This window comes from Panthera pardus, unplaced genomic scaffold, assembly GCF_024362965.1.
Source record: "Panthera pardus isolate Hobbes unplaced genomic scaffold, ASM2436296v1 HiC_scaffold_26, whole genome shotgun sequence".
Taxonomy (NCBI): domain Eukaryota; kingdom Metazoa; phylum Chordata; class Mammalia; order Carnivora; family Felidae; genus Panthera; species Panthera pardus.
Window position 1 is genome coordinate 21,071,389 of NW_026526832.1, and position 140,610 is coordinate 21,211,998.

General features: G+C 53.2%; 1 protein-coding gene and 1 long non-coding RNA gene across 4 annotated transcripts; one reads left to right on the forward strand and one right to left on the reverse strand.

The window, feature by feature from the left end:
- Positions 1–1,448: 1,448 nt before the first annotated feature.
- On the forward strand, positions 1,449–101,200 carry DNMT3A (DNA methyltransferase 3 alpha). Its single transcript, XM_053891084.1, has 23 exons — positions 1,449–1,570; positions 27,831–28,066; positions 40,295–40,399; positions 56,177–56,447; positions 62,585–62,628; positions 63,083–63,229; positions 86,985–87,200; positions 87,465–87,623; positions 87,994–88,101; positions 88,351–88,507; positions 88,838–88,987; positions 89,095–89,139; positions 89,881–89,960; positions 90,474–90,586; positions 90,725–90,908; positions 91,125–91,209; positions 93,432–93,577; positions 94,343–94,433; positions 94,623–94,771; positions 95,795–95,880; positions 97,687–97,756; positions 98,588–98,706; positions 99,764–101,200. The coding sequence occupies exons 2-23, from the start codon at positions 28,004–28,006 to the stop codon at positions 99,903–99,905; spliced, it is 2,730 nt and encodes a 909-aa protein (XP_053747059.1). The 5' UTR covers positions 1,449–1,570; positions 27,831–28,003; the 3' UTR covers positions 99,906–101,200.
- LOC109267481 (uncharacterized) lies at positions 69,306–83,667 on the reverse strand. Of its 3 annotated transcripts, none has more exons than XR_002080126.2 (3): positions 83,593–83,667; positions 70,891–70,993; positions 69,306–69,581 (listed from the first exon to the last, which is right to left on the reverse strand). It is a non-coding gene; the product is annotated as an uncharacterized LOC109267481 (long non-coding RNA). The 3 variants fall into 3 exon arrangements; XR_002080124.2 differs by lacking the exon at positions 83,593–83,667 and adding an exon at positions 76,741–76,861; XR_002080125.2 differs by lacking the exon at positions 83,593–83,667 and adding an exon at positions 71,672–71,730.
- Positions 101,201–140,610: the final 39,410 nt, after the last annotated feature.

The window sequence follows — 140,610 nt, forward strand, 5'->3', positions numbered from 1 at the left end:
ACCTCTTGGATGAAAGTTCAGCTCTGTGTCTCAAAGAGTTAGGTAACTATCTGTTCCTGTGCCCTCCACGGGGTGAAGCTGGTGGGGGAGAAGGGAAAAGTAGGACTGGTTTCAGCAGCGAGGGCCTGAGTGCCCATTTTCAGTAGCCCCCACCCACAAGTGGGAGGGTGGGTGCCTCGGGAAGGGAGCACTCCATGTCCCGGGTGAGGGAACTCAGGGCACTGCCATGTAGCTGAAGTGCTAGGTGAAATGGGGGTGCACAGTGGAAGGGGCTGATGGAGGTACAGGCAGAAGTGGAGAGCCAGTCTGGGGGGACTGGGGGCCCGGCACCAAGCCTTAGAGGTAGCGATGAACAGAGGGTGGCTGTGCTGATGGAAGTAGACAGAGATGCCCCAAGTCAGAAACCAGGAGCGGGAGAACTCTCTGGGAAATGAGAACAACCCCCGCAGGGAAGGGGTGAGTAAGCGTGAGGGTGGAGTGTAGGTGTGCACAGAATCTTAGAGCTGGAAGGGATCTTCAATGTCATTTAGTTCAACCTCCCACCCCACGAAGTCTTTCAGTCTTCCACTGTCCAATTGAGGGCACTCAACTCTACTTGGACGCGTCAAGGTACGGGGAGCTCACTCCCTTTAAGGGGACTCATCCTATAGAGGTGCCCGAGCCTCTAGGACGGCCTGGATGGACCTGGCGCCCCGACCTTGGCCCTGTTGAGTGGGCTGGCCTCCACTCGGCGGCGGCACCTGGCGGGGGTGGCGGGTCGGGTGGGGATTGCTGTGCGGATGGGCCGGCGCTGCTGTCCCCAGCCCCAGTGCTGAGGCAGGCAGAGTGCAGTGGGCTCTGGTGGAGGTCGGGAGAACTGCAGGGTGAAGGCCGCCGGGGGCTCCACGGGCTGCTGGGGGGGAGGCACTGACACCGGCCCAGGGAGAGGAGGGGCCGCTGTCCCTGCGGCCAGTGCTGGATGCGGGGACCCAGCGCAGAGGCAGCGCCAGGTAGCGGGGCACCCCGCGGGGGGAGGGCTGCAGCAAGGCCCCCGGCGGAGTGGCCCGGAGAGCGGCGGAAGCTAGGTGCCCAGGCCCAGCGCAGGGTCGGGGCGCTGCGGGGTCTGGCCCTCCGTCTCGCAGCGTGCGGGGACTCCCGGCGGGGCCGCAGAGGCCGGGAAGTCGGGCCGAGGGCGCTAGGACCGGCCGCGCGCCCAGGCCGCTACCGCCGCGGCGCCCCGGGGCCCCCCAGTCGGCGCTGCCTCCCGGGCCGGCTCCGCAGCGCCGGGGCCGGGGCCAGCGCGGCCGCGGGGGGCGAGCAGCGGGCGGAGGCCTGGGCCCGCGGGCGGCCGGAGGGAGGGAAGGAGGAAGGCGGAGAGAAGGGGTGGGAGGGGGGGGGACCCGGCAGAGGAGGCGGAGAGAGGGAGCGCGACAGCGAGAGCGGAGGGAGGGAGCGAGCGAGGCAGGCGGGCCGGGAGGGAGGGAGGGCGCGCGGGCGGCGGCGGCGGCGGCGAGAGCAGAGGACGAGCCGGGACGCGGCGCCGCGGCACCAGGGCGCGCAGCCGGGCCGGCCCGACCCCACCGGCCACACGGTAATGAGCGCCGCTGCTGGCGGCCCGGGAGGCCGGCCCGGAGGCGGGCGGAGAGGAGGGGAGGCCGGGCGGGGGGCACGGCGGCGGGCAGTGCCCGGCTTGGGGCACGCTCCCGGACCCCTGCAACTCGGCGCCGGGCGCTCGCGGGGCCAGGGCTGCGGGAGGGGACGGCGGGCCGGGCTGGCCAGGGCGGCGCGGGGGATTTGAGGGTTTGTTTATGTCCCCGCGGGCTCGGCAGGCGCCCCCTCCCGTCCCGCCCGCTCCCGGCGCGGAGCCCCCTCCCCGCCCCCGCCCGGCTCCGGGCTCAAGTTCAAGTCTATACAATGCCGCGGGGGGCCCCCTCCACCGCCGGCCTCAGCCGCGGTGCCCGGTTCGGCGCTGCCGCAGGGGCCCCGGCCTGGCCGCCCCCGCCTTCCGGGCCCTGCCCCCGCCCCGGGGCCCCGCCTGGGGCCTGCGGCCGGGGCGCTGGAGGGCGCGGACCCCGACCCGGAATGATCGGCTCCCGCCGCGGCCCGCAGGGAGCGGGGGAGGGGGCGGGGGCCGGGCCCCGCGCAGGCTCCGCGGCGGCGGCAGAAAATGGCAGCCTGGCACGACCCGGCCCCCCGCCCCTCCCCCCGGCTCCCGGCCCTCCTCGGCCCGGCGGGGCGGGGGACCCGGGAGGCCCCCGGGGGCGGGCCGAGGGGTGATCCGGGGGCCGGGCCGAGGAGCGCTGCGCTGCGATCCTCCTCCGGCCACCTGTGGCTGGGGGTGCGGGGTGCCAGCGGATCTGGGAGGGGCGGCGGGGGTGGGGAGAGTGCCACTCGGGGGGCACACCTCCCCGCGGAGGGCCAGGCGGCGCGCGGGGGGGACGTCGTGCCTGGCTCCTCCCTGCCCCCGCCGCGGGCCGTGGGAGCCGGGGCGGCGGCGGCGGCGGCGGCGGCGGCGGCGGTGGCGGCGGCGCCGCAGTGTGGGGGCGGGGCGGGGGCGGGCGAAGATCCCGGGCCCGGGCCGCTGGGGCCGGAAAACGCGGGGATGGGAGCTGCGGGCCGGGGCCGGGAGCGGCGCGGGTGGGGGCGCCCAGGGTCGCCCCCTGCAGCAGCACCCCCAGTCGCACACACTCACACGCACGCGGGCACACTCACGCACACGCACCCCCGCTGGGCCGGTGCAGACGTGTCCTTGAAAGCTTCGCATCTGCACAGTGAAGGACGAGGCCTCGCAGAGGCTGCCGAGCGGGGTCTTCGGCCCCGCGCCCCGGGAGACCCCGAGCTTCGGAGCCGCAGGCGGCCGCGGTCCGTGTCCCGCCCTCACCCCGGCTCCCCTCCCCCAGGCCGCCCTGCCCTCCCTCCCCCTCGGCGCGGACAGAGCTGGCGTGGGTCCAGGGCCCGCCCCCGGCCTCCCCCAGCCCCCCATCGCTGGGGCCCGCGGCCCTCGGGCTGCCAAACTGCATTTCGCTTTCCTGGAACCTCCCTTCTTGGGGGCACCCACTTCCCTCACTCCCCCCTCTGTGATTTCCCACTTTTCTCTCCATCCCCAACGTCCTTCCACCTCTCTCTACTGCAAAGCCAGTTGAGTAGGTGTTGCTGCCCTGGAAGGGGGCCGGGGGGGCTCGCTCAGTCTCATTGGCTTTCTTCCCCCACCCCCCCACCCCCGGCTCATGAGGGGAGCCCCCTGTGGCTGCACCTTGACCCAAGATGGCGTCCAGCACCCAGCTGGGCAGCCCCGGCCTGAGGGCGGGGGGAGGAAGGGCCGGGCCCCAGAGCCACGCCACGCGCCCCCTCCCAAACCAGCAGGGACAGGAGCCTGGGCGAGAAGCGCCCTCTGCCCTGTGACCCAGCTTGCCCCCCTCGCAGCCTTGCCCAGAGACTGCCATCAGCATCCCCGCGGGACTGTTCAGTCTTCATGTTTCACCCTGGGCTTGCCAGCGGCTGAACCGGCCTCCGGCCTCCTGGGCGGGCGGGCTGCGAAGGGATCCTGGGATCAGGTGCTGCTCTGCTGTGCCTCCTCCCTTCCAGGCAGATGTGACAGCTGCAGCCAGGGAAGCTTTTCTCCTTAGGCGTTGCTGGAGTGTTAGGACTGGCCTGTGGGATTTGGGGAGCCCAGCTGTCAGGCGGAGGGACCCTCTTTGGGCTGTCTTCTCTGCTGGCAGGGGCTATCTTCTGGTGGTTGAGTAAACCCCCGGGGTTTGGAGACTTGGGTTGTCAGGAGGGAGTCCCTGCTAGGTTTCTGGGGTAAGGTGGTCCTGCTCTGCCTCCGGGTCCCGTTGAGCCCCCGGTTGAGCTGTTTGACAGGCAACTGTGTGAAAGCGTGAGTCTGCGTGTGTGTGTGTGTGTGTGCGCATGTGAGTGCATGCGCTGCACCCAGGCAGGGGCCCACAAACTTGTGCGGCGAGTCTGGCACCTGCCCGACTGCCTCCCTTCCCGGGCCCCACTTCTTTGGGCCCTGGCTCCCTCTCTGCACTCTTGTCCAGCTGCTTGGTGCTTGTCTTCAGCTACTCCTCAAAGCTCAGGCTGACCGAGGCTCTCCTCGTTTTCCATCCCTGGCGTGGGGTCTGCAATGAGAGGTCGGCCTTAGGAAGGTGAATTCCTAATTCCTTCTAGATTCCCTGAGTGCCGGGTGCACAGTGCAAGGACTGCCCACCCCCACCCCCCCAACCCCAGCACTGGAGAAGACGACCGGACTGTGGCCATCTGTCAGGGTGTCTGCGGACAGGATTCCTCTGTGGGGTGGGGGTTGGACTGGAGCTTGGAGGTCCATTCCAACTTTGAAATTCTATGGCTCTGATTCTAGTGGTGGAATTTCAGACCCAGGAATGGGGGCGGGGTGGTCTGTTTTCACCACATGGCGGTAATCCGGAAAGGCTTCCAAGGAGAGGAGGTCTGAGAGAGCAAGGCCTCCTGGGGGATGGGCCTTTGAAAGGAGAAGGTGGTGTGAGGGGTGGGGGCCCTGCAGGGAGACAGGTTTGTCACAGGTGACTCCACAGAGGCTGTAAAAATGCAGCCTCCAGTTAAACCTTCACACGTGTGTGATTTACGTGTAAATCTGTGTGTGTACATAATTTCTGAGGGTTTTGTTTTGCTCTGAGTCCAATTCACAGTATGCCGACTCCCTTGTGGGTATTTTCCTATCACAGTCACACACATCACTGCTGACGGTCCTCTGAAAAAGGCCACAAGGGAGACAGGACTTACAAAATACTTGCCCAGGGTGACCTGGCCCCTGGGGAACTTACACTGTCCCCCGCTCCAGCTCTCCGGGGCTGCTGCTCTGGGTGACCGTCTCTCCCGTAAGCCTGTGATCTCCACAGGACAAGGACCTTGACTCGGCTGCCTCTGGGTCCCCCATCAGACATTTAGTGGGGCCTCCATGGGTGTCTGCTGAATGGCGGGGGAGTTTGCTACACATCTGTGTTTTTGGTCCCTGTCCTCTCCCTAGCCGTGGCCAGGCAAGGCTGCGTTTGTTGGAAGCACAGAAGAGCTTCCTCAGATCAGTCTCACTGGCTCCTGAACGAACGGGTCAGTTAAGAATAGACCACCCACTCCCCATCCTTGGGCCTGAAATGTTACCATTAGAATACGAGCCTTACAGTTTAGGGTTGAAAGAGAACTTGAAGCTCTGAGAACACTTAGAGCTGAGTTGGGGGCTGTCTGCGTGTGGGGCCTGGCTGGGCTTGGAAGTGCTACCCTGAGCCTGAGGCCAGAAGAGCCAATAATGGCCTGTCACGTGCTCCTGCTCCTTTCCTTCGTCACTTCCTGCTGCCTGTAGGGGCCTGGGGACCCTGACTCGGGTGTCCGGCGCCCTTGGGGATTGTTTCCACTTCCATTTTGGTATCTAACAGTGGAGTCAGTCAGGAGTCTGCCTCCACCTGCCCTTTGAGGCTGGGCATCTCTATGGGCCTGAGTTTGGCCCCTCCTGGGGGCTTTCATGATAAACTAAGGTGCCAGATTCCGTTCCCTGCAAATCTTGAGGGCTTGTTTTTAGTCCTTTCTCTCCTTGACTGTTTTTCCCTAAAACAAAACAAAACAAAATAACAAATCTGAGGCTCATGAAGTGTCACAGGTGTGTGTGTGTGTGTGTGTGTGTGTGTGTGTGTGTGTGTGTGTGTGTGTTCAAGCCTGCTTCCACTTGGCTGAGTGTTCTGGGCAAGACAGGGTGTGGTGCACGTGTGTCTGTGTGTACTTCTGTGTACACGGTGTGCAGCCGCGTGGGGAGGGATATGACTTGCTTAGACATGAGCCTGTTTCGAGGCAGCCGAAGTGAGGCCCCCCCCCCCCCCCCCCCCCCGAGACAGCCGCTTCCCTGCTGTGAGATCTGGGGCAGCTAACTTAATTTCTCTGTGCCTCAGTTTCCTCACCTGTAACGCGGAAATGAGACGAGGCTCTCGTCAAGGTGGTGGTGAGGATTCCAGGAGAGAGAGTGCACTGCCTTAGCAGAGAGCCAGGGCTCAGTGTTAGGCAGCTGTGACTGTCTTCATCACGTGGGCAGCTTGGGTTGGACCGGCGCTGCAAAGCGCTCTGGGAAGCCTTGTCCACCCTCCTCTTTTGCCTCTTTTGCAAAATCTTGGACAAAGGAGGAACGTGCTGATTCTGATTGGATAATCTTCAGAGGTGGAGGCCCCTCTGTGCCACTTAGCTGTCTGTTCCTGAGTGTAATGGATCCCATTGTCAACAGGTTGTCTTTGTACCCACCTTCGATCCCTCACGCTGCAGTTCCAGGCTTTATTCTCAGCCTGTCTTCAGTGGCCCATGTGTGTTTGCTGAGCATTTCCCGTGGGCAAGGCCCTGGGCTAGGATTTGAGGAGACAACAGAGTGAGTTTACGATGAGCCCAACTAATTAATGACCACAGACCGAGGTCACAGGAGAGGGAGAAATAAAGTGCTCAAAGGACGGTGAAGTCACAACCATCTGAGGTCATCCGGGAAGGCTTCCTGGGGGTGGCGCCTGAGAGGGGCCTCAAAGCACTGAGGTGGGGTTTCCAGGCTGAGGGGAGGAAGCCAGGCTGCTGGGGCGGGGGGCGGCGGTTGGGGTGGCTGGAGTGTAGAAGAGCCGCTGGGATGTGGGATAGGCCTTGGCTGTGCTGGGAGCCAGACGGAGACCCCATATTGATTTGAGGAGAGCGGCCCCTGTGCTCTAACGCCTGCGTGGCCTGTGGACAATGGCTTTGAACTACCCTGCTTATAGTGGCTTTGCAAGGTGGGGTGGGGAGAAGACAGGCACAGAAGGGAGGGCAGGGAAGGGGCCAGCTGATTTCATTTGGTATAGGCTCTTAATGATTTCTTTATATTCCAGAGACTAGCACTTAAGAGCTCAGACTTGGAGGGAAACAGCATATTTAAATCACACTAACCCCAGGGGGGCTGTGGCCATTAAGGGAAACACCAGTTGGGGTAAGGATTACATGCCAGTGACAGCAACCATGGTATGAATGGGGAGGAGGGGGGGGGTCCCTTGCTTGGCCTCCCGTGGCTTCCCCTAACCCAAGCTGAGGTGCCCTGGCATCCAGAACATTCCTGCAAGGGGCTGTGAGTAGGAAGGGGATGGGGGCAGGAGAGGCTGACTCTGCCCTTCCCTCCAGTCTCCCTCCCCCACACGCAGCAGAACTGAGAGCCCAAAGCCCCCAGCTGGGGGTGAGGGTGGGCGTGAGTGGGATATGACCAAGGTGTGGCTGCAGGTGCCTGGCAGCCCCCAGCAAGGACAGCCAGTGCTCAGGGCCCTCCAGGCCACGTCTCCCTTGCTGATCACATCAAGCCAGGCCTGTCTGGAGGACAGCGACAGGGGGAGGAGGTGCAGACGTCTGGGGCTTTCCTAACTGAATCCCAGTAGGGAGTGGAATTTTTTTCAACCATAGCTCAGCATTGTCCACTCCCATCCTGCTGTGGTCCCCTCTGACCCCTAAGGCTTCCCAGCCTTATTTACTTCTATAACCAGTTTCCTATTTTCTCTTTCCTGCGGTCATGGCCCTGCTCACTGTCATCCCTATTGATCTTTCCTCTCTGTTTCCGTTTCAAATGTCAAGGTCATTTTTATTCTGAGCCAGTTGTTAGCTGCCCTGTCTGGGTGCACCGAGGGGACGGAGGACCGTCTGTCTCTGCTAGTAAGCGGAAGGTCGGAACTTGGGTGTCCTGACTCCCAGTCTAGTACTCTGCCTGCTGGGCTGTGTGGATGGATCTGGGCTTTGGTGCAGATGTTCCGGACCTAACAGATCGTCTAGATCCCTGTGTTTCAGTGGTGCTTACTTGAACAGGTGAAAGATGCTCAGAGGGGACATTATGGGACAATGGGGTCAGATCTATGGTTTACTGAGCCCTAGACTGGACGTGGGCCATGTCATGGTGACTGTTTGGGAATGCTGGGGCTTGGGGCTCTGGAAGTGTGCCCCCCCCCCCCCCAGAGGTTCCCCAGAGGACCCTGAGAGGGGCCGGGGAGGGCACCCAGGCCTGTGCCTGGCGGGTGAGATCCTCTAACACTCCAGCAAACGGTACCTGTCGGGCAGGGACTTCTTGAGGGAACGGTCCTGTGTGATTAATTTTAGAAATCCTGGAAAGGTAAATACATTTGTGGATAAAGGGGAATCTAAATAGACCTAAGTCTTTGAAATGAGTTCGTAGCATGTCTACTCTGATGTGTTAAATGTCCGTGATACGGTGCTGGGTTACCCGCAAAAGCAGGGTGCAGAGTGTGATCTTGTTTTTGTAAAATCCCTTAAAAGAAATACAAATATACGTGGACAGAAAAAGTTGCTCTGGAAGGACACACAGCAGACCTGTCAACAGAGACTTTGCCTTTTTTGCTTTATATGCTTTATACGTCTTTTGTAATCTTTGGAAAAATGTAAACACACGTGTGTTGCTTTCTTAATGACAACAACAAAAATAAATAAAAGCACACTTTTGAAAGCTTCTGGAAGAATATGAAAAAAATTGAGTCGTGCCAGGGCTGGGAGAATGGCTTTTTTTTTTTTTTTTTTTTTTTTTTTTGGTAATGGATAAGATACGGGCTTGGAGACTGACAGCAAAGGGTAGAGCCACTCAGGTACCTGTCTTTTCCGGAAAGGTTGCAGGAAGAAATATTGCAGACGCTCTAGGCAAAGGCCTGGGCTAATAGGGATTGGGTGAGAGTGGAAAATAGGCAGCTGGCTGAACTCTTGGTCCATGCCAGGGCCAGTGGACTGAGTTAGTTTTCTAGGGTGGTGACTAGAACTCTCAGTTCACCCAGGATGGCACACAAGTCATCGAAGATCTTCACAGAAGTCTTCGATCTGGTGGCTGTTGTGGCCCAAATGGTCCTCTGGGAACCAGAGGTATAACCAGGCCCTGGTCCCAGTACGGAGCTCAGGGGATCCAGCCCTGGCATAGCATGGACAGCATGGGGAGCCGCACACAGGGAGGACAAAATAGGGCTTCAGGAGACCCCCAAGAGGGATGGAGGGGGTTCTGGAGAACTCATCCAGCATGTGCCCAGCTCTGTGATCTGGAGGCCCATGAGTGGGTGGCAGTGACCCCGGTGATGGGGTGGAGAGGTGAGGAACGGCAGGTACAAATTCCTCGGCCTGTTGCTTGGCAACAGCACCCACCTTCCCCTTCCACAGCCTCCTCCTCCGGCCCTACCCCCGCACCCATGGGTGCCCTCTTGGAGTTCGCTTTCCACTCTGAGGCTGCCCCTGTTTAACGTGACTTGAGAAAGGGTATGCGGCCTTGTTTGTCTCTGCCCCCCTCCCCCCCCCGGATTAAGGCAGGAAGATAAATACGGTAACGTGTGCTGCAAGCAGGCACAGAATGTGTCCCTCTGCCGCACCCCCCGCCCCTCAGCCCCAGGCTGGTAGGGGGACGGATGTGCTGGGCAAAGCAGAGCCCTGGCAGGCAGGGGGCGGGGGCACACCTTGAGCATCTCAGCCCCGCTACCACTCACTCACCGCGGGCCCTAATGTCTCTGTGCCGCAGGCCCTGCATCTGTGAGACGCAGGGAGAATAGCCTGCCCACCTTCCCGGGGTTGCCCGCGTCGAATGAGATACTGTATGAAAACCAGCTGGCGCTGTCCCCGACACGCTGTAGGTGGTGAGGAGATGTGCGTTCCTTTGTTTTAAGTGGGGTCATGACAGGGCTGCATGAGGGTGACGGTGGGCACCGGGTGAGATGACCCCCGTGAAGGCCTTGTTGCTCTGTACGACCCTACAGATGTCTGTCGTTCTCGCTGTCGGGGTTTCAGGGCCTCCTGTGGGAAGCTAAGATTCAGCTGGGTGGTTGATCTGTGAGCCCTCTGGCCCTGGCCGCCTGATCTCTGGGCCTTTCATCTGGATGCGCTAACTTCAGTCTTGTCGGAGTCCGTGCCCGCTGGGGACCTCGAAGGGCCCCTAAGCCCTGGGCCTCTCTCTCTCCCTGCCCACTAGTCTCTTTGGGCCCAGAGCAGGCAGTGACCTCTCTGCCGGGTTCTGGCCCTGCCCCCTGGCCTGGAGGCGTGGGAGGCTCTAGACCACAGCGGGCTGGCAGCTGGGACCCAGCGCTGGTTCCTAATGGTTTCATGTCCAGCAACAATGGTGGTGCCTATTGCCATCCTCTGTCCGGGCCTGGTTCCCCCCGCCCATCTGCTGGTGGCCTGAGGGCCTGCCTAGTACTGGAGGCTCAGCTGGGAAGCCCAGTGGGGCCGGGCCGTTGCTTCTGTGTTTTTTCTGTCAACACCCTCCACACAGCCTGGACTCCGAGAGAGCCGGGGTTCAGCAGAGTGAGATGCCAGGGCCCCGCCTTGGCAGGTCTGGCAGCTCTCGAGTTTTCTGTCCAGAGGTCCTTTGCTTCAGATCCTCAAGTCACGTTCATCTATTCATTTATTAAAGACCTACTACGTGCCAGGCACTGGCCACAAAGATGAGAGAGGCTGAGCCGGTCCCTGTGGGCTGAGCCCACAGTAGGTGAATCTGACCAGGATGATGATTATTATCTGGCAGGGGAGTGGAGGAGTGGAGAGAGCTCCGGATACCACAGGGGCTCAGACGTCTCATTAGAAGGGGAGAGAAAAACAGCAAAGGCTTTTTTTTTTTTAATTTTTTAATTGAAATTTAGTTGACCTATAATATTAGATTAGTTTCAGGTGTACAACATAGCGATACGACAATGACAGACATTATGAAGTGCTCATCAGGATACTGTTCTAAAGGACGTGATGCTTGAGCTGAGTGTCAAAGGGCAGGGAGCGGTCAGCCAGGGGGTCAAGGGCATTTTCTGACGTCACGGGATGTGAGGAATGGTGGGATGCGGGGTGGAGCTGGACCACGGAAGGCTGGGGTGTTATCCTCTGGCAGATGTCGAGCTTGGAGTAACATGTCCACGTTTATACCCGAGCGGGGGGGTCCAGGGGCCTCGAGGCAGAGAGACTGGACAGAAGGAGGGGGGCAGGGAGCCTAGTCAGAAGGGGAGTGGCAGTGCGGGCATGGAGGTGGGGCTAGAGGCTGGGCAGTGTCACCTGGCCAGCTGTGTGGGGGGAGGCTACAGCCACTGAGAGGGCACCGGTGGGGGGAGCCTGGGGGAGCCCTGCGGAGGCTTCCCATGGGGGACAGGACTGGGGCTGGAGGGAGGGACAGGGCCCAGCATGATGGATTAGAAGGGCCGGCACATTTTCTTCCGTAGCTGGTAGCAACTTCTGTAGACTTTTCAGAGGGAAGTAACTGGGGGCTACTGATGTTTGAGAGCCTGAGCCGGACCTTGCTCGTCTCAGGAGCCCCCTCAGAAGATGAGCCTTAATGCCTAGGCTCTGTCCCCGGGCTCCCTGGCTGCAGGGCCCCGGGGTGAGTCCCTTCACCCTGGAAAATGGTACGCGAATTGCAGAGTTGGCGTCCACCCTTCCCTTTAAGGCAGGGCTGCCGAGATAGGTGGGGATAAGCCGGGGACAGCAGTTTGGAGAAGCAAACGAGAAACAAACAAAAACCATTTCTCTAAGATAGAAATGAATCTGCCTGTCGCAGGAAGGGCCATTTCCAAAGACCTTCCAGCAAAATGACGTGAGCTGAGTTAGCACCACTGAGACGAGAGGCAGCGTGGCATCGTGCCAGGGCCAGCAGACCCGGTGCTGGACAGACAGGGGTCTCAGCTTGGCCCTGCCACCTCCTAGCCGCGTGCTTGGGCAGATCACTCCATGCTTCTCAGTCTCGGTTTTGCCATCTGCAAAGTGGAGACAACCTCACAGGCTTGTGTTTGCTTCTTTGAAACGCTGCTTCTTGCGCTAACCCTGGATATTTGATGTCACTCGTCACACATTTTATGTCACTCGTCTTTGAAAAGAATCCTTATGCAGTTGGCCTCACAGGTGTTCGAGAATTAACATTCAGCTGCGCGTGTTCCCTTCTGGTGCTGTGGAGGCACACACGTGCGCACCCCTTCCTTCCCTCTCTCAGCGGCTGAGTTACTTCTTGCGCTTTGCCTCCAGGAGGCCCGTGTCACCTGCCCGCAGTCAGTTTTGAGGAGTTCCCTGTCCTGGGAAGGTCCACGTATCACGTTCCATTGACTCTCCTGTTTCTCGAGCCTGGGTCACCCCACTGTATTTGAAGAGCGTCTAGTGGGCTAAGTGGGAATCAGGGGAGTCGGTTCCTTTTCTCTTTAATAAAGAGGGGGCAGGACTGTCCACGGCCGTGTGGACAAGAGAGGGAGAAGCTCTGCACCGTGCGGGGCCTGGGCAGTGGCTGGCTCAGTGTGCCAGGAGGAGGGGTGTAGGGCCCTGGTGGCGTCTGCAAGGTGAGCTTGGGGTGGCCTTGTCTGGACAGCGAGGCCAACTTCCTCGTGAGTGGCCACGCCATGGTGACCATTGGCTGTATCGTGGCCCCTGTGACGTGTAGCCACGGCTGCGGGGAGACCTTGGGAGGTCAGCCTTCTGGTGGAGGCTCTGGCGGGAAGATGGCGTCTCGGCCTGGGCTCCCGTGGTGGTGATGTTGGCGGGAAGGCCTGGGCCAGAGTCAGGCTGGCTCTGGCTGGGGCAAGAGGTTGGGGTGGGGACCACGATCGACTTCAGAGTGGAAAGCAATGTTTCTCTGGTTTGTACAGACCTGTGCTTGCACCCTGTCAGAGGGATGGCCCTCTGGAAGCCGGGCGTATATGGACGGAGGGTGTGGTGGTGTAATCAAATGAAACATACAGCATAATTCATCTGGCATGCCCTTAATGGTATGCATAATTGTGCTGCATGGTAATTAGGTGTAAATGGTAAGCAGTTCACATAAATGTTTTTGTAATTGGTATTAATTTTGCAGAGGCAAACTAAGTGTATGCGGTTTTCTCTTCTTGCTCGGTTAGTTTTCTAGCACAGGCAATTCCTAGCTCTTGGAGGAATTCTATTGCAAATGTTTGTTTATCGGGCAATGTTTTGTGTTTTCTATCAGAACAATGTTATGAATGGTTATGAGGTTCCCAAGCTGGTTTCCAAATGCCTCTTTGGCCCATACAGTAGGTGAAATGTGTGATGCATGTGCAGGGGGCGCCTGGAGCGTGAGGAGAGAGAGAGAGAGAGAGAGAGAGCGAGTGTGTGTGTGTGTGTGTGTGTGTGTACATACGTGTCTGTCTATATATGTGTGTCTCTGCGTGTCAGTGTGTGTCTGTATCCGTCTGTGTGTGTGTGGAGGGGTGAGTGTCTGTGTGTGTCTGTGCACACACGCATCTGTCTGTATCTGTGTGTGCACATGCATGTGTATCTGTGTACCCGTGTCTGTGCGCACACGCATGTATATCTGTGTATGTGTGTGCATGCATCTGTCCTTGTATACATGCCCGTGTGTGCACATATGCACCTGTCTGTGTGTATCTGTGTGCACACACGTGTGTGTGTGTGTGTGTGTGTGTGTGGCCATGATGATGGCTTTGGGGCCCTGGTGAAGAGGTTGCCCATACTTGTGGCCAGGGGCCTTGGACTGGGGGATTAGGGGCAGACGAGGGCTTTAGCTGGGAGAGATGACTCTGGGTCAGGCCACCATGAGCGACAGGCACTTGTAGATGTGATCTTAAGCCAGAGTCTAGGTTTTCTAAGGACACTTCACTGGCCTTTTGCCCTGATTAATCACATAATACTTTTTAAAAGACTTAACATTTATTTAGTGCCTACTGTGTCCCAGGCGCTGTGCTAAAAGCTTGACTTGGATTCTCTCATATCCTTTGTTTGTTTGTTTGTTTGTTTGTTTGTTTATTTTTGAGACAGAGACAGAGCGTGAGCAGGGCAGGGGCAGAGAGAGAAGGAGACACAGAAACTGAAGCAGGCTCCAGGCTCTGAGCTGTCAGCACAGAGCCCGAACCAGGGCTTGAACTCACAAACTGTGAGATCGTGACCTGAGCCAAAGTCAGATGCTTGACCGACTGAGCCACCCAGGCGCCCTGGATTCTCTCATATCTTAAAATAGGGGCTCCTATTCACTCCACTGCACAGACCAGACACCGCAGCCTGTGTCCGTGACTGGCAGGGCCAGGGTTTGAGATGGAGTCTGGCTGAGCCTCCCTAGGGCTGAAGTTGGGTGGGGGGGGGAGGGCGGTGAGAGGCCCCAGGGCTGCTGCCAGGGGCTAGTGACTCCGAGAAGCACTGCCCAGAATCTGGAGCTCTACTTCCTCCCCTCGACCCCCTTCACAAAACGTTTGGTTTTGGTTGGGGCAGAGGGTGAGGAGAAAGCAAACCAGGGACAAGTGAGTAGTTCATGTAGCAACAGGTGGAGAGGAGCTGTGCCCCGATAGCAGCTCCCAGGCCCTGAAGACCTTTTCAGGGACATCTTAATTGTGGCCTGGAAGGGGGTCAGCTGGGTGATCACTTGATTTCGGAGGAGGGTGAGAAAGCGTGAGTGGAAGAAGCATGTGCGTAGATGGTGGGGAGAGAGTGGCAACAGGCCATGTGGGGACTCAGCCTCCAAGGGCCCGGAGGGGTGTGGGAGGCCATCCCCCCTTGCTTCCTGTGGTTCACTGACACCCTGACCTAGGACCCTCATGACCCCCTTCACCCTGTGCATCTGGGGGCCAGTGGGGCCTGTAGACCCCACAGCAGGTGTATGTTCTGGCCTGGGAAAGGTGGTGCAGGAAGCCAGGAGCTCCCGCAGGGGGCCTCACTGTGGGCAGAGTCCCTTGGGGGGCTCTGCTGAGCGACCCCTGGAATGGGGCTTGTGGGGGGTCACTCGGGGCACCGCAGCACTGTGCTGGGGATGTTGCAGCTGCCTGGGAGTGATTTCACACAGTCCTCTTTGCCTCAAGGGTCACCCGGAACAGGGAGGAGGGGGGAGGCAGCTGTGAGCTGTCTGGGGGGACAGCAAGGTGCAAGACATGAACACTGACCTCCTCTGTTTGGGAAAGCAGACACACGCATATACACATGAAAAGCGAAATGACCACGTGACAGACACTGATTAAAGACCACTGGATGGGTGGTCGAGGAGAAGCAGTGGGCATAGGGGGTGCTGAGGGACGGGGGGAGGGGACTCCCTCAGAGGAGAGGACGGGGTGGGTGTAGTCACAGGTGTGGGAACGGAGGGTGTGAGCTGGGGGACAGTGACCGGCCCTGGAATGATGGGGTCGGCTGGGAAGGTGGGGGGTGAGGCCACGCGGTGGTGAGCCATCCGTGTAGGTCTGGACCAGGGTTCAGATTTTACTGTGCGTGAAAATCATAGGCCCGATGGAGTTTTAAAAAAAATAACGGCTGAATTGAGATATGATTCACATACCATACAATCCACCCGTTTAACGTGTGCAATGCGATGGTTTTTAGTACATTCACAGAGTTGTGCGACCATCACCACAGGCAATCTCAGAATGTTTTCATCAGGCATCATAGGTTTTGATGGAGGAGGCCACGTGCTGTGGAAAATCTTTGCTGAGAGGCCGGGGTGGGCGGTAGATATGCGAGAGGCAGGGAGCCCCGTCGTAGAACATCCACCAAGGTCGAGACCTGTGGCACAAAGGGCCCGGAGGGCGGAGGTGGAGGATAGAGGCCCGAGGACAGGATCAGGTGCCAGGTGGACTGAGGAGGAAGGGGGACCTCGGTTCTCTTCAGGCTTTGGGACTTCGGCGGCCGAGGGGGGGTGGTGCCACTACCGCGTAGGGAGAGAAGCCAGAGGAAACATGAGGCATCTGGATCTAGAAGAGTGGGATTTTAGGTGGTTGCAAACCAGCCAGGTGGAGATGTCCAGAAAGTGAGGGTCTGTACTGACCCCGGTGCCTGAGCATCTCCGCAGAGGGGACCGCGTGCCCCACGGGGGTGCCCGCCGTGCAGTAATAGCTGCCCCCCGAGACAGCAGAGGGGCCCGAGGGGTGGGAGAGTCAAGGGCATGGAGCCAGGGGGAGGCATGGGCAGAACTGAGAGCCAGAGAGCCGACTGGCTTGGAAGCTTCCAGAAGTAGGGTGTCTTGTGGCTCAGCAGTGGCACTCAGTAAACGGTGGCCGATCGAGTGCTTGAAGCAGGGTAACGGTTAGCTGGCGAGGAGGCTGAATTGAACTGAAGGACCATGAGGATGGAAAATGGTCCTTTGAGGCTGTGCGTGACCGTATCAGAGTCCATTCAGAAGACAGAAAGCACATCGTGATCCGAACAGGTTTTACTATCAAGACGTGTTAACTACAACTGGGGTTGGGAGTAGTGAGAGACCGGCCGGTGAGACGTAGAACGAACTACAGAGAATCTAGAAATAGCACGTGTGAGACCAGCCGCTTCCCCGGGGGTCACCATGGAGCTCCCGGGGAAGAGGCCCACGCCGGGGCCGATATCCCGACCTGGATGGAGAGGGCACGGCTGTGGCTCCCTGGATGACAGGGAGCTGACTGTGGAGACACGTTGGAAGACCTTGCTGGAGACTTGCCCCTGGAACTCACTGGAAGCCATCCTCTGGGTCCCAAGGAAAGCTACGCATGGGTCACACTGCCACTAAACTACCCAAGGGGAGTGTCGGGTGGAGATGTTGGCTGCTGCCGGCTGTTAGGCACTCCCCAGACCAGGCGCTTCAGAAGCCCCCTCGCTGCAGGAGCCGGGGCCTGGGAAGTTGTGTACAGAGCTCCGGGAGAGCACCCCAGGTCTAGGAAAGAAGACTCCCTTTTCTTCAGTGTCCCTCCAGTACCCTCTGGTGGCAGAGTCTAACGCCGTGCCTACTGGCAGAGGAGAAACACTTCAAGGGCCTGGTTGCATTTTCACCGAGCAGGAAGTGAAGGATGAATAAATCGCTAACTGGCAGTCTACCTACCCCTTTGGCCGCACAACTGCATTTGCACCTTTCACACCTATTTGGGCTCCCCTACAACTACAATCGAAGCCGTGTTTCTACCTAGCAAGACACGGCAAGCAATTCTTCTCACCCTTTCCCCGAAGAGTCCCACTAAGCACTGGATCAGCCACTGTCTACGTGAATGAATAGCTTCTCAAGTTCAGCCACAGTGCCACTGACTATTCTGTTACCTAAAGACTAAAGTATAGGGGAGGCTGGCTGGCTCAGTCGGTGGAGCATGTGACTCTTGATCACAGGGTTGTGAGTTCGAGCCCCACGATGGGTGTAGCGATTACTTAAAAATAAAATCTTTTTTTTTTTTTTAAAGACTAAAGTATAAATTTAACTTCTAACAGCTTGTATATGAAATAATGGGAAGAAGGAGGAAAAAGAAGAAAAACGGTTACCATGTACAAATAAACACGTATATGTATCCAGTAAATAGAAAGTACACAAAACTACTACTGTTTTCATTTCTGTGTTTTTTTCCCAAGGCCACATTTGATGTCTGGCTCCTTTCTCCCGTTATCCACCCTAGATTTCCTCTGTGCTCTACTGGAATGTCAGCAGGCCAGGCTTCTTTTACCTGGTGCAGGGGCCCGAACCTTGATTCTCGAAGGATCCGAATCCCTCGTTGGTCTGTCTTTTATGTTGTTGTTATTGTTACTCTAGTTTTTCCATTAACCCTAACTTTGGGGCTTGGAAGTTCTAAGAGGTGACTGAGAGAATCCTCTGGATTCCGGATGTGGTCTTCCTTGTCTCTGTTACGAACCAGCAACTCAGCGGTGTGGTAACTAGGATCGATCACCCAAGCCAGTGGAGTAACTCCTTTTTGGGGGCTCTTGGTTCAGTGGCGCAGGGGTCCAAAAAATGCCAGGCTGTGGACTTGCTTTCCAGTGGAACCATGGTGGTGTCCCCTTCGGGGATTATGACATTTCGCACTCCTTGACGCTTTCAGAGACAGGAGGTAGGGGCCACAGGCAGGGGTCAACAGGGAGTAAGTGAAGAGGTCCCGGAGCTGGCAGGTGTGGACCATGGGCTACCTCCAGGGGAGGACAGGACCGGACCCACGCTCACGGCTGCTCAGACAGCAGGCCCCGCCAGGGCCCACGTGGCTGATTCTCATGTGGACCCTCAGCCTGGCCACCCTGGCTCTCTGATCCAAGGCCCGGGACGCCCATCTGACTGCTCCAGCACCCATGGCTCCCCACAAGTCAGGCATCTCCTGACCTGTCACACTCAGAATTGCATGCTCCTTAACGGAAGTCTGTACTGGTTCTTTTTAATGCCCAAGGACAACTTCGGCTCCTTACCAGCATCTATTTTGGGTATAAATCTTTTTTTTCCCTCCTTGCTTTCGGGTCTGTGTCATGGTAACCATTAGTATGAGCACAGGAGTCTGATTCAACTCATCTCTGCCGGTGTTGCCACCATCGTGGCAGCAGGTTTGGTGTGATCATAAATGCTCACACTGGTGGTGCCCTGGCCTCGAGGGGAGTGTGACAACCACAGGTCATCTTGTTGTGACTCCAGAGCCAGACAGATGGGCTTTGAAGTGGCAACAGGATGGCAGGACTGTTGGCCTGTTGCCAATGGCTTTTGGTATTCTCTGTGCAGCTGGTGGTTTGGATGGGAGGGATGTTTCTGGAAGCCAGAGGAATGGTATGATGATGTGCATCTCACTCACGCTGAGAGGGAATGAGCAGTCCAAAGGAGACCCCCCCCCCCCGCCCCCCATCCAGCTCAGTCTTGTGACCGAGAGAGGCTGTGGTAAGGGGAAAGACTTGGCAGATAGACATCTCTGTCTAGGAGGCCCTGGTCGCTCCCCTCAGCCTCCTACCGGCCCCCAGTTTACTAGGCCCGGAGCTTATCGCCACCCTGGCAGATGATTAGGTGGCGAGGGGCACACGATTACTCTCCTGCCTTTGGTCATCCACAAGGTGCATTTGTAGCTCTGCCCAAGCTCCAGTAGGAAATTCAGCTATGACGCTGTTATCTCTGGGCTGGTGCCACACCAGGGGCGTAGACAGATGAGCTGCGGCGTAGGCTCAGCACGTTCATCCGTGACCAAGTGCTGCCATGTTTGTAAGGACTCTGGAGTTAGATGGACCTGGCTTCATAATCCTGCCCTGGAACTTTCTACCTGTGCTCCCTTGGAGAGGTACTAAACCCCTCAGCCTCAGGTTTTCCTTCTATAAGACGGGAATAACAAGAGAACCATTTCATACATTTCACAGGATCGTTGCAAGGATGAAATGGGACCATACGAGTCTCTTAGCAAGTGCCGAGCACATGGTAGGTACCCAGTAAATAGCTGAATGAATGATTGACGCGTTGGGCAGAGCCCGGGCTACTATGATTAGAAAGTTGTTTACCACCACGCCGACTCCTGCCCTCCCCGCAGACAGGCCTCACCAGGAAAGGGAGGCTAACTGGAAACTTTGCTTTCAGACCAATCTGTGCCCAAAGTTAATATGTCTGCAACAGCCACATGTTAATTGTAAGAGGACATGATGAAGTGGAAAACTCTGGACTTCAGGGTGGGACTGACGTGGATGTGAATCCAGCTCCACCACTTAATAATGACCTTGGGCAGCTTTCTTAACCTTTCGATACCGCACGTTTCTCGTCTGGAAAACGGGGAGGGGGGAGGGGAGAGGCCCCACTTCAAAAGGTCGGAGTGAGGCGTGACGATGAACAAGATGTTGCGGTTGTAAAGCTCTATTCACAGGGGCTGGCACGTCGTGGGAGCTTCGTGAGTACAAGCTCCTGTTTGAGTGACGTCCGCTCACGGGCACTCGGGGGATTTCAAGAAAGGAGAGAAAACCGTGGGCTGGATTAGTCAGGGACTAACAGTTGTTTAAATGTACTGAGGATTTTCTTTGTGCCAGGCACCCTTGTAAGCATGTTCAATGAATTTCGTTTGAATTCTCACAACAACCCTGTGAAGTGGCTCCTATTATTACCCCATTTTACAGCTGAGAAAACTGAGGCCGAGGGCCATGGTTTTGCCCCAGGTCACACAGCTGATAGAGTAAGCAGGTCAGGATTTGAACCCACGCAGGAAGAAGCCCTTTAGGAGGCTGAGATTAGCATATGAGTCAGGACTGTCAGCCGCACGGCACAGACTCACTCACACCCAAGCAGGGAAAGGCTTCCATTACTGCGAGTTTCAGAGATGCCCTGCCTCCAGGTACAGCTAGATTCTCGGGGGCCTAGACAATGACCTCAGTGTGCCATCCCTCTGTCTTCAGCTCTTTGTTCTCAGGCAAGCCCTCCCCCGCAGGCAGCCGCTCCTGACTCACATCCTACCCTGTAGCCTTTCCATTGCACCACCACGGTCCCCGGAGGCGTCCGGTTGGCCCCGCCTGGTCACGTGCTCACTCTGCCTGGGGTGAGTTGTGGGGTCAGGACAAATACGCCCCAAGCCCCCTTGTGGGGAGGGGTAGATAGCTGGAAACAAGCAAAGTCCACAAGGGGAAAAGTAGACTTTAGACGGAAGGGGAGGAAGGGCCTGCTCCAGAGATGGTCTATGTTTTTCAGCTATGCAGATCGAGCACTTGAGATGGAGTGGAAGGGGCTCTTACGATGATGACATCAAGATTGTGTTGTTTTTTTAATTTTTAAAAAATTTTTGTTTATCTTTGAGAGAGAGAGCGTGAGCAGGGGAGGGGCAGAGAGAGAAGGAGACACAGAATCCAGAGCAGCTCCAGGCTCTGAGCTGTCAGCACAGAGCCCGACAGGGGGCTTGAACCCACCAACCGTGAGATCGTGACCTGAGCCGAAGTCGGAAGCTCAACCGACTGAGCCACCCAGGTGCCCCGGGATTGTTTTTGATGGAGAAAGGATTTAGGTTTGGGGCAATTCTGGTTTTGTTCCTGGAAGAGAATCGTTCTGCGCAGGCTCTTGTTGAGGTGACATAGCGGGGTGACGGTCTCAGTGCCGGTGGGCGCAAACCTGGAGGGGAGACTTGGGGTGATGAGCTGGGGAGGTGCTGATGGGGTTGGGGTTGGTGAGGAAGGTGGGGACGGTGCCGGGGGACGGTGTGGTGGCAGGCTGGAGGCGGGGGGGGGGGGGGGGCAGGTGACGTGGCAGGGATGGCTCAACTGTGGGTGTTTGGCTGAGGTGGGCTGTTGAATGAGCCGGTGTTGCGGTTAGGGACGTGGGCAGCCATGGCGAGCACAGATGCACTTTGGGAGGAATGGAAGGGACGTGCAGCACCCCGGGCAGGGGCTGTGCTTGGTGGAAGTGATGTACGGGGAGGGATTAGACACGTTCGGTGAGGGGTGGGGTGGGGGAGCAGGGAGGGAGGCACCCCTTTTATAGCTGGTGATGGAACTGTGTGTGGGCGTGAGGCACTGGTCATGGTCATGCTGTGGGAAGTGATGGTTTCACAGAGCAGCAAGGTAGAAGGGCTTAGACGCACTCGTAGAGGAGGATAGAAGCCAATGCCAACCAGTGGTTGAAGTTGGGAGGTAAGCCCTCTTGCCCTTCCCTATTGCCTCTTTAAAATAATTGTGTTAATGTTTATGTATTTTTGAGAGAGAGAGAGAGAGAGAGAGACAGACAGACAGACAGAATGCAAGTGGGGGAGGGGCAGAGAGAGAGGGAGACACAGAATCCGAAGCAGGCTCCAGGCTCCGAGCTGGCAGCGCAGAGCCCGACGCAGGGCTTGAATCCCCGAACCGTGAGATCATGACCTGAGCTGAAGCTGACGCTTAACCGCCTGGTTAACCCAGGCGCCCCATAACATTCCTGTCTTATTTCCTCACAGCAGTACATATGCATCACGTAAGACGTCAAGACCAACATCACTTCACCAAAGAGACCCTCCCACCCTCTCCTTCTCAGAGGCGACCACTTTTAGCTGTTTCTTCTAGCAATTTTGCATCTCACGTTTCTGAGGCATGTGCATATTTTTGATTCTTCCATCTTAGACATTTCCCATTGATTTCCTATTTAGTAAGTAGGCATGCAGCTCCCTTACACGGCCAGCCTTTCTGCTCCGAAATCGCTCTCGTGGTAGGGCATACTATTAACAGTGCTCTTTCAAAAATGTTTTATGCACATATGAATGTATGCGTGTGTATACGTGTCATAGGCAGGATATTGCCACGTCCCTACCCCCGCCAAGAGGGACGCATCCTAATCCCCTGAACCTGTGGATATGTTACCTTATGTAACAAAAGGGACTTTGCAGGCAGGTCTGATTAAGTTAAAGATCTTGAGATGGGGAGATCATCCTACATTCTCTGGGTGGGTCTAGGGTAATCAACAGGGTCCCTAGAAATGAAAGACAGAGGTGGGAGAGGCAGAGGAGATGTGATTCTGGAAGCGGAGTCAGAGTAATGCGATAAGAGAGAGCCTGGCCGTTGCTGGCTCTGACGATGGAAGGGACCATGAGCCAAGGAATATGAGTAGCCTGTAGGAGTCGAAAAAATCGAGGGAATGGATTCTCCCTAGAGCCTCCAGGGAGGGGAGTGCAGCCCTACCAACATCTTGATTTTCAGTCCAGTGACAAGAACCATTTTGAACTTTTGTTTCCCAGAACTGCAACATGACACATTTGTGTTGTTTTAAGTCATTAATTTTGTGGTAACTTGTAACAGCAGCAACAGGAAATGCATATATATATATATATATATATATATATACACACACACACACACACACATATATATGTGTATACATACATATACGTATATATACATATATATACACACACACATATATATGTGTATACATACATATACGTATATATACATATATATACACACACACATATATATGTGTATATATATATATACGTATATATACGTATATATATATATACGTGTGTATATATATACACGTATATATACGTATATATACACGTGTATATATATATATATATATATATACATATGTATATATACCCACATGCATTACATAGGTGTGTATACACACACACATATTTGTTAAATCAACTAATGCGTCTGTATTCACAGCTAAGCCTTATAGTCTACTGCAATCGTTTCCTTTTTTTTTTTCCACTGAAGTTAACAATGATCTGGTTTCTGCACCTGCCTTATTTTCTTTGTACTTTTTGCTAGTTGCTGTCTCACCTTCTAATAGCTGTTGGTGTGGCTTTCCATAGGGCAGTCACATCAAATATTACATGCTCCAGACCCAGTTTTCCAGTTCTCGCTGGAAAGTTCTTTCCAGTTCTAGCTGTGTGGCACGTTGTGGCTGCCATTCTGTGGCTTCCTTTTGTGGTCCTCCGTGGCATTCCCTCTGCCTTCTTTCGGGTCGAAGTTCCTGTTTCCTGGATCTCGCCTTCTTCCTCTTGTCTGGTTTACTCCCCCTTTTTGGAGCACATCGTCCAGGACAGATACCTGTCAATATCCGAATCCGTCCAGTTCCTGAGTTCAGATGGCAGAGTGGGAACAGGGAGTGACACCTGTAGTCTTGTCGGATTAAAAAGACCGTTCGATGGTCAAGGGCATGGCAATGACAGCAGTCAACAGGCCTGAGGCTTAGGTGACACTGCTTTGATCCGAACAGTGACCCTCGATGGCTTCACCTGGCCTGTTTCCACCTCAATCCCGGAGATCCCCTTCCCTTGTCTCGTGTGTCTTAGAGGACATCTTCCTGTGTTCCTGAGAAAGGAGCGTCTGGAAAATACATTCTCCTATCACACGTAAATGATGATGAGGCTGCGTAAAGAATTCTAACGGGAGAATTATTTTAAGAATTCCAAAGGTATTGGTCCTTTGTCTTCTTGCTTTCCACATTACCGTTGAGCGATCCGAAGCCATTCTGCTTCCTGGACCTTTATGTGTCACTTTTTCTCCTGGTCTGCAAGATCCTCTCTTGATGTCAGTGTTCTGAGATTTCACGGTGACGTGCCTTGTGGTGGGTCTTTTCAACCAGGTCACTCATGTCTCGGTTCTGGGAAATTCCCTTGAATTATTTCATTGGTAATTTTCTCCCGTTTTTTTGTTTTTGTTTTTGTTTTTCTGTAACGCCTGCTTTTCAGATGAAACTTCCGGACCAGTTCTCAAGCTCTCTTTCCCGTCCTCTCCTATTTCCATTTTTCTCTTTGGAGTAGCTTTGTGTTGAGTTCTGCATCTTGCTAGCATGACTTGTACCTTCGGCAAATCTGTTTTGTTCTCTGAGTGTTCTCTTCAAATCGCACCACGTTCTTGTCTCATGAACGCGGCGTCTGATCTGGGCCTGAAGTCTAGGTTTTCCAAGTTGTGGTTTGCTTTGGGTTTCTGCGTTCTCGTCTCTGTCTTCCAAGTCAGAGGCTTCCCTCTGACGTCTACTGGTCCATGATGGTCCTTTACAGGATTAAGCACGGGGGACGAACAAGCGGATTAGAAGACCTGTGCATGATGTTGGGGCTTGTTGTGCGGCAGACCCACCTGGTTGACCTAAACAAGCCATTTGGACACCGTTTGGCTTCCGGTGGCAGCATCTATGTCCGCAGGCCTATCCCCTCGGACTAATGAGATTCTCCAGAAAAGGCGAGGGTCGGGCTGCCAGGGTTCTGGGAGCCCAATGGGGAAAAGCTGGGGGCACTCGACGTCAGCGTTTAAAATAATCTTCATCTCCCGGATTTTGATATATTACCTTTGCTCTCAGCTGCACCAGTCAACTCTGTGCAGAGACCCCTCTGTTCTGTTCTCTCCAGAGAGTAAACCTTCGGACTCCATGGGGACAGGACCTAGGGCTTTTACTTCTTTCCTTCAGTCTTCTTCATTTTCCCTCACCCCTGGTCTGGGAGGTAGCTGGTGCTACTGTCTCAAGTGTCTTTTGAGGATTCTTGTCATAAAGCAGGTCTGATCTGATTTGATTTGAGGTTGATTTGAAATCAGTTTTGTCTGAAATTTGGCAATCACGAAGCGGCTTTCCAGACCCCAAAATGTCGTGGGGGGGGTGGTGTCTCCTCTCTGTTCGGCCCCAGCCCGTGACGGTACGTCTTGAGAAACAAAACAAAAAAAACTTTTTACCAACTTGGATTTAGACGGTGGTGAAATTTGGTGTGTATATTCAAAATCCCTGTCCTCTTTCCCACAGCGGGTTTGGAATTGAAGAGTGATAATGGTGACTGTGTAGGTTGTGATACCCAGATATTTTTCTGATGGGATTCCTTAAGCATTTTTTAAAGATGTTGCTATACACATTATTTACGGCCACTGTGGACATTTAGAAGTGTAAAGAAGGAAATAAAAGCTGCTTGTCCTTGGTGGTAGCGTTCCTGGCATGGATTTTTCTTTGGTGGTGGTTTTTGTGGCACAGCCCTTGGCACCGGTGAGAAGGAGGCTTCGGCGCCAGGAGCAGCAGAGAGCCGTGCTTGGCGAAGGACCGTCGTCGTGGTGGACACATGCCGCTGGGTTGGGACCGGGGGCCCAGGAGCTGGTCGCTCCTCTCAGCAGGGCTGCTTGAGAGAAGGAAGCTTCCAAGGGCAGGTGGAAAGCGCCGTGTCGAGTCCTGGAGCTTGGCCACCGCCGTGGGCCCCCTGGGCTGTGCGGTGCGTGGCCTGCCTGACCATATGCCGGATGGTTTTAGATGATGCTGGGTGATTCTGAGGAACACTTTCTGACAGATCTGTTCCATTGAGTAACACAAAGGAACCTACAGACTGACCCAGGTCAGCTGAGTTTGCGGTGAGTTTGTGCGTGCAGCTCAGATACCAGGGGGATATGTGGAGGAAGGGGAGGAGGAAAGAGGTTTCCTTTCCTTTCCTTTCTGGGGTGTCTGCCCTCAGGGTCAATGCCTTGTGATGTTCCGCTTTTCCCTCCTACTTCCTACTCTTTTCAATGGCAACCAGAGGTTCTCTGAAAGTGTTTTTTTGTTTTTGTTTTTTTTTTCTTGCAGAAGCTCCCTGGGTGTTTCTGGGCCTCAGGGCAGTGTTGAGACAAACATCTGGTGGAGGGTTATCTGCCTCTTACTTACTTTGTGCCTGGGTCTTCACCGACTCCATTCTGGGGCTCTGGGGCTCCTGAAGTTATCCCAGCCTTGTCTGCGTCTCCCCTTTGCCCTTGGAGCCTCCAGTAGCTTGGCTGGGAGGGGCGAGAAGACACCTTGTAAATAACGTAGTCTACCTCGCCTCATTTCACAGTTGAGGAAACTAAGGGTGGGAAGCCCGAGTCAGGACTAGAACCCACATCTGCTGACTCTGGGTTCAATATTCTTTCCAACCAGATAACTCCCTTATCCTTTTGAAGGTTTTAATGTGGTTGGGGGGGGGGGTGGTTGTAAGGCCATTGAGCATGTTTGTGCTAACAAACGGGGTGTGGGTTTGAGGGGGAATGACTGGCTGATAATGGAGGGAAGCTTTATGGAGCTCTGGGTTGGACCAGTTCTCTAATGGGCTCTCAAGAGTTGTTTTGTGGGGTGGTATAAGCTGGGGGACAAAGCTTCACAGACAGTCCCCCCAGAGCTTTAGTGAGAGAGATCTGGATTCAAGTTTCTGCTTTGACTCTAGAATATGGACAAATCCTAACCTTTTTGAACATTAGGTTCCACTGTAAACGTGGGATAGTAATAGTACTAGAAGCTCCCCGAAGGAAGGAAGGAAGGAAGGAAGGAAGGAAGGAAGGAAGGAAGGCCAGCGTGTCACGTGCTTAGCACCGTGTCTGACACTCAAAGCAATACTCCTCCTGCTGTCTGTGCACTCGTGCATTTGGGCAGCAAACATTCATGGAGCTCAGTACTGTGCCGAGCTTATGTGTCTGCATAGCACCTGGGGTTTCCTTCGGGTTCACCTGTGGGGGCTTGGAGCATCTACAGCCCACTGGGGTCTGAACTTACAGCCCCTCCTGTGCTGGCCCTAAGGAGGCTCCTCCCAGCCCCAGCCTGTCCCAACACACCCTGGGCAGAACCCACCTTCCAGCCGCCGCCGTCCCTGGGGGAGGGGCCGTGCCCGTGGGAGACCCAAGCCTGTGCTTTCTCCAGTGCCTGGTTTTCCAGGGAGCCTTGGCTGGAGGGGGATGGGAGAAGGAGCCCGAGAGGGAGGGGAAGCCCGGGAAGCAGAACGGGAACTGGAAGGGGAAGGGTGTGGGTGGGCCCAGATCCAGCTGCCTCCCACTTTCCTTCTCCTGCCAATCCCCTCCCCGCGGGCGGGTGCACTGGAGGCAGGGGCTTGGCCCGGGTTTCCTCCTGGGGGGTGGGGAGCCCAGAACTCAGTGTCTCCGAGCAAAGGGGGTTGAATCCGCAACACCCCCACCCCGAGCAGAGGCCTGCGGCGGGGGCTTTGTGATTTCACTGGCTTGAGGCCCGCACCTGAAGCAGGGAAGATGAAAAAGCCCCTAAAATCAAGCAGGGTGGGTGCGGAGGGCCCCCCTCAAGCCCACCAGGTTCCCCGGGCAAATGGTGCCGATCCGTGGGGCTCGAGTGGGGGTGGGGGGGAAGCAGCCTCCCGTCAGCCGTCACCGTGGCCTTGGCTTCGGCCTCTCCCCACCGGGGCGCCCTCCAGACTGCACTGCAAACCTAGGCCTTCAGCCTGGCCGCAGCCCGAGTTCAACCTCAGCTCTCTCTGGGCCCAGGCGCTGGTCCTAAAGTGAGCTGACATTCATTTCACATCCTGTGACTGCAGCTCACTTCCTCCACGTGGTGGGAGCGGTGTGGGGGCGGGGGCGTGAGGGGAGGACAGATTAGAAGGAAAATGTAGCGGGGCTGGGGACCTCTGGGATTTCCCAGGGGGTGGCTGGGTGGGAGGGAGGGTGCGGGAAGCTTTCAAAGGAGAGAACAGACGTGAATGAAGAAAAGGGAGGAGGCAGGAGGCAGTTAGAAGTCCCAGAAGTGGCGCCCACTGCGCCCCAGCAACGCGGAGGCCCCGGGGAGACTGTTGCCGCCTCGCAGGCAGGAGGTGGCCCTGGGGGAAGCCAGGCGGTACCCTGCCAGCTGAGTCGGCCTCGGTTTCCCCTACTCTCTGGGGTGCTAGTTTGGCCGGAGCTGCTGGTGAGCCTGGGAAGAGGAGTGAGGTCAGAGGAACAGGCCTCACAGGCCCCGGGGCTGAGGTGTGTGTGGGGGGGTCAGGTGGGGCTTGGGTTGGGGGTGCCCTGCCCTGCTGACCCTTCTTGTCTTTCCCCCACAGGTGGAGCCACTGGAAGTCCACACCGCAGGCAGCAGGAGTCTCCCTCAGCACCGGGATCTATGTCTAAGTTCTAACTCTTGCTTACAAAGACCACGATAATTCCTTCCCCAAAGCCCAGCAGCCCCCCAGCCCCGCGCAGCCCCAGCCTGCCTCCCACCGCCCAGCTGCCCGCCATGCCCTCCAGCGGCCCCGGGGACACCAGCAGCTCCGCTCCGGAGCGGGAGGAGGACCGCAAGGTGAGCGGCTGGCTCTGCCCAGGACCCCCTAGGACCCCAAACCCAGGGAAGGGGAGGGCCCGTCCCCAAGCAGTGACAGCTCTGGTGTGCTGAGCGCTGGACCGCGCAGCTCAGCCTTCGCGCTGGGCGGTGGAGGGGGGGGTGATGTCCCCCTTCGGGTGATGGCTGGTAGAGGTTCAGTCCTGGTGGTACGGTGGGAATTTGAACCACGTGATCAGGCTCCAGGACCCAGGCTTTTCACCTTCCTGGTATCTGAGCAGAGGCTCAAGCCCCGGGTCTGTACAGTGTTGGCAGTCGGCCTTGCAGCGTGTCCCCGAACCCAGATTCCTTTCTGGATTGGCCTCCTACCAGCCCTGTGTCCTCGGGTTGGTCACTTTACCTGTCTTAGCTGCCTCTGCTTCCCCAGGGTATTCGGTAGCTTCTGGGAGGCCAAAGACAAGTTCAGGGAGGTTGGTAGATGTGAGGCCGCGTGAGGGCTCCCCCTCCCACACAGGGTGACACCAGTCATCCTGGAGATGGTGATTTCCTGCCCCTCACCCCCCCCCCCCCCCGGGCTCTGAGTGAGTGTCACTTGTGACCATGGAGCTAATGACCTCCTTGTTTTCAGAGCCCCATGAGAGGTGACCTCATCACCCTCTGCTGAACTCCAGGATGAGCCTAAATCAGAGGAGATCCCAGCAGACCAGTAGGGATCCCTGCTGGGTCCCCACAGGCTGCCTTGGAACCTCACCAAGCCGTGTCCACCTGTAGGCAAAGCCACCCTGAACCCCCAACGTTGGGATTCTGTGTTCCCCCTCTGTCGGTGAAATGGTAAACCCCACCACCACCTTTCTGGGGAAGCTGTGCCAGCCACGGGCCTTTCTGGGGTGTCCTATCTGCCGTGCCCTGGTCCCCACAGTTTCCTCTGCCTGCTCCCCTTTTCCTGAGCAAGGAGCGAGGGGTGGTGATGCTTGGTTGGGGGTTATAGTTTGTCCTTCTGGAACTACAGTGGACACCTGGCACCGGGCATGCCCCCCCCCCCCCCCCCGCCCCGGCACTCTGAGGAGTGTCCCCTCTGCTTGGCCACCGTCAGGGGCGGCCCTGAGACCCGCTCACTGCTTACCCTCCCCCATGCGTACTCAGCTCCTTCCTGGGTTTGCTCATTCTTAGAGCCTGTTTCGGTTTTCTGAGTGGTTTCCATCCATGTGGTTCTTGGAAGCAGCCCTTGAAACAGGTGGGGCAAGGGCAGATGGCCCTAGTTTACAGGTGAGGACGCTGAGCCCAGATACTCAGTGGTGGGTCCAGATGAGAGCCTGGTGGGTCAGAACCTTTCTCGCTGCCCCGCCTGCGTCAGTCCTCGTGTGGACACACACACAGGTGTGCGCACAAAGCGCAGGCACCTGCCTTCCCAGCCTGGAATCCGGCAGAATGCCCCGGTTGGGGGTGTATACGCAGCAAACTGGGGAGAAAGTGCTTGCCGTGGCCCACTGAGCCAGGCTTTCTAGGCGCTACCGGTCCCCTTTCTCTGACCCCCACAGAAAATAACAGGTAGTCCAGGTTATCCCGTGGGCCTTCCGGGCCACTCCTATCTCGGGCGGCGGTAGACCTACACCCTGCCACCACGGAGTCAGGGCCACCTGCAGCTGGCCACCTGTGCTCTTGAGTGGAAGCTATGGGTAATTCCCTTCCCTCCACCAGCTCTGCTTTGCTCCTCTGTTGGATTAGGTGACCCTGACCTCCCGACGTGGCCTGATGCCCTGACTGGTGCTGACACAGCTCCAGTCCACACGCTGGCAGGTGGGGAAGGTGGGGGGGACAGTCAGGCCGGACTCCTCTTGTTACTGAACTGTGCCACCCTGGATAGCAGAGGCCCTGGCTCCCTCACATGGAAAGCAGCAGATCAGGCTCCCTGTGATGACAGTTCAAGATCGAGAAAGAGCACTGGACAGAGTCAGAAGTCCCCGGGCCCGGGCCTGAGTACGCCACTTCCTGGAGATGTGACTTCAGGCCATCCGGGCTTGCATTTGCTCAGCTGTGAAGTGGGGATCACGACTCTGGCTGTGCCTGTTTTACAGGGTGGTTGTGGAAGTCAGATGAGGTCACGGGCATGGAAATGCCCTGCAAACAGCAAAGTCTGGTCCAATTATGAGGGATTACGATTGCTATTATTATCTACCCATAGTAACTGTTCTGGCTCATGCGGCAACAAACACACACCCAAGCCCCAGATCCTGGTGCTGATAGAGCGGCCGATAGACGGGGGCTGGGGCATGGCGGGCGCTCCTCCCCAGCCACCCACGCCCACAGCGCGCATGCCGGCTCACCTGGCACACCTCCCTGGCACCTCTGGGCTGGCTCCCACAGCTCCAGGGAGCCACCGGGGAGGGCGGGTAGAGACACAGCCGCCCACGCTGGCCCGAGAAAGCCAGGCCTGGGGCAGAGGTGCCTTGTCTGCAGAGGGGGAAGATGGGCTTGGGCTGCGGCCCAAGGAGCCTGGCAGAGTTGCCTGGGGCACCTGGCATAAAGGAACTGTTTGGTGAGCCAGAGGGAAGTGGTGTGGCCACGCACTGGCCCCTGCTCCACTGGGCCCCACGCCCCTTCCAGCCTCCTTCCCGGCCACGCCTCCACGCACCTTCCACTTGGGTACTTCCTGGAGCTGCCAGGCGTCTGTTTCTGTGGTTTCCTCTGCCCGGTGTGCCTGCTCCCTAATCTTTACTGCTCCTCTCTGATCAAAGCCCTTGCTTCCTTCTGTCGGCCTTGAATTATAGTTTGTAGTGGACACGCGGTTCTCAAAACGTGACCCCCTAAACCGGCAGCCCCAGTGGCCCCTGGAAAGGTTAGAAATGCAAATCAGAAACTCTGGGGCAGGGGCCCAGCAATCTGTTTTAACTAGCTCTCTAGGGGCATCTAGGAAGTACTGGTGTGGATGATATCCAGGGGGAGGGGAGGGCAGGGCCTGACTAGCCTCGAGTAGATGCTCAGGAAATACATAGCGGATAGCAGAGAAAGGGAAATGAGAGGGGTAAGACCCTCCCACAGAACAGCAGCCTGGGGCTGGGTCAAGCAGGCTGGGTGCAGTGGTGGCTGAGGCAGAGTGCGTGTGGCTGAGGCAGAGTGCGTATGGCTGGGAGTGCATAGAGGGGTCTGCCCAGCACCTCTTCTCCCTGTGGCCTCCCCTACCTTGCCATCCGTATGTTAAGTGGGGAGGCTGGGACAATGCAGATTTGGGGTGGGTAGAGCTCTGGGGTTCTCTCCAGGGTGGGTCAGCTGGGTAGGTGTAGCCACATGGAGGGAGGGGGAGCTGGCCTTATGGGGGATGTGTGTGGGGCGGGGGGCACGTCCAACAGCAGGGAGGCCCGGAGCCAGGGTCCTGGCTTGCGGAGGAGCATGGAGGTGGGGTGTCAGGCCCTGCATGGAGGGGAGGGGAGGGGCAGAGGGAGCAGGAAGGGGCTGGAAAGGCCTCCTCAGTTCCCCAAATATGAATCAGCGCCTGGCCACGAGTCCAAGCCCCAGGCTGGGCCCCCGATCACGCCGCTCCCCTCTTTCTTTCCTTTGGCCTCAGAAACACAACAGCCAAGATGCACTGAGTGCTATCTGCCAGGTGCTACTTTAAGCTCTGTGCTTTGCATTATCTTATTTCATTCTGACCATTGCTCCATAAGATAGGCTGTATTCTTTTCACCCTCCATCTTATTAACGACTAAATGGGTGCTTGGAGAGGTGCGGTCACTTGCCTAAGGTTACACAGCTCGTCAGTGGCTAGCAAGTGGGCTTGGAACCCAGGCAGACTGTGCTCTTGGCTGCTGACCACCAGGCTGCCTCCTGCATGAAGAGGTAGAATGAGTGGTGCCTCCAAGTCGGGATAGCCAGGGAATGCCTTACTCCTCGCGACAGCGCTCTTGCCCCAGGGTGGGTGTTGGGGGCACTTCATCTCCAGTAAGAATTCACACACAAGTCTAGTGGGCACGATTGTGGGTATGTGCGTGCACACACACACAGACACTCCAGACACACGCTGGTCAATGAAGACAGGGCTGTGGACACCCTACTTCTTACCATGCCTCCTTCCCTGCCTGTCTGCCTCCCTCCTGCACCCATTCTCTTTCCTTCTCTTCCTCTCTTTCTTTCCAGGTACCTCTCCAGGCACCTAGCACATAGTAGGGCTCCATAAGTCTGTCAGATGAACTAAATAAACATTCCTGTAAAGGAATGGGGATAGGAAGGTACAAGCCGTGCCTACCATCCGGGGGGGAGAAGCTGGGTGGAAGAAGCAACAGCAGTGGATGCATATTTGTGCCGGGGAAGCACAGTGAGTGTGCCCGTGTGCGTGTGTGTGTGTGCGTGTGTGTCCACCGCTGTGGCCGGGGCTCTCTCCTCCAACCCAAAGGCCTGGCCCAAAGGCCTGGCAAGTGCCGACTTCCCTTGGGCACTGACTACTTCCTGCATTCTGGTACACAAACTCAAGGGCACCCTGGCTAGGCTTCCCCTAGCTCCCCTCTGCATTGTTCTTGCTGGTCCACAGGTCTGTTGCCCACTCTGGGCACACTCTGCCTTTATCACACTCAGATGCCCACACATCAATGCTTAGGGCCGGCTCTTTGCTTTATAATAGTCACTATAGGGGTTGTTTAAATAGCATCCCTCTTAATTCATGCAGACGGTAACAGAAAAGGTAGCTTTACCCTTACCTCTTCAAGAACACAGCTACGACTAAGGGCACATCCGTTTGTAGTTCAGTGGAGTCGATTAGATGCTTGGTCACGTAGAGTGGACGTGTGACGTAAACAGTCCACCCCTGAGCCGACTGGGACCCATGTTTTAGGTCCTCTAAAATTCTTTACGTTAGATATGACAGGCGTACCTTGGAGATACTGCACGTTCCTTCCCAGATCCGCAGGGCAAAGTGAATACTGCAATAAAGCAAGTCAAATGAACTTTTTGATTTCCCAGTGCCTAAAAGTTACGCTTGGGCTATACCGTAGTCTATCAAGAGTGCAATAACGTGTCTAAAAAAATGTACAGACCTTAATTTTGAAACATTGCTAAAAATGCTAACCATCATCTGAGCTTTCAGCAAGTCGTAATCACTGATCGCCATAACAAATAGAATGAAAATTTTTGAAAAATTGCAAGAGTTACTAAAACGTGGCACGAAGTGAGCGAATGCTGTCAGAAAAATGGTGCCGGCAGACGTGCTTGACACGGGGTTGCCACAAACCTTCAATTCATAAAACACGTGCTATCTGTGAGGCACCGTAAGAGGAGGTAGGCAGGTCAAGTTTAGGTAACCTGCAGTCACTACAGTCTTGAGAAGGCGTCACTCGGACTCTGGAGACAGACCTGTGTTTGCGTCTGGAATGCGCCGTGTGACTCAGCGGCATGGCCTCTGAGCGGGGAAAAGAGAGGTTTACATGGTGTGTTTTTAACACAGGGACCTGACGTGTTAAGTTAGTCTTACGACTTATTTTGGATAACTAGCGAGCTTGCTCTCTACCTACCTACCTACCTACCCACCCATGTATTTGTCTACCTGCCTGTCCGCACACTGGTGGGGTAGGTGCACTGTAGCCCCCAGGATCTCAGGAGCTTGGCGTGACAGGGTGGAAAACGCAGGCGGGGTGTGGTGTGGGTTGAAAGTCCACTGAGAACCTGGCATGGGGAAGGAAGGTTATTCCTGGGTCCTCAAAAACAGGCCTGAGGTCCCTCTTCCCTTCATGCGTTGAATAGAAGCGACACTGAGGCAAGAGACAGGGAGCCCCAACTCCTGACGGGAAGGGCTGTGGCTACCTTCAGAAGCTCAGGTGAGGTTCCCTAGGTCCCTCGTGGCTTAAATGGTCAGGCTGGGGATGGAGCTCCTCCCTGCCAAGAAGCACGTCCCACAGGGCCTGGGCGGGAACAGCCGAGCTCGGCTTTGCAGAGGAGAAGGGCAGACTGGAGTGGGTATTCCAGGACGTTCGGGAAATGGGGACGATGCCCTTCCTTTCTGGCACCTGGGCCTGGTCGTGCCCTGCAGAGAGCTGCGGGGCAATGAGGGATATTGCTTGTGATCATCCCACTTAATGTCTGCACGCTGTGGTAGGGCATGTAAAGGAGCTTCCTTGGCTTGGCAACTAACTCACTCAATCCCGCAACAACCCAGGGGGCATCTCCTCGTCACCCCCATTTTAGAAGGAATGGAGGCATAGGGAGGCTAAGAAACTTGGCAAAGGGTCACATGGCTGTGAAGTAGTTTTACCTGGATTCTCTCCCTCTATAAATCGAGAAAAATCATGCCCCACGTAGCATTCTAATGCCTCCGGAAAGGGGGTGCCTGGTGGGGTGGGGATGAGATGGAGCGCTATGTAGAGCTTGGGTGGGCTTGGGGTCCACGGAAGGGACACTCTACTGAGGTGCTTTTTTATTTATGTGTTGTCTCTCTCTAAACTGAGTGCTCTATTTGCTTATCTTTGTATCCAGCACACAATAGGTGCTGGATAAATATTTTTTGAGCACACCCATTAGCCTGGCCTCACGTTGGCCTTGAGGCCACGGAGGTTAACCTGCCGGGCTGCAGTGTGTTGGGTATGTGCTTAGTGGAGTCTCCATTCCAGAAGGCAGTGAGGCCCCATCATGGCACCCAGCTTGTCGGGGAGGGCTGCACCCTGGCAGGAGGGCCTGGAAAACCCCAGGCACCACCATTTTGAACCATTTGGGGTTTCCAAATAGAATTTATGGGGCACTGGAGCTGTGGGAACCCCTCAGGGGCATGGCCTTTTGGGAGGGATGGGGCCTTCCTCAGTATATATAATATGAAGCAGACCGATGGGGCAGTGAATACTTGTCGAATACTGATGAATAATTGGAACAGAGGACTGATAGTTTGGGAGGTGACTGAGATCGTTAAAAGCAAGGGACTTTGGGGGGTATGTGCAGCCATTCCTGGTGCCACCGCGTGGCCACTCACGCTGCAGCCTCGTCCTCCCCGTGCGTCCTCCGGCAGCGTGCCCTGCCACCCACCTGTCTGTGGGCCCAGCCTGGGCGTGTGGCACCTGTGAGCACATGTGCGCAGTGTGGTGTGCAGGGTCCTGTGGCTGTCACTCTGCAGAGCTGGGACTCGGGCCACCCAGAACGGGGCTGGGCCTGGCGGAGAGGCCAATCGGTTCCATTGAATTCCACGATCACAGACGGCCCCTGGAGGCCAGCCGGCCAGCTGGCCAAGGCTGTACGTGCCTCTTGTCCCAAAGGGTCTGGGCAAGTGGCTGGCTAGATCTGTCAAGTTCATCCCCTCAACTCAAACACCAACTTGAGACATCTGCTCAACGGATGCTGGGTCGGTAGCATCCTCTGTACGCTCTGGAGGGAGCACGTACATCTTGCCGGCTGTCTCTGGGTGGGACGTAGATCTCTTTAGGGGAGGGGTCCTGTGTCTAGGCGTGAGCCTCCTGAGACAGCTGTGTAGATACGCACATGTGAATGCCGGTGTGTGCCTTTACCTTGGATCGCCTGCACGCTCACGGTTTCCCTGTGACGCACACGGTGACACACGTCAGCAGCACGTGGCGTAATAGGGTGTAATGGCACGTGGCAGTGGAAAGACCCATGAGCTGGGCGTCGAAAGATTGAAATTTTGGTTCTAAAGACCTTTTTTCCTGGCTCCCTGATCTCTGTAAGTTAGATAACCTCTCTGAGCTTCAGATTTCCCGCCTGTGTAATGGAAAAAAAAAAAAGAATAATAATAATAATGCCGGCTCTGCTTTCTGTAAAGCAGAAGAATAAAATGAAATAATGTATGTGAAAATGCTCTGTTAATTACCACCTACTGTACAACTGCAAGAGATTATTATCGTCATAGCCCAGCTCATCAGAATGAGAAGTTGTATGTGGCTTAAAATAATCCATCCAGTGAGCTGGGTTAAAATCTAGGTCAAATCATAGCCTCAGAAGTTTAGAAAGGCTGATGGTAACTACCTAACCTAACAGGCCACCAAATGTGAAGGTGCTTTGAGAGCTGTAAAGAGTTACATAAATGTAAAGTGACATGACTCTGTGTAAGCCTAGAAAGTACACGTTAGTCATCCTGTTTCCTGATTTGAAATCATAAAGCTCAGGGCAGCACCGGAGCCTCATGCACAGTTATCTTCACGTAACTGTAGGTTTGTAGATTTGCATGTGTGCCTCTCTCGGTGTGTATGGAGTCACCTACTGAGAGTACCTACTATGTGACAGTCACTCATCAAGTGCTTTTGAGTGCCTGCCTCATGCTAGGCGCATCGGTCTAGGCTTTGGGGATGCCAAGGTGGATAAGACATAGTCCCTTCCCTCAAGACACTCACAGCCCATCCAGGACAACTGCTGGCCATTGCAGTGCTGGGTATTTGGTGCCATGGGGAGAAAGGACCTATGGACTCCGTCAGAGGAAGGGACCAAGAGGAAGGAAATCCAGGAAATTAGGTTGGAAAAGTAAGGATTTGCTGGTCAACCTGAGGGGGAGGTAGTCGGGACAGAAGGAATGGTCTGTGCCACGGCGCTGGGGAAGGAAGCAGCCCACTTTTGCAGCTGGTGCAGTCTGTTTACGGTGAGTGGGAGGAAGGCGGTGGGGAGGGGAGACCAAGGCGGCTGGCCAGATCCTGGGGGACTTCCTTCACACGGGCTAAGGAGCTTGGTTGGATCCTGCAGGCCCCTGGGAGCCCCCTCAGCAAGGGCTTAAGCTCTGCAGAGTGACATAATCAGCTTTGCATTTTGGAAAGATCAGAGAGCCGGTGTTCCTGAGTATCCCACTGCAGTGGTACCAGCCAGATGCTGGGCTTGGTCTGTAGCAGTGAGTGATGGCTGCAAATGCAGGGCACTGGGTTCTGCCTGGGGGTGGGGAGGGAGGGGGGAAGGGGAAGAGGGAGGGATGCACTTTTGTGAATAGTTCTGGTCAGGACGTGTAGAGCGGGAGTTAGTAGTTCTTCAGTGACTCTCATGTGTCAGCTCTTGATATATTACCTCATTCAATTGTCACGGCATCGCTGTAAGGTAGATATTATCAGCCTCGTTTCATAGGTGAGCAAAGAGAGACTCAGGTTAGATGGCTTGAAGTTACTAGTGACTCAAGAGCAGGACGGGAAGGCCAGCTCATCCCTGCCCTCTCCAAATCCCACCCAACTAGAATTTCTGTCCCCTTCCTGCCAACCCCCACTGTAGGAATTGACTAATTCAGTCCCCTTAGTTGAGCTGACAGATGAGGAAACCAACCTGGGCTCATGTCTGTTCCTGCTAAATTTGTTACTGTTTTCCAGCTGCTCCAAGTCACTGGGGATCAGATTCTTCCCTTTCAGAGTATTAGTGATGCTGCCTAATCAGGGCTGCTTACAGATTTGATAAGCATATTTTACATTCCTTTGCTCAACCCATCAGCAAAGATATTGAATGAAGCCAGCTCCGTGACAGATGCGAGAATGGACCTCTTGATACGCCTCCTTGAGGGGCACAGCCCTGAGCCATCTGTTCTCCTTCTCTGTGTGTCATCCCCCTGACTGTGTGTGTGGACTCAGGCAGGTCCCGAGCCGGAGGCCTTACCGCCCTTCTCCTTGCCCTGTGACATCACTACGTCATGGAAGAATGATGTGTTGGCCCCAAATAACATGCTTTTTACAAAGCCGTACTTAAGGGTCTGATGGAAAGGGCATGGGCCAGTTGTTACCCGGACCTGAGTTCGAGTCCCGACCCGGGCTCTTGGGGAGATTGGGTTTCTTCATGCACAACCCAGGGGTGAGGCCTGAATGCCGGACCGGGCGTATCGCACTTTGCCCTGCACCTGGGCCAAGGTACGGGCTCAGCATGTGGCAGCCTGCCCTGGTGATGTCCACACTTTCAACAAGTCAGGACCTGGTCAGGTGGCATGGCATTTCAGGCATCCCACCCCTTCCTCCGGGGGTGTATTGCACTGAGCTGAATTCAAATGGGGGGGAAGATACGTGGAACATCTCCTATGCGTCAGGCATAGCCAGTGTCACTAAGGGGCCAACTTACAGCAGTCTTCGGGTAGCACAGCAGTTGCCTCTCAGGGGCCCCTGAAGGCTTCTGCACGGGCTGCACCGGCCTCACGGGTCCTGAAATGTCAAGTGTCATTGTTTTTAGGTCATCGCAGTGTGGTGATTGTGGTTCCTTAGTGCCGTTCAGGGGCTCTGAATGACTTTCACTTCTCAGGTTAGTTCAGAGTAAAAGTTAGAAAACCAAATGAATCCCTCTGTAAGAAATGCAGTTTGTTAAAGAAATCATTCGTAGCCCAGAATTTCTGGGCAGTAGGAGTCTTTCCAGACCCCGTGGCCACCCAGCCTGACCCTGATCCACATCGGTGCCTCGTTCTTGCCTGTTGCCTTGTGCATTCCAGTCCCATGGGCCTGGCCGTGAGGAGTGGTCAGAGGCTTGGCTAGGTCTGGCCCAGTGCTTTCCAGGCAAATGCAGGGGCTGAGTAGGCCTCCTGCTGCCAGGGATTATGTAAGCCCCTCCTGTGGGGGGCATGCGGAACACTCACTGAGCGCCGGGCCTGTTCTAGGCTCTGGGAAGTCAGCAGCGGACAAAACAGACAAGGGGACAAAACATTGGTTCGGTCCTCTGAAAAACTTGAGAAGCAGGCAGAATGGACACCTTCAGATTCCCCTTTTATGGATGAGCAAAGTGAGGCTCAGAGAAGATGGTACTATAGCTAACGGATAAGCCGGGCTCAGCCCCATTTTGGTTTGCTCTAAGTCCTGCGCCTTTGCATGACTTCACGTTGGCTGTGCTTTGTAAACGCCGGGTTACCTGGTCAGAATGATTAAGATGTTGCCCAGTTAGCAGTGGTGGAGTCAGAACAAAAGCACTGTCTCCGCCTGAAATTCACTGCCATTCTGTAGCTTCGACTGAAACCTTCACAGAGACTAAGCTGCATGGGTAAGATTTCCTCTGTGATCCAAGCGATCATTTCTTATACGGGGTATCTGCGAGGTCTCACCAAGGACAGCTCAGAGCCGGAGGGCTGGCCTCCCATGGGGGCACGTGCCCTGGCCCCCGCACTCAGGCCTCCCAGAGCCCTCGTGGAACCCTCCCCACCATCTGGCGGTCCACCTCTGTGGCCTTTCTGCTCTCACAGCTTCTCTGCCGTGTCTTCCTAAAAAGAGCCTGTCAAGGGTCTCTGGTCCTGGTGCAAACTCTCTCTTTCCACCCTGGACCCTCCCCTCCCGCCCACAGACAGGCAAACCACAAGCTATTTTGAAATCACAGAAAATGAAAGTTGAGTGGGATGTTGAGGGACATCTTGATTAAATCCACAGGGAACCTGTGCGCCTTCCCCTTCTCTTCTGTGGCACCAGCGCGGCTCTGGGTTGGCACCCTCCCCAGGGTGGACTGGGAAGCCATCTTTGGCTCCTGACATCATGGAAGGTTTGAAGAGCTGCCTGAGATCCCTCTGCAGGGTCAGGGTCCCTTTCTCCTTCCCCATCATTGTTTCTGTTTGTGATTAGTCATGCTGGAGCCGGCTGAGTCAGAAGAAACCCGTGGGTGGTTTGTGGCCAGGCTGGAGCAGTGAGGCAGGAGGACTTTCTAGGTTTGTGTCTCTGTGCTCCATGAGACGACAGTGCAGGGCCCGGCTCTGTCAGGTGCTGGGGGAGGTGGCTCACAAGACCAAACTTCTGGTCCAGAGCTCCATGAACGCAGGGCATCGAGATGAACCAAGATGGTGTCCCCGAGATGCTCCTGTGGGGTGACAGGCATTCATGGCAAATGCTTCAGGGCAGATACATCACAGTGACTGTGAAAGTCCTCCATTGTTTGCCACAGTCCCCATGCCAAGTGCTGCCCAGATTTCCAGTCGCCAGATTTACAATGTCGTGTCATGTGACTTTATGCTTTACAGGACAGGTGATTCATGAAATACATAGCTAATTTAACTTTTGTACTTGTGTAAGGTTGGTTTCATATAAATAAATTCCTATCCAGAAATACACTTTTTGTCAGAGCATGTGTTGTGACCCTGTGCTTGAGAAAAACGTGACCGCCAGGAAGCAGAGCGGCACAGCGCTTGGGGCAACAGCGTCTGCCCTCAAGTCTTCCCCAAGGTTTTGCTTAAATGGGACTCTGAGGGGCAGCTTGAGCTTTGCCAGGCAAGAAATGGATGAAGATCATCCCCACCCGGGAGGAACAGCCTGGCACGACCCCGGGAATGTGGCTGTCACGGGGGTGGGTGGGACAGGGGAGGAGGCCTCTTGGATCCAGCCCTGGCTTCACAGGCTGTGTCTGTACCCGCAGGAGGGAGAGGAGCCGGAGGAGGCTCGTGGCAAGGAGGAGCGGCAGGAGCCCAGCACAACCGCACGGAAGGTGGGGCGGCCTGGGCGGAAGCGCAAGCACCCCCTGGTGAGTGTCATGGCATCCCCTCCCCCCCAGCGCGCGCACACACGCACGCGCACGCACGCACTAAACAGCAGTGACGTGTGTCCTGCGGGGACCAGGGGGCGTTAAGACTCGGCAATGCGGTGCACGCCTGCGGGTGCAGAGCTCGCTGACATTCCCTGTCCTTTGAACCCTACCGCCACCCTCACGCTTTCCTGTTTTCTACACTGAACTGGAAACCCCTAGAGACCAGAGGATTTGTGCTGCGAGTCGTGGCGGAGCTGGGACTTTTCTGGAAGGGCAGTGGCAGTAAGAGAGCCTGAAACGTTCCCCAGGCCAGGCCTGTGGCTTTGACAGCAGGACTTGCTGTTCCCTGGCCAGCCTGCACAGGCCCCTCCCCATCCACCCCCCACCCTGGGCTTCAGCCCCACCTGAGGACCCGGAGGAAGGGAACCCAGGTCTGGACGTCTGATCCAAGTGAGTAGGAGAGCTGCAGGCTGATGGGTCCCTTCAGAAGAAATAAGTAGAGGGGCTCCTGGGTGGCTCAGTTGGTTAAGCGTCCGACTTCGGCTCAGGTCATGATCTCGCGGTTTGTGGGTTCGAGCCCCGCATCGGGCTCTGTGCTGACAGCTCAGAGCCTGGGGCCTGCCTCAGATTCTGTGTCTCCCTCTCTCTCTGCCCCTCCCCTGCTCATGCTCTCTCTCTCTGTCTCTCAAAAATAAAATAAACATTAAAAAAAGAAGAAGGAGAACCTGACGCTGTTTAAGTGTGGGCTACAGGGCCAGTCCCAAGCCCAGGCTTCTGGGGGCCATAACCTCTGAGTCTAGGGAGAGTCCCGGGGTTGCCCAGGATGAAGAATGCTCCAGAGGGCATGCCCTGGGGGCTCTAAGAGCTGGCCTGCCTATGCCTTAGACTCAGAGGCAGAGCAATAATTATTTGCCAGCACCGAAGACAGCTGGTTCCTTTCTTTCAGTTCCTTCCAGCTGAGAATGGGAGAGTCAGAGCAAGTAGGCAAGGGAGGGCTGGGAGCTCAGATTTGTAACTCAGCCCATCAAGGAAATGTTCTCAGCAGGGCAGGGTTTTCTCCCTTGGGGGAGAGAGTCGGGGTGAATGGTGGCCATGGTGAAAAGGACAGCAGAGGGAGGGAGGCCTGCACCAGGGGGAGGGGAGGGGAGGTTCTTAGAGCCAGGAGGTTTGGGCACCTGTGGGTACCAAAGCATACACTGCCAATTCTGTTTGGAGATGGGGGGGGGGGGCAGAAGTTAAGTCGTTTAATTGGTAAGTAATTTTAAGTATTTTAATATTAAAGCAAACATGGATATTTTATGGCCTGTGATGAAAAATTCACATGAAGTTGAAAGATAAAACAGGGGACTTCAAAGGAATTTCCAGCTTGCAGCAGACTCCAGGCTGTACTCCCAGATTCCCAGGGTGCCCCTCCACTCTCCTTCCCCATGGGCATCTGGGAGAAGGTGGAGGGCCCCAGTGCAGGCTGGAGGGAGGGGGCGGGGAGCCAGGCTGAGTTAGAGCCCACCAGTTATTCCTCACCTGCACATGTGGCCATGATCTGTGGCCGAGAACTCGGCCCCCACCCCCCATTCAGGCACACCTGGGACAAGAATTACCACCTATAGCAAATAAAGACCTGGCAACCCTTTGCTCATCCTTGTGAGTCCCCGGGACCAGAGGGAGGGCATATCACTGAGAGGGGAGGTGAGGCCCCGGGAGAGAAAGTGCAAGGCAGTCAGGGGCAGGTTTGTGGAAATGTGTCCAGAGGTGGACGAATGCGAGGGAGGAGGGGCAGGGCCAAGTGGGTGAAGGGTCAGTGGGTCGTATGCCCTCCCCACCCCTGCCTGGAACAGGGGCTAGTGTGGAAGGAAAGGCACTGTCTTTAGACTATAACAGACCCGGGTTTAAATCCTGGCTCCACCACTGACCACCCGTGTGACCTTGAAGAAGTCACCGCCTGAACCTCGGCTTCCCCCTTGGAAAAATATTGATGATAAGGATTCACTCCTCCTAGATGCCTGTGGGAGTTAAATTGGTGCAAGCACTGGAGAGCCAGGGCTTAGCAAAGGTCGGTCTTCCCTTGCCCGGCCAAACCTTTCCTCTTTAGGAGGCTACAGCAACCTCAGTTTGATAGAAGAAACAGATTTACTGCTTACCAGCTGTGTGACCTTGAGCAAGTTACTGAACTTCTCTGAACTTCTGCTGCTCCATCGGGAAAACTTAACCGCCAGGAACACTTGTCCTGTCCACCTCCAGGGATGCTTTGCAAACAGCCAAGTGGATCCAAAAGGGCAGGGCAGACAGTGGAATAAACCTGCTCCTGTGCGGGGGTCCGTGGGGCCGGGGTCTACCAGATCTTTCGGGTGGGAGCCAAGCATTGGCCTCTCGGCAGCCCTGGTGAGAGGCGGTGCAATACTGTGCAGGTCACAGTCTGCATGTGGCCCAGCCCATGCCCTAGTGGACATCTGCAGCCCCCGGACTCTCAAGAGAGGCCCCAGGATGGGAGAGAGACCATGGGGACGGCAATGCTGACAGGGGGACAGAGGGCTGAGGCAGCTGTTGTGAAAGGGACCCCTTGTACTCTGGGGCAACAGAGAAGAACTGACCCCGGAATAAAAGCTCACAGGCCTTCCCAGGCAGCAGGCCCCTGGCCCCCGGAGGGAGCCTGTGGGGGGGAAATCAGGGAAGTTTGTGCAGCCACTAGAGGTCGGCTCCCAGGACGGAGCAGGTGCTTGCCCTGGCCTCCTCGCCTCCCAGCAGAGGAGCAGAGCCGGAGGGCTTCGTGGGGACCCGGTACAGCGGCAGCCCTGGGGACAGACTGACCAGAGAGCTTTGAAGCAGCCGAGCCTGTGTCATCCAGCTAAGCCTGGAAACAGGAGGGAGCCTGGCTCAGATCCCGACAGGTGGCACGGAGGGGGAAGTGCGGGGAAGCTGAGCGTGAGAGCGAGCTGCAGCCGGGGTCTTAATTTGTGCATGTCCCGTGCTGAACAGGGAGGGGTGAGGTACGGCCACTACTGTCCCCGCTCTCGCCTGGCCCCAAGGCTAAGAAATCATTGTCTGCCTTCCCGTGTTGTCCACAAGGCCTGGATCTCTTCCACTCATTCCTGCTCTGGCATCAGCCTCCTGGCTGCACCCTCACCCAGACCAGACCCCAGCTGCCCCCAGTATACTTTGTAACCCCTCAGTGACAGATACTTCACACCCACTGAGCACCTACCAGGGTGAGGAGGCCACACTGATAAACAAGACATACCTTTCAACCTAGTGTGTTAGAGAGAGGGGGCCCCGTGCAGTTACAGTAAATACTGTCCACGGTACTTTTGTGTTCAAGAATCTTCATTTCTTATGGGACAAGGTCTGGAATGCTCCATCTGGCCCCTCTCCTGAACCTGCTCTGGTGCTCAGCGTCCACTGCTTTTGTCATAGAAACACTGTCTTCCAGCTGCTCCCTGAGCACACCGGCCACATTTCTCTCACTACCTTGGGGGCTTGGTCCACAGCCTTCCCTTCTCTCCCCGGCCCCACCGTCATAGCCCATCAAAGCCTGTCCTGCAAGGGAAGCCCGCTTTGGCCATCATGACCCTCTCTTCTGAGCTGTTTGTAAAATTAATCCCAACGAACACAAAGGAATAAAAGACAAGATATTAAGCCCACTGGGGCGCCTGGGTGGTTCAGCTGGTTAAGCATCCGACCTCGGCTCAGGTTATGATCTCACGGTTGGAAATTTTGAGCCCCACATCGGGCTCTCTGCTGTCAGTGCAGAGCCTGTTTCCGATCTTCTGTCCCCCCACCCCTGTCCGTCCCCTGCTCTCTCTCTCCCTCTCAAAAAAAAAAAAAAAAAAAAAAAATTTAAAAAAATATTAAAAAAGGGGCGCCTGGGTGGCGCAGTCAGTTAAGTGTCCAACTTCGGCTCAGGTCATGATTTCGCAGTCCGTGGGTTCGAGCCCCGCATCAGGCTCTGTGCTGACTGCTCAGAGCCTGGAGCCTGTTTCAGATTCTGTGTCTCCCTCTCTCTGACCCTCCCCCATTCATGCTCTGTCTCTCTCTGTCTCAAAAATAAATAAACGTTAAAAAAAAAAAGATATTTAAAAAAAGATAATAAGCCCACTGATCATGTGCTTGGATGGCACTGGTCTTCAAACTATTACACGTCTTTAGGGAACTTGAAAATAAGTATTTTGAATTTTTGCCGATTCGATACTGTCACTACAGCCACACGCATGAGTTTGTATTTTACAAAAGTACTATTTCTTGCTGGATTGAGAACTGAGAAAACAAAACCAAAAACCTGGCCTTTCCACCCCGCATAGTTGGAAGAGCACACGGAGAGAGCTCGTGCCTTCCACTGGACTTAACGTTGACTGCCACCCCACATCGCACTGAGCTGAGCCACACTGCACTGTCTACCCACCTCACTGAGGACGCAGACCAGGAGCAAAGGCGTAGTTAGGGTCGTGTAGCGCTTTATTGCCTACAAGGAAAGGCCTTGTGCAAGGGTGACTTACTTACCTGTGTGAGATAGGTGGGGCCTCTGTCATTACGATGCCCACGTTCAGATGAGGAGACTGAGGTTCAGAGAGGATGTTTGGGACTTGGACTCCACACCTCCCGCCTGCAAAGCCCACAGCACTCAATCCTCCTTACCACGCCAGCCACATGCTCTGGAAGCCTGGGTGTTCCCAAAGCCGCCTGAAGTTAAAATGTGAATGCAGGGCTGTTTGAAAGAAGTGGAGACCTGGTCTAAAAAGCATACAGAGAAATGCAAGTCAGATATAATAGGAGGAGGGCGACCAACCCAAGTACCAGGGAGCCTGGGGGTAAATGGGCAAGGCTGCAGCGGCCTTCAGAGCGAGAGGGGGGCCCATTAAAACCGGGCAGTGGGGCTGGTCTGCAGCGCTGGCCTCAGAGCCAGGATGCTTGAGCCGAGCAGGCAACAGGAAACAGGAAGCCCGTGCGGGGCTGGGCGTGGCTTAGGAAGGGAGCTGGCACCTGGGCTCAGGGCCTGCGGGCTGGCCGGTGCCCGTGATGGGGAGGAGGGAGAGCAGTGTGCAGGGCTGATTTCTGCCGGCCGGAGAGTGTGAGCCTGTGCATGGGTGCGAGCCTCAGGGTGGGAGGAAGAGGCATCTTCCTGTTCACCAACTCCTGAGGACATAACAAGTGGAGGTGTCTGAAGCCGGGTCCTGCCTGGTCACAAGCCCCAGCAGCCCTGCAGGCACCTTTGTCGTTCATGCTGGTTACAACTGGGGGACTAGGAGGGACAGTTTCTGCCCTTGCCCACCAGACCCTGGGGAGTGACCAGCCCTTTAGGGCTCCATACCTTGTGTACTAGCTATATGTATTTATTCATTGAAGATTTATACTCACCGACTTCCTCCAGGGTTATTTTTTGCTCAGTGGGAGCATTCTGAGGTCACCTCTTGCTAAGAATAACCCAGAAAGGGAGGGGGAGGGGGAGGGGGAGGGGGTTGGGAGCAGGGGCCCAGCTCAGCCAGGCCAGCCCAAAGCCAACATTACTCACTCCACGTTGGAGGCTGAGCCTCTGACACAACGCCCAAATGAGTTCAAGAGGGCAAAGCTTCCCCTCTTCGCAGCAGAAGACTTGGGGTGTAAACTGGGAAGTTAGGGAGCCATTTCACTGCAGCTCAAGCCAGCTGGGGACAGTTTAACTCAGCTGTTGGGCGTTTGCAGTATTGGCTCATTTTCCAACCTAATACGAACTTTTGATTCGTCTCCAAGTTCAGACAGAGCTCAAATCCCCTCTTTGTGTCCAGGTCAGAATGGTTCCTTCACCGATCTTTGGAACCTTGATTCAGTGACTTGGTGCCCCCTGGGTTTTATGCACAGAACTTTCAGAAAGTATCTCCCAGTCCTGGCTGCCAGCCCCTCGGAGGGCTTCGCTGCCTGTGAGGGTGCCTCGATGCAGTGCTAGCACCCGTCTGTCCGTGGTTTCCGAAGTGTGGGGAGAACAGTTCTGTCGCTCATCTTAGGAGGTTAGAGACCTCTCGTAACTATGCCCTGCAGATTCATCTGCCCATTCCTGCACCTGATGGGTCAAAGCGGCACTTGCCAGTGGCATCCAGGACCGAGAGCCTGGCTGGTAGTCTGGTCTTCAAGTGCCAAAGACATGCTGGGGGGGAAGGAGCTGGACTTGGGCCTGGGAAGGGAGGTAATGTTTACAAGTCCAGGGAAAAGTGGGAGACTTTCCTACCTAGGACCTTCCTGAACAAAGGTGTGGAGGGAGGAAGGCGCACTGAAGGAGGCACTGAGAGCTGACTGGTGTGGCTGAGTGGCTGAGGGTTTCATTTATGAACACATTAGATAGCGGTTGGAGAGGTAGTTGGCAGGCGGCCCGAGGGGTTTACACTTTATCCTCTCAAAAGTGTGTTTATCTAGGAGATTTTTGAGGGGGTGGGGGGCGTGAAGCAATGGGGGTCATGTTTTGGGCAGCCGGCTCTGGCATCCATGAGCATGGGGGGTTGAGCACGAGAGACTGCAGGGAGTAGGAGGGTGAGGTGGGGCGGTGCCAGAAAACACCCCCAGAGCCTGCCAGGGGAGGCAGCGTGGGACAGAATTGGCGGGGCCCACACTGCTGACCGCTGTGGACCGGGGAGAAGGAGGGGAGAGAGGAGATGCTGCAGGCCCCATGGATGGCATCAGTGTTGTTGTGAGAGATGGAGGCGTCTGGAAGAGAGCAGATTTGGCAGGGGCCCTCGCAGAGGTCACTCTAGATAGCTGGTCTCAGCGAGCATCTGAGTGAAATCCCAGAATCTCTGTTTTGTTTTTCCAAAATTCCCTGTTTCTTTTCATCCCGCCTTGGTCCCTTCCCCAGAGTCACACATTCCAGGGCCACCTCCAGAGAAAGCCCTGCTTCCCTCCAGGGGTGGCCTCCAGGGGGCTTCCTAGGACCCCGTGGGCCTCTCTGGAACCCGCCCTGCACCTGCACCACTCTTGTGCTCCTGTGGGTGCTCGCCAGCACATGCACCCGGACAGAGTTGTTGACGCTGGTTTTCTTTCATCATCATCACCTAGGGAATTGTGTGCGTTTTGGTCCCGCCACCTCGAGGAAGATATAACCGAACTGGAAAAGTTCCAGAGCAGGGCAGCTAGCTTGATCAAGGGGAAGGCAGGGCTGCCAAGTGAGGACAGACGAGACTGTGGCTCCCCAGTCCGGAGAGACAAAGGCTAGAGGGGATGCGATTGAAGTTGTGAAATCATGTTGAGGGGTGGGGCGGGGGGGTGTTGTGGTGCACCCCAGTGGGGTGGGGTGGGGAGGTACCCCTTTGAAACTTTAGAAAGGTACAGGAAGCACAGAGAAAGAAAGCCCCATTTTCCATGGTGGATTTCCTTCTTACCAAACCCCAGGCCTGGATGGTAGGGGTTGAAAATAGAAATAACTTCAGAAGAGATTTACCTAAATATGTGGGTCTTCTATACCTGGTGGCTTTTTAACGGGAGCCTCCAGCTCATCCTGAAATCCTTTGAGGTTGACTTCAAAGAGCACAGCCAGGCCCTCTTCCAGGTGGACAGGTGTCCCTGCTGGAGGCAGAACCCCGAGTGGCTTGGCCACCACCAGGCGTGTTCGTTCTTGCACGCACTTGCCATGGCCAGCAGGGGCGCAAACTGTGTGACCTCTGAGGCTCTGCTGAGCCCTGAATTTGTCTCCTAGAACCAGTGTCTGTCCGTCTGTGTCTCTTTCACACACACACACACACACACACACACACACACACACACACACACGGTAGAGCGATCTGCTTAGAGTCTGCCTCCATTCACCTCAGGAAGGCAGAGCAGGGAGGCTTTGGGGACCTCTTTTGGGAGTTGGCAATGCGTGGACCTCTCTGGCTCTCCCTGCCTCAAGGCCATGTCCGGCCAATCAGATCGAGGGCCGCCAGGAGAAGGGGCTGCAGGAAGGCCTGGGGCAGAGGCGAAGGGGGGAGTGTGGGGCCCAGCGCCAGTGCTGTGGGACAGGCCGCCCTGCAAGCTGAAGTCAGCCTGTAGCTGGAGTCAGCCTGGGAGAATCCAGGGCTTGGTGGGGGGCTGACGGGCCCGCGGGTACAAGGAGAGGGGGACTGTGTGTGTGTTTTTGTGGACACCGCTCTGCCGCCTCCCCCGCGCATCTCCCGGGCTGTGCCTCCGGAAGGTGGCGCACCCCTTGTGTGTCTGTGCGTGTGACTATGTGTCTTCAATCAAGAGGCCAAGGCTGGCGGGATGCCAGGGTTCCCGGCTGGCACAGAGCTGAGTGCTGCCAAGGGCCTTAAAGGCACAACGGCGGTAACACGGGGTGGGAGGGGCCGCCCCACATCTGCTGGCCTCTGGGCTTCCCGCCCCAGCGCTGCGCTGGGGTGCAGGAGAGAAGGCCCCTTTTAGCTGCAGCCCTGGCCTCCAGGGCTGCAAGGGAGAGCCATTTAGGGGCCCAGAACCAGCCCGGGAACCTGACTCAGGCCTCCAGGGGCTTCCTGTAAGAGAGGCCAGGCCCTGGGCCGGCCCCCTCCACACCTGGGCCCAGGTGAGCCTGCACGCGGGGCTGCCCTGGACAGCTGGTCCCTGTGCCCTGGCACCCTCAGTGAATGGGTTCCTGTGCCCTCAGATGTCTGGGCCTCGCCTCCTTTGTATTGTTTTCCTCATCTCTTATTTGCCAGGTTTTAATTTTTTGTGTGTAAATATTATTATTATAATAAAGGGCCTCTCGAAAGTCATTTCCTTATTTGGAACCTCAGCACACTGCCCCACCTTGGGAGACGAGGCCTCATCTGGGGGGGGGGGGTGTTCTGGGGTCTGGTCCAGACTTCCAGCAGAGGAGGAGGCGAACAGGGGCGGGGGCCTGGACAGGTTCACTGCCGAAGGTTGCTTCTTGCTTTGCCTCCGGCTTTTCCCTGCTGTGGCTGCTGCCAAGGAAACAGCCGGCAGCCTTTCCCTGGCCCTGCTTAGGCACATCAAAGCCTCCTTTTCCTCCTTGGAACCCTTGGGATTTGAGGTTGGGTTTTTCCAGAGACTCAACCCAAAGAGGGAGCTGGCTTTCAAATGCCTCTCTCGTACCTGGGTCATTCTGGAAGCTTTACCACTTAGAAGGTGTGTGACCAGAGGCCTTGGTGCCTTTTTCCTCGGAAAAGTGAGGGTAACGCTACCCACCAGGACGACTGTGATAATTACATTTATTAATTGCATGTGCATATTTATGCCGCGTGCTCAGTGCTAGGGAGCTGTAGGTGGAGTCGTTGGAAGGGAGGGGAATGAAAAGAGACGTAAGGCAAAAAACTCTTGAGTCTACGAGGGAGACACATGGTGAATAATGAAGTGTAGCAGAGGCGTGCTGTAACGAGCTAGGGTGTGGAAGGCTCGGTAAACAAACGTGCCTGCAGTGGGCTGGGGGTTCGGTGACCTCTGGACTGGACTTTACCCCCCCCCAACACCTTTACTGCCAGGCTGGGGTAGGGGGGCTGGAGGGGCTGACTGTGACCTGGGGACAGGGCCTAGCACAAATACCTGCCTGGCTGGGAGTGTGTGTGTGTGTGTGTGTGTGTGTGTGTGTGTGTGTGTGTAAGAGACAGGCAGACCTTAAAATGTTCCTTAGAAGACACAAAGTAGAATAGTGGTTACCAGGGACTGGGGGCACGGGGAGTGGGGAGTTAGTATGTGGCGGGTGCAGTTTCCGTTTGGGATGATGACAAAGTTCTGAAGACGGATGGTGGTGATGGTTGTTCAGTATGAATGCGCTTTAACGCCACTAAATTGTACAGTTGAAAATGGTTAAAATGGTAAAATTTTATGTTAGGTGTATTTTGCCACAATACACTTTTTTTAAGACGTTTTAAAAAAGGGTTCTTAGAAAAAGGCAGTCTGCTCAGTGCCCCCCATTCAGCCCAGAGGTTTTCAACAGCAGCACTGTTGATATTTGGGGCCGAATAATTCTTTGTTGTGGTCGCTGCCCTGTTTTTGTATGGTGTTCAGCAGCATCCTTGACCCCTACCCACTAGAAGCCAGCAGTAGCCCCAGCCCAGTGTGACAATCAAAAGTGTCTCAGACACATTACCAAATGTCCTCTGGAGGGCAAAACTGCCCCCGGTTGTGAACCACTGCATTTGCCAGCTTGAAATAAGCTGCTCACAGGAGAGCCCGAGGCGGGGGTGGTAGGCAGGGGGGGTAGCGGTAGTGGAGGAACCATTGTCCCAGAGTGGAGGGGTCTTGCCTGGAAGGAAGGCAAAGGTCAGCAAATTCTGAGGGACCCCAGGAGGCGGTGGGCAGGGTTTGAAGACCCATAATGGGGCATACAGGCAAGAGTAGGTACATCGTGGGCAGTGGGATCAGGCTTTACCCATAACTGTTGCCCCCTGCCCCCAGGGGGGAGATGTGACGGGGCGCTAGCTGCCGCCATTCCCATTCTGCCAACTCTGCCGCCCCTCCCCCCAGCCCCACAGGTGAGAAGCAGAGGAAGCTGAAATTGTCACCTTCAGCTGCTGCTGGTGGCTTCTGAAAGGACCAGGGGCTTCTGCTGCTACCCCTCCCCCTCACCTCCATGGGAAAAAATAAGTGTCTCAGGGTGTGCCGCTGTGTCTCCTTTCAAGGCAACTGTGAAATAAAAGCAAACAAAAACCGAATTTTAAAGTTAACATCTGACCTGCAACTAAGTTGAAACTGCCTCTCAGCAGATGAGCAGGGTGTTCTGAGTTGTAACCTAAGCTTGGCATGCAAGAATCGGTTATGAATACTGATGCCCAGCAGGTGCCCTGCTCCTGCTGAGTCGAGCTGGATAAAGCAAACTCCTTGCCTCCAGGAGTGGACAAGCCCAAGGGTGACAGGGGACAGGAGAGGAAGGAGCTGGGAGGAAGGTATGGAGGTGGGGGCAGAAGGGTGCAGTTCTGGCTCTCCCGGTGGCTTCCAGATGTGGATCAGGCTGTGCTCCTCACCCGAGATGTCCCTTTCAGAGTGTACGCAGCCCCTCCAAGAGATTTGGACAGTCACTTCAGTTCATTTGCCTGTGGACCTCCTTCCTTCCTCTCAGAGGTTTCTTATAGGTGGATTCAACCTGCTCAGTTGCCTGGGCCCCAGAGAGGAAGCCAGTGAGGACCTACCGCTGGCTTGGGGAGGGGAGGGTTCTTTTTTTTTCAAGATTTTATTTTTAAGTACTCTCTATATCCAATATGGGACTTGAACCTGTAACCTGGAGATCAAGAGTCACATGCTCTACCAATAGAGCCAGCCAGGCATCCCAGCGTTGGGGGGCTGGGGGAGTCTTGAGTTGGCTCAGGGGCTGGCCTGGGCTGGAGTCAGCAGCTCCCCCGATTCCAGAGCTTTGGCTAACGCAGACTCATCTAGAACCAGAAAGAATGGGCAGTGGAGGGTGGTGTGGTTGGGAAGAGAGGAGGTGAGGACTGTGTGGGATCCAGGGGGGATTTCAGCCCACCGAACTAACCCTGGGGCTGGAGCTGTGCAGAGTGCTTCCCTTCGCCTGATTCGCCCACCTCTGGAGAGGGTGTGGGGTCTGCTGCAGACTGAGGTCCTCCCGGAGCGGGCCTGGGAGGGGTGTGTGAGCAGCGTGGGTGTTAGAACAGGTCCTCCTGGCTCTCTCTGCTGGAGCTGGCGATCAACAGGAAGTGAGTCCCAGGGTTAGAGCAGGCCATGTGGTTCCCAGGCAGGAAGTTAGTGACAGCAGGGTTGTCTCGAGCAGCTTTGGGGGGCTGGGAGCCTGCCCCAACTTGAGGTGTCTGTGGGCAGCAAGTGGCCAGAGGGGAAAAGGACGCGGCCACGGTAAGAGCTTGGCTCTGACCTGAATTTCCCAGCCTGAGTTGGCCAGCGGGACCCCCACCCCGTCTTCCTGGGAGTGCCATGTTTAGGGCTCTGTGGTGCCCGACACAGCTGGGCGTTAGGGGTGCCCTGAGGGTCCGGGTATGCCCTACTCTACCTGGGCTGTCTAGAGGTGAGAGGACTTGTACCAGGGAGGGGCGTGCTAGGCCAGGGAACCCTGTTGGCTTGAGCAGGGAGGTGGGAAGGGCCATCTGAGTCCTGGACAGACTGTGTAGGTCCCAACACTCAGAGATGGAGACTAAGGAGAAAGACGGGGCCTCCTTGCTCACTTGTGTTCCTGTGTTTGGCCTCCTGGCTGTGGCTTGGGAGGCCCTCTGTGCCCAAGGCTAGGTTAACAGGAGGACTTCTTGTTCCTGCCAGAGGCCTCCTCTTTTTCTTGCTACAGCCCCCACCCCACCCCCAGCCTCTGAGGACTGCATACACTTGCAGCTTTCCATGGGAGCTTCCCTTCCTGGAAGCAGGCCTGCCCCAAGCTACCCCATTCGGCCGGTCCCTTTGCCTCAGGCTGCTCTGTAGGCCTGGCCTGGAGCCTTGTCCAGGGAAGACTCTAGTTTTTATTTTGATTTATTTTTTTTGTCCCCAAGACCCTTGTCCCTATTTGCCACCCTGGAGGTTCCTCAACAGATGGCAGCAGCGGGCTCAGAGTTGAGGATACAGACCCTTAGAGCAGAAGCGGCCTTGGAGATTGCTGGGGAGGGAGACCAGCGCTCTCTCTCGGGCCGTCAGGGTGCACTTGAGTGGTACAACTCTCTGGAGGGGATTTGGCCTATTTACTCACACTTAGGCGGGCCCTCTACCAGCCAGCCCACTTGTGGGACTCCAAGCTACAGAAATACACAGGTGCACAGAACTGTGAAGTGCTCGGGGTTCACTGTAGGTAAAGTAAATCCCCCCAAAGGCTCACTATTAGGGAACTGCTTGAATAAATTACGGAGCCTCCATTCAATAGAATGTTGAGCAGCTGTGAGATAGGAGACGGATCCATATGTACGGGTATGGAGAGATGCCCACTCTGCTTGTTATGTGAAAAAGCAAGTTATAGAACACAGAGTAGTATGATACCCTATTAGAAAAAAAAAAATCTGGATCTGGATGTGTGTGCGAATACATATGTATAAACATGTAACTCACACATGATTGTAGATGCATAGAAAAAAAAAAAGTCTAGAAAATATACTCACCAAACTGTTGATCAGGGTTTACCTGTGATTTTGGAAGTAGGGAGTTGAAAAATGAGATTTAGGGGCGCCTGGGTGGCTGTCGGTTAAGCGTCTGACTTTGGCTCAGATCATGATCTCGAGGTTCATGGGTTCGGGGTCTGTGTCAGGCTCTGTGCTGACAGCCCGCTTCAGATTCTGTGTCTCCCTCTCTCTCTGCCCCTCCCCCTCTCACACTCTGTCTCTCACTCTCAAAAATAAACATTAAAAAAAATTATAAAAAAAAAAGAAAAAGAGAAAGGAGCTTTAGCCTTTTAAGAAGACTCATTTTTGTGTGGCTTGAATTTTTATAATATATGTGTCTGACTTTTAGAAACAGAAAGAAAAAAAAAAGACTTAAAAAGATGGGAAAAACCTCAGGGGACTAGCCTAAGCATCTCACCTTCTAGGTGGGGCACCCGAGGCCCCCTCCTGAGCATCGCCTAACTGGCAGGCCAGCGGCCCGGTCTCCCTTCTCATAGGCATTCCGCGGATGCGGCTGGCGGGTGCCGAGGGTGGCCTTGTGCCCGTGGGCATGGCAGAGCACTGATCACAGGGGAAGCTAGCTTTTTCTGCTCCAAGAGGACACCTCCCTTCCTTCTGAGATGTCTGGGCCTACTTGCCCCCCGGGGGCCAAGCACAAAGTGCTCCTCAGGCTCTCCTCCCCTCACTCTGTCCTTACAAAGTGTGTGGCCTTATGCAAGTCACAGAATTCTCTAGAGCCTCCTCAGGGAGGTTGAGTGGCTCTAACGGGGTAATGGTGACAAGGAGTCTTGCCCACCATGCAGTGACACTTACAAAGGACAGTCACGATTACCCTTGATGGGATTCTTACTACCTGGAACTGTAGCAGGCTCGGGTCTTAGACTCTTGGGATGGAGCGATACATTTCCTTTCAGAGGGGAATATGAGAACACGCGCCACGGAGGGCTTACCGCAGAGGCTGCAAACTGCTTCTGTTGGGGTCGGGGGGCGGTTTCTCCCGGGGCCTGGGTGCTGGGAGAACACGTGGGGTCCAGAGCTGAGGGAAAGAACTGTGCCGGGCTTTGGGGCCCAGCAGAATGTATATTTGAGAGGCTCCCCCTTTGACTCTTCCGCTCCAGGGGGCAACTGGTCACTATTTGGGTCTGGGCCTTAGGAGGCCAGAACAAAAGCCAGAGACATCGGACGGAAGTCAGATCAGCCCACAGTGCTGACGGCAAGGAGCTTGCTTGGGATTCTCTCTCTCCCTTTCTCTCTGCCCCTCCCTCCTCCCTCCCTCTGTCTCAAAATAAATAAATAAACATAAAAAAAAAAAAAAAAAAGTCAGATCAGCCCAAGGTTAACAATTGATTTGGTGGCACTAGAATCTTCTGAGGAGTGGTCCTAATTTGCAGTAGGGATAGTGCAAGGGATGTTTGTTGTTTGTGTTTTTGTTTTTTAAAAAATCCTTGATTTTTTTTCTTTTATGTATTTATTTATTTTTTATTTTGTTTTATTTTTTATTTTTTAAAATTTACATCCAAATTAGTTAGCATATAGTGCAACAATGATTTCAGGAGTAGATTCCTTAGTGCCCCTTTACCCATTTAGCCCATCCCCCACACACACAACCCCTCCCATTACCCTCCGTTTGTTCTCCATATTTATGAGTCTCTTCTGTCCCCCTCCCTGTTTTTATATTATTTTTGTTTCCCTTCCCTTATGTTCATCTGTTTTGTCTCTTAAAGTCCTCATATGAGTGAAGTCCTATGGTTTTTGTCTTTCTCTGACTAATTTCACTTAGTGTAATACCCTCCAGTTCCATCCACATAGTTGCAAATGGCAAGATTTCATTCTTTTTGATTGCCGAGTAATACCCCATTGTATATATATACCACATCTTCTTTATCCATTCACCATCGATGGACATTTGGGCTCTTTCCATACTGTGGCTATTGTGGATAGTGCTGCTATAAACATGGGGGTGCATGTGTCCCTTCAAAACAGCACACCTGTATCCCGTGGATAAATGCCTAGTAGTGCAATTGCTGGGTCGTAGGGTAGTTCTATTTTCAGTTTTTTGAGGAACCTCCATCCTGTTTTCCAGAGTGGCAGCACCAGCTTTCATTCTCACGTTTATGTATTTATTTTAATTTTTTTTTTAACGTTTATTTATTTTTGAGACAGAGAGAGACAGAGCATGAACGGGGGAGGGGCAGAGAGAGAGGGAGACACAGAATCTGAAACAGGCTCCAGGCTCCCAGCTGTCAGCACAGAGCCCGACTCAGGGCCCGAACTCACGGACCGTGAGATCATGACCTGAGCCGAAGTCGGACGCTTAACCGACTGAGGCACCCAGGCACCCCTTATGTATTTATTTTAATGAGGCTCTAGGTCCAATGCAAAGCTTGAACTCACAACCCTGAGATCAAGAGTCGCGGGCTCTGCTGACTGAGGCAGCCAGGCGCCCCAGAACATTTGTTTCTAACAGCGGGCTGCAGCGTCGGCTTGGAAGCCCTATGTCACCTCAGGGAGCGGGGGTGGTGGCCAGGGTGGCTTGGGCAGTGAAACCAGCCTGGCACACCTACCGGATTCTTCTCCCGCTTCTGAAGCTGGAGCGCACAAACCCCTTGACCTCAGGGAGTCAGGCCCACGAATCCCTTGACACTGAGAGCAAAACCGTGAGTGTCTCTGCTGGTACGGATGCTTACGTGAACACGGTTTTCTGGACAAAGAGGACATCACTCACCAGAATTTCCAGAGGGGTTAGTGATCTAAGAGAGACAAGACCGCTGGTCTAATCCTCTCCTCCTGTTTCTTCATCTTCCAGGTGGAAAGCAGTGACACGCCGAAGGACTCCGCAGTGACCTCCAAGTCCCCGTCCATGGCCCAGGACTCAGGCCCCTCAGAGCTGTTACCCAATGGGGACTTGGAGAAGCGGAGTGATCCCCAGCCTGAGGAGGGGAGCCCCGCTGGAGGGCAGAAGGGCGGAGCCCCAGCAGAGGGAGAGGGTGCGGCTGAGACCCCGCCCGAAGCCTCCAGAGCTGTGGAGAATGGCTGCTGCACCCCCAAGGATGGCCGAGGAGCCCCCGCAGAAGAGAGTGAGTCTTGGGCACAAGGGGCAGCCTCTCTGGGCTCCGCAGGACTCCCCCGAGGGTTAGAGACTTGGGGCCAGCAGGTCCGGTCCGGGGAGGCATGGGAGCTGAAGGTCGGTGGGCTTGCCAAGGCTGTGCCCTGGAAGCGGCTGGCTGCACGCAGCCTGCATACGTATTTTATTTGGCCCATGTAGTGTTTTAAACATCTAAAAAAAATTAGTTGCCAGTATTTAAAAATCAAGAAATTTCACATAAAAATCTGGAGTTTTGGCTTCTCGTGAAGAAAAAAAAAAAAAGCCAGATCTGGAAGCAGTGGGTTTGCAGAATGCTAACAGTTGCGGGACTGGGGTGATGGCTGTCCCCCCACCCCGCCCCCTACCCCTTCGTAGGCTGGGTGTGCACCTCAGTTTCCTTCAGCCCTCACCTGGCGCGCAGCTCTCAGGGATGGTTGTGTCTGTAGCCTCTGGGCTCCTCAGGGCAGTGGATGCCCTTGTAGGTGTTAAAAGCCCAGTTAGTCTTCCCCAGCACAGATGTCCTGAACCCACCACAGTTCAGCTGACCCCGCTAAAATGTGGTTGTGACTGAGCGGGGCAGGGGAGGGGTGGATGGGGTGGCCAGGGCGCTGCCCGGCCCAGGCCCCTTTCTCCCTGGACTTTTTGGCCTCTCCCTGGAGTCCTGGAAAGTTGCCTACTTTTCTCTTTCAGGTTAAGCCAGTGATTTCAGGGCCAAGCGAGCTGTAAACATGTTGGTAATGAGGACAACTAGCATTTGTACAGGGTTCACAGTTTACAGAGCGCTTTCTCATATATTATCACATTTGATCCTCCCAGGGCCCTGCCAGGTTGGTTTGCATATGTGCATTTTAAATTCAAAACGTCTTCTTTCCAAGTGTGTATGATGGAATGAGTAAATTGATTAATTGGCATCGCTTATTTTGCATGGATCCAAACCCAATATTCATGCAAGATTGAGCGCATTTCCAGAAAAGAGAGTTCCAAATTTATTAAAAAATATCTTTCATTCATTTATTATTCAACTAATACTTTGATGTTCCCATTATGTGCAAAGCGCTTTCTGGGGCACTCTGTATTCGTTGTTTTAGTCCTCCAAACAGTCTTCCGGAGGTATTATTATCCCCATTTTAAAGCAGGAAAAACTTGCCACTTAGTGAGAGGAAGTGACTTGCTCAGGGACCCTGAGCCTGTAAGTGGTAGATCCAGGATTCATTCCGTCTTGGTCTCTGGCTTCAAAGTCGGTGTGCCCTTCCACTGTCCCCTTTTATTCTGCAATGGGGCTCGGGGTGGGCTGGCCCAGAACTGTCCAGGGCTCCTGCCCTCACCCAAGTGCCTCATGGGATATGTCCCGACACTTGGCAGAATTGTTCAAGGGGCCTGAGTGGGGGGGAACTGAGGAGGAAAGGGAGAAGATACCATCCCTCCCGTTAAAGAGACCAGGTGTTCCAGAGCAGAACCTGGGAGCCCATCAGCCCTGCCCACCAAATGTGCCACTTCCCGTGGGTACATCTTGGCTGACTCCCAGATTCCTGGGATCTCACCACGACTGGCACCAAGCTGCTGTGCAAGGTCAGGGCAGGTCCTTCCTGCCCAGTGGGGTGGAGCCAGAGCTCTAAAGCTGCTCTTAACCCTTAAGGGTTTGCTTTCAGTTTGGGATTTCCCTGTCTCCATTTCTGTTTGTTCTCAGGAGTTCCTTCTTGAGTCGGTCAATAGGCGTTTGTTAAACACCTATTTGGTGTGTGTGTGTGTGTGTGTCAGGATCTGGGGAAACCATCATGAACAAAAACCTGGTTCTTACCTTCAAGGACCTCACAGTCAGCTGGAGAGACAGACATGAAAGAGAAATTCACACTTAAAAGCTTGTGATTAGGGGCGCCTGGCTGGCTCAGTCAGTAGAGCATGCTGGAGTTCAAGCCCCACGTTGGGCATGGAGCCTACTTAAAATAAAAGTTTTTTTAAAGTTTAAAAAAGAGAAAAGCTTGTGATTATACAGGGAGATATGTTCTCTAAGAGAAAATAAGCATGGTTCTGTAAGGAACGGTGACCAAGGAACCTCAGCCGGTCTGGCCTGTTACACAGAAGCTGAAGGATGAGTGGGGGCTCGCCACGTGAGGGGTGGTGCAGGATGAGGGAAAAAAGGTACACAGGCTCCCAGGTAGGAGGGAGCAGGGCACCCAGAGACCTGATAGAAACCAGCAGGGCTGCAGTGGAGAGAGCAAGGGAGAAGGGTGTGAGATGAGAGCAGAGCAGACAGGGCCGGGGCAGGTCTTTGAGGACACCTTCGGGGCTGGGGAGGGGGGGGGGGGCGGTGACACGGTCTGCTTTGTGTTTTGAAAAACAAATCACTTTGTGCTCTGGATCCTGGAATGGAACAGAGGGGTTGGGAAGCAGGGTTAGGACGCTGCTGCAGGCGTTGAGGGCGGGGGAAGGTGGCTGTGACGAGTGAGGTGGCAGCAGAGATGGAGAGAAACAGACAAGCCCCAGAACACCAGGGGAAAGGGGAGAGAGGGTGTCGAGGTGACTCCTGGGTTTGGGATCTTCACACGTCAGGCGGACCTTCCTCAGAGTCTTAGTGCTGAGTGTGGCAAGCAAACACTCCGGGCCTCCCCGACCGCCCAGCTACGGCCTCAGAGCGCTCCTGTGTGCTGCAGCTATCCAGGAGGGGGAGATACTGGCCGCGCTCAGAGCTGGTAGGACCCCTGAAGGCCACTGTGCATTGCCCGGATGCTGAGACCCGTGAGGTGCTACCTGGAGGCACGGGCAGCGGTCTGCCAGGCCAGCAGTCAGCCACACAGAACACGTACTCAGCTGCTTAGTTCCAAGGAGGAAGGAGACTAAGGCCCCAGGGGAGGAAGTGAGTTAGCCATGGTCTCCTTTCTATTTCCCTCATTCCAGATCTCTTGGGGGGGGAGGGGCATCCATCCCCTCTGGAACCCCTTCCGTTAGCTCTTATACAGGAAAGACAGAAGACTTTAGGGCAGCGTTCTTGTGCACATAGGTGCCCCAGATCCTGATAGTACAGCCAGGAGAAAGAAGGAAGAACAGGGGAGATGATGAGTAATCAGGACAAGAGCCACCTGGATAGGCAGGTGGTGGCCTTGGGACCGCTCCTGCATTCCTAGCATTAATGCCGCCATGATTATAATAGAAACGACGGTAATATGGCTTTGTTTTACTGAGTATTGACTATGCGTTGAGTGTCCTATATCCTCATTACTCAAAGTGGCCCGTGGACCAGCTCTGTCACCGCGGAAGTTAGAAATGCAGAATCCTAGGCCCCACCCTAGACCTGTGGGATCAAAATCTACATTTCAAAGAGATCCTGATTTCGATGCATATTCAAGTTTAAGAAGCCCTGCTTTTTATGTATTCTCTTGTTTCATCTTTGTGATCACGTGAGGAAGACTCTTATTGTCCCCATTTTTCAGCTGGGGAGACTGAGAGTTCGGAAAGGTTAAGTTACTTACCCGAGACTGTACAACTAGTACAGGACCAGATCAGGGTCAGCACAAAGCCCCTCTCTGAACACTCACTATTGGGCTAGTGACTGCCCTCTGAGGCAAGCCTGGCCTTAGCCTTGTCATTGAGATTTGGGTTCCTTTTCAAGGGAATTTGGGGTGGCCCCCAGCTGGGTATAGGCTTAGACCGACAGGTAAGTGTTGGAAACATCCCGGCCTCTCCTGCCCCCAGGACCTAAGATACTCTAGGGTCATGTCTGAGTCTGCCAGGGCCACCCCGGGAGGCATGCAGCCACCTGGCCCGCCTGTGACCCTGGGTCTGGGCCAGGAGCAGATGGACCGCAGAGGGAGTGTTGAGAGAGCAGCTGACCCTCCTTGACTCAGGACAAGAGTGGCATTCTGAGACAGCCCAGTTTGTTGTTTTGCTGGGCCAGGCTGGAAAGTGTGTGTGTGATATCACTCAGTGGGCATGTGCAGAATCTGTCAGGGAGAAAATTCCAGAAAGAAGCCAGTTGGAAACTGCATGAGGAAAAGCAATTCTGTTTGGGGGAGCATGGGGGCCAGGGAATGGGGAAGGGGAGAACCTGAAGGTGGTACAGGGTAAAGTGAGCTGGCTTGGGGTTCAGGAGCCCCGATATCTGATTTCGGCCCTGGCAGTAAGTCACTCCACACCCACCCAGCCACCCACCCCCCAGCCTCAGTTTCCTCATTGGCAAAATCTAGGGACTGGACAGGTTCTCCAGCATCTCTACAGTCCCCTTCAGCCCTGATTTTCTTTCATTCTAATAAATGTATGATTCCCCATAATGAGATGCCATGGAGGGCCCCCCCATAGGAAAAGCTTGAAAGGTCCAAGGGACCCTGGGTCGTAGCCTGGTCCGAGGGCAGGCTCCCCCTTCTGGCAGCCCAAAGCCTTGCTGGGAGAACGTGCAGGTCTGAGAGGAGGGGGACCCCCGGGGGCGGGAGGGGCACCCTGCTCCAGGGAGAAAAGTCCGGGAGCTGGCCGTGCTGAGCGGAAGCTCAGAGGAAGAGACAGAAAGCCCCGGGTGAGACACACTTAAAAAGCCTGTCGTGTAAAGTGTTAGCTAGCACCCCCGTTCCCACTGCGCACACCCACGACAGACACTCCTGCTTCCTCCCACGCCCCCTCCCCCACCCAGGCAGCCAGCTCAGCACCGTCCCTGTCGCATGCCGGCACGTGGTGCGGTCCCGCAGCCAGGGCCCTTGTGGGCGCTGCCCCTGCCTCCCCTCCCCTGGGCTCTGGGGGCGCTGTAACCCCGGACTGCCCCTGCCCCAGGGGCACACACAAAGAGCCCCAGGTCTTCTCTAGCGAGAGAGAGGGAAAGAAACTTCCTCTCCGGGGGCCGAAGAGGCCTTCAATGCTGTGTCTGGTTTCCGCTTCAGAGCCAGGAGATGAAGTAGGGGCTGTTTTTTCCGTTTTGGGCTCCCCCACCCCAACTACCGTGAACCAGCCTTAGTGACCTTCCTGCTTTGGGCCCAAGCTCAGTACTCTTGGCTTCAGAGAACCGAGTCCAGGGGCCCAGGTGAGAAGGGGCTCACTTGCCCACCCCCACCTGCAGGAAGCTCTGGAAGGCATAATTAACCCAACCCCGCTGCCAGACTGCCAGGTGTGTGCGGGGCCTGGGAAGGGCATCTGGGTGAGGACCCCGAGAGGACCGGGATAGGAGCACAGGATATTCTGGAGGAGTGTGGCTGTCCTCCTGCTTGAGGCCCAGAGAGGGACAGGGAGAGGGTGAGACTCCCCTATAGACAGAACTTCTGGGGCTTCTGCTAGGGGGGTGGGGGGCTTCCAGGAAATGGCATCTGGGCCCAGTGAAGGAGCCACAGGGTAGAGGAGCAGGGAAATGCCTTGGGGACAGAGATCCAAATGAACGTTCATTGAACACCTACTATATGCCAAGCCCTGCCCCAGGCACTCAATGTTGCCAATCACCTAAAGATATTAGAACAGTTCTCTATCTTAATGCAGTGAGGAAACAGGCTAGGAGAGGTTACAGAGGTCACACAGAAACAGCTGGAATCCAAGTCTACTAGAATAGAGGCTTAGCTCAGGGACCTGAGAAGGGGGGTGGGGGGAGAATGGAGTACAGAGGCAGATATCGATAACAGAACCACAATATTGAGAATTGCAGAAGGACCTTAGAAATCATCTCCAGCATCATTATTTTCCAGATGAGGAAACCAAGTCTCAGAGACAAAGTTGCTTCACCAGAGTCTTGCTCCAGTGGCTCTGTACCCACTGCCCCCCAGGGTATCTTTGCCTGACTCCATACAGGGAAGAGAACAGCTCCCTTCCAGGGTAGGGGAGGCTGTCTGGCCCCTCCTCTGGGGGAGAGAGCTGTTTCTAGACGACCCCTTTTGTGTGCCCGAGACAGTGTCTGTGGGCCAGAAACAGTGGCCCTGGCTTTTCTATTGTTCCTTCAGATTTGGGCCTCCAACCCCACACCAGTCCCTTCTCTGCTCTAGGCCCTGCTCTGAGTCCTTGGGGCCAACACCGTGCCTAGCACGCGGTGGGCCAGCAGGTTTGACACACGAACAACTGAACGGCTGGAGGACCCCGTCTCTGTGGCAGGGACCCCAGGCACAAGGTGGGGCCTCTGAGCCACTCCTGTAACTCTGCGACAGTCCCTTTGTTCTTCCCTCTCCACAGGCAAAGAACAGAAGGAGACCAACATCGAATCCATGAAAATGGAGGCAAGTGTTTTCCTCAACCCCCAGGGGCTCTGTGGATCCTGGTTCTAGGAGAAGAAAGCCACCTCTCTGACCAACTGTGGCCAGTGTGTGTGAGGGGAATCCTGAGGTGGCCCTGCCCCCTTCTCTACCTGTCCCCCATGTTAGGAAGAAAGGAAATGGGTGCGGAGGTTAGCAGTCCCCCAACGAGGCAGCCAGCTGGTCCCGCTCTGAGACCAAGCACCTCCCCTCGTGGTTCACGTCCACGTGCCCCGTTACCCCACGGCTCACTCCTCCAGCCCAAACAGGGGCTTGCCCAGCACTTGCAGGGTCGGCATCTCTGGCCAGGAGTCAGAGCTCCTGTGTCGTGTTCGAGGTGAGTGCCTCCTCAGTTTCCCCTTAGGAGGAAGAAACCTTGCAGTGGGACTGTCGGTGCCCATCTTAATGCCAGTCTGTCTCTGTCGTCTCTCTGTCCTAGGGCTCCCGGGGCCGGCTGCGGGGTGGCTTGGGCTGGGAGTCCAGCCTCCGCCAGCGGCCCATGCCGCGGCTCACCTTCCAGGCGGGGGACCCCTACTACATCAGCAAGCGCAAGCGGGACGAGTGGCTGGCACGCTGGAAAAGGGAGGTGAGGTGCCTTCTGGCCTGGGCCCCAGCCCGTCCCCCAGCATTGGAAAACCAGAAGTTAGCTTCAGCCGCCTTCCGGAGCTGTTGTCGGCCCCTGGCTGAGCCTCAGTTTCCCCTTCAGGTTAACCTCTTGCACTTACAGGGAACCGCTCAATTAGTAGGCAGTGACTGGTTTCTTTGTCCGTTCAACAAATGTTTCTTGATCGCTTACTGTGTACCAGGTAGTGTTCTAGGCTCTGTGCCTATATAATTCTTGGCCTCGTGGAGCTGACATTCTGATGGAGGAGATAGAACAATAAAGACAGAAAAGTAAAGAAGGGGCTGAAGTAGAGGATAACAGAGGCCTGCTTTAGGTGGGGGTGGTCACGGGAGGCTTCTTGGAGGAGGTGGCATTTAAGTTGAGACCTAAAGGAAGAGGAGAGCTGGCTCTTATCGGGTCGCTCCTTGGTCTTTCAGTCTCCACTGCCTCAAAGCCTCTTGCTGCTAAATCCCTCTACTAGCTAGCTTCCACCCCTCACCCCACGACCCCCGCGGAAGGTGTCTGGTGAGGAGCGGAGTGGGGTAGTGTTCTAAGAAGAGGAAACACACAAGCAAGGCACTTTGTTTGGCAGAGTGAGAGACCAGTATGCCCAGTGTGAAACAAGCAAGGGAGGAAGTGGGACTGGACGAGGCTGGGAGGTCGGCAGGGGTCCAACCACATGGAGCTTTGCAGCTCCTGGCCAGAAGCTGGTATAGTTCTGAGGACATTGAAGGTTTCTATGCAGAGGAATGATCTGATGTGGATTAAAGGGGCAGCAGTGGACACATCAGGATGTATTTTGGAGATAGAATCAGTAGGGCTTGCTGATGGAGGGGAGAGGCGGGGGAGGGGAGGACATGGGGGGACTCCGGGACAACTCCCAGGGGTCTCACCTGAATACTAGTGATGGTTGGGCCATGTCCTCATATGGGGATGGCTAGCGGAGGGGCAGGTTTGAGACCGGCAGGAATTCTGACTTCAGTCTGAGATGTGGAGGTGCCTGGAGCCTGGGGGGCAGGGAGGTCTGGGCTCCAGATGCAAAGGTGAGAGGGCGTTAAGAGCAGAAGCTAGTGTTTAAGTCCAGGGAAGCTGATGAGCTCACCCAGGGACAGGGAGAGAGAAGAGACAAAGTCCCAGGATCGCAGCCACAAAACCCCACTATTTATGGGCCGTGTAGAGAGCAGGACTGGCAGGCTGCAGGGACTGACGAGGGGCTTGGGGGGTAGCCGAGGGGAGAAGAGCCATGACTCAGGAAGGAGAAGGCTTTCCCGAGAGTGTTTGCCTAGCCCTGTGGAAGGTGAATTCACTGAGACATGCTCATTGCATCTGACGCCCTGGAGTTGGCCAGCAACTTTTCTAAGAGCAGCTTCCGTGGCGGGTGGAAGCCAGCCCGTGGAAGGCTGCAGCCGAGAGAGGAGCTAAGGAGACTGCAAGACCAGGGAGGCCCCAGTCTATGAAGCCTGATTTGTGGGGCTGCTCTCCTTCCTGTCTGATTAGTAGAGAGAAGGCGGTTGACCTCTGGCACCAGGATTGGAGCAGAAATGCCTTGAATTGCCACCATCTGGGACATGGCCTACAAAGAAAGGCCTTATCCCGTTTTACATTGTGTGAGAGCTTGCTCTAGAAGAGGTTCAGAACAGGTAGGGGTTTGGCTACTTGATTGTTTCCAGTTCCTTCGGGATCCAGGAAGGCAGAAATTTCTCTCCGGGAAGAGCCTGGAAAAGGGGCAGCCTGTCTGAGGTCTGGGAGAGGAGAGAAGCACTTGACCCTGAGCACGCAGTGTGGTCTTTGGACTGGAAATTTCAGGAACTTGGGCTGTTTTTGCCATCTGGTCAGGTGCCCACCAATCAGTTCCCAGGGGCCAGCAGAGGGGGGCTTTGCTTTTTTCTGCTCTCCCTTAGCCCTCGGGCCAGAAGCTTAGACACGATGACTTTTAGGCCTGGTAAATTTATAAACTCTGTGGTCCTCAAACTGTGCTCCCTTGAAGAAGCAGTATGGGGGCCTGCCCTCAGTTGCAATAGAAAAGCGGATCTTTTCTCAACTTGCAGGAAACATTAAGATAATAGGTGTATTTTCTCCTAATTTTAAGTGTTCCACTAAAATTTCAAGACTTTATCATGGATGTCTTGTAGCATACGCAGAAGCAGAGAGAGTGATGTGCCGAACCCCCATGTACCTATCACCCAGCTTCAACCATCATCAAAAGCTTTTCTAGTAAATCTTAAACCTTTGGCCTCTGCTTCCCCACCCCCAGCCAACAAAGGCAACCAATGAGCATTTACAGAAACACGTACAAAGTTGAATTAATTTAAAATGTTTGAGGTATGTGCCCCAAAAGTATATCCGTTGGGCTCCTGGCTGGCTCAGTTAATAGCATACCTGACTCCTGATCTTGGGGTCTTGAGTTCAAGCTCTACATGGGGCATAGAACTTAGTAAAAAAAAAAAAAAAAAAAAAGAAGTTAAAAAAATGTATTTCTTCTGCCAGTAGAACTGTTCCTCATTCATATTCTATAACTAAAGATGTCATAAAGCCTTCCGTGATTTCCAGTACAGGTGTTAGAACTGCTGATCTCCTCATTCTCAAACTAGGGGGCTGAGGCCGCACTTAAGCGCTGGCTACAAGCTCAGGCCCCCTTCGGGCTTCCTACTGCCCGCTGAGGCCTGGCCACAGCACCACCCCTGCCCCCCTTGGGCTCGGCCAGGGAGCTAGGAGAGAGCTAGCTGCGGGCAATAAGAATGTTGGGGAGGGGCGCCTGGGTGGCGCAGTCGGTTAAGCGTCCGACTTCAGCCAGGTCACGATCTCGCGGTCCGTGAGTTCGAGCCCCGCGTCAGGCTCTGGGCTGATGGCTCGGAGCCTGGAGCCTGTTTCCGATTCTGTGTCTCCCTCTCTCTCTGCCCCTCCCCCGTTCATGCTCTGTCTCTCTCTGTCCCAAAAATAAATAAAAAATGTTGAAAAAAAAAAAATTTAAAAAAAAAAAAAAAAAAAAAAAGAATGTTGGGGAAACACAGGTAGCTCTCAAGAGTGCCAGGTTCCCCTCAGACTAAAGGGTAGTAACTGTCACCAGCAGGCCTGTCTTCCGAGTGGCTTCCCAGGGGTAAAGAAACCCTTCCACCTCTTGCGGCCTCATCCTCGTTCTCTGGCGTCCGAGCCTTTCTTCCGACACTGCCTCACTAGGCCTTCCTGACCTTGGCCCTGGGATCCTTCCCCGTTTCCTCCAATGGCATCTGCTTGACATTCTCCTCTGTCCCTTAACTATGGCATCCCCAGATCTCTGCCCGCCCCCGCCTCCTGCCAGTTTTGATCCACTTACCCCTTATGTGCTCTCCTAGATCCTACTAGGTGCCCTCCTAAAACCACAGTTCCAGCTGTTTCCCAGGCAGTGTCACTTGAAGGCCCAGCCGGCTCTTCCTAACCTCAGAAGGTGACACCTGCTCTTTAAAACTTCCCGCAGGGCACCATTTTTGAGCTACGAGAACCCTCCATGTCTCAGCACTGTGTGAGATATTGAGGGTACCAGAAGCCTAGAAGATTCCTAGTTACCCCAAGATAGGACAAGGGTTTAGGGCACCTCGGGAAGAGCATCACCCAAAGGGCTTAGGGCGGTTCTGCCTGGATCATCCATGCATCAGCAAGAGGTGGCTTTTGGCTTCTAAAGAATGGACTAGAATTTAGGGAAGGGGAAAAAGGGCATTGCAGAAGGAGGGATACGGCATATGCAGAGGTTCTGAGGCACCAGGCAACATGGCCTTTTCAGGATCAGGAATGGAAGTTGGTGAAGAAACACAGGATGTAGGGCTTGAGGACCGTGTGTCTTGTTTTGGGGCTCCCACCAGACCCCAGTCTGCACCTGCTCCTTCGCTGGTCCACATGCCCCAACCTGTGGGGCCTGCTTCCTTCAAAATCCTCCTCTGTCAATCCCGTTACTGACTGAGGTTTACTCTTTCCTTTTCCATCTGAGATTACCTACCTCCCCAGGCTTTCCTCTACCTCCAATTTTTTTTTTTTTTTTTTAAAGAAGGCTTAGAATATCACAAAATGAAAGAAATTTAAAATAAGCGGGTGAGAAAAATGAGACATGTGCTCCTTCCCTGAGACTGAGGTGGGAATTCTGGCTGAAGGTGGGAAGCTGTCATTTTCTGTCTGTCCTATCACATAGTCACTTCCTTACTCATCCTTTCAAGGGTTAAGCTCCCCTTGAATCCTGACTGGGCCCTGCTATACAACCTACAATGGCTCCCCATTGTCTCCCTCATCTGTGCTAGAAATGCCCTGGCTGTTTCTCAAGGCATCATCTCTCACTGGGACCTCACAATCACCCCACCCCGTTTCACTGCCACTCTCTAAGAGGAAGGCCCTCTAAGAAGGACCAGTCCCCCTTTAGATTTGCTGTGCCCCTTCTTTCTTCCCTTTGTCCCCGCTGTGCTTTCCTTTATATGCTCTGCAGGACTGAGTCCACAAGGCTCTCTAGGATTTCTCCAGTTCACACTGACCTCCTCCCTTCTCTGCACCCCATTGCCCTTACTGCTAATGTTTTTGGATGAAGCACTCAGTTATATTTTGTAGGGTACTTTTCACTATTTCTCGTGTGTTAATCCTGTCTTCCCCCATCATGCCCAGCCTGATATTGGATAAGAATAGGCTCAATATATACCTGCTGGTTGGCCAAGCAGTTGAGACATTGGTGAATGTGGGACACCTCAGGGAGCTCAGGCCCTTGGATTTCTGCCTTGAGGCCCCAAGCCCTTGGTTTCCATATGGTTTCTCGGAGGTGCTGACAGGTGTACCTGGAGAACAGCATGGGGCAGGAGGACCCGTGTGATTAGACTCCCACGGGTAAGGTGGTGCCCTGATTCTTCTGCACTCCATGCTCCCGCTATTTCTGCCGGGCCTCCGCTGTGCTGGAGCCGATGAGAACCTTCCTTGCCCTGGCGGAGCTGGCCCAGGCCCTGGCAGCAGGGAGGGCAGAGGTGAGGCATTCCTCCTCCCAGAGGAGGGCAAGTCCTAGCTCCTCTTTCTAATGATTAACAGAACACAGTGACCCAGGGGAGTATGGTGGGTTTAGGAAGGTCTTCGCACATGTGTCACTTCATCGGATGTCACCACTGTGAGGCAGAAGAGGTGCAGAGGGCTGCTCAAGCAGCGGGGACGGTCGTCTGGCCAGAGGGGCCGAGGACTCCCACGGTTCCAGTTTGTGTGGTTTCAGGACTCCCTTGTAGCTGCGTGATGAAGAGTAATCTCTTCACCCCGGCCTGATTCTAAATTATGTCAAGGCAAGGACACCATGTCCTGCTGATCTAGGATCTGGTCTCTTTCCTGGCTCCCATCCTGAAGGGAGGGACTCATGCACCTTTACACTTACTAGATGCTTAATACATATTCAATAGTGATGATAACAAATAATCTGTGGTTCACATAGAGACCTCCCCTCTCCTGCCTATATCAGGCAGTTCCCCATCCCCTCCCCCTGGGCCCCCCAACAGGTGGCAAAGCTTTTATGTTCCTGAAGGGAAGGGTGCCTTTGGAGGGGACTTCGAATGCCACCTGGCCACTTACGGGATGTGGGACCTTAGGCATCACTTTTAACCTCACCAGGCTGAGAGCCCTTGGTTGTAGCTGGCCTTGGATGTGCCCCGAGCTCCCGGGTGTATCTCGTATGCACGAGAGCGGCTCTTGCCCGGCTTGCTTTCCGCCTCTCCCCAACCCGAGCTGGGTAGATGCAGGCACTCTGGGCACCTCTGTCCCTAGGGGTGGCACTCAGGGGAGACTGGGGAAAGGTTTGCTGAATGAGTCAATAATTGTAATCTCAGAACTGGTGTGGGTTAATAAAATAATCCTTAACATTTAAAGCTCCTAGGGCAGGGGTAGCGTATAACAGGAGCTTGATACTTTTCTAAATGATTTTAAATGACATAAGTATTACACAAATGCATTCTTGTGAAAAACTCATCCCTCCCCCGTGATTCTAATTCCTCCAGCAGAGGTGCTTGGTGTTGTGAGTTTGGTGTATATACGACATGATTTTTTCTATCCATCTCTGTGTGTATAAATATATAATTTTACTTCACAGTTGCTTTTGTTTCTCTTCCTTTTTTACATAAATGGAACCACATTGTAGTTTTGTTTTACAGCTTGGTTTTTCACTTACAATAAGTCTCAACAATCTCGCCACGTAATCACTGTTCTATCCCAGCATATGGATTGCCACGATTTTACTCAACCGTTCTCTGAGTCGCGGGCATTTGTGTTGTTTATAGTAGTTTACTACATACGCGTTGCAGCAGCGAACATCCTTGGTCATGCCTCTTTGTGCATCTGTGTTCCTCTAAGACACCTAGAAAGAGGAATGCTAGGTCAAAGGGAATGTGTGTTTTGCATTTTATCGAACCTGCCAAGTTGCCTTCCAAAAAGGGCAGTGCCATTTGTGTGCCCATAAACAGGGTATGAGAAGACTTCCACCTTTGCCAACATCAATATTTTGCTAATCTAATGGGTGGGGAAAAAAAACGGTATCTTGTTATGATTTTAATTGGCATTTCCCAGATAATAAGTGAGGCTGGACTTCTTTTCATATGGTTATTGGCCATTTGTGCTGCTGCTTCTGTTGAGCTGAGCAAATGTTGCTTCCTCTTGCTTTATAACCCTGCAGTCTCAACAGACTGTGCTTCCTGTCCGTCCTGGGAAGAAACAGCCTGTGAATGTCGAGAGGGTCATCTCCTGCTGTGCTATATTCCATTTAATAAGCAATCACTAAGCGCCTACTAAGTAGGGGGCCATTGTGCTTGGGGCTTTAGGAATAAGGAGATGAATTAGGTGTGATTCCCCTGGGCTCTAGCACTGGAGACTTGAGAAATGGCTACGCTAGTAGACCATTAAGGACTAAAATCAAATTATTAGCAAACTACGCGGATAGCAGTTTTAGGGTATTCTGACCGGCAGGCATCCCTCTCTTATCCACCATACGTAAATTCATGACAACCTGAACTTTTGCAGGATGGCCTCAAAAATAACATCTCCTTCAAGGAGGTGATGCCATTTGGGGCAAGCATGACAAGTATGTACTTTACCAAAAGGCTGAACAGGTTTTTAAAGGTATTCCTGTGACAGCCTATAATCAGAGTGACTTCCAGGGCTGGCTGTGAAATTGTCATCATAGAGGCTCCCACTGTCTCCTGAGGGGATGGGCTGTTTGCACACTGGAGTGTTCACTTTATCAGGGGGCACAGAGAATAGCTCTTAGAACAACCCTCACTTTTTAGTGATGAGGAAACAAATGGCGGCGGGTGGGGGGGTGGGCGTGGTGGTGGTGGTTGTGGGCGGGGTCTAGCGGCTGGCCGAGGCCGCGGAACTAGGCAAGAGGGGTTGGACTGTACTGAGCACCTACTTTGTACCAGGCGCTGTGCCAGGAGCATTCACTTTCACCATAGAACTAAGATACGGTATGTTCCAGTGGCCCAGCTTAGGTCACGAATCCAAACCTAAGTTTATGCACTTACGGGAACCACAGGTCAAACTTAACATACACCAATCACAATCGTCCAGCTCAGCTTTCGTTGGCTCACCTTACCCTAGAAAATAGGACCTGCTAGCCTTATAAGGAAATTCCGCACTTCCTAGCCAATCATGCCTTGTTTCCGTGTTACCTCTTCTAAGAGTCTATCAAAGTCGCTTCCTGCCGGAATCCCTCGGGAAGAGTACTCCATTGCTTGTTAGGCACTGTACTCTCCGATCCTTGGATTCTTCTCCCTGGAATAAAGGACATCAAACGCATTACTGAATTGTATTGTTTTTGTCATTTGACAGATATATTATCTGCAGTTACTATAAGAACTATCTTTATCCCTATCTTACTCCTAGGAAACTAAGATTCCCCTAGATAAGGAGGTGAGAACCACACGGATATGCTTGTAGAGTGTTCCCAGGGGCAAAACCCATCCCGTGCTGCTTCTGTTTTGCGCCCAAATGACTCACCTAGAACAGAATCTTCCTGGTTTGCTGATGGCTTCTCCTTAAAGTATGGGGTTAAAAGAGAGGGATAGTGGGGGCGCCTTAGTGGCTCAGTTGGTTAAAAGTCTGACTTCTGCTCAGGCCATGATCTCAAAGTTTGTGAGTTCCAGCCCTGCGTTGGGCTCTGTGCTGGCAGGGCGGAGCCTGCTTGGGATACTCTCTCTCTCCCTCTCTCTCTGCCCCTCCCCCACTTGTTCTGTCTCTCCCTCTCTCAAAACAATAAGCTTTAAAAAAAAGAAAAAAGGAAAAGAATCATACCACATTTTAAAAAAAGAGATAGGATAGAGCTGGCCCAGCCCTACCCCCCACCCCCTGCCCCAGCTGCCGCCTCCACTCCCCACCTCCTGGGCTGCCTGAGCCAGGTTTGGGTCCTTTAGGCCCTCAGGACTGCCCCCGCCCCGCCCCCCCTCCACTCACTTGGTCCTGAGCCCCTCCTTGAATCGCTGTTTTCTCATGAAGGTACCTTTGACATTGTGAGATTGGATTAAAACAGTGTTGGAACGAGATTCACGAGGCTTGGGATTCAGGAGGCTTGGTTTCCGGGCTCAGCCTCTGCCCCTGATCTATTTGAGAAGATCTTTCTCCTCTCTGCACTTCAGTTTCCTCATTTGTAACGTGACAGAAATAGACTCAGCTGACCCCAGAGATTCTAAAATTTTACAATTTGTGGGGACGAGGGCTCGAGTCATGACCTGTAGCACCTTTGTCTCCTGTACTACCTTGTACATGAATTCGAAATTAAATATCTGAGCGCATTCTCAGACCTTACGTACGTGCCTCTTCTAGAAACACATATATAAAGTATCCCGACAAGGATTCTTAATAAAGACTTTTGTAATATTTACGTGTTTGGTGCTGGAACCTAGTTTTCCTTTCCTCTTCACTACTCTTGACTTGGTGCTCATCTTCAGACACTAGGCCCAGGCTAGGGAGAGGCTTGAGTTCATACAAAAAAGGCCATGTTGCAAAGTACACCCCTCCACCCCCGCCAGGTGACACATCTTCCTAGGGCATTTCCTTAGCTTGGGAATTCACATTCCAGCTTCTGGCTTTGGTGGCCCTCTACCTAGATCTGCCCAGTATTGCTAGTTTTCTTTTTATTAATCACTGATTCATTCATTCATTCATTCATTCATTCATTCAAAGAACCGTCGAACCTTATCTGAGCTTTAAGATAACACCACACGTGTCTGCGGATCTACTGCATTCTGACATTTTCTAGACACTACGGAAACAAATTGGAAGGAAAGTCAGAATCCCGGCCTGGGATGCCTCCTTCCCCTGGGAGACGTAGGCAGGTAGGTGAGTACCTTGTGCAACCCGGTACGGCCATTTTAGGACTAGGAGCAAACAGGCCATGGGAGCACTAACTAGCCTGAGGACCTCGGGGAAGGCTTGCCAAAGAAGGGACAGCACGCAGCCCTCCCCCTGGAACCAGCCGTCTGCCTGACAGGGATGGCGGGGGAAGGGCGTTGAGTGGGATCTTAAGGTAGGTGCCGAGAAATCCTCCGGGAGTTTGGGGTCTGGAGCACCTCCAGATGGCTTGCATATTTAGTCCCAACTTTGAGAAGCGTTCTTATAGCACCTTCTATGGGGCAGACAAAGGAGAAGATATAACAGTGATGTTCTCTCTGCTTTGCTTTAAAGACCAGACCATTTGTCCTGGAGACCCCAGGGATGTTGAAGCACGGGGTGGCCGGCTGGACTGTGTGACCCTATTAAGGAGCCAATAACTCTAGATGAAAGAGTTAATGGACTTGAATTCAGTTCTTACCAAACACACACAGCACTGTGCTGGTGCTGGAGGAGACGCATGGGCACAGCTCCCGTCCCAGGGACATGTGGCTAGTGGAGAAGGCTGGAGCGTTCACTGTGAACCTCGGTGTCGGGTAGAGCGTGGGGCTTGTTCTGTGCTCCCGGTACCAAGAGTCTGGTGAGCACAGTGGAGAGCAAGGGCACTTTTCCAGGGAATTTCCAGGAAGCTTCCTGGTGGAGGCCTCCTTTGGGAATTCTAGTAGGGATAAATGAGGAAAGAACCACCGAGGGGGCAAAGAGAAGGAGCCATGAAGCTTCTGGGTTGTTCAGGGAACAGCGAGAGATCTGGTAACTAGGGTGTGAGAGTCGGGGAGGAAGCGTTAGGAGAGAGAAGACTACAAAGGAAGATGGTCAGATCCGCAAAGGCCTTCCTGTCACGGTCAGGAACTGCTTCATTGTGCAGCAGAGAGCAGGAGTGTGAGAGAGGTGGCCGTGGCTTTTAGGAAGGTAACCCTGGCAGCATGGCAAGGGAGTCCAGAGCAGAGAAGTCGAGAAGCAGGACAAGTTAGGAGGGCATTCGGCTGGGCTTTGACTGAGGGTTCAGGTAACAAGAGGCGGACACGAGAGACTTGATAGAATTGTCTCCAGTCGGAGGACAGGGAGAAACTGGCCTCGTATTTAGGGGCTGGGGGTGGTGGTCATTATCTGAGCTAGAGAATCTTGGAGGAAGAGCGGGTTTGGGACTGGAAGGTGGTCTGGGCTTTTGATTTTCTTAAGGATGTATTGTGATGAGCAGGAGCTTTTAATTTTAATCAAGTCCAATTTATCCTTTTCTTCCCCCCATTTTATTGGTTAGCATGTGTGTGTATCTCTAAGAATTCTCTGCCCACCCCAAGGTCATGAAAATATGTTCCCTTAGGAGAGGGTGAGTTCGGTGTTGGACAAGCTGGTTTTGAGAAGCCGGCAGGGTGGCTGTGCGCTGGGAGAGGTGTAGCAGGCAGCTCTGAAGGTGGGTCCGGAACCAGACTCTGGAATCACTGCTGTGGAGGGCACGTGCTGCAGAGCTGGGAGGGAAGAGCCGGAAGCAGGGAGAGCAGCCTGTTGGAGACCAGGATAAGGAGGGGCAGGGACTTGGAGCTTCTGGGAACAGCTGGTGCCCAGGACTACTACGAGGGCTTCGGAATCCGAAGGAGTTCTGGAGCCCATTAAAGAACCAAGAAAGCCCCCTCTTTCACCAGGCTGTGGAGCCCTTTCTAATCTCTGTGAAGCATCTGGCCATCCTGGTCCTCCACCTCTCAGTTTATACTCTTCCATGACAAACATGTCGTGTGTGTGTGTGTGTGTGTGTGTGTGTGCGTGTGTGTGATTTTACCAGTTTTCAGATCTGCCATTTTTTAATTACAACTCCTTATAGATGCCTTATGACTCTTCCCCTATTCCTCCTTAGTCTGTAAATGGTGAGCAGTATACATATTTAATTTTTCATTTCCAACTCAGAGGAATTAAACACCAATAGGGATGAAAGAGCTTAGTCTCCTGTATATTTGAATCTAGATGCTGTTTCAAGGGCAACTCTATGGGGCAAACAAAAACCAAAAACTGAGTTGGGCCTGCTTTATACATAACAAAGATGCCGTGGGCATTCAGCGTGTCTTAGAGGGCGGGTTGCTGTGATACTACGTCAGAATCATGTGGGCTGTGCATTCAAAAAAGGCATGTTCCCAGGCCCCATTCAGAACCCAAGGAGGCACAATCTCTAGGGCGGTTCCTGAGAAAGCTGGTTTTCTAGCCAGGTCCCCAGATGATTCTGTGGCTTATGAAAGCTTGAGAACCACCAAGCTTTGGATGATTCCAAGTAAAGCAAATCTGGCACAGAAGAGATCCCCCAAAAGGTGCATTTGTCATTTCACCTACCGCCCTATCAACCGCATGGGGTGGGGGGCGCTCTGTGCACATTAGGATCACCTGGGAGTCTTGTTTTGTTTTAACCACCACCGCCTGGGCCCCTCCTCTGGATTCATTACATTTGGAATTTAGCGATGGGCCCTGGCCCACATTGCTGCTAACGCTCTCCCAGGTGATTCTAATGTACAGCTGTTGCGTGAGACTCTCTGATCTTGGAATACTGAACTAGGAAAGAAGTTCGGGCTCTAAGGCAGGCAGAGCTAGGGAACCGTTTCCAAACATGGGTGGGGCGGGGGGAGAAGACCGGAAAGGACTTGGTACAGGAATTCAAATTTTCCCTTTGGGATGGAGATGGTAGGCGTTCCTGCTGTTTCCAGCTGTAGTTTACTGCAATGCCTGTCTGCCGGGCTCCTCCTGGGTCTTCTCTTTGGACTCTGAAACTTGAGAGGGTCTGCATGCCTGAATCTGAATGGTGGTCCCTGAGCCCCTCCCTTTGACCCCCAGAGCCTGGAGAAGGGGTGGGGGAGGGGAGGGGAGAGCAGCGCAGCCCTGGCTGTTAGGGTTTACCAGGTTCCTTTTGACCCATCTGTCCCAGGTATAAAATTAACACTTCTCTCTAGGGTCGGGTTTCTAAAGCAAAGTGAACATCGACAAGTCCTCAAGCAAACCTGTCATAGGGTTCTTTCCACCTCTCAAAATGTTGCACCCTCATGACTTCCTTTTTTTTTTTTTTTTTTTTTAAGTTTATTTTGAGAGAGAGGGTGTGCGCGAGAGCATGAGCAGGGAAGGGGCAGTGAGAGAAAGAGAAAATCCCAGGCAGGCTGTACAGTGTCAGCACAGTGCCAGATGTGGGGCTTGAACTCATGAACCATGAGATCATGACCTGAGCCGAAACCAAGAGCGGACACTTAACCGACTGAGCCACCCAGGCGCCCCCCTCCTGACTTCCTTCGATCTTACCTGTACTAGTCAGCAGATATTTGTGGTCCTGTCAGACTGATTAGGAAATCAGGGTCCAAAGAGGCTAGGCACTTATTAAAGGTCTTGGCATCAGCTATGATCCCCTGCTCAGTCTGAGACCTCACATCCCGCTCTTTGATGTTGCCGTGGTAAGGTATGGGGACCAGCAGCACTGCCACCTGCACCCCTGCTCCCTGCCCGGACCCGCACTCCACTCACTCACAGGTGGAGCCCTGCACACCCAACAGCTCCGGGCTAGGGGCCGGGGAACTGATTCGCAGCGGGGAGCTGGCTTTGTGGGGGAAGCCTTCCCCTTATGGAGCAGACCTGGAGCGGTAGGGAAGGAGAAGGCAGATGGGTGCAGTGAGGAAGGAGGTAGCAGCTGAAGCTCCAGAAGCCTCAGGGCTGCTCTGGCGAGTTGGGGCTCCCAGGCACACAGCATTAGGGGGGGCGTAGCAGTGACTGCAGAGATTGAGGGGGCTGGGGAGGAGGGGAGGCTGCCTGGGAATGTGGCAGGAAGAGATGAGGTGAGGGGTCGGCCAGGAGGTGCCTCCCAGGCTCAGAAGAATGCATCTGAGTGCATGGATGGCACGCAGGGGGGGGTGGGGGGGGAGCTGGGACTCCTTCTCCCTCATAGATAGGCAGGCGCCATGCCTGTGCCTCACACCCCTGCCCCTCTATCTGCCGGGGAGTCGATACAACTGCAGACACCCCTAAAGATCTGGCCGCTCCTGTCTGAGAAAGCTGGGAGGCTGTGCCCACTCCTGGCATACCCTCTGTCATCCTCCCGTTGCTGCCTTTACTGATTTCCGTCTCCTCTGACTTCCCTCAGCACATGGAGACAGCATCCCTACCACATAATTTACCAGCTAATTGCATGCTGTCTTGCATGAGGGCTGTGGTTCCATGTGCGGTGGGTCTTGGGCACACAATTAGGCTGAGTAACAGAAGGGCGGAGGCCCATCTCCCCCACCTCCGCAGTGTCCTCCCCCGGCCCAGCTACTGCAGGTGCTCAGAACTCCCGTGCTCCCGGATTCCGGTGTCTGGGTGTGTTCCAGGCAGGCTCCGAGGTCGGCTCCGGAGTACAGCCCGGCCTCCCTGTGGGTTCTTGGACCGGCGAGGGGGATGGGGCGCCCCTGCCCTCCGGCATTTGCCTGAATACTGCTGCACCTCTCCTGGGCCCAAGTTTGGGAGGATGGCACAGAGCCCAACCAGGCCAGCGCACTGCAGGTTGCCATGGCGACCCTTTTGGTCTCCTTCCGAAGGAGGATAGTTTCTTTCAGCGCAGATCATCTGCCTGGGCCGCCACCCTTCTGTACACTCTGGGAACCAGACGGCCCAACCCCACTACTTCTGCCTTGTGCCACAGGGGATAGCTTGTCGAGAGAGGCTCGGTCCTAAATCACAATCCAGTATCGGACAATTGCATGTTCTGGCTTGAAGGGGAGGAGAGAAAGGCCCAGGACACACGGCCTCCCTGAGGCCTCTCCTCCGATGCTTGCACTGAGGGAGCTTCCCTCCGAATCTCCTTCCACCTACCCCTCCTGCTCCAGACCGCTTCCTCTCCCGGTACTGGCTCTGACCCTTTGGGTGGGCTCAGTTCCTGCAGGTTTCGGTTTCCTCGTTTGTAACAAGGACAGCCAGGGCCTTTAGTGGTTTCCACACCTGGCGAGAATCAGAATTACCTAGGGAGGTTTTAGCAGATTCCTGGGCCCTGCCCCAACCTGCTGATCTCCACAAGAGGGCCCAAGAATCTGTATTTTTAAAAACCTTGGGTGATCCTAATACAATTAAACCCAACCGATTTGGGGATTCTCCTAGCAAGATGATCTGTGGGGCTCTTGTGGGAAGAAAAGGAAGGCCTGCCCTGTGCTGAGGACTGACTGGCCTTTCTGGGTTCCCAGGAGCTTCTGAAGAGCCCCTTGCAGGTTACTCTTGTCAGGAAGCGGGTGTTTCCTGGTCATGCTGGCTAAGCCAAGACCAGGCCCCCACCTTTCCCCCACAGGAGAAGCCTGGGGAGAGAGAATGACAGGAAAGGGGGGGGTGTTGCCATAACAACCAGCTCTAGGCAGAGGCCTCCCTTCCAGGGGCTGGTACTTCACCCCAGTAATGGTGGTTTCCATGGAGATGGGTTACTGAGGGACAGGGGGAGCATTTGCCCCACTTAGAGCATTAGTCAGGAGCTGCCAGGAGGCTGAACATCTCTAGGTGGGAGCCTTGGACCCCTGTCAACTTCAAGCCCCCCCCCCCCACCTCCCGCAACTATGGCCTCTGCTCTCCAGGTGCTGGTCTGACACTCTCCCTGCTTAGTTGCTCTCTCTGTGACTGGTCTCCCTAGCAACAAGTCCTGCTAACTCCTTGCTGTTGGCTCCGTGGCTATTTTTAGCTTCACTGCCAGCAGCCCAGTCCTGGTCATTTGCTTGCAACCTCCATATGGATTGCAGGGGAACAGGCAAACAAAGATTCCCGGCCTCTGGTTGGGGGGGGCGGGGGCAGACCTGGACCTCTTAGCACCTATTAGAATTTTGCTATGGACAGAATCTGTCCCTAACTGGGAACTTTGGCAGTGGATTCTGGATGAGGCTCCTGAGACAATGTTGAATTCAGTTCAGCAAACACTATCTAAATCCTCTTCAATGTGCAAGAAGCTCGAGTCCACACTGCTTCCATATGAAGCTGAATAACGTCCAGTCTCTGCCCTCTAGGAATTTTTAATTTGTGGAGGAGAAAGATGAGTGAGTGCACGATTGCCTTAGTATGGGCAAATATTGGCAGGTGCTAAGAGGATTACAAGGTGCTATGGGAGTACCTCGGAGTGGGGGCAGGGCAGTTTTTCAGTAGGGAAAGGTAAGGGGGAGGGGCCAGAGTACCACTGTCCAACAGAACTTTATGCAATGATAAAAATGTTCTAAGATCTGTGCTGTCCAATATAATAGCCCCAGCCACAGGTGGCTCTTGGACACTTGGAATGTGACCAATGCAACTGAGGAAAATAACTTTTTATTTAATTTTTAATTTATTAAAAACATTGTTTTTATTTATTTTTGAGAGAGAGACAGAGACAGAGACAGAGACAGAGGGCGAGCAGGGGAGGGGCAGAGAGAGGCGGAGACACAGAATCCAAAGCAGGTTCCAGGCTCTGAGCTGTCAGCATAGAGCCTGACACACGGCTCGAACCCATGAACTGTGAGATCATGAGCTGAAGTCGGACGCTCAACCGCCTGAGCCACCGAGGTGCCCCTAATTTTAATTAATTTAAATAGCACATGCAGTGAGTGGCTACCCTATTGGACAGTTCAGGTCTAGAGAAACTTTGATGGTGGAGATAACTGATGAACTGGAAGGATAGACAGGATTTGGGCTGGTGGGAGTTGAAGGGGAGGAGCAAGGAACAGCATGAGCAAAGGCACAGAGGCAGGAAAGGGCATATTTCGGGAATAGCAAGTGGGTGGGCTGAGTGGGCTGCGTGACATAAGCGCTATACGGCTTGTGGGGGCCTTGAATGCCATGCAGAGGGTTGACTGTAATCAGCAGGTAGTCAGAGTCTAGTGCGTAGCACTGAGGCTTTTGAGCTACAGGTAGGAGAAGGGCAGGATCGGAACAGACATCCATTTTGATCTCACGGCCTTTTGTGCGGACCAGGTCTCCTTGGGATGGCTGCGAGTGCTTTTGTGGCAGAGTATACACAGTGCTTCCTCAATATGTGGCTTTGCAGATGGCTTCATAGGGATCATGGCTTCTCTGGCTTTGAGTAAACGGACTTGTGGTTAAATGTCCTGTTTGATGGCAGCAACATGACCTCCCCCTGTCCTGCCGGCACCGGATTTCATGTCAGAGCGTACCGCAGAACACTGAACTTTGAGTTAAAACCAGCCCAGCAGGCCTGGCGTCCCCACCTTGACCCGTGGGAATTACTGCTCTTTACTGGTGGATCGTGGCCCTCGTGCCTCATCTCAGGTCTGGGAGCTGGAGAGTCAGGTTAATGGCACGTCTTGTGATCATGTTCTTCAGAAACACAGGAGAGCAACACATAGCAGAATGCTGAGATTTATAACAGGACGTGTCCTCGCCACACAGATCCTAGCACTTGTCCTGCTGTTTTCTGGCAACTTACTGGCATCGGAGTCGCTGGAAAATATAATTAAAATGAGAAGTTTGCTCGATGAGTGCAGGATCAGGGCGAAGAGTCAGGTGTCCTTAAGAGGTGTTTCATCAGGCCTGTTGAATCACTGCTTTCTGCCTGTCAAACAGGAAACGGCCCTCTCTTTCAAGTTACCCTCTCTTTTGGGCCATCCTGGATACTTCCTCTCCAACACTTCTTTTAGGCTCTTGACATCCACTAGATCTTTTCATCCAGCAGTTCCCCCTTTCAACATACTTTCTAACGTTTCCAAAAACCTGGCTTGTTTTATGTGACACTCCTATTTCAGGTTTATGATCTTTATTGCAATCAAAAGACCTATCTCAGGGCTCAGTTGGAAGAGCCTGCGACTGTTGATCTCAGGGTCATGAGTTTGAGCCCCACATTGGGACTACTGATTTCAGGGTCATGAGTTCGAGCCCCACATTGGGTATAGAGATTACTTAAGTAAATAAACTTAAAAAAAAAAAAAAAAAAAAAAGACCAACTCAGTAACCAGCCTGGGAAGCTTCCTTTGGAAGGTCAAGGACATACATGACCTGAGGATCCTTGAAGGCTGCCCTGTTTTTTTCCTGCTAAAGTCACCTCGTGTCCTAGATTTGAGGCCTCTTCTGTTTTGGGGCACGTCTCTGCCCACTGAGCACCAAGAAGACATGAATCTCTGAGTGACGCATACATACAGAAGGGGGGAAACTTTCCTGTCCGCATAGCTACAAGAGGGGGACGGTGCTCTAGGTTGGTGAGGGGACAACTTTGAATTGGGTCTTTCTTATGCTTAAGTTGGGAGCTGGGTGGAAGAGGTTAAGATTTGGGCTTAATTTTAAAGGATGAGAACAAGGAAGTTTGGCAGTTGGAGGGAAAGGCTACTTGATTAAGTGGGCCAAGAGAAAGTGAAACTGATAGTCCTTGTCCGAGGTGACACTTTGAATCCTGGCTGCATGCACCAGGGATCGTTACTACTGTCTGAAGAAGTCCCAAGGCCACAGTGTAGAGTCTAAAGTGTTTAACCTCGTATTAGTGGAAAAGGAGATGCCATGGATGAGATCTAGAGTTTTTTATTTTTATTTATTTTATTTTTTTTTAATGTTTATTTATTTTTGAGACAGAGAGAGACAGAGCATGAACGGGGGAGGAACAGAGAGAGAGAGGGAGACACAGAATCCGAATCAGGCTCCAGGCTCTGAGCTGTCAGCACAGAGCCCGACGCGGGGCTCGAACTCACGGACCGCGAGATCACGACCTGAACCGAAGTCGGACGCTTAACCGACTGAGCCATCCAGGTGCCCCAAGATCCAGAGTTTTTTAAAAAAGAGCTGGCCAAACCAGATCAGAAATTTCATTTTGAGAGGAGGCCTGGGAGGGGAGGTCTAAAGTGGCCTGTTTACAGGCCCTGGATGCCCAGGAGGCATCAGAGAAGAAGCTCATCCAGAAAGGATTCCAGCAGGCAAGAAGCACAAATTCAGGACTTCTGGTCTCTGCTTGGGGATCGCCTGAAAAACTGTTCCAGATCCCTCGACTGGGTTGAAAGATGGGTTGGAACAGAACAGCCTGACTCCTTCTCCTTGCTGTATGGATGGATTCTGAGTCTCAGTCAGGGTTGGGAGAGCGAAGTGTGAACTCCCCAAGTATTATTTGGAGAAAGCTCTCTGATTTGGAGTCTTCCTCCCTCTTCAGGGCTTGCTTGCTCTGATGGCCCTCAGAAGGGTGCCGAGCCCCAGGAGGGATGGTGGGCCGTCCTTCACAGCACATCTCTTAACCTCCTTATACCAGCACCTGTTCCAGCTGGTATGTTCCCAGCTGACTGTGGCTGGAAGCCAGGCACCTGGGGCAGTATCTCTTTAAGAGATGCTGGTATTCCAGGGCCTGGGAGGGCAGATGTTATCACTTCTATTTTGCAAATGAGAAAACCAGACTTCTTGGGGTTAAGTGACTTGTTCAAGGTCATGGTGATGGAACCAGAACCCAAGTCCAGATTTTCTGACAAGTGCTGCTGGCTAAACAGCTCTCTGCTGCTGACAGCATTTACCTTCAGTTCCTCTGCTCCTCCTTCTAATTCATCTTGCAAACGGAAATCAGGCTGATCTTTCCAAAATAACCATTCATCTGGTCTTGTCAGAAACACCTGTGTTATTCTTCACTGCTGTGGGATATATCCATTGACATCTTTCTCTGCACCCTTTTAGCCTTAGTTGTCTTGGGAGGTGGAGATGGGCAAGGATTTCCCCCCACCTCAGCCCTACATCTCTTATTTCCTTTCTATCTTACTTCATTCCAAATCTGATTCATCTCTGCTCCACACTGACCTCTTAACCTCATTTATCATTCATACTAGCCATTTTTTTTTTTTGTTGGGCTTTCAAGCCATCCAAGTCCACGGGGCTTGGTATTTGTGGTATAGTTATCTTCACAGATGTTTTTTCAATGACCTTTTCCTATCTCTCCAAGTCTAGTTGAATCTGTCAGCTCCTTGAAGGTAGGGCCAAGAGGGTCTGCTTCTTTATCAGATGTGGGTAGAGAGAGAGTGTGTGTGTATGTGTGTCCCTCCTCCCTGGGATAGGGGCCTCTGCTCTGGAGGAGGGAGGTTGAAATGGTTGAGTCCACACCTGGAGGCTCCAGAAGAGGAATGTAGTCTTCCTGAGCACCAGATGATTGTGCCTGGGAAAGAGGAATTGCTACACTTTTAAACTAGAGTGTGCCCCCCCTGCCCCCCCCGCAAACGGGAAAATGGGACATCCAAGGCAGATCCTGAGTGACGTAGGGGACCCAGGGACTTGGCCAGGAAGAGGTTTTCAAAGCCTGAACTCAAGCCACGCGTTTAAGGGACCCCTGTCTATCCACCTGTAGTATGAAGAGGAGAGCCCTCTCCCCAACAGTTCTTGTTCTGGAGCGCTCCCAATTTCTGCAGGCGCCTTCTGTCCATCTCTGTGTGCTTTGAGTTTTCCCTACAGCTTCCTGGGCCTCTACACTCATCTGTAAGCTTTTTCTTCTTTTTTTTTTTGGTTGTGCTTCCGAGAGACGGACTTTTACCAACTTTCTCCTGGCTCTCCCAGGCTGTCCGCAACCTCCTCTCTTGTTTTGCCGGCGCTCCTGGTACTCTCCACGCTCCCAGCTTACCTCCGCCGCTGCACTGCAGCCCCTTCCCTCCCGGGTCCCCTTCCCAGCCTCCGCGGGCTCCCCGCCTCGCCCCGAGGCGTCCCTCGGAGCTCACGCAGAGTTGGGGGTGAAGGGGGCGGGAGGACCAGCCCGGAGGAGGGGGCGGTGCCGCCTCCAGCCCAGGCCTGGGCGGGGTCCTGGGAACGGGCGGAGGCCCAGCCGCGCCCCCAGGCCCCAGCGGCGGCCCGCGCCCCTCGGACGGGAGGAGAGGGGCTGGCCCATTGCCAGCGTCTGAGAGCCGGCCCCCTCCCCCGGCCCGCTCGCAGCCAACCAGGCACTCCAGCGGGGCCCACGTGACCTGGAGTTCTAGACAAAGAAAATGTTCAAGCCCTCCCCCCCACCTCCCCCCTCCCCCTCTCCCTGGCCCCCTCCGCCCCCAGCCCCATCGCCCCCTTCCCCTCCCCCCAGACGGGCAGCTACTTACAGAGCTTCAGGGCCGGGGCTCACACCTGAGCCGGACCACAGAGGGGCTGCACCTGGCCTTATGGGTAGGTTCCTGGACGGAGCCCTGGGGAGACTGGGGGCGGGGAGGCGGCAGGGGCCGGTGGGAGGATCTCTGGGCCGCTGCAGCCCTCTGGATTTGAGAAGAGTCAAAGTCTGCCTCCCTGGCCCGCAGGAGCTGGCTGCTGTGCCTGGCCCGAGTTCTGGAGATGCTGAGTTAGTGCTGTCCCACCCACTCCCTCTTCAGGAGCCCCCAGCCCCACTTCTCCCTGTGCTCAGGTGGGGACTGGCGGTGCAGGGGCCAGAAGAGCAGCCCCAGCGTGTGTGCCCGGGGCAGCAGTCAGTGAAGCTGGGGGGCAGGCCCTGGCCCACGGGAGCTGGGAGACCAGGAGTTGGGCTGGAAGCAGCCCTTTGGCCGAAGTGGCTGGCTGATGGGTTGTCGGCATTTCCTTGCTGACCCGTGCTCTTGGCTGGCGGACCATGCTGTCCTCGGGCCATGCCAACCTTGCAGCCTCTTGGGAGGGACAGTTTCTTCTCCTGCGTGTCACTGGGAGCCACGGGGCAGGCCAGGCAGAGAGAAATGGTGCTGGGTAGGAAGGAGCAGTGTGGCCCTGACAGGGGCTGTGGCACGTCAGCGGCTGCAGTGGAGGGCAGCCTGACGCCGACCTGGGAAGGCAGAGGTGCCTGGGACAGCCTGGGATCTACTGCACCGGCAGTCCACATGGGCGCCCGGACCTCTGACCTTTGGAACGGAAAGCAGCCTGAGTCGCAGAGGAAGGTGGAGGCGGGACAGCTGCCCAGGAAGATGGGCCTGGACGCGGGGCCCTTGCCTCTACTAGAGCAGAGTTGCCAGTGGCTTTCCAGGCTGGACAAACTCCAGAGAAGTGGCTTCCTTGAGCCACGGTAGTAGGGGGTTGGTGCGGTGTCTCCCTGGCCCTGCTCAGTCTCTGGGCCGCTCTGGCGTGGGCTCTTGTGAACTGGGGGTAGGAGCCTTTAGCCCAAATGCCAAAGCCCTGAGTTAACCCTTCTTTCTCCTATTGTTTGCCTGGGGAGGAGGGTGGGAGTGAGCGTGGAAAAAAGGCATTCCCACACTGCCCTAGGCAGACTATTCTAATGAGGCCCCTCCCCCACCCAGCCACCGTCTCTGCCACTTCTTCCCCTTTCCTCTTGCCTCCTGCTGCTAACCCACCCCCATCCTCCTTCCCCCACCCCTGCTGGCCTCGTCCCTATGGAGGCCCCCTTCTTCCTCCTCCTCCTCCGCCTGCCAAAACCCTGCTGGGTGCGCGTTCTCCTGCACCTAGTGGGTTGGGGGTGCTTAACAGCCGTCAGCAGCAGCATCTGACAAGCTGGGGGAAGTTGTGGGGGAAGAATAATGTTCAGGAACTCACAGTGGAGGGGTTGAGAAGAGAGACAAAGGGGCTGTGGGGGAGTGAGGAGGGTGGCATCACGCACGATTCCCTTCTAGACCTGGGGAGCCCGGCACCCACCCGCTGCTGTTCTCTGTGCCAGTGGCTTCACCTTTCCAAAGAAGGCCCCTCCTGCCCTCTGCCACCCGCAACCTTGTTCTGGCTGAGGGGCCTCGTCACCCCCGAAGCAGGGTCTTTGGGTCTCCCACAGCAGCACCCTGCTGTAGATACGTGCCTGAAGTTCATGGAGGCATGGTGTTTCTCCGTGAGCGGATCTGGGGCTTCAGTAGTGTTGCCACAGCTGGTCCTGGAAGAGGATGGGGTTGAGCACACACCTAGGCGCACCTTCTTGTGGGGGAGGAGGTGGTAGATAATTGATGGTGGGACTGGGAGGGCAAAGTCCCGGCAGGTGAGCAAGGGGCTTGCGAGGGAAGAAAAGTTGCCCTGCCTTTTTCCACCGCTGGCATCCAGCTCCTTTTCCCAGCTGTTTGTGGGCTGGGGGCAAAGGATGCGGTGTCCCATCTTAGAATTTGTGGAGTCGGGGGAAAGAACCAGGACTTCATCCTCAGTGTTTCAGGACTGCACCAGAAGCAGGGTTGGTCGGTGGCCTGGAGGCAGACGGGAAGACCGAAGGGAAAGAAGGGAAATGAATCGACGACACAGTAGGCCTTTGAGCTTAAAACAAAGGTTCTTCACCTGGGACCCTGGCATCTGGGAGTCCGTTGACAAGCTTTGGAGAGAGAGTCCTTGGAAATCTTGATACTTATATACATCAGATTCTTAAACCAGTCAGAAACAGGTAGTGGAAATCCTTTAGATCAAATACTTTTTTAGGTTGGGCAACTTGGAAGAGAAAGAAAGGACTGCTTAGAATCGGCTGTTACTGCCAGGCGAAGGCGGGAATGTAGGTGCTCCGACTAGCTTAGAGCTCTTCTACTCCAAGTTGCTTTGTGATATTCTTATGTAGTCTTGAGGACGGGCTTGCATTTACAGCTCTAAACTCTCTGGGAAAGCTTCATGTTGAAAGGCAGATTGAAGATGGGATGTTTTTCTCCGAATGTGGTGGAAACAGGTGCAGAGCCTTGAAGTTTGAGATTCACGTGTCCCTCAGATTCAGTAGCTGGGGTGACACTAGGGGAAATGGTTCTCAGAACTAAGGATCAAGGATTTTGTTCTCTTCTGTAGGGTGATGACAGTTTTGGAGCAGGTTTGGGGAAGGATGAGAGTGATGAGGCGAACGGATGGAGGCTGGCCACTTGGGAGCATAATTGGGTTTGGATTGTTAATTGGTCAGTAGGATGGCAGAGAGGATGTGTGGCTTGTAGGGTGTTGGATCTGAAAGGTGCGTGTAGAAAGAAGGGGGGAATCCGATAACATGCATTTGATAACAATGCTAAGAACTCCAGAATGACGTAGGAGCAGACAAGCTCTGTGGCTCTTTCTGTGGGGTTTGAGCAGAGAGGGAACACAGAACAGTGTTTTCATCCTTGGTAGACATCACGACAAAACTGGATTTGTGGTCTGGAAGCCAAGACCAGGAATAGCAGGGGTTGATTGCCCAGGAAAATTACAAAGAAAAGGACAAGAGGATCCAATTCGTGCTTGGGAAGTAAGATTGAGGGCGGAGCCAAGGTCTGTGCCTAAGCTGAGGCACACAATTACTGTTTGAGTAGAATTAATCTTCCCATGTCCGAGGGTGGGCAACTGGTGATGCTGACCGATGAAGGAAGATTTTTGTGCGAGGCACAAGAGGAGGTTGGAAAGCAGCCAACTGTTTTGAGTTCACCAACCAACTTCAGATCTTCCCGTTTTCCATGGCAAGCCAGTTGAGTTGATGAGCAAAGAACTCAGCTATACTTCTGTCACTCTCTCCAGGCCACAAAGAGATTGAGAAGAGCCCTCCCGTGTCAAGCGGCCTTGCTAGTTCCTGGAGAGGTCAAGGTAACTTCTGTTACCTTTGTTTCTCCAGGCTGAGAAGAAAGCCAAGGTGATTGCAGTAATGAACGCTGTGGAAGAAAACCAGGGGTCTGGCGAGTCTCAGAAGGTGGAGGAGGCCAGCCCTCCCGCGGTGCAGCAGCCCACTGACCCTGCGTCCCCCACTGTGGCCACCACACCTGAGCCTGTGGGAGCCGACGCCGGGGATAAGAACGCCACCAAAGCGGCCGATGATGAGCCAGAGTACGAGGTGAGCGGCTCGCTTCTTCACCTGCCTCGACCAGCTCTTTCCTGGGTCCTTCCACTGCCAGCTCTTCCCGTCCTGCTCTCCTCTCTCCACCTGACCCCAGGCCTCTTCGTCTCCCCAGTCTTGCTCTGTCTCGGTCCGTTCAGATGGAGCTCCCTCCTGGCTGTCCTGACCCTCAGATGCCCAGGGCTGGGGTTGCCACGGGGGGATCAGGGTGGCAGGGCCTCGTGACCACCACGTAATGACTTCTGCTCCTTGGGGCTCCAGGACGGCCGGGGCTTTGGCATTGGGGAGCTGGTGTGGGGGAAACTTCGGGGCTTCTCCTGGTGGCCAGGCCGCATTGTGTCTTGGTGGATGACGGGCCGGAGCCGAGCAGCTGAAGGCACCCGCTGGGTCATGTGGTTCGGAGACGGCAAGTTCTCGGTGGTAAGTTGTGGGGTTTGGTGGTAGCCTCGGGGAGGGACGGGTCTGGGTCCCAGGGGCTATCTAGGCTTTTTGGCTGGGGGCGAGGTCCAGAAGTGGGGCGGGAGAAGCGGTCTCGGAGAGCTGGTGCGCCTGCCAGGCTCTTGCCTCCCAGGACCCTTTCTCCAGAACTCCTTTCCTGCTTGCATTCAGGTCCTCCCCCACGCTTGGGTTGGACTCCTCCTTTGAGCATCGTGTAATCATTTGTCGATGCATCTGGTCCTCTCAAGGGCAGAGGCCGAGTCCTCACGCCTCAGTACCTGCCTGTTGCCAGGCACGCGGTGGGGGCTCGGGTGTGGCCGGAGGAGCAAGGGGGCGTCGCTTGTTCCTCCAGGTGTGTGTTGAGAAGCTGATGCCCCTGAGCTCGTTCTGCAGTGCTTTCCACCAGGCAACCTACAACAAGCAGCCCATGTACCGCAAAGCCATCTACGAGGTCCTGCAGGTGAGTGCCCCTCCGAGGCAGAGGGGGCTTAGGCAGCAGGGACCCCTAGCTGGTCTAGAAGCTGGAGGGCAGACGTTAGGCCCAGGCAGGGGGTCCACCTGTAAGGCCCTTGGGAATCCTCTCTGCGCTCCCCTCCTCCAGTGTTCTCCTGCGGTCCTGCCCTGCCCCTTCTCCCAGCTCTTGCCTCAGGCCACCTTTGCTGTCCTCCAGCCTGTCCTGACGCTCTCCCCAACAAGTGTTGCCCTCCAGGTGGCCAGTAGCCGTGCGGGGAAGCTGTTCCCAGCGTGCCACGACAGCGATGAGAGCGACACTGCCAAGGCCGTGGAGGTGCAGAACAAACAGATGATCGAATGGGCTCTCGGAGGGTTCCAGCCCTCTGGCCCCAAGGGCCTGGAGCCACCCGAAGGTAAATGCAGGTGCTCAGCCCAGCCTTCTGGGACCCCTGCCAGCCAGGTAGCTCCATGCCAGGGCTGGGAAGGCTCTGCCTAGAGGCACCAGGTGCCTCTGTTGAGAGGCCCGGGGGGTGTGTCCCTTTCCCTGGGGTCAGCGTAGGGGCGGTGCTGCTCTGGGACGCAGAATAAGATGCTCCCGTTGGCTTGCTGGCACTGGGGGGCTGGGAGCTAGAACAAGTTGGGGACCAGGCTGCACCCCTTTGTAGGCAGAACAGAGGAGGGGAGGGAGCTGGCACTGCTTGTCCGTGGTAACCACAGTCTCGTCACCTGCTTTCCTTATCCAGAGGAGAAGAACCCCTACAAAGAAGTTTACACAGACATGTGGGTCGAGCCTGAGGCAGCTGCCTATGCACCACCCCCACCAGCCAAAAAGCCCCGAAAGAGCACAACTGAGAAGCCCAAGGTCAAGGAGATCATTGACGAACGCACAAGAGGTAGTTGGCCTGGCTCTGGAGAGAGTGGTGTGGCGAGGCTGGCGTTCAGAGGCGCGGGCGTGGCCCTTGCGGCCCCCTCTGATGCTGGGCTCTCCTCCCCTCCGCAGAGCGGCTGGTGTACGAGGTGCGGCAGAAGTGCCGGAACATCGAGGGTGAGTCCTCGTGGGCCCTGACTCCCTGGGAGGTCCATAGTCTGTGGCTCCCGGCACGGGCAGGAGGGCTTGGCTCCTCGTGTGGTGCCCGGCACAGAGTAGCATAGGTATTTAGAAAGGTTCGAACGTCACAGGATGTCAGTACCCAGTCAAGGCCTCTGTCCTGTATGTCCCACCCCCAGCCTGCTTCACACGCTTTCCTGTCCGTGACATGGGCTGGTCCTTAGGGTTTGGGACACTCCAGTGGGTCAGAGCGAGGTGGCCTCTTGGATTTGCTTAAACCTGTGACCTTTGGGCCTTTTACTTTTCCTCACCTTCTCTCATCCCGTGGTCATTAGAGCATCTTCTGTCTGTTTCCCTTGACCTAGTCTGTCCAGCGTGGGGCTCTCAGGGCTGGGAAAGATGGGGCAGGAGCACGAGACTTAAAGACAGCCCAGGGACTGGACTGTCCCCAGAGTCACCCAGGGTCAGGGCCTTCTCCTGGGCGGGTTTCTGTCATTGAATTACACCTTTCCTGGGCGGTAGGCGTTGCTGCTCTGAGAGCTAATGAGCTTTAAGATTGGGGCCCTGGTGTCTTCCTGTTCCGTGGGTGCTCTCCCAGACTCCTGTCTGCCTCCTTTTGGGGCTGCGGCTCTAACACGCCCTTTTTTTGTAGCTTTTCTGGAGTGGGCTTTGGCCCAAGGTGGGAAGGGGCCCTTTGGTGACGTTCACTCCGCTTTCTCTGCTGTCCCTGCTTTCTAGACATTTGCATCTCTTGTGGGAGCCTCAACGTCACCCTGGAACACCCTCTCTTCGTTGGAGGAATGTGCCAAAACTGTAAGGTAGGGGCACACCCAGCAGAGACGTGGTTGAGAGTGACCCTGGGGCCCTGGCTCTCTGTGCCATGTCAACTCATTGGGCTTATAGTCGCCTGGGGTGGCAGCAACGTTGACCCCACAGTTCACTGTGGACGCAGAGTCCTGATAACAGACCCTGGGCCTTCAGAGCGTTTACTTGCCCTTATTTGTCCTCCCCGGAAAGATTCTTCCCCCTCTAAAGCCCATTCTGCTCCCCGGATGTGGGCTCACAATGTCACGGTCCCTAGTGTGGGGTGAGGGAGAACGGGCCGATGGATGGATGTCCTTGGGGGCCCAGGAGAAAAGTCCAGCACCGCAGCAAGGGACAAGGGGATGCGGTTCCCTCCCTGGCGTTGCTCTCGTGCCTCTTGATTCCACGCACTGCCGTGGGTCGGGAGACCTGCTGTCCCCTACTCAGACCTGGGCTCGAAGCCCACCTTCGCCGTGGCTGTCCTGGGTGCTGCCTGATGGTCTCTGACCCTCCCCTCTGCTGTCTAGAACTGCTTTCTGGAGTGCGCCTACCAGTACGATGACGACGGCTATCAGTCCTACTGCACCATCTGTTGTGGGGGACGCGAGGTGCTCATGTGTGGGAACAACAACTGTTGCAGGTGAGGGTCCCTGCCTGGCCTGCAGCCCCCCAGCCGAGCTCCCCCCGGGGCCAAGCGCCCCCCCCCCCCCCTGCCCGGCCTCGGCCCGGCCGCAGCCCCGGCCGCGCTCCAGCCCTGCTCCACTGGGCTTCCTTCCAGGTGCTTCTGTGTGGAGTGTGTGGATCTGTTGGTGGGGCCGGGGGCCGCCCAGGCGGCCATCAAGGAGGACCCCTGGAACTGCTACATGTGCGGGCACAAGGGCACCTACGGGCTGCTGCGGCGGCGGGACGACTGGCCCTCGCGGCTGCAGATGTTCTTTGCCAATAACCACGACCAGGAGTTTGTGAGTGCCGGGCCCGGGGCGCCTCTTTCCACCCCCTCCCTGCCGGACCAGAGGGCAGGCTCGGCCAGAGCCAGAGTGCTTGGGTGGTCGAGGGGCCTGGGCAGGGGTGCGGGTTTGGAAAGCCAGGGCAGCCCCAGTTGGCTGGGGGGAGGCCAGCCCCGGGTGCAGGCCTGCAGAATCCTGGCCGTTCACCTGGCCTGTTGTGCTCATGCCTAGGACCCTCCGAAGGTTTACCCACCTGTCCCAGCCGAGAAGAGGAAGCCCATCCGGGTGCTGTCTCTATTCGACGGAATTGCTACAGGTGAGTGTGTGGCACGGACCCCAAGATGTGCCACCGTCCTGGTCCCGGGACGAGGAGGCTTTGCCTGAGGGACCATGTGTGTGTAACTCCGGCAAAACGGAGTGATAGTTAACGTGACAGCTGTTAAAATATTACCTCAGAGAGGAAACTTCTGTGCTCAATGAGAAGTAAAATCAGTGGTAAACCAGCATGTTTCTCTATGGGGGAGGCACTGCAGCAGAGGACAGGGTGGTCGTTAGCCAGAGATCATTGAAGATTTTCACAAAGCCTCAAAGGACAGACTCGGCGACCAAAACAAAAACACAGGCAGTTCTGTTGTGTGATGACTGTAACTTACAGTAAAAAAAAACAAAAACAAAAAAAAACAAAAAAAAAACCTATCAACAAGGGAGTCTAAAGAATATTTAAATCACCCATAATTTCATAATTAGTGTTTTGGTGTCTGTCCTTTTATATTTTTTTTTCTGCGGGTATATGAATGTGTGTTTATATAATCATGCATAGATAGATAAATAAAACGAAAGGATAGTAAAATGCACACTGTGTTGTAACTTGCCTTTTCATTTGATACTATGAGTGCTTTTTCATGTTAACATGGACCTCCCTTACTGGAAAATGCTTCATAGGATTCCATTGGGTAAAAGTACCATCATTTATTTAACTGATCTCTGTTGGGTTGTTTACTGTTTTTTCTCTGTTACGAGTAGTCCTTGACAATATCTTTATACACACATACACACATAGACTGTTCTCTTGTAGGGAATGCCGGGTCACCGTATGGGAAGTTTTTTTCATGCGGTTCTTGACCTTGCCAGAGTGCCCTCCCGAGAGGTGCTACTGACCTCTGTCCATCTGCCAAGCCCCTAGGCTGAGGGCTTCTCCGTTTTTGTTTTTGTTTTTTTTTTTAAAGGTTTAATTTTTTTAACATTTATTTCTTTTGAGAAAGGGAGAGCACATGTGAGGGGGAGGGACAGACAGAGAGGGAGAGAATCCCGAGCAAGCTCCACCATGCTAGTGCAGGGCTCCAACCCATGAACCAGGAGATCATGACCTCAACCACCCAGGTGCCCTGAGGGCTTTTCAGTTTTGTTTTTTTTTTAATGTTTGTTTGTTTTTGAGAGAGAGAGAGAGAGAGACAGAGTGCTAGTGGGAGAGGGGTAGAGAGAGAGGAAGACCATGAATCTGAAACAGGTTCCAGGCTCTGAGCTGTCAGCCCAGAGCCCGACGCGGGGCTCAAACCCACAAACTGTGAGATCGTGACCTGAGCCGAAATCGGACACCCAACTGACGAAGCCACCCAGGTGCCCCGGCTTCTCAGTTCTTAAGAAAGGAACAACCCTCTTCAGAACTTGTGACCAGAGGGAGACGGGCTGTCAGAGGGCCAGGGTGGGGTAGCATCCCGGGCCAGATGCTTATGTGCTCAGCTCCACGTTGGTATTAGGTGAACGTGGAGAAGTTAATTTACAGCCTTGGTTTCCCAGGCCAGAACCTTGAGGCCTTCTGGAACCACGTCACACCCCAACAGGCTGTAAATGCTCCTTGGTGGGGAGGCCTGTTGAGCAGTGGAGATGATGCTGTTTCTCCGGAAGCTCTCAGGGTCTGTTCTAATTGTTTCCTTGCCCTCAATTAGCAGGCATTTGTGGAGGGATCGTGGTAAGAAAGTGAGTGTAGCTCGCTCAGGAGGAAACACAAATGAGACTCCTCTGTCCTGAAGACCCTTTGCAGCCTAACTGCTGAATTAGAAATACACACCGTTGTAATGAGTTGGGGAGAGACGCAGAGTGCTAGGGGCTTCCAGGGGCAGGGAGGTGCTTCCAGGGGGCTGCGGGGTGGGGGGTGGGGGGTGTTGGCGAAACCTTGTAGAGCAGGTGGCATTTATGTTGAGTCTTGGAGGCTGGGTAGAATTGCAGCAGGAGGCCATGGGTGAGGGGTGAGGAAGGCTAGTATATGCAGGATGTAGAAACAGCAAAGAAGAGGCCTCCCCAAAAGTCACCTGCTATTCTCTCTGGTCCTGAAAACCATCTGTTGTCTGCTCTTGACTGCCTTTTTGCTCATGCCAAAGTAGGCATGACAGAGGTCCAGAAGGATCCTGCAGCTTACCGGGCAGGGTAGGGTTCAGGCCTGTTGCTGACCCATGTGTCTAGCCAGCCAGAGAGCCCCCTGCGAAGACCAGGGTGCTGCGAAGGAGACCCAGTGACCGTGCCTTTTGCTGGCTGGCACAGGGCTTCTGGTGCTGAAGGACTTGGGCATTCAGGTGGACCGCTACATCGCTTCCGAGGTGTGTGAGGACTCCATCACAGTGGGCATGGTGCGGCACCAGGGGAAGATCATGTACGTCGGGGACGTCCGCAGCGTCACACAGAAGCATGTATGTCAGCGCAGTGGGACCCGTCCCGCCTTCTCTGCGTCCCTTGCGCTTTGCTCCTGGGGGGGCGGCAGCGCCCCCTTGCATTCTGTTCATTTGCTCTTTTCCTTTGTCCTTTTCCCCAGCCTCTTCTCCTCTTCCGTTTTCCTCCTGTCTGCAGAGGAAGATGGGCAGCCCCCAGCTAGCTTTTCAGGGCCTTTTTACTAGAGCGCCTTGGTTCCCGTTTTTCTAATACTTTTGGCAACAGCTTTACCAGCCTCCATTTCTGGGGGGCTCTGGCAGCGTCTTGCCCAAGTGACCCTTTGTCTTTCCAGTTATCTAGCTCTACCCCTGAAACTGCAGGCCCTCGGGGATCCCCAAGGGCATTTGGAGGGTGTTCAGATGGCCCAGATACCCTGTCCAAAATGTGCAGAGCACAAAGTACCCTCAGATGCAGCTGCCCAGCCCGGACTGCCTTCCCTCTAAGTGGCTGCTTTTCCTGTCAGGAGCACGCTGTTTCCCTGCTGGCCTCAGAGATTATCCGGTTGAATCCCTTTGTTTAGGAAACTGAGCTCAGAGAGCCTCAGTGCCCATGGGGCTGTGTGTGTGTGTTTGGGGGAGGGGGGCATATATGTGGTATTAGATACGAACGTATGTAGTGAGCATACCAAGCAGCTGGGTCTCCTGTCTCCCATGCCAAAGCACTTTTTTGCCAGATTCACAGATAATTTCTTCCTTTCTGCCTCTGTCCCCGGACATCAGGCCATCACGTTACCTTTATCCTCCCAGATCCAGGAGTGGGGCCCGTTCGATCTGGTGATTGGGGGCAGTCCTTGCAATGATCTCTCCATCGTCAACCCTGCCCGTAAAGGACTCTACGGTAGGTGCCGTGCTCACCCCTCCACCTTCTGAGCTGGTGCTTCCGCACGTAGGTTTCCTACTTGGATATTTCTGCCCTGGGACAGCTACTCCCAATGACCCTGTCCTCCCTTGCCCTCCCTGTGCCCGAGCCACACCACTGTCTCATGCAGACAGCCCCAGCTGATGGCTTTCTCTTCCGACCTCTCAGAGGGCACTGGCCGGCTCTTCTTTGAGTTCTACCGCCTCCTGCATGATGCGCGGCCCAAGGAGGGAGATGATCGCCCCTTCTTCTGGCTCTTTGAGAATGTGGTGGCCATGGGCGTTAGTGACAAGAGGGACATCTCGCGATTTCTCGAGGTATAGCCAGCAACCTTGGTTTGGCCAGCTCACTAATGGCTTCTACCTTGGACTGCTGCTTTATCCCTGTCTCATCTGCATTGTGGAGCTGGGGACTGGTGACTTCTGCTTTGCAAGGGGCCTGTTTGGGAAGCTCAGGGCTTCCCATTTAGGGAGGAAACATTGCTAGAAGCCGACCCTGGAAAGAACCTGTGGTCTCACTCTAAGAGGTAGTATGTGGGTGTGGGCCTCAGGGCTTGAAGGACTGTTCCTAAGTCAGGTGGGGTGCCAGACTCCTAGAGTTGGGGTTCTGTGTGGTGCTTCACTGGGGGAACCTTTGAGATGGCCAGATCAATTTTCCCCAACCAGAATGGCTTGCCCTCACTCCCTGGCACCACGACAGATGCCCTGTGGCATCTGAGAAGGAAAAAACATGGCTTACCGTGGGTCCCAGCTCAGCTCTGAGCCGGCTGGAGCCGTGCACTCAGGATCTCTGTGGCCAGAGGCATTCTTGGGGTGGGCAGTCTGGGAGCTCGAGCCCGTGCTCCCGCTCGGTGTTCTTACGTTAAGCGCAAGCGTCTGTTTGGCTCATAATCTGGACACACAGTGAACGCATCCACACTCATTGGAACTTTCTTACTCAGAGCCTCTGGGTGAGCTAGAGGTATGTAGTCCAATAGGGTAGCCATCAGCCACGCGTGGTATTTAAATTGACATTAAAATTCCTCAGTCGCTCTAACCTCATTTCAAGTACTCGTTAGCCACCTGCAGCTACTCCATTGAACAGGGCAGACAGAAAACATTTCCGTCATCACAGGGTGTTCAGTTGGACTGCAGTGGTCTAGAATGTTCTAATGAGAGCATGTGGAATGTGGCTGGGTTCCATTCTGGCTTTTCCTAGAGGCTTCAGGCTGTTCCACTGTGTGGCTTCCTGAGAGAGGAGTAAGCGCCTTTGAGGCTGTAAGGCTCTAAAACTAGCAAAATTTCCTGGCGCACTCTGATTTTCCTCTGTTGCTCATCTTTAATCTTTCTCCTGTTTTGTAGTCCAACCCTGTGATGATTGATGCCAAAGAAGTGTCAGCTGCACACAGGGCCCGCTACTTCTGGGGGAACCTTCCTGGTATGAACAGGTTGGTGAGAGAGCCCGGGTCTGGGGTGGCTGCGGGTTGGTGTGGACAGGCAGCTCAGGCCAAGGAGGAAGAGGTCACTGAGGGGCCCTCTTGGGCAGCCACCCCTGCTGACCAGCTTGCCACTCTGCCATGTTTTTCTCTGTTTCCTTCTCCTTGAGGGAGAAGGCGAGTCAGGGCATAGAAAATACTTGCCTGAGAAATCAGAAACTAATGGCTGAAATAAGACCTTTGAAAGTGCACCCTTTACACAAAAGGAGAATCCCCATGCTGCTGAGCTACATAGTTTGCGCTCCCACGTCGGTGATGGATCCAGACTGCGCTTGTCCTTAGTCTTCTAGGTGAAGCCACGGAGGGTGGATGTGGGATGGGAAGGAGTGGTGCCCACACCTGGGCCACATCTGCTCCAGGAGAGGGACCCTCGAAGCAACACTGGGCAGCTTAGAGGGTCCAGCTTCGCTTGTCATCCCCACACTTTGTTAGCTTCAGGTCCTTTGTTGGAAGGATGTTCTTTGTTTAGGTTACATAGGTAGAGATTTTAATGTCCAGATGTTCATGAAGGCAACTTCATTTCTTCAGTGGAATAAATGCATTCTAAAAAGGCCTATGAGGAGAAAGGAATTCTGGTTGAGAGTCTGTTTAAGAGCAGAGTGAGACCCACCCAATCTAGATATCTGTTATGTAGGGAAATATTTTCCAGGATGTTCTTTTTTTCTTTTCCAGAATGTTCTAAGAGTGGATTATATACCTTGCTATATCTATAAATCAGAAACATCGTCTAACCTGGCCTCAGTCTTCTCCTCTTCCTCTCATCCATTAGCGTGAAGTTGTAGGAACATCCCTCGTCTCCTACCCATGTCGCAAAACTGCTTGCTGTCTTTTGTGAGGGCTTATTGATGGGAGGAGATGGGTCAGGAGGAGAGCTGGCCTGAAAACTGTTTCAGTGCCCTCCTCAGCTCCCAAGACGTATGTGTACTGGAAGGGCAGACTGGATTACACAATCCGGTGTTTCATGGAGCCACGAACTCAGTGTCTCCTCACGGATCTTGGTCCTGTGGGATTATTCTCACTTGCTTCTTCCGACTCTAAAATTCTAGAACTCTGACCTTCGAGGAGGACCAGAGGTACCACAAGGGACCAAGTAGAGTGAGTGTGTGCGTGAACAGGGCAGAGGCTGGAGGCGCCCACTCAGGCCGTGGGTCCCTGTGGGTCCCACGCTGAGGTGGTAGACTGCCATGGGAAACCTTCACTAAGTATTCTGAAAGGTCAGAAAAGGTCAGCGCCGAAGGTGATGTTCAGTGATCTGCTCTGCCCTGTGAGAAGTGACACATTGAATGTCACGGAATTTTAGTCTTCTGGGGACTGTGCAAGAACGTAGGCCTTTTTAACTATACATTTAAGGTGCACACTTGGATGAATTTCATCCAGCATACACACCCATGGAAACCGTCACCATAGTCAAGATACAGAACCTTTGGTCACCCCCAAAGCCTGACAGATACTTTGAAAGCTCAGTATATTTAAAGATAACTGACAAGAGCGATTGGGTTTTCCTTCTTTGGGGCAGGTGTTACCTGCTTATTTGTGGATTGAGACCACTGTGGAACTTCCCTTTAAGGATTAATACTTGCCGCACTGTCCTGGGATGGCTGCAGTGTGTGTGCCTGTGTTTGGGGGGTGTTTGAAGGGGGTCACAACGTGTGCGGGTGACCTCAGCCCTCTTTTCCTTCTCCGTGTGAATCACGGCCGCCCGGCGCGTCCCCGATGCTCTCCTGGTCTCTGGCGTTACCTTCTCTTTCTGCCTCCTAGGCCGTTGGCATCCACTGTGAACGATAAGCTGGAGCTGCAGGAGTGTCTCGAGCACGGCAGAATAGCCAAGGTTAGCCCCCTGGCACCAAAGCCGTCTGCTGGGGGGGGCAGGGAGAGGGGCAGAGAGGGCGGGGTGAGCCGGAGTGGCCTCTGGGGCCGTGTCCACAGCTAGTGTGGAGGATGCACTTTGGGAGGTGACACGGGGTCACGCAGCCAGCCGGCCAGAGGGGCGGGCCCGGGGGACAGCTTGGAGGGCAAGGAGAGAGATCAGAAGTCCTTCCGAGTCTCCGGCGCATCCGTTGAGCGTCGCCTGCTGGTCCTGTGGGAAGCAGACACTCGATAAGACGTCTTTGCCAGAGTCCCTGGATCCGCTCGGGCTTTTAAGCTTTTTGGCCAGGGCCTGTTGCACGAGCCTTCGGGACCGCACGTCTCTCCTGTGATGTGGAAGCCGCATCTCTCTCTGGAGAAATCTCCTGGAGCGAGTGCACTAGGCGTCAGGGCCCACGAGAGCAGGCACCGACATTCGCCAACACTCTGCAGGGACCCCAGAGGTGTCCGAGCTCCCGAGTCGTTTGGCTTCCTTTTGCCTGCAAGTTACTTCACGTGTGCAAGAACCAGTTCTCAGAAGACTTAGGAAGTTCAGTCCTGGGCTCGAGCTGCTACTTCTCAAGTCCTTGGCCAGCGGGACTGGACTAAGGATGGCCGGGTGACCTCAAAGTGGGACGAAGAGCAGGGCGGTGGGATCTGCCGAGGCTCATGCCGGAGCCTCACCCCGGCCACCGGAACGGACCGGGCCTGACTTGTCAGTGTCGGACTTGCCTGTCCCGGCAAGGGCCTGGCACATGTGTTAGACGCACAGCCGGCGGATGAGTGCTCATTCTTTTCCTCTCCTTGTTTCTAGTTCAGCAAAGTGAGGACCATTACTACTAGGTCGAACTCCATAAAGCAGGGCAAAGACCAGCATTTCCCCGTCTTCATGAACGAGAAAGAGGACATCTTATGGTGCACTGAAATGGAAAGGTAGTACCGAGGCCGGGTGCTGGTGTCGTGGGGTGTGTGGGGTGAAGCGGTGGCTGTCTGTGAGGGAGGAGGGATCGCTGCCTCCTCCGGCCAGGCTCGTACCTTCCACAGGTACCCTGTGAGCAGTGGGTCCTCCCAAGTGTTTCCTGACAGGGCAGGTTCCTGGGGAGGACTCCTGCGCATCGTGAGGTTGGTCACACAGGGTAAGAGGGGTCTAGGAATCGGTTCGTGGTGCCTTGGCTCGCTCCCAGAGGTCCTTGCTCAAGCTGCTAAACCGCAGGATCTTCCTCCACTTGTGCTGCTCGTTGTAGGTACTTTGCACACCGGGGCAGCGCGGGACCAAGGTAGGCCTCGCGGCCTCAGCACTCTGATTTGGTGCAAACCAGACTCTGGGGCTAGATTACCTCTTCAGTGTCAGTGTAACTGCAGCTTAGCCAGAGAGACCATTTACGCAAATGAACAGAACAAACAGAAACTTGAAGCTTCTGAACTCAGGCAAGAGTCCAACTCCTTTGTTGAGTCTGCTCTTGTGGAGAAGATACCAGGGGTGGTGGGGTGGGGGGTGTATTTATCTATCTAAATGTTTATTTTTTATTATTTTTGAGAGAGAGAGAGAGAGAGAGAGAGAGAGCACGCGTGCATGGGGGAAGGGCAGAGAGAGAGGGAGACACAGAATCCGAAGCAGGCTCCAGGCTCTGAGCTGTCAGCACAGAGCCCGACGCGGGGCTCGAACTCACAGGCTGTGAGATCACGACCTGAGTCAAAATCGGATGCTTAACCGACTGAGCCGCCCAGGCGTGCCCTAGGGATGTGCATTTAAGTATATAGACTTCCATACCCGCCGTGCCTGTGTCTCCATCCTCTCAGGCGGAGGTGTTTTTCACAAATGCTAACTTTGTACTGGGAGGCGCCTCTCGGACAGCGATTATCTTACTTTCCTTCAGGTCCACAGAAAGTGGCTGGGTGCCTGAGTCGTGCTTGGTGAAGAAGGGCAGAAGATTTGGCAGACTCGCCCACGCCCACATTGACCCCTGCCCTTTCTGCCTTGTGTCTCTAGGGTGTTTGGCTTCCCTGTCCACTATACCGACGTCTCCAACATGAGCCGCTTGGCGAGGCAGAGACTGCTGGGCCGGTCATGGAGTGTGCCCGTCATCCGCCACCTCTTCGCTCCGCTGAAGGAATATTTTGCTTGTGTGTAAGGGACATGAGGGCAAACCGAGGTAGTGACACAAAGTTAAACAAACAAACAAAAAACACAAAACACAACAAAACACCAACAACATGAGGATGGAGAGAAGTATCAGCACCCAGAAGAGAAAAAGGAATTTAAAACAAAAACCACAGAGGCGGAAATACCGGAGGGCTTTGCCTTTTGCAAAAAGGGTTGGACATCATCTCCTGATTTTTCAATGTTAATCTTCAGTCCTATTTAAAAACAAAACCAAGCTCCCCTCCCCTCCCCCCCTTTTTTTTTTCGGTCAAACCTTTTGTTTTCTACTCTTTTCAGAGGGGTTTTCTGTTTGTTTGGGTTTTTGTTTCTTGCTGTGACTGAAACAAGAAGGTTTATTGCAGCAAAAATCGGTAACAAGACATAGTAACGATACCTTGCAGAGGAAGGATGGGAGAGAAGGAAGAAAGGAAATTCTATAGAAATCTATATATTGGATTTTTTTTTTTTTTTTTTTTTTTTTTTTTTTTTTTACTATATATCTTTTTTTGTTGTTGTCTCTAGCCTGATCAGATAGGAGCACAAGCAGGGGACAGAAAACAGTGACACTCAGCGGCAGAATTCCCTCCCAGCCACTGAGCTGTCTTGCCAGCACCATTCCTGGTCATGCAAAACAGAACCCAACTAGCAGCAGGGAGACAGAACACACAAGACCCTTTTATACAGTATTTCAGGTGCCTACCACACAGGAAACCTTGAAGAAAATCAGTTTCTAGAAGCCGCTGTTACCTCTTGTTTACAGTTTATATATATATGATAGATATGAGATATATATATAAAAGGTACTGTTAACTACTGTACAACCTGACTTCATAATGGTGCTTTAAAACAGCGAGATGAGTAAAAACATCAGCTTCCACATTGCCTTATGTGCAAAGGGTTTTAACCGAGGATGGAGGAGGGAGGCAGCTTGAAGGTGAATCGTTAACCATGGCGGGCTCTCCCCTTGGTATTTTCACAAGGTGAGGGAGGAGACTCTGGGAACCGCGTTCTCCCGCTTCTCCCTGCCAAAAAGGGGGTGAGACGAGGTGGTCGGACCGTGGAAAGCTAAGAGTGGGATTCATCCAGGCTCACGCAATAACCTTTTGATTTTTTTTCAAAAAGGAGACTCCCTCGGCAAGATGGCAGGATAAGGGGTCTTCGTTCCCAATTTCTCACATTAGCCGATTCGAGGGCTCCTTGTGGTGGGATCAGAAATAATCCAGAGTGTGGGAAAGTGACAGTTAAAACCCCACCTGGAGCAAATAAAAAAACATACAAAACGTACTGGTGCTTTCCTGTCTAAGTCGCCTTTTGTGTGTTCTTTTATGAGGCCCTCACCATCCACCCTCTGTGCACAAGGCGGCTTCTGGCCCCTGGAATGTGATGTTTTTGGTCATCTCCAAAGGCTGCAGTTTTATACTGGGAGGCTGATGACACCTTTTGTTATAATTATTATTATGGTTCTGGTTATAATTATGTTTGTTTTCAGATTTTCTTTAAGAAAACAAAAACCCAACCCCCCTCCCTTTCGGTTTCAAACCAAGGTGCGGGGAGCAGGGTGCTTCTAAGTTAGTGGTGGCCCTGGTGCCCTGGCTCCCCACCCCTCGGGCCAGGTGGGCCACCGGGCGCAGCGACAGCCAGGCGGCCAGAGGAGTCCCCGAGGCCGGCCTTCCGGGCGCGTCCCTCTTCTCTTCTACTCCCCTCCTCTCGAGTCCCGGGTGTCAGGGCTGGAGGGAGGACCGGGCCATCTCTCTCCTCGTGTGTATGATTGGAGTGGTGTGTATTTCTTTTCTAGTACTTGGTCTGATGATAGCTGTGCTCTTCGTTGGAGCCAGCAGCACCTGGAGCCCCCGAGTGCACTGACACCTCCTACCGAGGCGGGCAGCCTGGCGTTGGCGGTAGGCAGGGACAGCATTGGTGGCTCCAGGGTGAGGGCCCAATGGGCAGATGCTTGCCTGGATAGATGGGGTGTAGATATGTGGCATATAGAGATATATATTTTATAATGGGAGGGGGGATGGCACCTCCTGGGACTGGCAGGGCTGGGAGGTGTGCTGTCAAGCACATGGTCCCGAGTTCGCATCCCTAGAAAGATAGGGCCTACGGTGATAGGCGCTATATAAATACATAGATAGGGTCACGTATAAGAAATATTATGTAGTGGGGAGCGGGGCAGGGGGGCTCAGGATGCTGAGCCTCGGGTCCCACTGCAGACAAGCCCCACGCCAATCAATCAATCCCACACGCATACACAGGAACAGAATTCTACCGATGCAGAATGGACGCGTGCATGCGTGCACGCACACACACACACACACACACACACACACAGCCAGGGGGCTCCCAGCGCCCTTCTCCCCAGGATTCAGGACTTCGTGGCGTCGGCCCTGCAGCTCTTTACCTCTGTTGCCCTGATTGCAGGTAGACTGTCAATCCCAGAAGTTGCTAGGTGCTGAAGGCAGGAAAAGGAGGAGGTTTTATTTTCGCAGGTGCTCTCCTCTAGCAGGTAGCGTTCTATCTCTTTTGCCCCTGGTGATGTCAAAAGATTCTTCTGTTAGCAACCTGTGATACTGACCTGCAACTCTAGGCACCAGTAAAGTCAGCCCTCGACTCCCCCTACCTATTCTCCCCCAACCAAAATAAAATTGACATCCAGGTCTGTCTCGGCCAAGGGGGCTTCCATTGGAAAAAAAAAAAAAAAATGGGACAGTGAAACTCATCATTTGAATAAAGCAAATTAATAATTGGTGACAAAACTAAACCAAGGCTTTGAATCCCTTGCTCGTTGCTCAGGAGTCCGCGCACAGCTGGTGGCCGTGGTCTCCTGTTCCTTTTAGAGGTGCTTGGTCCTGGGCCTCAAGCTACTATTTCCTTGTCAGATTGGTTTTTAAAATCACAGCCAGTTGCTTCCTGCCGGCTCTGTGACACGGTGGCAGGTGGCGATGGTGGGCCCCCCTGGGGCTGGAGCAGCTAGGAGGGGGGATCCGTCCGCCCCTCCCTCGTTGGAATCCCTGTACTAAATCGTGGTGCTTGCCCGTCCCTTCCTCCAGCCGGGCTCCATCCTCCTGGCCTGGAGTTCACCAGCACCACTCCAGGAGGGCTGTGGGGAGGAGGGCTGCCTCAGGCAGTCCAAGGTGCTCCCTCCCCCACTGGCCAACACTAAGGTCTTCGCAGTCCCCAGCGTCAGGACCGTCTCTTCCGGGCCTTCCTTCTGCAAACAGACTTACCGGCTCTCTCGGCCCTCCTAGGCTTTTCGTCCACTGCTTACGCGAAGGGGTTTGCCTTTCCCGATGGCCCAAGCTCCACCCAGGGGGTCGGTGTGGGGAAGAAACTTGGCAGCCATGGATGTGGCAAAGCCTGAGGGCTTAGTGTGGGCCAGCCAGCTTGCTCGGAGGAGGCCTGGCTTTTGTGGGTGATAACCTAAGAGCACTTGTTCCTCCTGGTCTAGCAACCTGACTAGGCCCCGGAATGGGCCAGATGACAGTTCACAATCACCAGCTTTTCTTCCAGCCCAAGCCGTGGGCTTGGTCCCACAGTAGAATTTGAGAGGGTGTAGGGGACCTTGGGGATGTGCCAACTTGGCCATGCCAGATGCTCTCAGTCTACTTCCAGCCCCAGCAGGGGCGCTTCTGGGGACATGTATCTGGTCGCTTTCTAAAGGAGGGCTGTGCTTTGGCTGAGGCGGGGTCGTGCGAGGATTAAGGTGGGGATCGTTACGCTTGCTGTGGGCGAAGCCGAGGGTAGAGGCACAGAGCGGAGAAACCAGGAGGGCCTAGGGAAAATTCTGGAATGTGTCCCCAGTGGGATCTTCTTTGTAACGAAATTTACCCCTGGAAACCAGGGCTTCTAGGGACTGAGGAGGATGCCTCCCCGTTTGTTGCAGGTGCCAAGTAGAAGGTGGTGCCAAAGAGATTGGTGGCTTTTGTCCGGGGGAGGTAGTCGGGGGCCTGTGCCAGGGTCACAGAGCCCTTGGTCGCCTGTCTCAGGAGGAGGTGAGTCTCCAGCAGGCGGCTGCTGAGCCCTGTGGGCCTCAAGCTGGCTGGTGCTAAGCCCCTTCCCTGTGGGCTGACTAGAGAACAGTAGGCTGAGGAAGCAGCAGGTGAGGACCAGGGGGGAGAGGGGTCTCGCGGTCAGTACATGACGACTTGAGTGCGTTACTATCTGTTTTTCTCTCTAGACCCCAGAACTCTCCTGCTACTGAACATTCTTCTAGAAAGCAAACTTCCCCAAAGAGCATCCAGGACCTCTTAGCTTTTGAGACAGGCCTGGGAGTGGTTGGCTGGTGGAGATGCCCCTGGGAGTCTTGGTGAGTCGCTAGGGTGTGGATTGGGACAGCAGGGAAGGCTGCTGGACCTTGAACTGGGCTAATGAGGCCCGGCTCCCCACTCCGTCCCTCTTTGCTGGCAGCTCTGGGAGAGCCTACATGGGAATACCCGCCATGTCCGGCTCAGGAAGGTCTGTAGCAGGAGCAAGGGAAGGAAGGTTTCAGTGGAGCCGTCTGGGAAATGTTCTCCAGGAAAACCACAATCAGTAGTCTTCCCGTGTTTGGTGATCTAAGTGTAGGTAAAGCAGATCTTGGAGGAGGTTTCGAATTCCTGTCGCTGTTCTGCTTGGCCAGAGTTGCTGTGGCACTGGGGTCTTTCAGAGGAGTCATTTTTAGGAAACTTGCAGGATCCCCCTCTGTGGGGTTAGGGCTGTGGGACCTGCCTGGCACTGTGATCTGAGAGAGCTGGCAGTTTCCTTTGGTCAGAGAAACAGCAGACCCAAGATTCTGGCGAGAACAGCATTTCTAGCCAGGCCCCATTTTGATCCCAGGAGGTGAGGAATCTGAATTTGTCTCTCCGCTCGCTCCCAGTGCTTGCGATTAGAGGTGACACTGGAGTTGTCCTTGGCAGGAAAGGCTTTCCTCCAGCACAGGCTTGGGGGTGGGGGCGAGGGGAGGGGGGGGGGGGGTTGCCGAGGACTGGCCTGGAGCTAGCATGGCCCTGCCGGCCTTTCCCTGCTGAGGCAGGGGTTAACTCCAAATGTGTGCAGGACCTGGGAGGAAAGAGGAGAGATTAATGGAAAAGATAGACTGCACGGTTCTCACAGAAGCTCTCGAATCTTTACGTTTTGGTAAAGGAAGCCTGGGGGTCTTTGGGAGGCAAGGGCAGCCCCTCTTGTCCCTGGGTGTCCTCAGAGACCTGGCCGAGACGGGCCTTTGCTTGGTGACCTCTGGCTCACCACAGACCCTGGGCAGTAGAGTTTTGGGGGTGGGAGAAACCAGGAGTGAGGACAAGGACGGAAGGGCCCTTGGCTCGTCGTGACTCTGCCCGAACGGAGGCCCACGGACTCCTGGAACTCTGGTAACTGGAAAACTCCCCCGTTCTGCTCTGCCCGAGGGCCGTGGGAGAGCGGCTTTCCCCGACCCCAGTCTGGCCGGCCTCCAGCCCGGCGCCTGAGGAGCTGAGCAGGGATCGAAAGCCTCGCCCCGTAGTCCCATTTCACTTCCCAGACCGATTCGGCTGCACAGCTCTAGAATTCACCAACCAACCAAAATGCCGAAATTTCTTAGAATACGCAGAGGGAGGAGGTGACTCAACAAGGTGCTAAAACATTTTATTAAAAATATATATTGTTAAATTAAGTCTGCTGTCTGGACAATGACTGTTTGTTTTGTTTTCTTGTAGTGGAGTTTAAAAGAGACTATTATTTTACTCTGATATATTATTATTAAAAAGGCATTTTAACTTTGTACTTGAAAACTAAATGGGCGGTTTCATGTGTTTTAGCTGAGGCATTGAAGTAGCGGGTGCTTACTTATTTGTGGGAAATCATGTATTCATACTGAAGAATAAACTCCGTAGCTGATTGGGTGATACCTTTTACTGTTACAGACGATTTCGCTTTGACCCCGGCGGCAGAGCACTTTTATTCCACATTCCACGCAGCTAAATGCAGGACTTCCTCCCCAGCCCCCCCTCCCCTGCCCCTTTTCTCTTCACTTCCTCTTTTCTCCTTTTTTTTCTTTCTTTTTTTTTTTTTCCTTCGGTTTTGTTTGTTTGTTTGTTTTCCTGGTTCCAGCACCCTTTCACCACTGTATTTTTTTTTAGGGTTGCTTCTCTATTTATTGACAATAATAATGTACATTTCACAGTCTGGTTCTGGAACATCCGAGGAGGGGCGCGGGAGAGGGCCCCCGAGCGGGTCCCCATCCCCGTCCCCCCGGTGTTCCGTTGTATCTCTGTGTAAGTGATGCTCGTGACATAGCTGTTTATGAAATAATTAAAGAGGTCAATGCGTACAGCAGATGTAGAAAGTCTGTCAGTTCCGCCTTCATCACATTTTTTTTGTGCCCAGAAGACTATAATAAAGCTCCTTTCTAATGTACTTGTGCTGGAGAACACTTGAATAAATGGACTGTTTTTGTGCAAAAAGAAAAACGGAAAAAGCACCGTAATAATGTCCTTTTGTCTTGCGTCTCCTTCCCCCTGACATGACTGTTCACAGCCTTCCCAGAGGGGTCAAGTACCCAAGTGGGGAGGGACTAGCTTTGGGTCCAGACGATGCAGCTTCTCCCTTTAAAATATCACCTGTGTGAGCATTAAGTAGGGGCTGTAAACTGGGTGAAAAAAAGGACGGTTTGGTCAACTTGAAGCTCAGACAAGCTACGTAGTGAGACGGGGGTGGGGGGGGGTGTCTCTGGAAGAGCACGTTCTGTCCTGGGCTGAGGGGTAGAAGTTTCCAGGCTGGAGCCGTGAGAGGAGGGCCTCGTGCCAGCGCCCGGGTCAGCCGAGTGGAGGGCCTTTTGCTTATGGGCTCTGTTGCCCTCTCCAGGGGGTTTCTCCAACACACAAAGGTGTTGAGAGGAAGGCAGCTGAGAGGTAGACAATCTGGACTGCACAAGGGACCCTGGGACAAACTGAGGCATTTGGCCTAGGAAGGAGGAGAGATGTTTGCAAACACTGACATGGTAAGCCTGAGGGGCTGGGATTGTTGGGGTAGTTCCACAAGGGAGCAGAAGTGGCGACAGTCGGCAGGAAGTCAGCCCATTTCAGCTCCGCTTAAGATCCTTTTTTTGCCCCTGGCCAGCAGTGCACTTAAGAGGTACCGGGCAGCCATTTGGGGATGCCACCGGCCTTCCTTGAAGCCCCGAGTCTGGGTCCCTCTCACTGCCCCTCCTCAGAACTGTCTTGCTAGTGGCTTGAAGAGCCCATTCATATGCAATGTCCCCTTCATCCTTGCCACTCTTCCCCTAAAAGTCACTAGTTCCCGGTCTCCCGCCATCTAAAAAAAACAGAATCTAAGCACATACGAGAATTAGGATGTTCCCCTTACGGATCTCAGCTCTAAGAGCCTGGCATTCTGTGTGGCGTTTCTATCTCCTAAGTGCCAAGCAAGTTCGGCCAGTGGCTTCCTAAGGGAGGATTATTCAAGGTTTCTTTCCTACATTAGACCTAGGGAGAGGTTTAGGGCTGCACCATTTTGTCGGCTGCTTTGAAAGGAATTCTAAAGGGAAAATTTGAGAAAAGGGAGAAAATCAGCTTTTTTTCATGGGCACTTTTCTTTACAAAATTGTAAATGTACACTTAACTTTTATCCTACTTTTTTTCTCTATTTTTCAGTGTTGATGTAGAATGCTTTTTTTCTAAATGGCTGCATGGCATTTTCTTGTTGGATATCTGTTTCTATATATATGCATTTTATTTTAGCTATAAATAGAGCTGCAATAAATATCTTGATGTGTTGGTTTTTTTCCCCCCTATATTTTGTATTTTTTCTCCATAAGCTAGATTCCCAGAAATGAGACGTCTTGGGGCCGAACGATGAAGATTTTGGTTGGCTCCTGACACATTGGCCTGATTGCCTCTCAGTGGTCAGCAGACAGATAGTGTGGATCTTCAGTCTGAGGCTCTCAGTTCAGAAAAACAAACACAGTCCTTAGTTTGACCATCTCAGAAACGTGTTAATCCCGGTGAGGAAGTGAAGGCTCAAAGCGTTTTTTTTTTCCCCCTGAGAAGCTGGAAATCTGTAGCCAGAAGCAAGAGGTGGAAACAACACTGGTCACTCAGTTTGGAAAAAGAACTCACCTGGGAGTACCCACCTGGAGGCAGCCTCGGGAGGATGGAATTCACACTGAATCTTTGAGATGCTGGTTCCAAGGCTGAGGAGAAATGGGAGGGTGTCATGGGTACCCTCTAGCTCTGAAAGCCACGCTGGGACCTCCCAGTGCCACCTGAGCTGGAGGTGGGCGGTCTGGCCGGAGCTTACGGGAGGGAGCTACCGGGGCCACTTCATTAGTAAAAACCATCTTGCGAAGTTCCTGCCTTTAAACCAGGTACCATCCGATGGTGGCGGAGAGGGACAGAGAGGGAAGGGCCAGGGCTGGGCAGGAGTCAGGTCGTTGTGAAGGGGAGGAATGCCCAGGTGGGTCTGCCCGGGCTGGGGAGGAGATGTGCCACGCTCCCAGGCTTGCTGGTTCAGGAGCAACTTCCTTGGGTTCAGCGAGGTTGACCTGGTGAATGCAGAGCGGAAGAGAGGAGAGAGGGAGACGAGAGGCTGTCTCAGAGCTGGCTGGTGGGGAGGCTGCCATCCACAGCAAGGCCAGAGGTGGTGGGCACAGGCAGTGGGTGTCCGGTGTGGGGGGGTGTTAGGCGAGGGGCTTCAGCGAGGGGCAGAAAGTGTATGTCGAAGATGGGGGCACAAGGAAGTCCCATCCGAGGGGGACGGGGCTCCCCTGCAATGGGCTCCTGGCATCACCCCCCAAAGCTCCCTTTCTCTCTGGTTCTAGTACCCTGTAACAGAACGAGGCCCGCTGGCCTCAGCTGGGAGCCTGTAGGGGAGGCTGCTGGGCTGGGGGGGAAGTGCCTGGGCAGAGTCCTCTGATGGGTGGGCGGCTAGAACAACAGTTTTCAGAGCTGGATTCAAATCTCAGAAAGCAACCCAGCCGACCCCTCATTCTCAACGCTGAAGTCCCAGGTGCCCTGAACTGTATCAGAAGAAAGAGGACAGCATGTAGGACCCTCGGATCTGAATCCTGTGTGACCTCGGGCAGGTTAGCTACCGGTCTTGAGCTCAGTCTTCTTACTTGGAGGCCCAGGTTCCGTCTTCTTGTCCGTCAAGCATGTGGCTTTTGGCTCCCCCTCCCCCCACCCAGGTGTGGCCGTAGCTGTGGGGCCTGGGGAGACACACCCGCCGCCACTGCCACCGGCTGAGCCCAGGGCTTTGGCCAAAGTGGGTGTGCGGTGGCTGAGGGAGGGAACCCAAAGCCTCTCAGAAGCTTTCGCTCTGATGGAAGCGCAAGGCCCCACCTCTCACTGCATGACCATCCCTTGCCTGGCCCTGACTTGGCCCACGTGACAGTGACATGAGCACTGTAGATCACCTGGGGTCTGGGTTCTGCCTGGCCCAGCGTGAAGACTTCCGCAATCTCCCTGTCCCTTCCCGCCCCTCCCCTCCCCTCCTGCCTGGCTCGGGGATCTCCCTCCACAGGGACCGCCCTTGTCTGCTCTGAATCCCACTCTGTCCTCCTGCTTGGCCATGGCTCTCTCTGTCTGGCACCATTGGTCTCTGTTTCTCCCCGAGCATTTCCTAAATGGCACCCATCGATCTTAAACACACGTGCACACTTGACCTTGACCTCCCTCCAGATGCCCTATTTCTCTGCTCCTCTTTACAGCAAAACTCGAAAGCACTCCTGGGATCTAACAACTCAGCTTTCTTCCTCCCATTCTCCTCCATCCATCCCAGCGGGGCCCTCACCCCATCACCCTGTCACCTCTCAGGAGCTGGGGCCCGGGTGACCCCCTCCTCCCTGAACCACCTTGTTCTCTGGGCGCCTGACATCATACCCCGTGTCTTCCTATCCACCCCCACCCCCCCCCCCCGACTTCTTTGACTCCTTCCTGTTCTCTAAATGCTGGAGGGCTCCAGAGACCCCGTGTCTGCTTTCACCCCGACTTCCCTGAAGCCCAGGTTCTCCTATCCAGCTGCCTGCTTGGCCTCTCTGCTTAGGTGTAAAACCGGCCCCTCAAATGTGACCTGCCAAAAACAGAACTCTTGGTCTCCTCCCGGCTCTCACACTTCACTACATCTTTGTAACTGGTGCTTAATTGGTGTCAAAACACTGGGGCTCATCCACCATTCCCCTCTTTCTGTCACAGCCCACTTCTCGGTCACCAGCTCGCACTGACAGACCCCTCTCCACATATACCCTCATTGGGCCACTTTCACTGTCTTACTTTTGCAGCTTTCCCCAAGTCTTCATCATCTGGCCCTAACCGGTCTCTGTCCCCATCCCATGACAATAGATCTCTTTGTTCTGTTCCCGTCCCTTTCGGTTTCGGTCCGTTCAACACGCAGAATGATCTTATTGAAAATCAAACTCTTAAAAAAAAAAAAAAAAAAAAAAAGCCCATCCGTTGTGTGCACCTGCAGGGAGCGTAAACCCTTCTCGCCCTGGCCTGCAAAGCCCCGCCCTCCTCACGCGCTCCGCCTGGGCCTCCAAGCTCTTTCCCAGCGCAGAGCATTTTCGAGGTGCCCTCCACCTGGAAATCTTGCTCCCCTCCTTCCTCGGCCTGTTCGGCCTGTTCGCTCTCATCCAGGTCTCGACTCAGAGAAACGCTAACTGCTCTTTCTCAAGTACTTTTGTGCCCACTGCTTTCTGTCACGTGTATTATCTTCCTAGCCCTCGCCCTCTCCGCTTCTGACTCAGTAGTTTGCTTTCCTGGCTGTTGTCTTTCTTCTCCGCTCAAACGAAAGCTCTGCAAGAGCGGGGAACTTTCCTTTGTTTCTGCAGTGTGCCCAGGGCCCAGACCGGGTCCTTACATAACTATTGCATAGGAAACCTAATCATTGCTAGAGTTGACATGTATTGAGTGCTCAGCGTGTACCAGAAATCATTTCTGCATTACTCATTTAACCTGCTCAACCCTGTGTGCTGAGAGCTATTATCCCATTTTACAGATGGGATACATACTGTGCTTGTGGTTGCACATAGGGGCAATGCCCAAATTTCAAACCCTCTCTGCTTGCTGCAAGGCTGCAGGTCACAGCCCGAGTTACCTGCCCCTACTCTATCTCTCACACGGATTGGGCTGGTCCATTAGGGTCTCTGTGGCAGTTTCCGGCTCCCTCCCCAGAGGTCTGGGTGTGCAGCCCTCCACCCCTGCTTCCCTACTTAGACCTGGCTCCTCCTCCAGCCACACCCCCAGGGAGCTAGCTCTTCAAGGTGTGGGGAAAGGAGTTGGAAGACGGGGCGTGGGGGCACCTGGGTAGATTTCTTATTAGCTCTTCTGTGCGCAGACATTCCTACTGGTACCAGTTCCTTAAGAGAGGCTCCCCTGGCTCAGATTAGGATCTCCTCTCCCCTAATTTTCTGGTTCAGCCCTTTATTTCCTTTGTAGTTCTTATCATAATTAGAATCGTTCTGTTTACTCATTTGTTGTGTCTCTCTCGCTAAAATGGAAATCCAGGAAGGCAGAAATAGAGTCGTCTTGTCCTTTGGTATACCCCCAGAGGTACAGTGCATGTTTGTGGAATGAATGGGTAACCGCAGGCAGCCCCACACCTGTGTGATCTCCAGGATAGCGGCTCTCGAGAAGCCTCTTGCTGGGCTGAGCAGGGTTTCTGGAATTTTTTACAACGTATGGGCCTCAGTTAGTTCCAACTCGGTTGCATAAATGTTGGTTATGTCCACAGCACACAAAGGGCAAGGAGAAGGGAAGCAAAGTTCATTATTGAGTGTCCACCAGATACAAGAAATCCTAGCCCGCAGCTGCCAACAGTGACCGACCTTCCCATGGGTCCAGACTTGTGCCAAGTTCTTTACATGCATTAGCTCACTTCCTATGCAAAGACCTCATAATTGTGCCATTTTACAGATGGGAAAATTGAGGCTTATCAAGAGTACCCAACTTGCCAGGTAGAAGCTGGATGGAGGTGTGTCTGACATGCCAGCCCAGAGGCTGTTTCCACTCTCCAGGCTTCCTCAGAGGGGGGCTCTGCCCAGGGGAAGGAGACGTCTGTGCTCTCTGCATTAAAGAGAATGGACCATGAGTCTTTAAAAAAGTTAATCTGACTCCCTAGCCTAAAATTATGTTACTCGCACCTTCAAAGTAATCAAAAAAGGGATAAGTGAAAAATCAGTCATTATCCCAACCTCCCAAATTTAACTGCTGTTGGAATTCTTTTCTCTTTCTTTTCCATGAGGCACATATACAACTTGATTCATTTAAGACTGTATTATTCGTCAATATAGTGTTTTGAAATAATAATTACTTTTTGAGAATTCATTGCATGCTGGATGCTATTTTTCTGTTAACATTTTACTGTGAGCATTTTCCCCATCACTATTTTGAAAACATCATTTTCAATGGCTGCGTATTATTCTGTCTCACAGATGTAACATAATTTTATTTCAGTTTTTCCTCTGAGCAGTAGGGAGGGCGGGAATGGGGGGCGTGGGGGGACAGGGGTGGTGGGAGGGGACTCCTATCCCTACCACCCGGGAGCTTGGAGGAAGGGTTGGCCTCTGACCCCCACACACATGCCCCCGTCCCCCTGGCCTGGCCAGCCTAGCTGTCTTCTCCTCCCCTGGGCCCCCTGGGATTTCCGGGGGCACTGGCAGGTCCTTCCCTCACCTGTGCGGGCCTTGCTCAAGGGCCTGGCGCCCTCATCTGCTGTGATGACAGGATACCCTGTGACTGAGACGCACCCTCCCGGCAAGGAGCACAGCCTAGTGGATCGTTTATTCAACCTGGTGTCTGTATGTGATCATTTTCTAGCATAAATGTTTGAAATGTGATTTCAGGTGGAAGGGCTCGGGACCCATATGAGTAAATTGGCCCTGGAAGGATTGTGTTCTTCTGTTGGTGGCAAGTGAGGGCACCCGAGCGCCCCCCCCCCCCGCCCCTTTGACCGGTGGAACAGCAGGTTGAGAAAGGGCAGGGGCATTAGGGGTTCACCCCTATCTGGGCGGGGGCTTGGGAATGTCTCCGTGCAGTTTTCAGAGGAAGAGTTCTTGGGTGGCACCGCGTGAGGCTGTGGGTGCAGTTGGATGCTGGGGTGTAGTGGTGGGGTCCCTGATGGTTGGGTTGTAATCTCCCAAACTAGGAAGGTGATTTCACTGCTCTGAGCCTCTGTTTCCTCACTTAGGGAAATGGGGGTGATAATGAGATTATTGTGGAAATTACAAGGATGTTGTGTAAATGGTCAGCACCAAGGGCTGGGCTGGGCTATACAGAAGCACAAAAAAAATGCTGCGTATACGTGTGTGTGTGTGTGTGTGTGTGTGTTTGGTAGGTCCAGGAATGGACACAGGTTTGAGATGTGTACAAGGTCACCAGGGCCCACAGCCTCCTGCCTTGGTAGACTGAGGCTGTGAGGTCCCCCTGTTTATGTGCATTTTCCTCCATGTAAATCCTCCATACCTGGGCTTCTAGGTTAACTGAGCCAGAGGGAGGGCCCTGAGGACTTCTGGGTTTGTAGCCCCAAGGGACTCAGCTGTGAAGGGATTCCTTCTGGAAGTGGAGAAGAAATGTGTGTGTTGTGGGGGACCAGGGGTGCTGCTCTCTCTGTCCTGGCTTGCCACGGAGGGGAGTTTGGGACAAGGGCAAGAAGTGGGTCCTGCTGGCCGGTGCTCACCCCTTTTGAGTTTGAGTGAGGTGTTTATAGGATCCTGGAAGGAGCAGGATCCAGGAGGTCTGGGCCGGATTCACCATTCACCTCCTGTGGCCAGCGGGAGGGGGCAGCTATGCCTGAACAGGCTGCTGGCCTCGTTCCCTGCAGCTCTGAGGAGCCAGGGACCCCCAAAGGCCTAGGAAAGTTTGGTCGGGCTCCCCCCACCTGGTGGTGTGGTCTTTTGTTGAGTATGGCATATGGAAAAGGCATTGGACTTGGGGTCCAAGACTATTCCCTGTTGGTTCTAACTGTACACTTAGTGGGCAGGGTACTTGACCTCTCTGAGCTGCAGTTTATTCGCCTGCAAAATGGGTTAACTTTCTGCTTTAGCAAGGTCCTCAGAGCGTGACTGTAGGAAGCCACATGAGGTGAGGGTTATTGAAACCCCTGATCAACCTGGTCAAAGGGGCCAGCCTCTGCTAGAGTGCAAGGTCAGAGACAGGTTCCCCCCCACCCTTCAGTACATGCGTTATCCGATTCCTCAAGTCACACTTGTCCCACTGAATTAAAAAAATTAGAAATCAAAGAAAGGCACAAAGGAAAAAATAAAAATATCACAGCGGTTACCTGGGTGTATATTTTTGTCAAAACTGATCGAACTGTACTCTTAAAATAGGTACGGTTTATTGTATGTAAATTATACCTCAATAAAGTTTTTATTTTTAAAACATTTATTTTTAAGATTCCCACCGTCATTGGCATTTTAGTATATTTACTTCTAGATTTTTACTTATATGTAATATATATTCTATTATATATACATATGTAAATGTGTGCTTTTCTGTATACAAATATATGTACACAACTCTAAGCAACTCTCAAACTCTAAATGTATGTATGTGTGTGTGTGTATATATTTATTTGTTTTTTAAATAAAGATGGACCATGACGTGCATGCTGTTTGTGAGCAGAGGCTTTTCCGAAGACGTGGCCACCAGCTGGCACTCTCCACCTTCCAGAGGCCTTACCCCACCTTCATTATGGGACCGGACAGTGCGCACTGGGCCCCCTTCCACACCACGTGCTGTCCAAACCAGAGTCACTCAGGGTGGGGAGCCAGCCTGCCCTGCATTCGGCAAGGCCTCTCTCAGGCCCTGAGAACCCTGGGCAGAGGAGGCACGAGGCCTGTGGGCAAGCCTGAGGCAGGACGCAATGCTGATTGAGTGACTTAGAAGCGAGAATATCTAGATCCTTGGCGATGGCGTAGGTAAGGAGGAAAGCCCGCTTGGGGTGGGGCCTGGGGAGGGACAGCAGTGGCATGGGCTAGGTCTCCAGAGGTGTCAGGGGAAACACAGAGTCCTGTCTGGCTGATGGAAGGGGGCTCGGCAGAGCTTGGAATAGGTGCGGAGGGTTGAGGGATGATGCTTGGGTTGGTGTGGGGTTTACCAGAGAGAGGGGGTCCCAAGAACTGCCGCTGGGATTTCTGTATGGCCGCAGCCCATAATGGGAAGGTCTGATGGATGCCCTAAGCCTCAGAGTCTGCCTGTGTAGAACATATCATCTACGTCCAAAGGGCGGAGTAGGCAGACGAGGCACTGGGGTGGCACTACAGGGGCTGACTTCACTTTCCCTCAGGAGTCCGGGACCCTCTGTCTTCTCAGCATGAGAGAAACTTTCTGGTCAGTTCATCCTGCATCCCTTGAGCTCCTTGGAGTGAGTTTTCATGGTGACATATTACAGAACCACACACTTAACAAAAAGGAAACAGACCCGCTCGGAGTTAGGAAGGATATGGGATTGGTCACAGAATTGAACAGGCGTCAGGGTTGGTGCCTCCGTTCTCTCTCTGTTTTTGTCTCTCTCATTTGCTTTCTCTCTCCTTCTCGATTTTCTGTCTCTCGCACTCTTTCCACTTCTATCTTTTGTTTGACTCTGCCTGGCTCCCTTCTGTAAACAGACTGATTCCAGATAGGGTAAAGGTGGTCACTGGCCACTCCGAATTCAGGTGCTTGTAGCTCACAGCGCCAGGGGAATTCTCCCGATGGCCTTCCATCTCACTCATTACAGGGACGGTCGCTGCGTCCAAGGAAGCCGGGTACGCTGAGTGGCCACGCCAGAGTGATATGGTTGAAGGGGATGGAATAGAATCTCCTTCCAGAAGGAAATGGGGTTGCCAGGGGCTGGTCAACCAAAACCAATAGCAACCAGATGCCGTCGCACGTGATTTTCAGGATAAAGTTCACAACGAAGTAGGCAGAGGGTCCGTATGGAAGAGCACAGTCTGTTCGAGATGACGGGAACACAACAGAGGGCACTAGAAATTACTAGTGGCTGACTCTCAGCCCTCGATGAGACTGCTTAGCTCTTGGAACAGTCAGAATACAGAACTGATACGCCTATTCTGCAATTGCTTGACTCACATTTCAAGGCTACAGCAGCCGGAGGAATCAAACCTAGAAATATGGGTCTTAATTATGGTAACAGTACAGTGTGGCAAAGCCAGAAAAGCAGACAGACCAGAGAAGGAATACTTACTCTTTACTAGCTGTGTAACGCCTTCAAACACTCAGTTCCCTCGCCTGTAAAACGGGAACAATTGAAGTCTCCTTCCCTGGGTTGTTGTGATGATTAAGACGCGTACATGGGGTGTTCGATAGAGTATATACACCAGCACCCAGTACATAAGATCCACAGTATGGTGTTAGTCTTTGACCCATTGCAGCTATCAGTGAAATTGCTGGAATCCCAGCCCAGCTCCATCCCTCTGTTCTGGGGGATCCTTGCTTTCCAGAAGGCATCCCAGATGCCTTCCCTGGGCAGAAGTAAGTCCCGGAAGGTACGTGGGACCTCTTTGGATGGAGGAAGATGCCTTGAGGACTTGCCTTGGGCTGGGCCCATCCTGCCTTCCCTGCGAACTTGTCCCAGGGCAGCAACAAGGCCCAGAAGCCCACCTAAGCTATTTACATCAGGGGGACTTGGACTAAATGGTCAGAGCATTCAGGCACCCAGCCGCAGGAAGCAGAGCCGTTGTCTCAGCGAGGAAGGACGCCAGGCAGCAGCTTTCTCAGGCATTTCTTCTTCTCCGGGGCCATGTGCACTCTGCCTGCTGCCTTCTAGCTTATCTGTCCCTTCCCTTGCCTCTGGATGCCCATTTATACGTGCCTCTCAAGGCCCTTTTAAAGGCCCCGTGGCCCCGCTTTTCCAGCCTCCCAGTCTAGGCACCAGACCTGGCTGAGTCCGGTCTCTTCCTCCACACCAGCTTTCTCGGGTAGGTTCTGGCTGCCCACTTGGATGGGGCGGGGTCACCCCAGGCCAGTGAGCTCTGATGGGAATGGCTCATAGGGGGCTGAAGCCCATCTTTTCTCAGCGAAGGGTGCGGCCAGCTCTCTCAGAGGAACGGGTGGTGGGGAGGTGCGCTCACTGGAGGAGAGGCTCTCAGCAGCCTACGTGTATGTGCTGAATCCCAAGGCTGCTTGGTGTGGTTGACAAACGATACCAAGATCTATGTGGTTCGGGTGAACACTATACAAAATTCCAATCCAGTGTTGCATTAGTTTCCTGGGGCTGCTGTAAGAGAGGCCACAAACTGGGTGGCTTAGAACTACAGTTTCTTGCCTCACAGTTCTGGACGTTTAGAAGGCCAAGGCCAAGGCACTGGCAGCGCTGTGCTCCCCCTGATGCCTCAAGGGAGGATCCTCCCTTGCCTCTTCCTACTTCTGGTGTCCCCAGGATTTCCTTGGCTTGTGCCTTCGTCCCCACATGGCTGCCTTCCTTCCGTGTCTGTGTCTTCATATGGTGTTCTCTCTCTGTGTGTCTGTGTCCACATTTCCCACTTCTCAGAAGGACACCAGTCATATTGGATTAGGGGACACCCTGAGGACCTCGTCTTGCCTTGATCATCTGCAAAGATCTCATTTCCAACTCAGCTTACACTCACAGGTACTGAGGGTTAGCACTTCAAACAATCTTCCTGGGGGACGAAATTTAATCCACAACAAATATTGATAACTAAAACCTATTTATTTTTTTAATGTTTATTTTTGAGAGAGAGAATGCATGCACGCAGGGGAGGGGCAGGGAGAGAGGAGGACAGAAGATCCAAAGCAGGGTCTGCGCTGACAGCAGAGAGCCCGATGTAGGGCTTGAACCCACGAACAGTGAGATCATGACCTGATCTGGTCAGATGCTTAACCAACTGAGCCACCCAGGTGCCCCGATAAATAAAATTTAGTGGGATCACCACCATGCTAGCTGTGACAGAGATGCTACACAAACCTTAATTTACTGTCTGGCCCTTCTCAGGAAATATTTGCCATCCCCCGCCTTAAGGGAGCAGGGTAGGGTTCACAGGAGAAGGCAAGGGGTGTCCTGGGATAAGCAGACAGCAAGGCTAACCACCAAGTCAAGGATCTTCTGGGCAACTGTGATCTCCGAGCTGTCACAAGGCATTTCACGAGGCAGCGTTAAAATACAAAGCATCGTCTTGGGGCACCTGAGTGGCTCCGTGGGTGAAATGTCTGACTTCAGCTCAGCTCATGATCTTGTGGTTCGTGAGTCCAAGCCCTGCTTTGGATCCTCTGTCTCCCTCTCTCTCTGCCCCTCACCCACTCACTCTCTCTCTTTCTCCCTCTCTGAAAAATAAATACGCATTAAAAAAAAAATTACAAAACGTCTCAAGTGAAAACCCCTTCAGAAACAGCTCACAGTTTCTCTTCCCTGTGGAGAGGGCAGTGTGGGAACCGGAGCCCTTTTGCACAGCGGCGCAGGGTACATCTGGAAGGGGGTCCCCTGGGAAGGAGGCTCTGCGAAGTCTGGGGAGGCACCTCCCTTCCCCTGCCCCTGACCTTGGGGGATCCCGCTGGAGGGAAAGCCTCAGTCAGACGACTTTCTCAGGAGCAGCCAGAGGAGGCCCCGTGGGCATTGCTTTATTGGCTCCTTTGCTATCAGATCCTGTTTGCGTCCGGCTGCCCCGTGGGAGCCGGTCTTGAGCCTGCCCGTCCAATTCCAGAGTCCAGGCCTCTTTGGCTGCAGACATTTGGGAAGCCTCATGTCATATCTCCCGCTTGGTGGGGAGATTTCCCTTTTTGGCAGTGGTGGGCTGTGAGTGGTAAGGAGGCCGTGGGAGACACCCGGCACCCCCCCCCCCCCCCCCGGGCTCCTCTGGCAAGGATGGTGAGTTGACTGTGCTCAGGGCCTGGATGATGACCTCTCAGTACTCAGCCTCCTGAGTACTGGCCAGGCCTCCCTCTGCTCGTCACCTGCCTTGTCCTGTCCAAACTCTCCTTCTCTGTTCATGGATAACAGAACGCGGCCACATTAAAGAGAAACGTTAAGGAAAACCTCTCCAAATCCCACCACCTTAACATGTTTCTACATATTCAAGTGTTCTTTAAAAAAACAAAAAAACAAAACATCCCTGGGGCACCTGAGTGGCTCAGTTGGTTAAGCGTCCGACTTGCGCTCAGGTCATGATGCCGCAGTTCGGGAGTTTGGGCCCTGCATCAGGCTCTGTGCTGACGGCTTGGAGCCTGGAGCCTGCTTCAAATTCTGTCTGGGGCGCCTGGGTGGCTCAGTCGGTTAAGCGGCCGACTTCGGCTCAGGTCATGATCTCACGGTCCATGAGTTCGAGCCCCGCGTCGGGCTCTGTGCTGACAGCTCAGAGCCTGGAGCCTGTTTCAGATTCTGTGTCTCCCTCTCTCTCTGACCCTCCCCACATTCATGCTCTGTCTCTCTCTGTCTCAAAAATAAATAAACGTTAAGAAAAAAAAAAAAATTCTCTCTCTCTGCCCCTCCCTCGTTCGTGCTCCCTCTCTCTCAAAAATAAACATTAAAAAAAATGAAAATAACATAAAAAACCATCCCTGTGTGATAAAATTGTATAGAACTGAACACACACGCACACATGACTGTAAGTAAAACTGGAGAAATCTGAAGGAGGTCAGTGGAGTCTCTATCACTGTCAACACGCTCGTTTTGCAAGATGTTACCATGAGGGAAACTGTGTAAAACTGTCTCTCTCTGTATTCTTTTTTTTTTTAATTTTTAAAATTAATTTTTAATTAGTTTTTTAATCTGACAGCTCAGAGCCCGACACGGGGCTCAAGCTCACGAACTCTGAGAACATGACCTGAGCCGAAGCCGGACGCTTAACCGACTGAGCCACCCAGGTGCCCCTCTGTATTATCTCTTACAACTGCATGTGAATCCACAATTATCTGCGTAAAAGGTCAATTAAAAAAAAAAAGGAATTTTGAAGGATCTGTGATCCGTGAGTAGGGACCATTTCGTGTCAACCGCTTTTCATGGACATGATGTTGTGAACGTTTCCCCATGTTTCTACAGCACTGGAAATAATCATGGAAAGACGGCCCAGCATTACATCTCGTGGCTGTCAATCTTTACTGAATGAATACTTCTCCCTTCCTAGGTTTTCAACTGTTTCCAAATTTCAAACACTGTCAACAATGCCAAATGAACATTATTATGCACATAATTATTTCAATAGGATCAACGCCCAAGGAGTGGGGCCACTGGGTGTAAGGTTTTGGAGCTTTATGGCTGTATTAGGTAGGATTAATTTCATATTATGATAACTTTATTATTGCTCTTCCTTTCTAAGGTACAGATTGGCTTTTTCCCAAGCGAACAAAAATCCTCTGCTGTGCCTTTCAGCGTTCAGATTTGTTGGAAAAAAAGACCAGGGTCCCCCAGCCTGTTTCCAGCTGCAGAATGTCACCTGGCATTGGGGTCGCAGAATGGGGGCGGCAAAGTTCAGCTGGGGGAACCGTCACTGGCGTTACCCTCCCATGGGGGCCTTGGCAGGTGTCCTGGGAACTTACAGACACAGGTGCCCTCCACGACCTGACCTTCTCCCAAGCAAGACAAGACAGCAGAGGCCAGGAGGCGGGGTGCAACCTTCCTGAAAACAGAGCAGTATTTGCTCACTCTCTGGGGGCTCCTTCCAGAGCTGCAGACAGCCTTTTCTAGAACACACTGGGTTCGGTTAAAAAATGGTGGAGAGGGGCGCCTGGGTTGTTCCGTCGATTGAGTGTATGACTTCGGGTCAGGTCATGCTTTTATGGTTCAGGGGTTCAAGCCCTGCATTGGGCTCTGTGCTGACGGCTCAGAGCCTGGAACCTGCTTTGGATTCCGTATCTCCCTTTCTCTCTGCCCCTCCCCTGCTGATGCTATGTCTTTCTCTTTCTCTGTCTCAAAATTAAATAAACATTAAAAAAAATTAAAAACCAGTGGAGAAAATGCTGCATCCTTCAGCCACCTGGTAGGGAGGACTCTGAGCGAGAGGTCCCTATTTTCCCGGGAGGCACCCAGGAGAGCTGGGTGAGCTGTGTGGAGACACAGGTGGGGGCTTGAAGGGCCAGGCAGGGTGGCACTGGGCCACCATCAACCTGCTGGACGGTTAAGGCACCAGGGATCACAAAGGCCTCCACCCGCCTATTAAACAAACAGATTTAGGGGCACCTGGGTGGCTCAGTCAGTTAGGCATCTGACTTCAGCTCAGGTCATGATCTCTCAGTCTGTGAGTTCAAGTTCCATGTCGAGCTCTGCGCTGACAGCTCACAGCCTGGAGCCTGCTTGGGATTCTGTGTCTCCCTCTCTCTCTCTGTCCCTCCCCTGCTCACGCTCTGTCTTTCTCTCACTCTCAAAAATAAATGTAAAAAAAGTTTTAAACAAATTTATATTAAATTTTATTTTTTTACCTTTATTTTGTAATGTTTATATTATATCTAGTTTATTTTATTTTCATTCTCTAAATTTTATGTTTTATTTCGTATCAGCTTTAAATTTTATCTTATTTTACTTTATTTTTTATATTTTATTTTATCGCTTTGTTTTATCATTTTAGTTTTACATTTTATTAGCTTAATTTTTTATGCATTCGAGATTGCCAGATAAAATGCAGGACATGATGCATTAAGCCCGGTTTAATTTGAATTTTAGGTAAACAATGGATAATTTTTTAGCATATGTGTCTCTTGTTTAATACATCTTGTTTTGTACAAATATGTCCCAAGTATTCTGTCTTGTTTTTTTATTTAAAAAAAATTTTTTTTTAACGTTTATTGATTTTTGAGACAGAGAGAGACAAAGCATGAATGGGGGAGGGTCAGAGAGAGGGAGACACAGAATCTGAAACAGGCTCCAGGCCCTGAGCCGTCAGCACAGAGCCCGATGCGGGGCTCGAACTCACGGACTGCGAGATCATGACCTGAGCCGAAGTTAACCACTTAACCGACTGAGCCACCCAGGCGCCCCTACAGGGGGATGCTTTGAAGAGCATCACTTTCTTTTCTTTCTTTCTTCCTTCCTTTCTTTTAAATATCTTTAATGTTTATTTTTGACAGAGAGAGAGAGACAGAGCATGAGCAGGGGAAGGGCAGAGAGAGAGGGAGACACAGAATCCGAAGCAGGCCCCAGGCTCTGAGCTGTCAGCACAGAACCCGTTGCGGGGCTCGAATTCACAAACTGTGAGATCATGACCTGAGGCGAAATCAAGAGTCAGACGCTTGACTGACTGAGCCACCCAGGCACCCCCTCCCCGCCCCCCAGATTTTAGAAGGGGGCCCACTGGCACCCGCAGAAGGAGCCATAACCTCTGCACATTGAATTTCTATAACCTCTACTGGACCACATCCTCTAAAAATGTCCGTTAGACTCATATCCTGTGAGCACCAAGCTCTGAGGGTGGGGCCCAGGTTGGCCACTGTGGGACATGGGCAAGCCACTGACACCTCAGTTTCTCCATCTGTGAAATGGGGCTGCTGCTGGGGCGACACAGGATGAGTGAAGTGAAAGTGTCTGGTGACCTGCAAAGACAGATGCCCCGTCTGCTCCGCTTCGTACCCAACGCTGGGCTGTAATTCACAAGCAATAACGTCCACCAACTCATCTACAACCCATGGAGTTCTGACCTATGTCTACAGTTGGGTGATTGCCACAATTACAAATATCCCCCCCCTTTTTCTCAGGTCAACAAACATTCGTTGAGCATTGTGCCCTAGGTTGTGCCGGGCACTCTGGGCACAGAGATGAAACCCGAGTTTCTCTCTTGAGGACCTCAGAGTCTGGGAGAGAAGACGCACCCCACACACAGCTATGTGAGAAGCCGCACGTGCAGGGGGCACAGCGGGGCACAGAGGCCCATCGAGGCATGAGGTGGCCATTATGAGTGTGACCCCCTCGAGTATTTCCCAAGCTGGCTGCCTCTACTGCAGCCCGGCCAGGCCCTCAGCCCTCCCTGCAGCGGCTCGCTGGCTCCCATATACACCTACATCCTCTTTTCTCCTTTGTATCTGGTGGGAACGCGTTCCTCTTCGTGCTTCAAGGCCCAGCTCAGATGTTGCCTCCTCAGAGACACCACCCCGATGTTCCTGGGGGTTCTGGGACAAATCTGTGGCTCCCTGCTCAGTGGATTGGGGGCTTGAGCGGGGCAAGGAGTGTGGGGCCAGGGCTCAGGAATGCAGGTAGGAGTCTGGGCAGCCTTCTCCTGGACCAAGTCCACCCAGCCAGGAGAATCTGTGCTGGGCAGGAAGCAGGGTTCAGGCATGGGGGCAGCGAATGGTGGGGGGTAGGGGGTAGGGGGTATATTTGCTGGCACAGCCTTCTGGATCGGGAATAGGTGGTATCCATTCAAATACTTATCCAGCGGGTGCCAAGCAGGCTCCTACCGGGTGCCGAGGCTTGTACTCATGAAAGTGTGTGTGTGTGTGTGAGTCATTGGGGTCGGTGGGCAGAACCGGCTCAAACCCTTTCCCTGCTTTCCCTGGGGGTGGAGGGGGTGTCTCCCACTTAGGCCCTGAGCTCTTAAAGCCAGTGTTGGTGGCCACTGGCCTCCTGGGTCCTGCAGTGGAGAACATAACAGTCATGGTCTCTGTCCTCACAGAGCTTTTAGTCCGGTGTTGTGTGTGTGTGGGGGGGGGAGGGGGAATGACATTTGTCATAGGGCAGAACTGAGGGGTGGCAGAATGTCTGTGGGGGCTCAGAACGACCCCACTCTCACCGGCCTGTCAGCATTGCCTTTTAGGTAAGTCTGCAATCCACCTATCTCTCAGCACCACGGCCATCCCTGCCACCGGCGTGCCCTCTCTGGATGGCCAAACGTCTCTCCACAGGCCCCCGCGGCCCCCGTGGCCAGTTCATTGCATGGCAGCCTGGGGATCTTAAAACAACAACAGCAGCCACAATTTTGGTACTATTGCGGAGGTAATACATGCTCAGTGTGAAAATTCAGATGGTGGAGGAGTTTATAAGGTGGTAGAAAGTGAAAGATAGACGCCCCCCTCCCCCCCTCCCCCGAACTCCAGGCCTACTTCCCAGAGGCCATCAGTTTCATGTGTATCCTTCCAAATTTTTCCAAAGCATATACATGCTTTCATCTACGTGTGTATACATAACGATATAGATAATTAGATGTGTGGGTGTGCGACCTCAAAACACAAACAATTCAGACTTCTGCACCTGCCTGTTTTTTTGCACCTTGCATTTTTTTTGAAAAAAAAAATTTTTTTAACGTTTGTTTATTTTTGAGAGACATAGAGAGAAAGAACGCAAGCAGGGGAGGGGCAGAGAGAGAGGGAGACACAGACTCCGAAGCAGGTTCCAGACCCTGAGCTGTGAGCACAGAGCCCGACGCGGGGCTTGAACTCACAAACCTGGAGATCATGACCTGAGCTAAAGTCGGACGCTTAACCGACTGGGCCACCCAAGCGCCTCAGAAAAAATAGTAACTTCCTTTTTTAATTTCTATTTTTTAAATTCTGAGTTAGGCTGAGCTTTTAATATGTTATCCACACGAATCTCTTTTCTCTGCTATGTGTCGTCTTGCTTGTCCTTTCTACAGGGTGCGATAGAAATATATGCATGCTTTCTTCCCATGCTTTCACGGTTCAGTTTTTACATTTAAAATTTTGATCCAGCCGCAATTTATTTGGGTGCAGAGAAAGGTATGGATCCACATTTAAGTGTTTTCGAAATGGCAAGCCATTTTCCCGGTGCTACTTACTGAAGAATCCTTTCCCCCACTGATGTAGTATCACCTTTATGATGTTCTAAATTTCCACATAGAGTCAGGGTCCATTTCTGGTCTCTCTATTGTGTTCTATTGTTGTTTTAATATTGTTCTATTCTGCCAATTTTTGTATTTATGTGTGCCAAGCTGCTTTATTTACTCCAGCCTTATAACATATTTTATTACCTGGTAAGATTTTTAAAAAAGAAATCTACTGGCTATTTTCACTCGTGCATTTTCCAGATGAATTTTAGTGTTCTTTTTACCAATGTAACGGGTAGGCAGCCGAAACACATATCTACGAAAATAATCTAATCGCACTGTCATACGTGTTGTGGAGGGAAAGTACCGGAAGTCGGAAAAGTGTAAAACAGGGGCCCTAGGATCCAAGTTATATTACATGCATGTGGCACCCATATAGGCAGATTTAAGAAAACATTATGTTTTCACAATACTGTCCTTTATTCCAGACAAAATGTGTCTTTCCATTCATTCGAGTCTTTTCTGTCTCTCAGGAAAGTTCGCAGCTTTTCTGTAGATCCGTATTACATCTTTCTTGATAAATGACTTTCTAAATAGTTTCTTCTTTGTGCTATTCTTATGAATAGATTCTTGTCTTCAGTTACACTTTCGAACTGGTTATGTTTGTTACAGGGGATCTTTCTAAAAGGCCTGTCTTTTGCTCAAAACACTCAAAACCCGGCAGTGACTTCCTGTAGCCCCGGGAGAAACCCCACACTTGCTCACCGGCTTACAGACTCCTGGGAGATCTGGCCTGGCCGTCCCTCTCCCCACTTCCTCCCTCTGCCTGGCCCCAGCCTGATTACTGTATATCCATGAGTTCTGAGCTTAATAAAGACCTCCCCAGAGATGTGGACCCCTCTGATGAAGTCAGATTAAGTAGGGACACTTGTTATATACTTTCATGTATGACAGCGGAGTTAGAGTTATTCTTGTGATGATGTGTTCCCCACCCCCCTTCCCACAGAACCGTTCTCCAGGAGGCACAGTGTTCTGCCTGCCTTTTCCAGAGCTGCACCCCCAGCCTTTAGAATAATGCCAGCAGGTGGCAGTCGTTGAGCGAAGGCAGGTATTTGGACGGCAGTTGTGTGCCCTCACTTTGGGTCTAGATAGAGCACCCATTCAGGACTGAGGACCTGGAGACAGCCAAAACCCACATGGGTGGCATTTGAGGCCGCTCAGCCAGTGGGACCTCACTCTTGTGACGAAGACACTAAAAGCTTCTCATATGCCTCACCCTGCTTTGAAGAAGAAGCCACCCACATGCTGGACCAATGGCTGAGGACATTAACTCAGTGGGCTTCCATCTAGCCATCTGCAGTGATCTTTATGAAGGCCTTGCGGCAACACAGGTTACAATAGAAGTGAGCATATCAAGATAAAAAATAGTGATTACAGCCGGGAGGTTAAGTGCTGTGAAATACTTGATTGAAGGAATGAACTAGGTATGAAACAGGCAGGACTGGAAACTCCAGTGGCACCAGAGGTGTTAAGGGTACGTGATTACTTTTTATTCCCTTACTTTCGGGCTTCTCGGTTGTCTACAAGGGAGTCCGGCAACTTCTACGACGAATCCCCCAATGGTTGTCTAAGCTTTTCCGGGGTGGCACTGCACTAAGTGGCCACCAGAGGGCAGGGCTGCCCTACTGTTGGGGATTGTAACCGCCAGACCGTTTCTTCTTTTTTTTAATATGAAATTTGTTGTCAAATTGGTTTCCATACAACACCCAGTGCTCATCCCAACAGGTGCCCTCCTCAGTACCCATCAGACCAAGTTTCTTCTAAACACTTTAACGTGCAGGCTTAGTTACGTGCCTGGGGACCTTTCTGATGAGAGGAATCAATCCCATTTCCCCCCACACCTAGATCTCAGTTCCCCAGATTGGGGGCAAAAGTATCTCTCTCTCTCTCTCTCTTTTTGTTTTTTCTTTTGTGCGAAGAACACAACCTGTTCCACTGGCCCAGCACCTCCTCTGAACCAGTCATTTATGGAGTGCTGAGCCCCTCCGAGTGTCTTCTCTGCTAATAGGACTCAAGCTCTACCTTCCTGGAGCTTGTCCCCGGCTTGCTAACCTTCAGATTTACACAGCAAAACCCAGGCCTGGAGAGATTCTAAGCCTTGCAAAGAGAGTCAAGGGCTTATTTAGAAACCTGTGTTTTTCTTTGGGTGTCCATTCAAAAAAGCAGGCGGTACTGACTTGTGTGTGGCTGGGGCTTGTGGGCAGGTTCGTTCATTCTCCCCCAACATGCACCAACTGCCTCGTCTCCACAGGCACTGCTCCGGGTACTGGGGAAGCAACAGACCAGGTGCTCGGGAAACTCACAAGTCTGGTGGTGGCTGGGGGCACAGAGAAGCACTCCATGTGAAGGTGGTGCTGAGTGCTCTGAAGGAAAACAAGCAAGAGAAGGGGATTGACAGCGATAGGCTGGGGTACTGTTTTGTACAAAGAGATCGGGGAAATACCCCAGGAGGTTGATTTTGAGCAGAGACCTTAATAAAATAAGGGAGCTAGACTAGTGGCCCTCTGGGAGAAGGCAGAGCAAAGGCCCTGAGGCAGTGTGTTCAGGTGGGAATGTGTTTGCTCAGCCGGGAGTGTGTGTGTGTGAGGTGTGGGTCCTGTAGGGGTGCAAGATCCCCCAGATCCCGTGGGCTGGCTCTTGTAGACTCTGCCTTCTGCTCTGCGTGAGTTGCTGCACTGAGAATAGTCTGTACAGGCACCAGGTGGCAGCAGGGAGACTGGCCATCCCGGCGAATGATGGTGGTGGCTTTGCATCTGACACGCAGTAAACTGAATTTGCTGAATTGGACTGAGCTGCTCCGAACAGAGCTTGCTCAAAATCAGTGACCTCCTGACCCCCTACAGAGAACGGAAAAACCACTGCAAGAGTAAAATCTCTGAAGGAAAAACGGTCTTGATTTTGGTGATTGGGGTGAAAAGGAAGATTTGTCCTTCTTCTCAAAAAGGAAATACAGATTTCTGAAGGGCATAGGATTGTGGTCAGAAATGCCTGGTCAGAACTCAGATTTGACAGTTATCTGAAGCCCAGGATGGTCAAGTGACTGATCCACGGTCACACAGAGGCTTAGTGACCACCCGGGATTTCAGGATGAGGATTCTTGCCCTGTACTGTGTGCCCCCTTCTACTTTGTTCCTTCTCCTGGGCTCTCAGATGGGCTCTGTTCCCACAGTACAAATCACCTCGCCCCCAAGGTTCCCAAGGTCTGCGAGTTACTCTGGTACTTGCCCTCTGGGCCAGGTCATGGCCAGCAACCCAAACCTCGCCTTGTTCTCCCAGGCCCCTGAGCCGGCTCTGGTCCTCTCTCTACTTGGCGGGCACCCTGGTTCTCTCACTCCCCGATCCAGAACAGAAATAGGTTTTGTCCATTACTAATGTTTCACTCAACATTGATGAGAGGAAGAATTACAAGAACTCTCGGAATTACAAGGGCCCACGTCGTTTGACCCAGTTCTGCCTCTAGGATTTATCCTAGAGAAACAGGTGGAGACTCTTACCTGGGCATCCCTGCTTGGTGGACCGTATTTTGAAATAGCACCGTCTAAAATGACTTCTGCAGCCTGTGGCTCCACAGGCTCCTGATTTGCCCCCTCTCTGGCCTCCCCTTCTGGGTCTCTAATGGGCCCCTTCTCTGCCACGCACGCTCTAAATGGGGCTCTAAATGGGGCACCAGGCTCCCACCGCTTCTCCCCACTATGTGCTCTGTTGGTGCACCTCTCAGTTCCCGTGGTTGCAAATGTCCTCTCTGTGCTGATTCTCCCTCTGTTAGGTCTTCAGTCCCAACCTCCCAATGGCCCCAGTCCCGTTCAGCCAACTGTCTTTTTTTTTTTTTTTTTTTTTATAATTCACATACCATAAAATTCGCCATTTTGAAGTGCGTATTTCAGTGGCTTTTAGTATATTTACAAGGGTGTGCAACTATAACCACTGGATAATTCTGGAACATTTTTATCACCCCCAAAAGAAACCCCAACCCACAAGCAGTCCCTACCCATTCCCCTCTCTCCCCAGCCTCTAGGCCACCATGAGTTGACTTTCTGTCTCTGTGAATTTGCCGGTGCTGACGTTTCCTATAAACGGAATCACACAATACACGGCCTTCTGCCTCTGACGTCTTCCACTGAGCCTGTTTCCGAGGCTCATCCGTGTTGTAGCGTGAGTCAGCGCTTCATTCCTTTTTGTGTTCACATAAAATGTCACTTTATACCGCCATATTTTGGTGATCCATTCATTCATGGATGGACATTTGGGTTATTTCCATTTGGGGGCGATTATGAAGAGTGTTGCTATGGATATTTGTGTACACGTTTTTGGGTGAATACATTTTCAGTTCTCCCGGAGAGACACCCAGGAATGGAATTACGTTTCACTTTTTGAGGAACTGCAAAACCGCTTCCCAAAGCAGAGGCACCATTTTCCATTCCCGTGGGTAATGTGTGAGTTCCAGCCACGGGGCTTTAGAGGTTCCCCCAAGAGGCCTCGGACGACTGTGAGACTCAGTGAGTCAATATATCATGTGAACACTCTCTCTCTCCTTTGTCTTGGTACAAGGCACACAGCTAACCATTCAAGCCACACACTTGGGGACAAAACTGCCTACGTTCTTGACCCCAGTTCATCAACAAGACCTCTCAACTGGATCCCAACTGGATCCCAAACGGTTCGATCCATCCAGTTGGCTACCTCCCAACTGGATCCCAAACGGTTCGATCCATCCGTCTCCACTGCCAACACCCCATCCATTCACTTGAACGGCCTTCGCGGTCTCCTGTTGGGATCCCCATCTCCAGTCTTGCTCCCTCCAATCTACTCTCTAGCAGAGTTATTTCCTTAAAATACATTTAAAAATTAAATCAGAGCCATATATATACATACATATATATATATATATATATATGTATATATATATACCTGGTGAGAAAATTCAACTCTTTTTTTAAAGTTTTATTTATTCATTTACTTATTTATTTATTTATTTATTTAGAGAGAGACTGTTTGCATGTGCAAGTGGGGGAGGGTCAGAGAGACATGGCGGGGGGGAGAGAGAGAGAATCCTAAGCAGACTCCTCGCTGTCAGCGTGGAGTCCAACGCGGGGCTTGAACTCACAAACCATGAGGTCATGACCTGAGCTGAAATCAAGAGTCAGATGCTTAACCGACTGAGCCACTGAGAAAATTCAACTCTTAAGTGGCCCACAAGACCATCCCTGATCTGGCGGCCAATTAACTCCCTGACTTTGTTTCCTACCTCTCTCTTCCTTTGCTCACTCCAATCCAGCCTCGTAGGTCTCCTTACTGTTCTTCAGACCCACCAGGACCACTCCTACCCCAGGGCCTTTGCACCTGCTGTTCCCGCTGCTGGTATGCTCTTCTCCCAGACGTCCACGTGGCTGTCTCCTTTGCCCTCTTCACTCATCTACTTACATGTCACTCAGTGATGCCATCTCTGGCCCACTTATCTGAAATTGTAACTCCTTCCCCCTCCCATCCTTCTCTCCTCTTCCTCCCCACCCCCCCACCCATAGTACTTACTATTCTGTAACACAGTAAGGATTTTATTTATGGTCTTCCCTTCTGGATATAAACTCCATCTTTTAGCTGTTTATTTTTGTTTTAGCTGTTTTGTTTATTCCTGTATCCCTAGTGCCTAGAACAAGGCCTTGCACCAAACTAGCTCAGCAAGTATGTGTTGAGTAAGTGAATGAATGAAAAGCAACTGGTCTACCGCTCACCTCTTTCCCAACACACTCCACTCCACTTCCTCAGAAATAACCACTTTTCACTGTGTGTTTTGGTAGTTAACTCCATTTCCCTAAATAACATGCTACCGCTGCTCGTTCCGAGTTACCCATTTAAAGCATCTGCTGACTTCCCCAGACCCTGCTACCTCCATTCCATCACCCCCAAACTTATATTTTACATTGAGTGAAATCATCAGGACTATGTAAATATTGTTCTCTGCAGAGACGAATTTGCGCTCTGATTATCTTTCTTTCCTTAAACAGCTCTCGGCTCTTCCCAGTGCTAATTGCTTGTGTCGCCCCCGGCACCGTTTATCACTATTATCTTGATCCTTATAAGTTTCAAATGTTGCACCATATTAGAGATTCTTAGGAGTTATCTTTTTCCCTCCGTAGTATATTTCACAATTTGTAACTATCCATTTATTTGAACATTTACTTTCTTAAGTGTCTGTCTCTCACTGGAGCGTAAGCTTCGAGAACAAACCCTCTTTGTTTACCAGAGCATTCCCAATATCCAGCACCTCACTGCATGCCTGGCACATAATAGATCCTCAATACATATTTAGTGAATAAATGAACAGTAAAAACTCACGATATATGTGGCTGTCAGTGGCTGGTTGGTTGCACAAATTGTAGAATTGTCTCTGTCATGGAATAGTATTTATTTAGAAACCATAAGCGATAAAGGCTGAATACTCTTCCGAATCATCGTTGTTTTGATTCTTTTTTTTTTAAACTTTGTTTATTTTTTAATAATCTCTACGCCCATCCTGGGGCTCGAACTCATGACCTCGAGATCAAGAGTTGCGTGTTCTTCCTACTGAGCCAGCCAGGCGCCCCTGTTTTGATTCTTGTAACAGCTCAATCCCCCAAACTTAGCAGCTTCAAAGTAACCATTTTATTACAGTCAAGGATTCTGTGGGTCAGGAATTCACTTCCACATTATTGTTTTTAAAACTTAACATTGTGGGGTGCCCGGCTGGCTCAGTCAGAGGAGCACGCGTCTCTTGATCTCTGGAGGATGTGAGTTTGAGCCCCGCGTTGGGTGCAGAGATTACATAAATAAATAAATAAACTTAAAAAAAATAAAACTCACCATTGTGCTTTTTCGTAGAAGACTGAAACGTGGCCATTACAGAAGAGTCGGAAGAGATAAATAAAAAGAATAAACAGACTCTATAATCCAATTCATCTGTCAATAAGCACTGTTCATACCTGCGGCGCGTCCTTCCCAAGCCCTTTGTGTTTTGCTTTCAGGGAAATTCTTCCAGACTTAAACAAACGCAAGTGCAAGCCCGCCTTCTTGGCTTGAGACCCGTGTTTGCCACTCAGCAATACACTGGCTGTCTTTGCCCATCTGCAGTAGCAGACCTCAGTGTCGTGCTTCTAAAATAGCTATTGTCTGTTCACTCGTTTGTTCCTTCCTCGAACAAAGGAAGGGATGTGCCACGCACGCTCTGATGTGATGTTGAAGAGACAGGTACCGCGCCGGCTTCGTGAGGCTCGCCGTCCCTTCAGCATACGAAAGCACCACGGCCTATTAAAGCAATCCCCAGCTGATGGATACGTACGTTGTTTCCATCTTTTCCTCTTACAAATGCAGACACCCCTCTGCATAGATCTCCATGCACCGATTCGTGCACTTTCTGAGGACAAATCCCAGAGATGGGATTGCCGTGGTAAAGGACAGGTAGGTATGCTGACAGGACGGGTACATAAATCCAGATTTACAACCCAGCAAACTGGTTTCAGTTTACATTCCCTGAACTATGAGTGAGAGTCCGTTTTTGTGTCTGATACCCATCTTGTCAGTGCCTGCCAGCACTTTCGTCTCTGGGCACGCCTGCCATCCGGCCCGTTAGGGAACAGACCGTCTTTCCAAACCGTCTCCTCATCTTAAAAGAGAGCCAACTCAGGGGCACCTGGCTGGCTCTGACTCTTGATTTTTGGTTCAGATTAGGATCTCACCGTCGTGGGATCGAGCCCTGTGTCTGACTCCAAGCTGAATGTGGAGCCTGCTTAAGAGTCTCTCTCTCTCTCTCTCTCTCTCTCTCAAAAATAAATAAACATGGGGCGCCTGGGTGGCTCAGTCGGTTAAGCGTCCGACTTTGGCTCAGGTTATGATCTCGTGGTCGGTGAGTTCAAGCCCCGCATCGGGCTCTGTGCTGACAGCTCAGAGCCTGGAGCCTGTTTCGGATTCTGTGTCTCCCTCTCTCTCTGACCCTCCCCCGTTCATGCTCTGTCTCTCTCTGTCTCAAAAATAAATACACGTTAAAAAAAATTTTAAAAAAAAGATAAAAAATAAATAAATAAATATTAAAACATTAAAAAAAAAAAAAAAGAATTGGATGCTCTACCGACTGAGCCAGCCAGAAGCCCCTAAAATTTATGATTAATAAAAATTTTGTCTTACAGAAGGACTATATGCTTATTTCAGCAAGTCTGGTAAGTAGAGGCAAGCAAAAAGAAAAGAAAAACTTCCCCGTATTCCCCAGATAAGCATTGCTAACATGCGGCACCCTCCCCTCAGAGTTTTAAGTTTTCTTGTCTACACTCTTCGAAAACAGCAAATATGGGCTCACACCACAGACACTGACTTACGGCCTGCCATTTATCACGCAATAATAGCATGAGAATCTTTTCACATCACAACACATCTTACTACAACCTAGAGGCACTCAATGCCATCAATCTGAGGGAGAGGCTTCTGCATGCTCATGTGGGAAGGAGCCCCTCTCGCGTCTGGCCCCCACCGACCCCTCTGGGTCACACGCTCCGGCCAATCTCAGGATTACCGGACAGCGTGCATCCCTGTCCCTTCCTCAACTATGAAGGGCACACCCCTGACGACCGCATGTGGGCCTTGGGGTTCGAGTCTGTCATTCCAGATGGCCAGGTAGGCCCCTGCAAGGGCAGCAGAAGGGGCCGGTTGTGGAGGAGAGAGCCCAGGCCCCCGAGAACTTGTGAGAGGCACCCTGCCCCGGCCTCCCCCCTCCACGCGCTTCACATCCCATTACCGGGGTCTGGCCGTCATTAGTGTCTGAAACATACTCCGGCAGAAAGTCACGGGGCTCCGGGGCCTTTGTCTTCCAGCCACTTTACCGTGAGGGCCATGGGCTGAAGGCCGCGGGCACAAAGGCCCGTGACTCCCCTGCCTGCGCGGATGCAGCCGGGCCAATGCCCTCTTGAAAGCCTCTCCCCTCCCCGGGTTCGTCTCCCCGGCAGCTCCATCTGGGAAATCTGCCTCTTCAGCCCGGTACCCAGCAAATCACTTCTGCTCACAGTAGCTCAAGCTTTTTAAAAGCAGAGGGAAGAGACGGAGATGTGACTACCCCCTTTTATTCCAACCTCCCTCCCCTCCTCTCCCTATTTAGGCTGCAGAATGCAGGCAGCAACTGCTCAAGAAGAGGTCACGGCTTTGTTAGGGAAAGGCAGAGCCTGGCAGACCTTCTTTTTGCCCCCACCCCGGGCTTCCGCTGAAAAGGCAACAATTGTTTCCTCTCGATGACTGTCTCCGGTGGTGGCCGGTGCTTTCAAGGCAAGGCCACCAGCAGCCCTGGGGACCAGAGCACCGCAGACAGCCTGTGCTGCTCGGGTGGCTAGGTGTGTGGGCAACCCTGCCCTGCTCAGTCGGGGCTGCTAAAGAATCCAGAGACCCTTTAAGGGCAAACACGGCCACCAGTCCCTTCTCTTTCTAATTGACGTATAATTTACCTACCACGACTTGTACACCCGGTGAGTATACCTTTTGCTCGCTTCTGAGAACCGCAGACACATGTGTAACCCACAGCCCGTTAGGACTTAGAACATTTTCCTGACTCCAGAAAGTTCCCTCAAGTGTCTTCCTGGCCAGCCCTCCTCGCCATCGCCGGGGTCAATACTCATGGGACCTCTGTCACCCTAGATGAATTTTGCCTGTTGGAGAACTTGATACAAACAGAACCATACATCATGAATGCTTCCAACTTCTTTCACCCAGTGTAATGTTTTTGAGATTCATCCATGTCGTTGTATCAGTGGTTTGTTCTTTTTTCAAGTGGTATTTTTTTCTAGGAATACACCATAATTTTTTATAAATTTTCTTCCAAAATGATGCCCTCTCCACTTTTGTTGTTTGATCTTTCTCTTTCTTTCTTTCTTTCTTTCTTTCTTCTTTCTTTCTTTCTTTCTTTCTTTCTTTCTTTCTTTCTTTCTTCCTGTTTAATGTTTATTTATTTATTTTGAGAGACAAAGAGAGTGTGTGCACCCGAGTTCGGGAGAGGCAGAGAGAGAAGAGAGAGAATCCAAAGCAGGTTCTATGTTGTCAGTGCAGAGCCCGATCCCGGACTCGGTCTCATGAACTCTGTGATCGTGACTTGAGCTGAAATCAGGAGTCAGATGCCTAACTGACTGAGCCATCCAGGCACCCCACATGTATGTTCCTTTATATAGCAATCAACTGGATTTTTTAAACCTATCTAAAAATATTTTTTCCTTATAGATGATTCAAGTCCATTTACATATATGAATATGCTTTATTGGGTCCCAGTTTGTCATATTGCTTTTTTAAAAAAATTTTTTTTAAATGTTTATTTATTTTTGACAGAGAGAGAGACAGAGCATGAGCGGGGGAGGGGCAGAGAGAGAGAGACACACACACACACACACACACAGAATCGGAAGCAGGCTCCAGGCTCTGAGCTGTCAGCACAGAGCCCGACGCGGGGCTTGAACTCACAGACCGCGAGATCATGACCTGAGCCCAAGTTGGACACTCAACTGACTGAGCCACCCAGGCGCCCCTGTCATATTGCTTTATATTTCACACGATACCTCAATTCACACGGTATGTTATACTTACCAGACAGAATTTTTCACTAGATGGACCATGTTTTCTTTCTCATTCTGCGGTGTTGAACAAGGTGTATATTATCGTTCAGTGATTAGCACTGATGAATACTCTTATTATGTAAGACCTTTCATTACTTCTTTATTTAGAGATTCAGATATTGTCTCTTGGTTTCCCAATAGGAGTCATATTGGCATTAACCGTGAACTACTTCTCTCCCTCTCTTGCCCACTAATTTGCTGCTTAGGGTTTTATTTCTGTAAACGGAAATAAACATCCGTTACTTGATTTTTCAGTTTTGAGTGGTATTGTGTTCTTTTTCCCTAATACCCAGAGGCAGTCAGAGACCTTATTCTATTTTATACTTATTGCCCTCTGTCCAGCTGTATCCTCCGTCATATCCTCGATAAAACCATATGCGTGTTTCCCTGAGTTCTGTGAGCTGCACTAGCAAATTAACCCAACCTGAGCAAAGGGTCATGGGAACCTCCGACTTGTAGCCAAATCAGACAGAAGTCGGGGGTAACCAGGGTATCTGCAATGTGCGATTGGCATCTGGAGTGGGGTGGGGGAAGGCTTCTGGGAAGGACCCTTAGCCTGTGGGATCTGACCAGGTAGATAGTGTTGGAATTGAGTGAAATTATAGGACACCCGTTTGGTGTTATGGAAAATTCCTTGATGTGGGGAAAAAAAAGTGATCAGAAATGTCAGAAGTGAAGTGTTCTGAGTGAGGAGACACACAGCAAAGACACAGGAGGAAAGACTGGGTGTTTTTTCTTATACAAAGGGATAGTAGGTCAGGGTGGCTTACATCGCCTAACACCCGCAGGATACCCTCCTCTTTTGTTACATTGAAAGATTTGATACATGCCTTTCTCTGTAGCCACATCTTTGTCTCTCAAAAGACTACCCCCTTTTAAATAACAGTATCATTGAGATATAATTCATAATTTATTCATTTAAAGTCTACAGTAAAATGGCTTTTATTATATTCACGGAGCTGTGCAATCATCACCACAATTTTAGAAGATTTTCGTCACTCCAAAAAGAACTCCCATATCCATAAGCAGTCACTCCCCATTTTCCCCAACACCTTCGAGGCAACCACTAGTCTACTTTCTGTCTGAATGCATTCGCCTGTTCTTTTTTTTTTTTTAATGTTTATTTCATTTTTGAGAGAGAGACACAGAGCATGAGCAGGGGAGGGGCAGAGAGAAAGAGGGAGACACAGAATCTGAAACAGTCTCCAGGCTCTAAGCTGTCATCACAGAGCCCAATGCGGGGCTCGAACTCACGAACTGCAAGATCATGACCTGAGCTGAAGTCGGATGCTTCACTGACTGAGCCACCCAGGCGCCTCCCCCTAGCAAAACGTTTTAAATATCCATCCGTGTTGTAGCATCTATCAGTACTTTATTTCTTTTGATTGCCAAATAATATTCCACAGTATAGGATATACCACATTTCGTTTATCCATTTTTCAGTTGATGGACGTTTGGGCTGTTTCCGCTTTTTAGCTATCATGGATAATGCTGCTACGGACATTCGTGTCTAAGTTTTGGGATATAGATCTGGGAGTAGAATTGCTTAGTCATATGGTAACTCTATGTTTAACTTTTTGAGGCACCTCAAACTATTTTCCATTATTTTACATTCCCACCAGCAGCAAAACTCCCTTCTAAAAGGAAATATTCTGTAAGATCTTATTTACTACCTTGAAATTCACAGATAATATAACCTTCCCACATCCACCACAACCAGAAAAAAATTCAGTATACAGACCTAACTATAATATAAAGGAGAAATAAGAGGAATATAATGGATGCATTTTTTAAAATGTGACTTTAGGGGCGCCTGGGTGGCTCAGTCGGTGAAGCGTCTGACTTCAGCTCAGGTCATGATCACGGTTTGGGAGTTCGAGCCCCGTGTCAGGCTCTGAGCTGACAGTTCGGAGCCTGGAGCCTGCTTGGGATTCTGTGTCTCCCTCTCTCACTGGCCCTTCCAATCTTGAGCTCTGTCTCTCTCTGTCTCTGTCTCTCTCTCAAAAATAAACATTTTTTAAAAATGTGACTTTGGAGTCAGAAGACTGGCCTTCTTGGGTGACTTAGAAACTGGTGTTGGGGCAGTTCTTTCAGAGGGGTCTGCAGGAAGTCCCAGCCCCGGCCCCACCACAGGTATCAAGAACGACAGGGGGATGCCTTTTTTTTTTTTTTAATTTTTTTAACGTTTATTTATTTTTGAGACAGAGAGAGACAGAGCATGAACGGGGGAGGGTCAGAGAGAGGGAGACACAGAATCTGAAACAGGCTCCAGGCTCTGAGCTGTCAGCACAGAGTCCGACGCGGGGCTCGAACTCACAGACCTTGAGATCATGACCTGAGCCGAAGTCGGCCGCTTAACGACTGAGCCACCCAGGCGCCCCTACAGGGGGATGCTTTGAAGAGCATCACTTTCTTTTCTTTCTTTCTTCCTTCCTTTCTTTTAAATATCTTTAATGTTTATTTTTGACAGAGAGAGAACAGAGCGTGAGCAGGGGAAGGGCAGAGAGAGAGGGAGACACAGAATCCCAAGCAGGCCCCAGGCTCTGAGCTGTCAGCACAGAGCTCGTCGCGGGGCTCCAATTCACAAACCCTGAGATCATGACCTGAGCCGAAGCCAGATGCTTAACCGACTGAGCCACTCAGCTGCCCCAAGGGCATCACTTTCATCTGGACAGAAAGATTTAGGCAGTTTCTTAAAAACCAGATCAAACTACCTTCCAGATGTCCTTGCGCTGCTCACGTCCTCCCCCTGCCCCTCCCCCCACACGTGCACACCCAGGTTCAGGCGCGTGTGCGGAATAGCGGTCTCTTGGCGCTGTGGCAGATCAGGTCATGGTGCACCGGCACTGCCCAAGCCTGGCGTCACTCTCCCAGGGCAACGGGACTTGAGGGCAGGGCGTGGGCTCTCCAGACCTCCATTCCTTTGAGCAGGGCCTGAAATGGAAGCGGGGCACCAGCGGGTGGGGCTCAGAGATAGGGGCTGAGCTGAGTGCCTGTAGAAAGGCCACTTCAAGCCCCTCCACCGAAGCCATTGTTGGATCTGGAAGAGGAGGACAATTCCGGGCTTCTGAATGCCTCTCCTGTGATGCGCTAATGGATGTGCATTATCAGCGTCCTTCCTGGCCACCGAGTCACTTTCCTGACTTCAACTCCTGGCTAGAGAACTCCGCATTCTTCTGGAAAAGCAGCTGTCCAACAAAGGCATTTCCCTACAAAACGACCTTCTGACCATCACTGCATCAGAATGGTGGCTCTTGGCACCTGGGCTCTGTCTGGAACTGGTGGCTGCAGGGGGACATCACGTAGGAGAGCTTGGTGTCCCCTTAATGTCTGTGACATCTTCACTAAGACCCCCACCTCCAGGAAGTCCACTTTTTTTTTTAGTGTTCATTCATTCTTGAGAGAGAGAATGCGCCCACGTGCAAGCGTGTGCGTGCAGGTGCGTGCGGGGGAGGGGCAGAGAGAGGGGGAGACAGAGGATCCAAAGCCGGCTCTGTGCTGACAGCGGAGAGCCTGATGTGGGGCTCAAATTCACCAACCGGGAGACCATGACCTGAGTCTAAGTCAGACGCTTGACCGACTGAGCCACCCAGGCGCCCCCCGGGAAGTCCACTTTGACTGCAAAGGAACAAGCCCTCAGTTTGAAGAAAGGGATTAGGATAAGGGAGTGGTTCTGAAAGAACATACCCATGGTTCCATGTGGCCACATCCCCACGTACAGAGTGGGTGACATTTCTAACGTGGGACTGTAAATATGAATTCACATGCGTCTGTCCTACCCGGTGGCACTGACATTGGCCCTGTGTAGAGAAGCAATTTCAGGGGGCTCTCTGCTCTGGGGCTGGCTTTCTGTAGGCCACCTGGACCCCCCCAGGAAGCTGCCTGCAGGGCTCTGCCCAGTAGAGGAGAAGAGAATTCATCAAGCCACCCCCTTGGCTTCCTTTGGAATTGGGGGAGAAGAGAACAGAGATCTGACTGGCCCATAGAGGGGACTAGAGCAGAAATGTCAAGAAAACTGGGAAGAGCATGACAGCGACCTATGAGGAGGAAGGACAGAGCTTTGCTCCTTAGCCCAGCAGGCTCTGCTGTCCCCATTCGAGGCCACATTCTATAAAACCAGTTACTTTTACCCCAGAGTTTGCAGATATGAGCTTACAACCACAGAACATCGGGCCTGGCCGGGACTGAGGGGCCATCCACTCCACAAGTCCCCTCCCTGCCACTGTTCAGAGACCAACCCAGAGGTGCCGGCCCAGGTCTCGAGGCGTCCCAGCAGCAGACCTGGGGCTGGAAACTTCCACTGCTTCTTCCTCCACGTGTGATTCTGCCTTGGACCCTGAGGGGCCTGCGAACCGGTTCCTGGGAGGGGCGTGGACGCTGGCTCCTGGGCCCTCTCTGGCCTTTTCCCCCTCTGCCCGCCCCGCATCCAGACGAGGCCCAGGCTGCTGCGCTAATGCACGCATTAGTGGATAAAAGCAGTCTCAAGGGTCTCTTCATGAGGCCCCTTTGGCTGTAATAAAGCAAATTAAAACCCCACTCAAAGGTCAATTGAAATCGCTTTCGTTCCAATTCTCTGCACAAATTGATTCCTCTCTGCCCTTGGGGTCAAACTGAAGGCCCGAGAAGTGGCCCAGCTGCAGTGCTGAACGGGCAGCTCCGTGAAAGGGGCTGGGGCCGGGAAGTGTGGGTGGCAGGGGATAGAGGGGGGCAGCGGGACCCGCCCCACTCCCTGGGCCAGGGGGCACCAGGACTTTCCCCTCTGCTCTGCTCCAGGTTTCAGGGCCCCTTTGTGGAGGCTAGCTCTTTGCCCCCTCCACCCCCATCAGGCTCCCCTTGGAGAATTCTTAGTGTTTCAGTTGCCGAGAATCTACTGGTAGTTAGCATTTCTCACACCTGCTCGGTGTGCAAGAACCCTCGTGAGCACTAGGAGATGGGGCTTTGAAAGTCCCCAGGGAAACTCGGAGGAGTAACTTGCCTGAGGCCGCAGAGCTCGAGGTTTCCTCCTTCAAACCTCCTCCATGGCCCCGGAGTCTTCCCCCATGTCTCTGAAGGCTCCCAGCTCCCACCGACTCACGACCAGAATCCGGAAGCTTCTTTAAGCTCTCCCTTTGCTTCACTCCCACATCTCCAAGTCCTGTTGATCCTGATTCTAAACGGAAGCCGTTGGTTGTTCGCCCTCTGCTTGGTTCTGTGGACAACAGCCGGGACCATGTCTTAGAGGAACTCGAGAGGATCCAGTTCCTCCCTTGATTAACAGCCAGCACTGGTTTCCCTCTGTTCTTGGCATAAAATCTAAGTCATCATCTAAGTCAACATCACAGTCCTCGAGACCTGTGCCCTCACGTCCCTCCATTCCGAGGGTTGCCCTCCTCTCCTTCCTCCCTTTCCAGCAGCTCCTGGAACTCTCTTATCTCCTC

Excerpts from the sequence above, each read along its gene's own strand:
- DNMT3A (XM_053891084.1), top strand. The coding sequence starts at position 28,004 with ATGCCCTCCAGCGGCCCCGGGGACACCAGCAGCTCCGCTCCGGAGCGG. Across the intron at positions 90,909-91,124 it reads ATAACCACGACCAGGAGTTT|GACCCTCCGAAGGTTTACCC; the intron begins GTGAGTGCCGGG and ends GCTCATGCCTAG. Across the intron at positions 94,772-95,794 it reads ACATCTCGCGATTTCTCGAG|TCCAACCCTGTGATGATTGA; the intron begins GTATAGCCAGCA and ends CCTGTTTTGTAG.